Below are 143,880 nucleotides of genomic sequence, written 5' to 3'. Positions count from 1 at the left end.
TGTAACAAAGTCACAAGGAGCCTCCTCTTCTGCGGCAAAGGAGAATTGCTCAGTTTATCAAGGATTGTCTCCATGCTCTCCGCTACTGGCAAGAGGATGCTTTCGTCCTCTGGAATGAAGCCAGATCCCTACTGGTGCTACTCTCACTGGGGACCCTGTCTGGATGACAGTGACACAGTGTGAGAAGGTCTTTGACAAGCCTTTGGATGCCACACAGGACGGAGCTCACCAGAGATGACCACTGAGACACAGTTTAGAGTCAACTGTAAGTCTTTATTTCAAATGGCTGGGACTACACCCAGGTAGACAGGACCAAGGAAGGGTGTAGCCCCGAGCAATTAGACCAGTGGTTCTCAACCTTCCTAATGCTGCCATCCTTTAATACAGTTCCTTGTGTTGTGGTGACCCTCAACCTTGAAATTATTCTGTTGCTACTTCATAACTATAATTTTGTCACTGTCATGAACTGTAATATAAATATCTGTGTTTTCTGATGGCCTTAGGGGAACCCTGTGAAAGAGTCATTCGACCCCAAAGGGGTCACGACCCACGGGTTGAGAACTGCTGATTTAGAGCAAGGGACTTTTAAAGGCAAAACCCTCCATCCTGGTATCTTGCTCTGCAGCTGCACGGGGAGTTTTTTGTGCAAGCAAGCAGTTTAACCTGAGCTAAGTTAGCTGGGCAATCCTGACTTCAGGTTCCTAGAATAGAGTGAGGTCATTTTCCACAAGATTCTCCATCAAGGAGACCAAATTCTAAATAAACCTAAGATGGCCTCAGCAAGAATACAAGATGGAGGAACCTCTGTCTGCAGTGTCTTGCCCTGACACAATGTCCTCAGCTAGATCTTTGCTAACTGTTTTTTTATCACTCATCCCCCAGCTCAGAGAGCTTTTCTGGAAGCTTGTGTTGTCCTGGGTTGCTGTCTCATTACTCTATTTTATCTATCTATCTATCTATCTATCTATCTATCTATCTATCTATCTATCTATCTATCTATCGGTTTTTCGAGACAGGGTTTCCCTGGGTAGTTTTGGTGTCTGTCCTGGACCTTGCACTGTAGACCAGGCTGGCCTCAAACCCACAGAGATCCACCTGGCTCTGCCTCCCGAAGTGCTGGGATTAAAGGCGTGAGCCACCGCTGCCCAGCTACTCTATTTTATTTCTGTTTCTTTTGTTTGGTTAGTTTCTGAGACAGGATCTTACTATGTAGCCCAGGATGGCCTGGAACTCACAATCCTCCTGCTCCAGCCTCCCGAGGGCTGAGGTGGCAGGAGAATGCATTCCACCCAGCTCTGTCTATAACTGTTTACAGCACTTGTTACCATGTTACAGTACTTGTTACCCTAGAGAGCTGTCTCTAGGCTTGCTGTCCTGGCTGGTCCCCAGAGCTAGTGAGTAATTGTTGAGTGAATGGGCCTCTGCAAATTCAATAATACTCCTACTTCCTCCCCTCAACCCGGCTCTCTCGGCTCTCTCTGCTTCTCTCCCTTAAAATAACTGCTTTTCTAGCTTGCTTACATGTCTGCTTTTCTCAGAACCCAGCTGAAGCTGCCAGCTTCCCTCCCGCCCTCCTCCTCAGGGAGCTCTTGGTCCTCTCCGTGCCTCCTCCTCCCCCTCTGCTGGGGACCCTCCTAAAAGCTTGCTTCCTCTTTCTGCCCGCTGACCTCTGCTGCCCAAAGGCTACTGCTGTGATTTGGATATGAAATGTCCCCCACAGGTCCATGTGTTCGAACTCTTGGTCTCCAACTGGTGTCTCTGTTGTGGAGCATTTGGGACACCTGCCCAGTTGGAGGAAAGTGGGTCCCTGGGCAGCGGGCTTGAAGTTTGCAGCCCAGCCCTGCTTCCTATCCTGTCTGTTTCTGCTTCCCTGTTCCACCCAGATGTGAGGAGGCCAGCAGTTCCAGCCCTGTCCGAATCTTGTATTCTTGCCCTGGGTGAACTCCAAGGCCTAAAACTGTGATCCCCATAAATCCCCCTTTCTCTGAGATGTTTGTGGGAGGGCCTTGTTCACAGTGACAAGAAAAGCAACTTATCGAGACAATTCTACCCATCCCCAGTCCAGCTCCAGGACCACTCTGTTCAGCCCCACCCACCCTGTGACATCTTTTGACTAGCAGAAGTTGAGTCTTTTGGGTTTTGTTGTTGTTGTTTAAAAAAAAAATTTCTTGAGGAAGACCAATTTGTTCTTATTTATCTTATGGTTATTGCCCTGTGTGTCCTGACTGGAAATCTTTGCTGACCTCTGGGTTCCAGTTGTATAGCACGTCTTTTCACCTTGTTTTACTTTCCAGTTCTGTGCCTTTATATTTTATTTATTTATGTGCTTGTTTATTTACAGGCTCGTATGTGCTGTGATATACATGTAAAGGTCACAGAATAACTTGTGGGATTCAATTCTTTGCTCCCACCATGCGGGTCCCAGGCATCAATCTCAGCTTGCCAGGCTTGGTAGCAAGGGCCTTTACCCACTGAGCCATCTTGCCAGTCCTGCACTTCTCTCCCTTTCTTCTTTGTTTTTCAAGACAGGGTTTCTCTGTGTAACAGCCTTGCCTGTCCTTGAACTCACTTTGTAGACAGGCTGGCCTTGAACTCACAGAGATCTGCCTCCTGAGTGCTGGGATTAAAGGCGTGTGCCACCACATCCTGCTAAAGAGGAATTTTTTTTTTTTTTAAAAAAAAGATTAATTTATTTATTATGTATACAGTATTCTGCCTGCATGTGTCTCTGCAGGCCAGAAGAGGGCACCAGATCTCATTACAAGTGGTTTAAGCCACCATGTGGGTGCTAGGAATTGAACTCAGGACCTCTGGCAGAGCAGTCAATTCTCTTAACCACTGAGCCATCTCTCCAGCCCTAAAGAGGACTTTTTTGATGACAGTATACAGCTTTCAAGACTTTCCAGGTGATGAGCTTTATTTTTTAAAACAGCTCTGGATTTTTGGAGTGTTTTTGGTCCATCTAAATGTAATGGGAAACCCTGGGATTATTGATATTCTTAGCTTGGAATCTGTTGTCTCCCTGTTCTACATTTGTTCCTATGTTCTGTATCTCCTTTGCCTTCACGCACTCACCTCCATTACTTTCAGTATTTCATCATCTCTCCTCCGTTGGCTTTTTTGGTGTTCCTCCTTTTTTTAGATTTAATGGTTGATTTAATGTGGAAACAGTATGCATATATCACCGACTGTGGTCTACTTGCCGGTAATGTCATATCAACTCATGTGGGAGGCACAGAGGGGCTCGTGCTCACAGATGAGCATTAGGGGAACCAAGAATGTGAAACACATGGGGTTATCCCTTAAATGGGGGGAGGGACGGAGATGTATAACCTGTTTTCTGCCTAACTACTTTCTTGCCTCCCTCAGATCATTACTCTGCTGGTCATGGTGGTTGCAGAGATTTCTGCAAACTCACATAACAGAAAACAAGACATGAATATCAGCATATTCCTATTCACGTCTACCCATCATTTCTTAGGGACATTTTCCTTCTGTATAAGTTGTATGTTCTACATGACATTTTTACTTTGCTTTAAACTATCAATTGTATCTTTTAAAATTAAGAAGCAAGGGAAGGGGGCTGGAGAGACAACTTAGTGACTAAGAGCAAATACTGCTCTTGTAAAAAAACCCAAGTTTGTCTTTACATCTGGGACCAGGCGCAGGAGTGGGCACCTGTAACCACAGGCCTGGGGGGCAGAGATGGGCTTCCCAGGGCTCACTGGCCAGGCATTGTAGCCAAAACAGAACAGTAAGCTTCAAGCTCAGTGAAAGAAGAAATAATAATAATAATAATAATAATAATAATAATAATAATATGAAAAATAATTAAGGAAGATACCTGACATCAACCTTTGGTCTCCACATATGCCTATGTGGGTGAGCATGCACATGCCTCCACCTCCCCGACCCACTCACACATGTACACAATGTCACCTGAAACCTGCTACATAGCATCAGCAGTTAGAACAAAACAGAATGGGAAAGTCAGAAAATTACCTAACCGCATGTGCAAATTTAGCTAATATTACAAAAGTGACAGATGAAACCAGTCAGGGAAAGAATACTTAGAAGATTAGAGCTACATAGAGAAAAGATAAAGCTGGGCCCATTCCTCATGTCGCTCACCATGAGAAGTTGAAATGCAGAAACAGAAATACTAGAAGAAAACACTGCTGAACTAACTCTCCAGCCCAGGAAAGGAGGTTGTGCTTCTAACCACAGCTCAGGCCCTCATGCAATAGGGGTACATAGGTGGTCAGATTAATTCACAGACTGTCCATAAGGCTGAAGACGTCACAATCAAAGCAGAAATACAAATGACAAACTGGCAGGAATACGCTAACACAGCAGAGTCCACACATCTGTCATATAAAAGAGCTTAAAGCTGGAGCCAAAACAGGCCAATAGCCTGCAGAAATACACACTAGTGAACCTTTCTACAAGTCCATGGAGAAGGTGGGCTAGTGGCTTTTAATACTTTGAGAAGATACTCAGATTTGCCTGTGGTAAGAAAATTGTAAATTAAAATTACATGAGCCAGAGAGGTGGTTCAGAGGTTAAGATCACCCACTGCTCTTCCGGAGGAACAGAGTTCAGTTCCCAGCACCAAAATTGGACAGCTTACAACAGCCTCTAACTTCAGCTCCATGGGATCTGACACCCTCTCCGAGTCTCCATGGATATGGCACACATGTGGCATATGGACCCACGGACCCACACACACTATTAAATCTAGATTCTGTATGTGAGAGAAAATGTGAAATTTGTCTTTCTGAGCCTGGCTTATTTTGCTTAACATAATGATTTCTGGCTCCATAATTCCACTGTCTCTGTGTGTTATGTCATATGTTATTATCCATTTGTCTGTGGATGGGCATCAAGGCTGGTTTCATTTCTTGAATGTTGTGAATAAACACTAAACATGAATAAGCAAGTATCTCTGTGGTGTGTTGACCCAGAGCCCTTCTGATACATATCCAGGAATAGTATAGCTATTATGCTGTTTGCTTATGTCTACTTGACACAAACTAGGGCCATCTGAGAAGAAACTTGAACTGAGGAATTGCTTCCAACAGTTTGGCCTGTGGGAATGTCTGTGGGAGCATTTTCTCCCTTGATTATTGATGGAGCTCACTGTGGATGATTCTTTTTTCTTTTTGAGACAGGGTCTCACTATACTCTGGCTGTCCTGGAACTCACTTTGTAGACCAGGCTGGCTTCAAACTCACAGAGATCCACCTGCCTAGGCCTTCTGAGTGCTGGGATCAAAGGCGTGCACCACTAAGCCTGGCTCAGCATCAACATCTTCACAAAACTGAATTAGTTGCTAGCACTTAAACATGGAGAAGTGTCAAACACCAACACAGATTTTCAGAGTGGCAGAAGTTGTGGTGGGCTGGGATGTGGCTCATTTGGTGCAACACTTGCCCAGCATGCATTAAGCACTGTGTTTAATGCTTAGTACCACATAAATCCAGGCATGACGGTGCCTGCCTGTAACCATAGCAACTCAGGAGGCAAAAGATGGGAATCAGGCAGGGCAGTGGTGACACACGCCTTTAATCCCAGCACTCGGGAGGCAGAGACAGGAGGATCTCTGTGAGTTTGGTCTACAGCCTGGTCTACAGAGTGAGTTCCAGGAAAAGCACCAAAGCTACACAGAGAAACACTCGGAAAAAAAAACAGGGGTGGGAGGGTGGGGAGGATGGGAATCAGAAGTTCAAGGTCATCCATAGCTACATAACAAGTTGGAAGCTAGCCTGGGCTATATGAGACTCTATTGTCCCTCCTCTTTGTGTCTTTTCTCTCCTTGGGCTCTGAAGGAAGGGATTTGAGTCTCCCACTCCATAAAGCCACCAGAGAAAGACAAATGAAATTCCAGGACCTGTCAAATACCTGCAGAATTAATTCCCTCTTAATGATCAGGTCTTGAGACATCAGGCTGACTTGGTAAAGATCATGTGATCAGTGCAGGGCAGAGAGAGTAATCTAGAGGTGTTTGGCTGGCTGCACAGCCAAGGCTCAGTGTCTGATAGTCGTCCAAGTGTTTGCCCATGCATGCTTTCTCCCTATTAGCTGGCTAATGGTGGTAGACTTGGGCCCAGGCCCTTAACGATCTTGGTTGCTCTCCTATGGAACATTAGCACTCGCCTCATTAGCACAGCCCCTCGGGAGACAGGCCTCAGGCTCCATGGAGAAATGGCTCTGCCTGACTGCAGCTTTGGAGTCCGAAGCTTTTCCTTCTTGTTTCTCTTTCCACAGAGTTCCCCCAGGCCTTGTCAAATCTGCTGACAGCTGGCACCAAGGGATTGTGGGAAGGCAGAAGGAAGGTTGCCCTGGGCAAAATGCAGTCTGCACACATGGCTCAGGGCTACTTTGCATCTTTTAAAAAATCATTTTTATGGTGTGTGTGTGTGTGTGTGTGTGTGTGTGTGTGTGTGTGTGTGTGTGCTGGTGCACTTGGAGACCCAAAGAAGGCTATTGGATTCTCTGGAGCTGGAGTTGCAGGTGGTTGTGCGCTGCCTTGTGTGGGCGCTAGGAATCAAAGTATGGTCCTCTGCAAGGGCAGTAGCTAGCACCCTTCCCCACAGAGCATCCTTCTGGACCCATGCTTTATCTCTTTAGAGGGAAAAGCAGAGCACACAAGGGTCACATTCCTTCAGGATGGTCACCAGGGAACTGCATCAGTCACTGTGCTGTTGGCTAAGCCCAAGAGAACTTTATAAGTCGGTCTCTGAGTTATGTGGGAGATGAAGAAACAATATGTAAGGACAGAATACTGTCATGCAAAGATGGTGGCTATGGGAGCACCTGACTAAGGCAGGTATTCAGCAAGGGTTTCAGTGGAGACCCAAGGAGATGAAGTAGCAGTCCCCAGGGAGGGAAAGAGACAACCCAGGAGCATGGGAGGTGTTGTCAGCAGCATAGTGCACTAGTGTCTGGGAAAGACCTGGCAGTGTAGAAGGCAGGCTGAGCAGCTGGTGGGTACATGGCCATGACATCTCTGCACAGCAGGATACAGGGCAACTCATCCTTTATCCAGGCACAGGATCTAAGGCAGAGGATCCAGAGAGCTGTTTTCACCCTTTCCTGATCAAACTCACCACTGTCCAGACATGCTCCCCAGGGCAGCCTGGAAAGCAGCAGAATCCTGTCATCCCCTGCCAGCCTAGATTTCCTTTCACATTCTGATGAACACTAACTAAGGAGGGTGGGAGTAGGACTCAGTTGGTAGAGTGCTTTCCTAGCCTGCAGGAAGCCTTGAAGCCCTGGGTTCAGTCCCCAGCACTGTACAAACCAGGTGTGGTGGCACAGACCTGTAATCCAAGCACCCTAGAGGTGGACACAGGAGCACCAGGAGTTCAAAGTTACCCTTCGTTACATAGAACATTTGAGGCCAACCTGGGCTACATGAGACCCTGTCTAGGAAAGAAAGAAAGGAAGGAAGGAAGGAAGGAAGGAAGGAAGGAAGGAAGGAAGGAAGGAAGGAAGGAAAAGAAAGCAAATTAAAAAGAACTAACTAAAAACAAATGTAAAGGTAAAGAAACTAAAGAAAGAGAGGCAAAGAGGTAAAGGGTGAGGGCTTGTGGGGATCATGTTCCCGGAGGGCCTTCCTTCCTTCCATTCCACCTACAGCTGATGAAGATCAGGGCCTCAAGGGAGGGGCTGTAAGGGCTCCTTGGGAATCTCTCCTGTACTGTGGGGTTCTGCAAGAAGGGAGGACTGAGAAGCCACGCTCAGCTGCATGACTGCTGTCTCCAGAACCACCAGGGGAGCTGAGTGTGGTTAGCGATCTAAGCCTGGAGGTCCTTTGCTTTGGTCCCCTAAGTCTAGGGCTGGACTGACCATGACTGAAAACTGGTCCCCTCCTTTCTTCCCTCCCCCCTCTTCCTTGTACTAGGGATTGAACCATTCAGCCATACTCTTAGCCTAAGAGGTAGAGCTTACGTGTAGGTCAAGTTGTCACTTGTGATAGCCGCTTCTCTCTTGTACTAGATGCATCTTGGGGACTGATCTCAGGTCATCAGGCTTGGCGGCAAGCACCTTTACCCACAGAGCCATCTTGCCAACCCAAGCAGCATTTTAAATTGGATGAGACTTTCAATGAGCCAAATGTTCTTGCCTCAGCTGTGGTCATCATCACCAAATAAGGACGGTAGTGGACTCTGGGGGCAACTGGACGCAGAAAGTCAAAGAGGACCAACGACTGCATTTATGGCTCCATAAATCAGATCCTCATCTGTCACATCACTGTATCTGAAGAACAATCTAGAAGACAGGAGTATTACTCTCTCAGTTTTAGAGACGATGGCTGGAAGATGCAGGAGATGGAGAACTCAATCATCGCCTCACAGCTGATAAATAGCTAAGCCCAGAGAGAATGCCCACAAGCAGGCCTGTGGCTCAGCCCTAAGTGGCAGGGCTTCCCAGGGGGAGCTCAGAGCAGGCACCTCCCTCTCAGTGACTGTGTGATGCAGGGATGGGTAACTTACCACCTGCCTGGTATCTTGTTCCTTGTCAGGTGCCTGTTGAAAAAGATAACCAGTTACATAGCTATAGAGTTTTGTGGTCAATGCATTCAACCCTTACTCCATGAGTATTTATGGGGCACTTTCTGCTGTTCCAAGGCCAGGACAAGATGTCTACCTTCCCACCTGTTCTGAGATGAAAGCTCAGTGCATTATATAAGTATGGATCCGAGCCCAGGACACATGATGCAGTATCTGGTATCTTATATCACAGAGTAAATTGGTCCAGGCACACATAGTCAGAAATAGAAATAGACACAGCTGATTAAGACAAGGGCTGAGGTTTGAATGTGAAATGTCCCCCATAGGGCTCACGTGTTTGAAAATTTGGTCCCCGACTGGTGGCACTGTTTTGGGAGGTTATGGAACCTTTAGGTGGTGAAGCCTGACTGGAGGAAACGGACCACTGGGTTGGGCTTTGAGGTTTTGTCACCTCACCTTACTTCCTGCTCTTTCTGTTTCCTGTGTACAGATGAAAGGTGATCAGCCAGCTTCAGTCACTGTTGTCATGTACCATGATGGACCCCGGCCCTCTGGAACTGTAAGCCAAAATGAACCCTTTTTCCCCTAAGTTGCTTTCCTGTCAGGGTGTGTTATCGAAGCAGCAGAGAGAATCCAATACCACAGAAAAGCCCTCCTGAGAACTTGAGTGGGCTGCAGAGCAAGAGAAAGCATTTCCTCAGAAGCCTCGAAAGTGCTGGGCATTGAGACTCTTGACTCTCTAAGGCCTTCCATGCTTCTTTGTTGTTTGTTTGTTTGTCTGTTTGTTTTTCCCAGACAGGGATTCTCTCTGTAACAGCTTTGGCTGTCCTGGAATGCTCTCTGTAGACCAGGTTGGCCTTGAACTCAGAGATCATTCTGCCTCTGTTGTAGAATATTTTTTTAAGGTGTTACTTTGGTTTATGCTCTGGAACATTTGTTTAAGATGCAAAGATGTGTTACATTTGTTTGATTAAATAAAATTCACCTGCAGTCAGGAGACTGGGTCAGCAACTAACTGACAGGAAGTGGTAGGGAGGAGCCAGGTGGAGAAGGGCTTTTAAGTGGGGGTTGAGGCAAAGCATGAGGGCTTCTGGGGAGACGTGAGCAAGGAGAAGAGGTGAGCGACTTGCTATTCAGCCTCTCTGAGGAGAATTCCACCCCAACCTTTGAATCTTGAGTTCTTTAGAGGGATAGAGATTTAGACAAATTCCCTTGGTAGCTTTGAAAGAGTTGGTGCCTGAGGGAACAGAGTCTCCTCAGTCTTGGGTCTTTGCAGCTGGTAGCAGCCAAGTTGCAGGTACTGATTAGGACAGCTGTGGCAGCAACAGGTTAAAAAAAGGACAACATGCCTCTGCCTCCCATGTGCTGGGATTAAAGGCGTGCACCACCACACCTGGCTCTTTCAGGCCAGCTAGATAGTATTGCCTCTCTGACGTGTGTGTGTGTGTGTGTGTGTGTGTGTGTGTATCTTGGGCTTTTCTCACATGCGCACTGTTCACTCTGTTCATTCCTGGTGGGGAATGGCTTCTGGTCTTCATCTACTTACTTCTTTCATATGTTAACCTGCTGCTGTGGTCTCCAGCCCCTACTTTCTGTCACAACCAGACAGCTCTGCAGAAGAGATTGGGGAGGTTAAAAGAAAGATTGATTGAGCCGAGGAGATAACGCAGTGGGTAAAGGTGCTTGATGACCCGTGTTCGGTCCCTGGGACCCTGATGGTAGAAAGAGAGAAACTGACTCTCTTGAGTTGTCCTCTGATCTTCAGACATGGACTGTGGTTAACACACACATACCTAAAATAAATAAAAATGTAAAAAAAAAAAAAAAAAAGATTAGCGGTTTGCCTAAGGTCACACACAGCAAGGACACACCGCCAACATCTCACCAAAATGCTTCTTAGTGTGTGCCAGACACTGTGGTATCTGCTCTCCCAGCCTTCATGGCTTGAGAGGACCTGGCCAGTAGTTTTCCACTGCCCAGTCATTCCCCCATATTTTCATTCCTGGCATCCTTATTTCCTGCAGGGAGCCTCTGGCCAGAGGGTTGATTCTTTCTGCCTGAGACAGACCTTGGGGTCCACAGCTTCTAACTTCCAGCCAGATTCAGAGTGCCAAGCTTGGCTGAAGGTCCCTATGGCTCCCAGCTCTGTGCTTTGTGATATGGGTGAGGTGCTCAACCTGAAAGTCATCTCTATCCTGCAGTCTACGTTCTGACTGGGAAAACAAACATTTAATAAAGGAAGTCACCTGTATGCGGGTTTCAGCAGCTGGGGAGAGAACTCTGTGGTAAAGTGATTGCCGTGCAAGCATGGGGACCTGAGTGTGTATCCCTAGCATTGTCTAAAAGGCCTGTGTGGGGGCTCCTGTCTGTGGTCCTGGCACTTAAGGAGGCAGAGACAGGAGGAAAGGGCTGCTAGCCAGCTGCCTGGCTTCAGATTTAATGCAAGAGACTTCAGGAAAAAAACAACAACAAAGATAGAGAAAAAAAAAAAAACCCAGCTGGCATCAACCTCTGGTTTCTACATGTGAGTGCATAGGTGGTTAGGAGTACTGGCTGCTCTTCCAGAAGTCTGGTTCCGACCACCCATGTCTGGTGTGCCATCTAATTCCAGCTCCAGGGAACCTGATGCCTTCCCATGGCCTCTGTGAGCACTTATACACACATGGCATACATACGGAGAGACACACACTCATACATATAACTATAAATGAAAACTTTTTTTTTAGGAGCAGAGAGCACTAAGTTAAGACATCATGGCAGTGTTCAGCTTGCTTTGTCTGTTCTTATGCAATCCAGAATCCCCTGAATAGAGGATAGGGCTACCCACAGTGGGTGGGCCTTTCTATTAATCAAACAATCCCTGACAGAGGTGCCCACAAGTCCACCTAGTCTAGACATCCATCACTGAGACGCCAGGTGATCACAGATGTGTCAAGCAGACCATTAAAACTAACCATCTTAGTTGAGTGTATGTGGCACACACCTTTAATCTCAGGATCTGGAGGCAGAGGCAGGAACATCTCTGAGAGTTCAAGGTCAGTCTAGTCTCTATATTGACTTCTGGGACAACCAGAACTACATAGAGACCCTGTCTCAAAACAAACAAACAAACAAACAAACAAACAAACCCCCCCCAAAACAAAAAACAACAAATACAAACAAACAATTTTAAAAACCAACAAAACAAAAACCTAACCATCTGTCTTAATTAGGGTTTCTACTGCTGTGAAGAGACACCATGACCATGGCAACTCTTATAAAGGAAAAACATTTAATTGGGGTGACAGCTTACAGTTTTAGAGGTTCAGTCCATTATCATCATGGCAGGGAGCATGGAGGCAGTCAGGCAGACATGGTGCTGGAGAGAGAGTTGGTTCATGTCGATATGCAGGCAACAGGAAGTAGACTGTCCCAATGGGTGTGGCTTGAGCATATGAAACCTCAAAGCCCGTCTCCACCATGACACACTTCCTCCAATAAGACCATACCTTCTTGAACAAGGCCACACCTCCTAATAGTGCCACTTCCATTGGGGGCCATTTTCTTTCAAACCACCACATTATCTCAGGGTTTATTTTGGCTAACATTTTTGAGGGTGCAGTCTACCATGGTGAGGAGGCATGGAAATAGGACTGGAGATAGCTGGTCATGTTACATCCACAGTCAGGAAAAAGAGGGATGAATGCTGGTGCTCAGCTCACTTTCTCCATTTTGTTGAGTCCAGGCATCTCACACAGTTGGGGTGGATCTTCTCACTTCAATTACCCCAGCCTAGAAACTCTCTCCCGGACTTGTCTAGAGGCTTGTCTCCTAGGTGACTGTAGATTCTGTCAAGTTGATATGACTCTCAATACTAACCATCACAGAGGGCAGGGATCTTTATCATCCGAGGGGTATCTTCTGTCTCCTTTTCTGGTAGGAACCTCACAAGGAACTTCGTTCTCCTGCAGCTGGTTAACTAGAAGCAAGCAATGGCTTCTCTTCAGCAAAGAGATGAGGTGAGGGGCAAGCAGAAGTTGTAAATGAACCCTGGTCTAGTAACATGTCCTCAGGCTCTGGGGATCAGGGAATGGGTATCTTGGGGAGGCCATCATTACTACACCATGTGGCATTTTGTATGGAAATAAGCCTGAGGAGGAACCAGGAGCATGGAGTTTGGTCTGGACCTTGTGTTGAATCATGCTGGCACCTTGGGTCACCTCTTGCCTCTCAGGGTAAATATAGCAAGGGACTCACCACTTAGTTTTGAGTGATTCCCACACTTACCTAGGCTGGGGCTTCCATAAAGCACTCTCCATCTGTAGGTGTCCCCTGTCTCCCCATCCCCAGGGGAACAGAAGCCTGGCTTCTGAGGCCTTCCCCTCTGTTCTCTGCCTTTCCATAGGGCCTTGGCTTCTACATCCTCCAGAGAAGCTGGAATTAAAACTCCAGGCTCTTCAGGTCAGAATTTTTCACTCCTCATTCCATTTTCCTTCGAGTAGTTGTTTGAAAACTCAGTTTGATAGAAAATACAAGCCGGGGATGGTGGTGCACACCTTTAATTCCGGCACTTGGCAGGCAGAGGCAGGTAGATCTGAGTTCCAGGCCAGCCTGGTCTACAGAGCAAGTTCCAGGATGGCCAGAGCTACACAGAGAAACCCTGTCTCAAAAAAAAAAAAAAAAAAAAAAAAAGAAAAAGAAAAAAGAAAAAAGAAAAAGAAAAGAAAGAAAAAGAAGAAAGAAAAAGAACACACACACACACACACACACACACACACACACACACACACACACGGGTGGGTGGGGCATTCCTATGATCTCAGGGCTGGCCTGATAAGCCTGCCATTCCAGGAGGCTTCGTGCTAAGAAGTAATGGAGCCTCGTGGTCTCGTGGTGACTCATTTCCCTGACAAACCTGCTTGCTTTTGCTTTTGTATTTGATGGCTATTCAAGTACGGTCTCCTGACAGCTACTGAGAAGAGAAAATGGGGAACAAAATCCTTTCCTTTTTTTGCCAAACAGCAAAGCCTGCCCCAGCAGCTTGATAGGCTTTATTTTTTCCCCTAGTAGTCAAGAGTTGTTTTTTTTTTTCCCCTGTGAGAACCTCATAGTTCATCTCCTCTTCTAGATAGCCTCTCATTCCTATGACCATTTATCTCATCCGGTTTCCCACACCACATAGTATCCATGGTACATATTTTATCTGATAAATGTTCATTTCATACCTGTTTTATGTTAGGTGCTGTGACAGACACTTTGGACAACATACCAAGCAGAAAATAACTCCCCCAAACCAAGAGCTCTGACCTATGGAGCTGGGACTGACAACAGAGACAGGTAATCCAATCCAAACTTTCAGCCCAAGACACAGTTCTCACCTCAGAGGGACTGGTTATTCTGAGTTAGATATGAGTGACTGTGGCCCCAGGACGGACGGACTCAGGTTGCTCCAAATAACATGTTTCAATGTGGAAACAATTAGATTAGCTTTCATGGTCATAGAACAAAAGCATGATGGGAAATTCATATCTGCTGGTCTTCAGAGCACTCTGATCCTCAGTCACTCTGGGGGAGTCGGGGTGAGGAGGAAGGCTGGAGTTAGCTGAGGACTAAGTGTGTTTCCTGCTTCAGGAAGTAATAGAGGCTGCTGGGGTGGGGGAAGTCATCACACAGGAAATCCACAGGAAAGTGAGTGACTGGACAGCAAGGTCATCTTCACCTCCAGGGTGTCTAGGGAGCAAACTCAGCCACCTTCCCTGCCCTCTTACCCCCTGTGAAGGAACGTAGAGGTGTTGCTTCTCGTTTTAATCTAGCAGTAAGCATTTCTTTTTTTTACACCAGCTGTCCTCACATCCCTGGGCCCTTGAGGAACAAGGCACAGAGCCTTGGAACATCATTAAAATGCTGTCCAGAAAGAGGCACCGCTGAGCCTGGTAGGCGAGAAGCTAAGAACTGCAGGAGCGAAATAAAGACAGGCGTGCTAGCTAGGCGGACAGGTCAGGCAGGCACCAGATCCCACTAGTGGGCTCTGCACCAGCCTGTAGAACAATCCTAGATGAGTCCCCTCCCTTCCAGACTAACATTTAAACACTGGTGTAAACGAAAAGCAGCCTCTGTGGTCTTTTGTGGCCCCGGCTGACCTCCTACTCAGCGTGCAGCCAAGGATGGTCCTCTTGTCTCTGTCTCTGCTGGGATTACAGGCATGCACTCCATACTTGGTTTTAGTTTCAGTGACCTCTAATGACATGTACACCTGGATGGTTAATTAACATTGCTTCTGTATGCAACGGTGCAGAGAAATGGCCAAAATGGTCTATCTATGGGTGGGAAGAAGGCTTTCATTATAGATATGAGAGAGAGAAGAGCCAGAGGTCTTTGGGGAAGTCCAAAACAGCCATGGCCACCTTTCCAGGGAAGAGAGGAGAGGGGTAGATTGATAAGGGCCAGGGATTTTTCTTTGGGGAGCAGAGAGAAGAGAGGGAAAGTGGAAAAACCTCACTGGGAATTAAGAAAACCGGTAGATGCAGGATGGCAGGGCGGGGGTGGGTGCTGTGAACTGGAACAGTCTGGAAATTTAGGGTGGCAGGTGAGGGGGGGCTTGCAGGCCTGGTAGCTTTGGCATGCACTGTAAGTACATGGCAATAGAGGAAAAAAACCCCCAGTTTTCTCAGGTTCATGGTGAGAGCAAGCATTCATCTCTAGTAGCAATCCTATAGTCCAGCCTGAATGGAGCCCAGACTCAGTGGGCTTGCCCCTTTTGGGGGGTTGAATTCTCAACCTCTATTTTCTCCACTTTAAATTCTGGTACAAACTCTCAGGGTACGTGCAGCCCTCCAAGTAGGTGGGGGTCGGCTCTGCTGGCTGGGGACCCTTGGGGCTCCGTTCTGAGGGCCTTGTTAGAAGCGGCTCACATGCATGTATTGTTGGCCAATGGCTTCGGCAGGAGATGAAGCCTGTCTGCTCCCTCTAGGGAAGGCACTAGCCTATCAGCTTTAGCCCTAGCTATGGCGTGCACAGACTGGGAGTGGTGGGGGCTGGGGAGGGGTGTTCAGAATTTCCTGTCCCTCAATTGCTTCCTCTCAAAGATATTTGCATTTTAAGGAGAGTTGGCCCCCACCCCTCTATCCCCCTCTTTTTGATTCTATTGCTGAGGCAGCCCTGATGCTGGCGCGTTAGTGTCTGGAGGGCTCCATGGCAACAGCCTGGGAGTTGAATGGTGTGAACCTCACCTCTTTTTCTTTTTTGCAGACTGGTTGGCGAGGCAGACCATTTAGGAGAATTTTCAAGGAAGTGCAAACGGGACTTTGTCACCTTGGTGTCTCCTGGGCTTGCTGTGAAAACCTGTGGATAGATTGCAGAGGTGGGCAGAGCTCTGTGGGTGATGGACAAGAGGCAATGATAAACTTACTAGTCCCCCACTCTTGAATGAAGCTCTTTCCCCAATGGTTCTGAGGAGCCCACTGGACTTGATGATGCTTAACTCTACCAGGGCTGCCCGGAGAGACTGGCGCAGAGCCTTCAGTTGCTACGACAGAAACACTCTGATCATATGCAATTTAGGGAGGAAAGGGTTTATTTGATTGATTGACACTTTTAGGTCACATTCATCACTGAGGGGAGTCAGGGCAGGATCTCAAGCAAGATCTTGAAGCAGAAACTGTGGAGGGATGCTGTTTGCTGGGCCTCCTCACAGACTTCATGCTCAACTAGCTTTCCTATACAGCCCAGGAATTCCTGCTTGGGGAATGGCATTACAATGGGTTGAGATTTACCTCAATTAAGGTTTGAGACAACCCCCACAGACATGCCCAGAGGCCAATCTGATCTCAGTAATCCTTCAATGAAGACTTCCTCCTCAGATGACTCTAGGCTCTCAAGTTGACAGTGAAAGCTGACTAGAGTATACTACTGTGGGGTAGGTATTCCCTCTGGACAGAGACACTGGAGGGAAGTAGGAGGTTCATAAGATTCAGGAAGTTCCTGAACTTACAGGCTTAGGAAGCTAAGAAAGTTACAAGGGTCACACGGCCCCTTCTTAAGATTATATAAGCAGTAACAGCAGCTGGCAGAGGGGAGACTGCCTGGAGGAACTGGTCCGCCATGGCATATAGAGATGCCAGCTGTCATTTAGCTGCTGTTTACCTTGGATGATATAGCAATTTGAGGAAGGGCCACTCAATCACATTTCCCTATAGCACTGGACTCCAGGTGGCTGGAGTGGGGGGTGGGGGAAGGGCTTTCTCCTGCACATGTAGCTCCTGCTGGGTAGTAGGCCAAAGACTCATTTCTGTATGACATTAAGGTGGCGTGCCTTTCTAACCCTCAGGTTGCAAATGGAGTTGCAGAGCTTATTGGGGTCCAGTGACTCCTGGTGTCTAGTGTGTTAACAGGGGCACAGACAAGGCCATGACCAGCTTATAGTCATGACCTTGGACTGAATCAAGGGGTGTGCTGTGCTTTGGGGGTGTGTTTTGCTTGTCACCTAAAGGTCCAGTTCTTTTTGTTGTTTTGGTATGTATGTACATGCTTATATGCACATCTATGTTTGGATGCATGTGTGGAAGTATGTGGAAGCCAGAGGTCGGCCTTCCATGTCACTCTCCACCTTCTTTGTGAGACAGGGTCTTTCACTTTTACCTGGAACTTATTGACCTGGCTAGGCTGAATGGTCAGTAAGCTCCAGAGGCCCTCCTTCCTCTGCTTGTCCACTCCTGGGATTACAAGCCTATACCGCCATACCCAGTATTTTTACTTGTGAGGCTTGAACTAAGGTCACCACGTTTGCATTGCTGACTCCAGGTATTACACTGGTTATGGGGTAGGCCAAGCATTCCTATGTTGTTGTTTTTTTACATCTTATTCAGTGTATTGAAATAGGTGCACATGGGTTTGAAGAGTAGCAAGGAAACTTTGTTCAGAGCCAAGTGACAGCATAGGTCAGCAACAGGCTGTCAAGAGTGACAGACAACAATCCCCGAGAATGAGGGGACTCATGAGTCCTGATTATTGTTTGGGGCTCCGTCTTGTGAAGTTCAAAAGAAGGAGGGGTTTGGTTGCTAGGGACATAGGGGGGTTTTCCATTTTTAAAATATTTATTTTATAATTAACTATATGATTGTGTGAGTATGTATATATGAGTGCAGGTGCCCTCAGAGGCCAGAGAAATGTGTCAGGTCCACTAAAGATGGAGTTACAGGTGGTTGTGAGCTACTCAACGTGGGTGCAGACACCTGAATTCAGATCCTTTGCAAGAGAAGCATGTGCTCTTAACTGCCCAGCCATTTCTCCAGCTCCAAGGTTCTCTTTTTTGATTGACAGATTTTAAGTTATACAATCTACGATGTTTGTCCTGTCTCATAATGTACCTGATTTTAATCATATACCCACCCAATTATGCATAGATAAGCATAAGATGTTAAATAGGGGTTCTCCTTAAAAGTACACATTGAGAATACAGTTTGCTTCATTGTATATGCATCTAAAACCCACCTACCCTTGTACCTGAATGAACTAAGAATATGTCTGGATAGAAACTGTCCAAATTTGATGGCCATTAAGGAGAAGAGAAATGTATCCTGTTGTTCTGAGTGGGGTGTATGTTGCTGAGTGCATTGTTCTTTCAGAGATGGATGTCTGTGCATGGTATGTACAGGCGAGGCTCTCAGGCTGCCTCAGAAGAGGGATGTGTGCAGAGCCCAAGCCAAGTGTAGTCCCAGGGTGCCACACTATTTTCTGTGCTGGCCTCCCTCACAGGGATGTCCAATCATGGATTTTGGGCTGGCTGAATGGGCACAGCACTTGAGATAGTTCAATAAGACTCAAGTCTAAAGATTATGCTGGAATTCTTAGAGGCATGATGCCCTTTCTATTGAGATGGCGAAGATTCCTGCCACTGGGAGCCATTTTGCCTTTCTGAAGGCAGAGAGCCTGCCCAAGGACAGAGGCATTGCTGAAGACAGAATGGTGGAGAAACAGAGAGAAAGTATTACTCTGCCCCTCTGTCAACCCATGCCTATGGTTCTGTCTCCTCTTGGGATTTTCAGTTTCACATATGCAAAAATCCTATATTTCTGCATAAGAAGCTCTGTACTATTCACATAGGATATCTTTATTCTCGAAGTCTTTGGTTGCAGTGGCTGCACATCTCTTTACACATGACATCCTCAGATGAGTGACAAGGACCACACTCTCTCACAGGTACTCCAATCACTCTCTCCTGGTCATCCAATCAGCCAGGGGGTGATCAGAGATCAGGATGGGGGTCTCCATCCCCTAGCTCATTTTCTGGTCTTCCACTTTGGATCCTATAAATAAACTACTGTTTCTGCTAGTAGCAAGCTTGGTCCCAAAGCAGAGGCTCAATGAAGCACATGATGTGCATCAGGTGTGGTCCTAGGTGGCTTGCACAGGACAGTGGGGAGCATGTGGGCGCTCTTAAGCAGGGTGGCTAGAATGTCAATCTGGGTTTGGACTCCATGAGGTCCCAGACCCTCGAGGTGGCTGTGGTGGCTGATTGGCTAGCAGGCTGGTACACTGGCTCTGAGAGTTCCTACCTAGGCTTCCAGTTCAGATTCTATGCAGACTCACTTCGGTGCCATGGGTGGTATGACTGATAGGCAGTCAGGCAGGGGGGCTCTACCCAAACTTTTTGGGCTTTCTGTGGGGAGTGGAGAATGAAAGCTACAGATGTGAGTGGTTTTATTCTTAGCTGGATCACACTATTCCCTTGCCTGTACAATCTCCCCCAAGTATAGTTAAGGAGTGATTTTTTGCATCATGTCTTGCTAAATTCTTAGCTTCTACCAGCCTAGCATCCATTCTCCCAGTCCCCGCCCCGCCCTGCTTTCCTGATGCTGCAGAATTCTTGGGACGCTGTCCAACGTGCTGACAAGCAGTTTTCTTATGGAAATCTCAGCTTTGCCAAAAGGCTGTACTGCATATGATCAGGGTCTAGGGCTGGGGTCTCAGGATGCAAGCGTTGGTAAAGAGAGGGGACCTCTGGCCATTCCAAGTCCCTTCCATCCAGCACTATGTCTTCTGGAAAGTGGTGTTTATCTTGGCTTTCTCTCAGCCACTAGGATTCACACACAACCAGGTGGACAGTCAGGGTCCAGATGGTAAGTACCACTTCCTAATGCTCAGCTAGGATGGCAGACAGACAGCAGAATCGGAACTCATTCTCTTTAGAAGCTGCCACTATTATATGCTGGCTGTATGCCAGACGCCATGCTATGTCCTCAGCACACATTTTCTCAAGCAGTTCTCAGCATCATCCAGTATGGTAGGCACTGTTATTTTCTCTGTGTTACAGCCAGGAAGGGTGCAAACTGAAAGACAGATGGGAAGTCTGTGAGAGGGCTCAGCAGGCCAGAGCACTTGCTGCCAAGGCTGATAACCTGAGAGTGATCCCCAGAGTCCTCATAGTGGAAGAACAACAAGTTATCCTCTGACTAACACACCCACCCACCGTGGCACATGGATACCCCCTTAAATGGATGTAGTTAATAAAAGAAAGATAAGTGGTTTGTCTGGGGCCTTCCTGATGCCCCAGATCCTACCCCTCAAACCATCCAGCTAGCCATTGTGAATAAGCCCAGGAATGGGGTCTAGACATAGACAGTCAGCCCTCTGCTCAAGAGTTGACTTAAAAAGAGCCACTGCCCAGGCTAGGGAGATGGTTTGGTGGGCATTTGCCATGCAAGCATGAGGACCTGAGTTTGGATCATTAGAACCCATGTAAAGCTGGGTGCACTGGTATTTCTGTAATTCTTACACTGAGAGATGAAAGCTGGAGACAGAATTCCTGGAAGCTGGGGGCCAGCTGGCCTGTTGCATACAGCAATGGGCAAACAAGTGGTCCTATGGGAAAGGGGGGGGGCTGACACCCAGGCTGTCCTCTGACCTCCACAGACACGCTCTGGCACATGTGTGCCCCCCAACCCCAACTCTCCCTGTAGATCTCTGAACTCCGCAGCTGTAGATGCAATGGGTTGCCTCTCCTTCCTATAACCAAGTCACCCCAGTTGAGCCAGTGAGCCCTCTCTCATGGGACAAGAGCTTGAGTCCACATGTGGAGCATGAGGGACTTTTCCTGGGGAGGCATGACGTATATACTCATGTCCACTCACCCCTGAAAGGGAAGCCATGAGAGACCCAAGTAACAACTGCACCGAAGTCCAACTTGATGAGTGGATGCATTTTGTTGGGGTTACTTGCAGAGGTCAGCAGGATTCAAAAGCAGCTGCATCACTGAAGAGCCCACTGCAACATGGGTGAGGAGCAAAGACCTGGAGTTCTCCGCACAGCTCAACAGGCCCGAGAATTTCCTCTCTGCAGCTCTACTGGTCAGAGTCTCTTGCCCCACACCAGGCAGTTGTTGGCTTCTGTAAAGCTGAGGGGGGCTCTCTCCTGACTCTTTCAGGGTCCAGCATTCCAGAACATGTGCCGTTTGTCCACCTCCTGGGTCTTATGTGTTTCCTCCCAGTTCCCGGAAGAGGTTTAAACCATAGGAAACTATTTCCTACACTAGCAGGGCAGTCACAGGAGGGCTCCAATTTTGAGACTGTGAGCTGGCTCCACAGGACCTGTGACGATCTGATGCCAGCTCACTTTCTGCATTCCTCCTGAAGGTGTGGCTTCTCTGAACCCAGGAACATAGGGTGGGAAAGCGGCAAAAGAGAGCACTGTGGCTGACACGCCTTTTGTCTTCAGCAGGCACCAGGTTTCTCTCCCTTTCGCAGGGATCTCGCTTCACAGAGCACTTGAACACCCATTGAGGATGTCAGCTTCTTGTTTGGGGAAATGTCAGGCACCAAAGGGCAAGCACCACTTAACATGTCAAGGAGCAGTGCGGCTGGCAGACGCACTTATACGGGAAAACCCACCTTCAGCTCTGCATCTGGGAACCGAGGTAAGACGTCCTGAGGGCAGTCAGACATGAGGACCACATTCAATCTGAGGACAGGGTTAAACCAGCTATGCATACAGCCTGCCCTTCCTGCAGGTTATCACTCCTCCACTTGATCCTTTCAGCCCTGCACACCTGCTCTTCACTCACAAAACCTTAGTAGCCTACTATTTCTCTTCATTTTCCCATCCATCCATCTTTGTCTTTCCCTTTGACTGTTCTGCCATGTCCTCATTGGTTCAGAAACAGTGTTCTGCCTTATCCTTCTGCTTCTCACTTCTTGCTCCCACAGCCCATTCTGTGGGCCAGTGACCATTGGGAGATGTAGATGGACAGAAACAGCATCCTAGCATGTGAAGTTTCAATGCTTCCTTCCCTTCCTTCCTTCCTTCCTTCCTTCCTTCCTCCCTTCCTCCTTCCTCCCTCCCTCCCTCCCTCCCTTTCTTCCTTCCTTCCTTCTTTCCTTTGTATGTGTATGAGTGCACAGGAAGGAGGATCAGAAGTTCAAGGCTATCCTTGAATTCTAGTTTACCAATTTGGCCAAACTGGCTGTTCAGCAACTCCCAGAAATCCTGTCTCTACTCCCTGCCTCGGTGTTGGGATTACAGACATACACTATGGAGTCTGGCTTTTTAGATGAGTGCTCAGGATCTGAACTCAGGTCCTCATGCTTGCATGACAGGTAATTTACAGACTGAGCTGTCTCTCTAGCCCTGGCTTACTGCATGTTGGGATTATAGCCATGAGCCACTATGCCTGGATTATATGGTGCTGGCAATTGAACCCAGAGCTTCATGTAAGCTACACAGGCACTTTACCAAATGAGTTATACCCCTGCCCAACAGGTGTTTATTCTGCTTTGGAATAACTACTGTTATTCCAAATAACTGTCATATTCCAAAGTTACTGTCATAACTACTGTTTTATTGCTATAAAGAGACACCATGACCAAGGCAATTTTTGTTTGTTTGTTTTGGTTTTTCGAGACTGAGTTTCTCTGAGTAGTTTTGGTGCCTGTCCTGAAACTCACTCTGTAGACCAGGCTGGCCTCGATCATCTCACAGAGATCCACCTGGCTCTGCCTCCCAAGTGCTGGGATTAAAGGCGTGTGTCACCACTGCCTGGTGACCAAGGCAATTTTTAAAAGAAAGCATTTAATTGAAGGCTTGCTTAGAGTTTCAGAGGATTAGTCCATGACCATCATGGCAGGAAGTGTGGTACCAGGCAGACAGGCAGGCATAGTGCTGGGGTAGCTGTAGCTGAGAGCTTACATTCTGATCGGCAGGCAGCAGGCAGAGAGAGAAAAGACTGGGCTTGTCATGGGCTTTTGAAATCTCAAACCCCACCCCCTGTGACACACCTCTTCTAACAAGGCCACGCCTCCTCATCCTTCCCAAACAGTTCCACCAACTGGGGACCAGGCATTTCAAATGTGTGAGTCTGGTGGTGTGGTGTGGGGGGTATTCTCATTCAAACCAAACCAACAAATCAATTCACATGCTGTGCTGAGTGAGACTCTCTAAAGCCACAGAGGCACCGAGGGACTGCAGACCCCCCATACACTCACAAACACACCTCTTCATCCAATGAATGTCTATTTCAGGACAGAAGGGGTGGGAGGAGAGGTGGCATCAATAGGCCTGCTCCAGAGAAGTGTCTATCTGCTTCTGTTCCCTGGAATAATACGAGGAAAGAGTTCACAAAACCAGACCCCTGCTCTATCAGCACCAGAGGGGAGGGTCTTCTCCTACTAGCTGAGGCTGCTCTTGCTGAACTTATGGGTGCCCCTGATATCACTCATCATCTGTTTGTATGTTTCCACAGACATGGCAGGTGGCTAGGGGGTGGAGCCATGGGATGCCAAGTTTATCAGTGGGGGATGGAAAATCCAGAACAGGGAACAGTGACAGGATGTGATGCTAAGGAGCTATTGGGTCCAGGGTTCACTCAGGCAAGTACCTCTACCCACAGTTGGTTCTAGGCTCTCTGACAAGTTGTCAGAACTGTGGGATCCCTTCCCAGGAGACATGATGCCTCTGGTTAGCACCAGGCTTCAGCCTTTTCCTTCTCCTTGCATGAGGCTCCTGGGGGACATTAAAACTTCTTGGGATTGATTGTCTCAGTAATCTGACAGGCAGAAGGAGGGCCTCAAGTCTCCCTTGATGGTATCTTCTCTTTTACAAGGACAGTTGTGCTACAGTGAGGTCTTGGGGTTTTGGTTCCAAGTGTGATTAGGGACACTGGAAAGCCAATGAAGTCATTCACATGTTCTGCTCATGTCTAAAGGGCCAATCACCAGATTTCCCACTTTCCCTGTAGGGACACCAGTCTAAAGTGGCCAGGTCTTCTGACTTCCCATGGAAAGCTGAAATTCTGGCTGATTCTCATGTTGGCCTTCCAATTTTAAATTATTGACAACTCATTAGAAAGATATAAAGCAGTGGGTGGGGCAGGTTAGAGAAGTGCCTTGGGGCTCCCAAGCTGAAGAAATTGCCCTGTGCTTGCTGCACAGCTGAGCAATAGGGACTTCTGAGCCCCAAGCATCAAGTGTAGACCAGGCTAGCCTCGCACTCACAGAGATCCTCCTGCCTCTGCCTCCCAAGTGCTGGGATTAAAGGTGTGCACCACCACTGCCCCACAGTGCCAAATCTCTTGAGGAGAAGAGTAAGGTGACCAGAGGCTGGGCCATAAGCACTTGATTGCAGGTGTTCTGACCCCAGGTGGGGAAGCTGTGTGAAATCAGCAGGTTCTTGTGGATCCTCATTGCCCTGAATTTTGCCTCAAGTACCATTATACTGCACAGGGGCAGTATAACTGTGCACCACAGAGGGATGAGAGTGAGGAATCATCAATGAGCGTGTCGAGGAGAGACTTCAGACAAAATAGTGTGGTACTTGTGAACATTCAACACAGACATATCATGTCTGTGTAGTTTTTAATTTGAGAGGATTAGATGAGGGTTTGAAGATGGATGGCCTTTAAAATTGCTCCTGGCTCAAAGATTCTAAGATGATAAAAAGAAAGTCCTCATTAATCAGGCCATGTGTTCAATAGCAGAAGACAGGGCTGTGTTCCCCAGACTTGATTTAGTTTCTCCATTTAATCCATATTATACAGAAGGCATCATGGGTAAGATAATAGTGAGTGCTGAGATAATGGTACTTGAGGCAAAACTCAGGGCAGTGAGGATTCACACTGCTGATTTCACACAGCTTCCCCACCTGGGGTCAGGACCCCTGTAATCAAGTGCTTATGGCCCAGCCTCTGGTCATCTTGCTCTTCTCCTCAAGAGATTTGGCACTGTGGGGTACTGGTGGCGCACACCTTTAACCCCAGCACTTGGGAGGCAGAGGCAGGAAGATCTCTGTGAGTTCGAGGCTAGCCTGGTCTATAGAATGAATTCCAGGACAGCCAGGGTCACACAGTGAAACCCTGTCTTGAAAAACAAATGAACAAACAAACAAGCAAACAAACAAACAAACAGGTACTTTTGCACTACCATGTTCCCATAAGTGAAAACCAGTCATGGGTCCATTCATCATCATCATTCACTTGACTGGACTTAGAACCATCTAGGAGACACAGCTCTGGACCTCTCTGTGAGGGTGTCTCTAGAAAGGAGACTGAGTTTAACTGAGGAGGGAAAATCCATTCTGAATGTGGACAGCGCTACTTTATGGGCTTCTGTCTTGGATTGGCTAAAAAAGAAAAAGTGGGCTGAACACCAGGATCCATCTCTCTCTGCTTCCGGATGGTGGATGCAATGTGACCAACTGCCTCCTGTTCCTGATGCTATGACTTCCCTACCATCATAGACTGTACCCTCAAACTGTGAGCCAGAACAGACCTTTCTTTCCTTATGTCCCTTTCATCAGGCATCATTTTTGTTACAGCAATGAGGGAGTAACTAATACAGGTTCTATATACCACTCCACCAACTACAGTGGAACTTGGGGAGAAGAGGGTACATACAGCTTATGATGCCTGGCTATAGACAGGCAAGTCTGAAGAAAGACATTTTCTTGTGGAGAAGAAATTCCTCTTAGGCCATGCTAGGTACCCCTCCCTGCCTTTCTAGGACCCATTGCGGAAAAGCACAGAACAGAGCTAGAGCATGCTTGACCCTGGACAGAACTCCAGGATGGAGTGGTTACTAACAGGCTCTGGAAGACATGCTGGGCTTGAGTGCTGTCAATGTAGGGTGATGCTTGCACATGGCAGTGGGATGTAAATCAGATGGCTTCTTGGTCTGGTACCCAGGACACTTCGACACACAAACATGCTCCCGTGCACACAGGACCTGAGTTCTCTATCAAGCTTTGGAGGCCACCAGGAGTTGGGAACATAAGGATCCATCCCTGGTCCTGACTCATCACTCCATGACCATTCCCAGTGGCAGTGTGAGGTCACAGCCCTCAGCCAGATGTCTCCTGTTCTCTGGATCTCCAGTGCTAGCATCCTTGATATCGTGTGTTGTTCTGAACGTAATATCTCCCCCACAGTTTCATGTGTTTGAGTGCTCAGTCTCCAGCTAGAGACATGGCTTTACAAAGGCTGTGGAACTTTCAGGAGGTATGGCCTTTAGGAAGAAGGGAGTCACTGGAGGTGTGCCTTTGTCGTGGACTGGATCTTAGCTAGACCATCAGACCGAGGGAGAACGGGGTGAAGGTACTCAGGATAAGTGGGATTTGGCGAATGACAGACAGCCATAGACATGAGAGTATGTTGTGAAGCTGTTGTAATTTTATTCAGACCAAGCAGTGAATTTTATATAGTTACTTGGGGAAACACGGTAATCGGCCAGTAGGGTGACAAACATAGAATCAACAATGTAGTTATATATATTTTTTAGAATGATTAACAGATTTTATGAGTATAGTCTTTACTTTTTTTTTTGTGGTTTTTTATCCGGACAGAGAACATTATGGCCCTAGTTGTAGTTTGTTTTTTTTTTATATTTTTGTTTTGTATCAAAATTAAACCCTTTTTATCATTGTTTTAATCATGGTTTCATTTGTGTGAAAATATCTTAACCTTTGCCTGTGGGTGAGAAGGCACCAGGGGGGTCGGTATCTAGTTAATCTTTTTATGAACTGTAACTTGTGTTATTTTGTTTTTATATCATTATGATTTACATATCGGTTCCCATGTACGTCATAAGTTCCCGTAAAAGGTAATGGCTCTAAATAATTATTATATCTAAGATTGAAGTTAGGGGGTTGTCATCATCGACCCTTGATGAGAAACTTTATTTGTCCCTGAATAATTTTTGTAGGAATGGCTAATTCCTGTAACTGTTTCCTCGCAGCTGCTGTCGGCTGCGCGTGTGAATTGTCTATGAGTGTCTGAACTTTTACTTTTATTTTTTCTTGGCTAGAATTTTTGTCCTTTTGAATTATAAGTTTTTTTTGTTTTAAATTATTTATGAATTTCTCTAAACTTTAGAGACCCTCTTGAACTGTTGGCCTAAAAGCTTGAATCATAGATGGGGGTATTGAAGCCATTTTTGAGGAATTATTACTTTTTTTATGGGGCACATCAGGAATATTAAGAGTTAACTTCTTGGAATTAATACATAAGGAAATAACAATAATTACAGCTGTAAAGAGAAGAAGGCAGAGTGCCAGCCAGCCTCTGTAAGTAGATCTGCGTGGTTCCGTGTAGCCTGGCACCTTGATTCGGGCAAATTGATGAGGGGTTGCCGGGGGCATAGACCCGAGGGCCGCGAGCCCCCCTTTTTCATGTAATTATCTTATCTAAGGCTTTTGTCATGCAGGCGACACCGTCATGGGCGTGGCAGTTCCCCCTTTTTTGTTTTTAAGGCGGAAGGTACCCAGGACACTTCGACACACAAACATGCTCCCGTGCACACAGGACCTGAGTTCTCTATCAAGCTTTGGAGGCCACCAGGAGTTGGGAACATAAGGATCCATCCCTGGTCCTGACTCATCACTCCATGACCATTCCCAGTGGCAGTGTGAGGTCACAGCCCTCAGCCAGATGTCTCCTGTTCTCTGGATCTCCAGTGCTAGCATCCTTGATATCGTGTGTTGTTCTGAACGTAATATCTCCCCCACAGTTTCATGTGTTTGAGTGCTCAGTCTCCAGCTAGAGACATGGCTTTACAAAGGCTGTGGAACTTTCAGGAGGTATGGCCTTTAGGAAGAAGGGAGTCACTGGAGGTGTGCCTTGAGATTTCATAAGCTGCCCCCACATCCTGTCTACTCACTGCTTCCTGATTGCAGACTGAATGTGACCAACTGCCTCTCACTCCTGCCACCATGCCTCCCCTGCCATGACAGATGCTGTCCACCATGCCCCCTCTGCCATGGCAGACGCTGTGTTTAAACCATGAGCCCAAACACACCTCCCTCTTTATGTCATCTTCTGTCAGGTGTTCAGTCTCAGTAGCAAGGAAATTGGGTGATCCATGGTGACAGGGAAATGTCAGATGACCACTCAGGCAGATGGTGTGGATGCTGGTGTTAACCTGTGGGGCGTTATTCACCCACCCAGCTTCAACCATGGCCACAAACAACTTGGTTGGAGTAAGAACAAAGGAAGTCACAAAGAAGGGACTTCAAACAGCATCGGTGGAAGCATTGAGCACATGGGTTTAGCAAAGTGGTGAGACTTCTGCTGCAGACCTCAGATGGTATCTGCAGGTGTCCTTAGCCTTGGGATTGGTGTCCTTAGCCTTGGGGTTGGTGTCCTTAGTTTTGGGTCTGCTTTAAAATACAGTTGAAAATGGCTCTGAAGAGGCTAAATGTGCTGGAGAGATGGCTCAGCTTCTAGGACAGTGCATGTTGTTGTGGAGGACTGGAGTTTGGTTCCCAGCACCCACTTTGAGTGGCTCACGACCATCTGTAAGTCTAGCTCCAGGGGATCCAACACCGTCCTCTGAACTCTGTGGGTACTGCACCCTCGTATACAAACTCCCACATGAAGCACATATAATTAAAAAAAATTTAAAAACAAAAAAATCAAACCTAGCCCAAGATAACCCATCTCTGAACCTGTACCATTCCGACTCTCCACAGTCACAGATGCTCTGGTCAGTCCGGGAGTTAGAGGAAAGGAAAGGGGACCATATAATAGCGAGAGGAAGGAGGGTGACGATTTGAGAGGGGACCTTTGTTCAGTACTTTTGCTTGCAGTTCTGGGAAAGACTCAGGCTGCCGTTCCCTGGAGCTCAGGGCAGAGTGGATTCCAGTCGCCACTCTAAGTGCTCATTAGAGGATTAGCCATTGCCCACCTGCAATCCCGGCACTGGGGGTGTTGCAGAATGTTAGTTTTAGATGTGTTACATTTGTTTATGCTGTGGAACATTTGTTTAATGATGAAAAGATGTGTTGTATTCTTTTCATGTTGCATTTGTGTAACTCTGTGCAGCTGTGTTACTGTGCCTGTCTAAAACACCTGATGATCTAATAAAGAGCTGAATGGCCAATAGTGAGGCAGGAGGAAGGATAGGCGGGGCTGGCAGGCAGAGAGAATAAATAGAAGGAGGAATCTGGAAAGGAAAGATCAAGGAGGAATAAGAGAGGAGGAGAGGAGGACCCAGGGGCTAGCCATCCAGCTACACAGCAAGTAAAGGAGTAAGAAGTAAAGAAAGGTATACAGAAATGGAGAAAGATATAAGCTCAGAGGCAAAAGGTAGATGGGGTAAGTTAAGGAAAGCTGGCTAGAAACAAGCCAAGCTAAGGCCAGGCATTTATAATTAAGAATCTCCATGTGTGATTTATTTGGGAGCTGGGTGGCAGTCCCCCCCCCCCCAAAAGAGCAAAAACAACCAATAACAGGGGTGGCAGAGACAGCCTGGGTTCCAGGCCAGTGAGAGAGTCTGTCTCAAAAAGAAGACACATGGCTGTTGAGGAATGTTTCCTAAAGCTGGCCTCTGTTGTTGGTTTGAGTGAGAAATGTCCCCCACAGGATTCAGTATTTGAAAACTTGGTCCCCAGATGGTGGTGATATTTGGGAGAGGTTTAGAAGGTGCAGCCTTACTGGAGGAAGTGTGTCAGTGGATGTGGGCTTTGAGGTTGAGAGCCTCGTGCTACACCTGGTTCACTTTCTCAGCTTCACACTTGCAGTTGAGGATGTGAGCTCTCAGCTTCTGATTCTGGACACTACTATGCCTGCTCCGTGCCTCCCCACCATAACAGACTCTCATCCCTCGGGAACTGTAAGCCAGAATTACCCTTTCCTTCCATAAATTGCCTTGGTCATAGTTTTTAATCACAGCAACAGAAAATTAATCAATACAACCTTTGACCTGCATACACTCTCAATAAAAAAAAAAAATAACCGGGGTTGGGGATTTAGCTCAGTGGTAGAGCGCTTGCCTAGCAAGCACAAGGCCCTGGGTTGGATCCTCAGCTAAAAAAAAAAAAAAAAAAAAAAAGAAAAGAAAAGAAAAGAAAAAAGAAAACCACCCCATACAAGCTAAGGCCCACTGTGGCTTCATGGCTGGCAGCCAGGGGGGCTGTTCTGTTGCAGCTGGCTTTCTGGTTAGGCTGCCTAGGAAGGCTAGTCTCCCCTGTGTTTATAAAAGGTTTTCCTGGCAGAGGAAAACGACAGTCTAGTTCCTGAAATCTAATCTGGGGGGCAGAGGCTCTCAGGGCAGTCATGATGAAGAGGAAGTACAGGCAACACGTGTCTGGTTGATTGCGGCCCGAGGAAGGTGACTGGAGCCGAGTGCAGAGGGCTCTCCGGGGCATGCACACCGCATACGCGCTTCCTTGGCAGTGTGGTGTACTCCTAACTAAGGAATTCAGAGGTGCAGGCGAGGGCTTAGAGGAGACTGCTCTTACGTGGGTAGCTCCTAGAGAACCTTTCATTTATTTGAATCATGTCTTAGATCTGCCCTCTGTGATCAAGTTAATGAAGAGAAGCACACACACAAAGCCCCTTGGTGCGGGATAAAAAAAAAAAAGACATCAGGCTCATAGGAAAGGGTGAGAGCGAGAGAGCTGAGTGCCTGAAGGGCTCCTGGACCTTGCTGCTGCCTGGCAGAAGCTTCACAGGACCGGCTTCTTCTCTTCTCTGTCTCGGGAGATACCACAGGAGGGAGGGAAGGCCGCCATCTCACGGAGCCCCACTACCATAGTGGTAGATGCTGTGTAAAGGCATCCCCAAGAAGACCTGCCTTTCCTGCATACCCCAGTTCCTCCCAGTCAGCCAAATATTTTTATTCCTGGTTGGTTTTTTGGAGGGGAAATGAGCTTGGCAGGAAGCTAGGAGATGAGGGAGGGCCTAGCTGGGTTGGGGCTTGTGTCTGTGCTCTGGAAGTGAGAGCATAGTAGGATGAGCCATCGAAGTGATTCAGGTGACACAGTGTCTGGGACTGGGGCTCAGTGGTAGAGTGCCTCTTAGCATTCATAAAGTTCTGAGTTCAATCCTCAGCTCTGGAAACAAACAAAAACAGAAAATAAACAAAACACAAAGGACACAGATCGTCTTTACTACAATAACAAAGCAACCAGCCTCAGTAGAACCTACAGCCTGACTACTTAGGAGGCTGAGGCTCCTTGTCTGTCTCTCTCCTGCTGGGCTCTTGTGTTTTCCTGAGGCTCCAGGAGAGGCCTCACTGGAAAAAGATTCGCAGAGAGCAAGACCTGGGTTCCAAGCCCACCTCTGTCTCTACCTAGCTCTGTGAGTTTACCTCCCTGAATCTCAACCTTCTCCTTTACAAAATAGGGAACGAGTCCCTTGCATTGGAATTAACAGTGAGTCTTGACTTCTCCATGTGAACCAGGGTTTCTTAAACTTTTTCTACTTACGACCCTTTATACCCAAGAAATTTTTTATGTGATCGAGAGTATGCAGGTGTATACAATAGGCATACAAGCAAATGATCACTCACAATGATAGAATGCGCAGAAACTTATTTTAATATTTTTACATTAAAAATTATTGTGTTGGGTTTGTGTGTGTGTGTGTGTGTGTGTGTGTGTACACATGCATGGCACAGCACAGCATGTAGAGTCCTGGGAATTGAACTCAGGTCATCAGGCTTGACATCAAGCTGTTTCACTGTTGAGCCACCTCACCAGCCTAAGAAATTTATTACAGAAATAATCAAATTTGCATACTAATGAGATGGGTGTGCTGGTCTATTTTTACATATATAATTTATGTTGGGTTGGATAGTTGATGCTGCAGGACACACATCTTCAGTGTTCTTTGGAGCTGGCAGGTGTTTGGGTGTTATACTCATCAGCCCAGAAGGCTGATTCACATGACTACAAGGTACGAATGACAGAAGTGTGTTTAGAGTCATTTTAGAAATTGTTGGGAATCCTGTTGAATCCCAAACCAGCGTTCACTTAATGATTTTTTAATGAAGCCTAAGTCACAACCCAAACAGCAATTTTAAAATCAAACATTCTAATACAATCCATTCCAAACATATACTAATTTGATGCACGCTGAGGAGTGAGAGAAAATGCTGTCTTTGTTTTTCATGATTAGACCATTATGTTTCTACCTGAACTGAAAACTTTGCATGAACCATAAGACATTACAATTTGGAACATACCACAGCCTTGAATCTGGGCTGAGGTTAGTGAGACAGGATTCTTTTTTTTTTTTTTTTTTTTTTTTTTAAGATTTATTTATTTGTTTGTTTATTTTATGTACATTGGTGTTTTGTCTGCATGTATGTCTGTGTAAGGGTGTTGTATCCCCTGGAACTGAAGTTACAGTTGTGAGCTGCCCTGTGGTTGCTGGGAACTGAACCCAGGTCCTCTGGAAGAGCAGCCAGTGCTCTGAACCACTGAGCAATCTCTCCAGCTCTCTCAGGCAGCATTCTTTAATATCCAGTGGCTGACAGCAGGTGAGATGCAGAGTGCCTGGGTTGTGTGTTCAGCACCAAGGCTGCAGTGAAGTCCACGGGATATAACACAGAACACGGGCACTGCTGTGAATTTACTGTGTGTGTGTGTGTGTGTGTGTGTGTGTGTGTGTGTGTATGTGTGTTAACCTTTATTTTTTATATTATGTTAATGTGTTTTGCCTGACATGTTTGGTTTTGAATTAATTTTTGGTTGTTACATATTCAGAAACCTTTATCATTGCTCAATGTTTCCCAACCATCACATGCAGTTGAAGACACACTGGCTAGCAGCTAGCTAGCAGCTGTAAGCCACATGAGAAGGAGTAGTAAGATAAATGAAATAGGGCTGGAGATGGTTCAACCGTTAGGAGCACTGGCTGCTCTTCCAGAGGACTGGGGTTCATTTCCCAGCACCCACAGGGCAGCTCACACCTGTCTGTAACTCCAGTTCCAGGAGATCTAACACCCTCACACAGACATACATGTATGCAGACAAAACACCAATGCACATTAAATAAATAAATAAATAAATAGATAGATACATTTTTTAAAAAGATAAATGAACTAACTGGTGGTGATTGTTGCCTCTCAGGAGTGATGTGGGAGTTGAAAAGATAAACTCTGATTGGCAGCCTGGTTGTGGCTCCTGCTGGCTCTTAGGTACCCTCCACTGCCCAGGTGACTTTAAAGGCAACAATGGATAGTCTTTTTCCTCATCACTTCTGGTCAGGTGGTGTGTGTGTGTAGGACAGGGAGCAACCTCCCATATTGTTCCTCAAGAGTTACCTACCTTTATGTTTGTTGGGACAGGCTCTCTCACTGGTCTAGAACTCACCAAGTAGGCAAGGGTAGCTGGCCAGTGAGCCCCAGGGATCCACCTGACTCTGCCTCTTTAGTTTTGGGATTAGAAGGGCATGTCACCAAGCCTGGCTTTTTTTTTTTTTAACTTGGGTTCTGGTGATTAAACTCACATCCTTGTGTTTGCAGAGCAAGTACTTTATGGATTGAGCCCACCTTTCCAGCCCTGGTGCGGAATAATCCTTTTGTACACCATGAAGATTTGTTGATGTGATTGGTTTAATAAAGAAGCTGAATGGCCAGTAGCCAAACAGGACAAAGTTAGGTGGGAGAGCCAACTGTCAAACTGACAATAAGGGGAAGAAGAAGGGCAGATTAGGACAGATGCCAGAAGACGCAGAAAAAGCAGGATGTGTAGAAAGTGAGGCAACAAGCCATGAGCCACGTGGCAAAGCATAGATAAGAAATATGGGTTAATTTAAATGTAAAAGTTGGCTAGTAACAAGCCTGAGCTATTGGCTGAGCATTTACAATCAGTATTAAGACTCTAAGTGGCTAATTGGGAACTGGCTTCCAGCATCCACCTACATAGCCCTCATGTTGTTTTTCCACATAGGTTTGGACTCCATTTGCAAGGCTGCTTCCTGTTTGGTAGTAAAACCCCTCCTTCTCCCTTTCCCCAACTCCAGCTGTGGTGAGCTGTGGGCATAGTTGTCTCTGGATGAACAGAGTCTGCTGATGAGAGAGGAACTCCCAGAGCCTCCGGTAGAATAGCTGTGAACAGGGAAATGTCAATGAACTTATTTTTCTCCCGGTAAATGTCCTGCACCAACCTGGTCCCGTTTGATTTAAAGGCATGAAGTGCAAATGAAATACCCCTGTGAGAACTCATCCTCTCACCAGTTCCTGCTGGAGACGGGGGTGGTGGGGTGGGGGGGGGGGGGGGGGGGTTGGTGGCCGCTCATCAAGGAGGGAGAGGTATGGGATGGGGGCTGCTGACTTGTCCTTCCCCACAGTGTTAGAAAGGACAGCTCTCACAAGTCTGAATTAAAATCTGGTGAGTTCCAGGCCTGGAGAAACAAACCAGATGCCACAGAATGTTAGGAATGATTTAATACAAACTCCCTCACTCAAGAGACCCAATAGCTCCACAGCTGGGAGGAAGGAAGGCCATGAGACTCCCGGGTGTGCGTGCTCAGGGGTGGGATTGGGGGTAGGGTGGGGAGGTAGGGAGGATGGGGGTGTTGTGGGGGCAGCCAGGGGTTCCTACCTCTGCATTTCTGCTCCAGCATTGCTTGCTTTGTGTCACACACCATCTGCTGTGTGACTACCCTGGTTTTCTTAATACTTGAATCAATTCCATCTTTTATTCTTAAGTAAATTAATATTGAAAGGCAACTGCCATAAAGGGAAATCAGGGATCATTTGCCTCCGTTGTAGGCAACTGCAGAAATAAATGCCGTGAAAGGCGGTTAAATGTGAGCAAGACACTCTTGTGTGAGGCTGAGTGTGTTGCTCAGTCGGTAGAGTGCCTGCCCACCTTGCACGCTTGGAGTCTTGGGCTTCCTGCCCAGCACTGTGTAAACTGGGTGTGGGGGCGCACACGTGTAATCCCTGAACTCAGGAAGTGGAGGCAGGAGGAACATGGGTTTAAGGTTGTCCTCAACAACATGAGACCCTGTCTTAAAAGAAAACCAGAGATGCTCCCCCACACATGAAGAGATAGCTTAGTCTCACTTCTAAGAGTTATCCTGCCGAACAGAGCTCAGAAACAGCTTTCAAAGGAGCAGTCAAGCTGATCCGGAAAAGTTCTCATCAAAGTTCCTAGAAGTTGAACCTGGGGCTCAGGAATCTTCTCTGTGCTACTTGGCAGTGCTGGACCTCAAGTGAGCTCTGTAACCTGGGAATGATAGCATGTATGTCCTGGAAGTTGTCACAATCACTAAAGAAGATGCACATCTAGAAGCCCTTCAAGTAGCAGATAGCAGCAGAATCCCAAAATAAAATAGCAGACAACACAGCGGAATCACAAAATAAAATAGACAGCATAGCAGATAACATAGCAGAATCACAAAATAAAACAGCAGACAACATAGCACTTAGCAGAATCACAAAATAAAATAGACAGCATAGCAGATAACATAGCAGAATCACAAAATAAAACAGCAGACAACATAGCACTTAGCAGAATCAGGTGTTGTAATCACCATTGTTAAAACACAGTGAGCCAGGCAATGTGGTACAGGACTGTAATCCCAGCACTCAGGGGGCAGAGGCAGGAGGATGTCTGTAAGTTCCAAGCATGGACTTTGGAGTGAGTTCCAAGCCAGCCAGGATGCATAACAAGGTTCTGCCAAAATAACTGACTGACTGACAAAACAGGGTCTGGAGAGATGGCTCAGTGGGTAAGAGCACTTGCTGCTCTTGCAGAGGACATGGGTTTAGTTCTTAGCATCCAAGGTGGGTGGCTCAAAGCTGCCTGTAACTCCAACTCCAGGGAATCTGATGCCCTCTTCTGGCCACTGCAGGCACCTACACTTTCCATATGCATACACACACACACACACACACACACACACACACACACACACACACACCATTTTTTTGTTGTTGTTTGTTCTTGTTTTTCTCTGTGTAACAGCTTTGGCTGTCCTGGAGCTTGCTCTTTAGACCAGACTGGCCCTGAAGTCAGAGATCCACCTGCTTCTGCCTCCCAAGTACTAGGATTAAATGCAGGGGCCACCACTGCCCAGCATATACACATAATTTTAAAAAATGAATAAATACATTAATAAACTAAACAAAAAAAAATCTTACCTCCACCACATTACCAAAGATAAAAACCAAGCCAGGTCTGGTGGCACACAGTGGATGTGGCTGTGCTCCAGTGAAACTCTACTCCCATAAACAGCTGCCAGTCTGGCTTTGATTGGCAGGCTGTAGTTTGTGCTAGAGAGCCATAGGTTGTGGAAAGCAAAGCAAGCTGAATGCTGTGCAGACACCATGAGTGAAGTACCCATCCACATGACTGACAGGAATAGACCGTCTCCTACAGCCCAAATCCTAACCTTCTGAATTCAGTTCCGTGCCCCTGAAACAGACTCTAACCCTAAAACTGTGGTTTCACTAGCTGCTGCCGTCTCCACTGACCCCACCAGTAGCTGTGGGAATGGCTTCTGATGAAGGGAAGTTAAAAGATGCATTGGGGGATGGGGACATGGTTCAGTGGACAAAGTACCTGCTGTGCAAGCATGGGGACCTGAGTTTGATCTCCAGAATCCACTTAGAAAGCCCAGCTTGGTGGTGCAAGTTTATAATCATAGTGCCGTGGAGGGGAAGACTGTGGGATCCCTGAGGCCTGTGGTCAAGCCCGTCTAGCCCATTCAGTGAGCCCCAGGTCCTAGGGGAAGACCTGTCTCAAAACAAGTACACAGCTCCTGAGCACCTTCAATTATCCTTTGCTTGTACATGTATACTCAGACATATGCACCTGCACACACGTATAACGTGTACGCATACCCTTCTCTCACACACAAAGATACGTTGAGAGAACAACTCGAGTTTTATTTTCCCTTTTCACATGAGGAAATTGCAGCTTATCAGAACAGTGTGAGTTGCTCAGTGTCAGGCAACCAGCAGCCTGACATCGGCCCTAGGAACAAAAGGCCCAGGGCCAGCTGCGTGCCATTAGCACGCTTCCCTTTCCAGTTTCTAATTTCCATGATAAAGAAGGAGAGTGCTGGAGAGGGCCCGAGAGTGGAAAATGATGCTGACGCCTCAGGACTCTGTGCCAACTCAAGAGGGAGATGGACCGAGTCCTCAGAAGCCATCAAGTGGAATGGGGCGGGTAAAGAGCCACCCTGTCCTGTCATTACTGTACGTCCCCATTGAAGGTCTGGCCGGTCTCTCACATCTCTCTATACCTCAATGGTAGAGTACTTGACTGGCATTCAGGAGGACCTGGGTTTGATCCTCTGAATGGAGGCGGGGGTATGTGGAACCCAGACAAACAAACTACAAGATGTCCCCAAACATAATCAGGCAAAGCCTCTATTAGACTCTTGCACAGGCCTCTCCAATGCCTGTATCTTATTGGCTCCTCCCAATGGTTTGAAGTATTATACCCATTGTAGGGATGAGCAAGGAGAAGCACAGAAAGGCCATTTCAATTCCTGAAGTGACTGGGAGGAAGGAGTGAAGCCGAGATTTGAACAAGAGTCTGTCTGGTTACAGCCTGAGATTTTTCCAAGATAAAATCAACCCTCAAAGGGTCTGTGTTCATGCCTAGGTGAGGTCTTAAATATGGAGGCCCTGTGGTCTGCAGAGCTCTTGACCTGAGCTCCTTTGTGGCTCTCCTAGTCTACAACACAACCAAGAATTGTTGCATGGAGAACTCTTTGTGGGCACTCTCATGGGAATGCAAAGGTCAGCCTTGGGTGTTGTTCCTCAGGAGCTGTCTGTCCATCTTGTATTTCTGTTGCTGTTGTTTGGGTTCCACATACCCCTGCCCCCATTCAGAGGATTGAACCCAGGTCTTCATGATGCCAGTCAAGTGCTCTACCATTGAGCTATAACCTCCATTTGAGACATCACTCACTCGCCTGGATCTTGCCTATTTGGCCAGATTAGCTGGTCAGATTGTTTCAGGTCCTCACCTGTTTCCCCCTCCCCAGCACTGGCACTACGGTGCTTGCTAACATCTGATTTTGCTACAAGGGTTAGGGGGATCTGCTGTGAGATTATTTTTCCCCCTAAAGAGATGGAATCAACATTTACCCCTTTCTTATAAGGTCTTGATGACAGACCAAAGCTTGATTCCACCAAAATTCACCCAGGGGAACCAATAAGTTTATTGGACTTCTGTGGTGGTTTGAAAGAAAATGGCCCCCAAAGGGAGTGGCACTATTAGGAGGTGTGGCTTTGTTGGAATACGTATGGCCTTGTTCAAGGAAGTGTGTCACGGTGAGGGTGGGCTTTGAGGTCTCCTATGCTCAAGATCAGTGTCACAGTTGATTTCCTGTTGCCTTCTGATCAAGATATAGCCAATACCATGTCTGCCTGCATACTGCTATGCTCCCTGCCATGATGATAATGGACTGAACCTCTGAAACTGTAAGTGAGCCACCCCAATTAAATGTTTTCCTTGTAAGAGTTGCCAGGGACATGGTGTCTCTTCACAGCAACAGAAACTCTTAAGAGCTTCTTTACTGGAATCACTGACTGGAGCATGGGTGGCCCCAAAGCAACAGCACTGGAAAGTCTGAACCCATCAGGGATGACAACCTCCTCACAGTCACAAAGGAGTTCCCCAGGTAACTCTCCCAACCTATGTATTCTAACTCTTCCCAAGACACCCCACTCCAGGCTACATGCAATTATAGCAAAATCGCACACAAAAGGCTAGGAGTGGTATCGGGGTACTCAGCTGAGGGTCCAGGGAATGTCCAGTCCACAGGCCTGATAGCAATGAGTTCTTGCAATGAGGCACCAGCTGTCTCCTGACGACAGTGGTAGTTTTGCTCAGAGAACTGCTCTACAAGGTGGACCTCAGATGCTCATGCCGGAAACAGTGAGTGCTTTGCTGACTGTGCCTTCCCCGGCTCTGAAGAGCTCTAGCGGGCTGGCACAGGCACCATACCCATCATGATTAATGTAAGGTGGCAGCAAGGCACCAGGGATTTGGTGCTTGAGGGCTTTCAGAAGGGGTCACTCTAATCGGGGGTGGGAGAGCAAGAAGCAGCAGAGAAGGACAGGCAGCCTGGGTCCCTCCTCCTTAGACTGCAGGCACTAGATGGGAAGGGAGATGGATTATAGAGTGCTCTGAGGAAATGGAGATAAATGACGTTAGAGTCAACAGGATAAGAAGAACAGGATTCCTTAGAGCCAGAAGAGACCAGAGCTGCACCAGGAAATGGCTTGAAACGGCAGAACATTGAGCTCAGGGCCAGAATCGCAGGTGGGTAGTGTTTGTTGGCTGTCTTCCTGGTACATTTGGGGTATGCTGGGAGGATTCTACTTCTAAACTCCCAGAATTCAACATCAAGGTCTTTCCTTTCTGAGTAAAGTGCTCTAAGAAAGCAGTTTAAAAAATGACCCTGAAAACCTGAGTTCCATTTCTGAGAGAACTGGTTCCCAAAAGCTGCCCTCTGCCATGTATGTGAACGCAAGTAACCATGGGGTCAGTCCAGTCCTCATCAGTCATAGGCACAAAGGGTGCTGGGAAGGGGAGTCTCCATTAAAAAAAAATAGACAGGGAAGCTTTAGGACATGTTTTTTTTGTTTTTGTTTTTTCCTAAAGAAGGTACCATAGTGTGGGGCCTGCTTAAGGGTTACCCCAGTAGTTAAAGAGTCCCGGTAGGGCAAAGTACCCCCACTGCAGCCTTGATTGAGTCAGGGTCCAGGGCAGCCATGCTGGAAGGAATAGCAAGGCCATCTGAGTCAGAGTGGTAACAGGCAGAGCTGGGAATCAGGAGATGGGGTGCTGAGGCTGGCTTGGCCAATGGGAGCCCATGGCACCCGTGATACAATCTTCCGAGCAGGAAGCTATACAAAACAAAATGCTCACTAAGGCATTTTACAGCCAGCATACCAAAAGCCTTTCTACACTGTGTCACTACGTGTGCCCAAGTGGGTAGCTTCGAGTTAAAAGGCTCTGGATTGGAGAGCAGGTGTCCCCAGCCATGATCTCCCCCCCCCCATGCCCTCCCTCCTTCTCGCCTCCCCTCTCTCCCTCCACATTTGCCCTTCTCTTCTTTAATTCTCTGGATGATCAAGAAAAAAATCTGGGAGTGGGAGTAGAAAAGAGGAGCTAGCAAGAAGGGACAGTTGCTGGTGGTTATTTTCACTCTTTTGCTGTTTGCTATTTTGGGGGGCCCACCACCCAGCTCCCAAATAAATCCACACGGAGGCTATTCTTACTTAAAAATGCCTGGCCTTAGCTTGGCTTGTTTCTTGCCAGCTTTTCTTAACTTGAATTATCCCATCTATCTTTTGCCTCTGGGCTTTTACCTTTCTCTATTTCTGTATATCTTTTCTTTCCTCCTTATTCTATGGCTGGCTTCTTTTCTCCATCCTTCCTCTCTTGCTTCCTTGTTCCTTCATCTCCTTCCTAGATTTCTTCTCCTCTTTTGTTCTCTCTGCCTGCCAGCCCCACCTGTCCTGTCTCCTGCCTCGCTATTGGCCGTTCAGTTCTTTATTAGACCCATCAGGTGTTTTAGACAGCACAGTAACACAGCTTCACAGAGTTCAACAAATGCAACATAAAAGAATGGAACAGATCTTTGCACTATTAAAACAAATATTCCAGAGCATAAACAAATGTAACACATCTTAAAATAATATTCCACAACAGAAGGTGGCTGGACAATGGCTGTCTTGGGTCCTTCCTCTCAGGATCACGCGGCTGGCTGGGGAAATACAATTCTTCAGACTACTAGTCACAGCAAGAGGACATTTTTGTTTAGAGATGGTCTGTGAACTGGCTGCAAAGCCCATGGGAACCCATTGGGGAGGAGGCCAAGATGGTCACCTCTAAGAGCTTTGGGACTCTCCCCTCTTTCTCCTCCTTCTTCGAGACAGGGTTTCTCTGTGTAGCCTTGGCTGTCCTGGAACTCACTCTATAGACCAGGCTGGCCTAGAACTCAAGAGATCCACCTGCCTCTGCCTCCTGAGTGCTGGGATTAAAGGCGTGCGCCACCACTGCCTGGTGGGAATCTCAACCTTTAATGAGTGCTCAGGATAAACTACAGGACTTTTGGTTTCTCTCTCTCTGTCTGTCTCTCTGTGTCTGTCTCTGTCTCTGTGTGTGTGTATGTGCACCACATGTGTGCAGTGTCCACAAGGGCAGAAGAAGGCATCAGGTCCCCTGCAACAGGAGTTACAAGTGGTTGTAATATGCCCAATGTGGGTGCTGAGTACCATACTTGGTTCAAAAGCAGCAGCGTGTGCTCCTAACATAGAGCCCAGGACAAACTACTGTGTAACAAGCCTGCCAGGTTGAGTGCTTCTGTCTTCACAAACTTTCAAAGGAAATGCTGAATTGTTTTATGGCAGCAAACTCAACAACTTGCAGAAGACAAACATGTGTGGCCAAGCCAGGTGGCACCACACTTGTCCTGCAGGCTCCCTCCACAGCCTGTGGTGCAGAGGATGGAAGACGGGGTGACTGCCTGGGCCTAAAACTCCTTGCTTCGCCTGGCCTTGGGGGCAAGTTACTTAACCAAAGTGAGTTTCATTTCTTTTGTTGAGATAATGGGAGAGTAGAATCGGCTTCATCGCATTAATTTTTCAGGTGGATTACATGAAATTAAGTTTGCACTGGGTTTTGGAATGTTTAGTTAAGAGTCTTAAACTTATGCAAATTGTGTGCAAATGAACCCATGGCCCCCTTGAATTCTGCAGGCAGGAAAGTCTCTCTGATAGGATCTAGTCTGGCCTTAAGTGCATAAGTGAAAGCTAGAAAGTCACCCCTTACATCAGGACACTTGGCTGCCTCCCAGAATGTTATCAATGTCCCACTCACTGGATTAGTGTAGTCCATGAAGAGACACAGGTGTGCCCATGACACTTCTCAAGTAGTCAAGTCTAGAGCCACACAGCCAGAAGTAGGACAGACGCCTGTCTGCTTCTTTTAAATACCTAAGCCCAGAACTTTTGTGTACCATGTTGTCATAAAGAACAGAGGTGGGTGATTTTCAAGGAGAACTGGAGCTGCAGATGCCTGCAAGTATTTGTGCCTGTGAAAACTAGGAGGCCGGAAAGAGAGCAGAGACATCCGTGCCTGCATGTGCCCTCTGTAATTCTTGGGAATTTGTTTTCTGGATGTCAACTCGACATGTTCACTCTGATTCCAACCCTGGACTGTGTCTTCCTGGATCTGGCCAAACTCCCTCTTTTCCCTTCCACTTTCCCCAGGAGTTGGTGTCTGTCCATGCATTGCGGATTTGTTGAAAATCCTCACCCTGGTACCTCCCCTGCGAAAAGCTTACTGGATATGGGTTGCAGCTGATCTCCAGGAAATCTGCCCCCCTCCCACCAAGCTCTTGGAGATGATAATCAACACACATCCACACCACAGCTGGGCTTGATGGGTGGGTGGCTGTGCCAGGAATGCGAACAGCTGACTGATTACTAAGAGCCATGTGCCCCGTGTCAGATCAGCGACACCACAGCGGCCTCTGCTGGCTGTCCCTGGAACTACAGGAAGTCTGGTCTGGGTTTTCTTTATTCCGTTCACTCTTGAGAGTTGTGGACCAGGCTGTGGATATAGCTGTGAGAACAAACGCCCTGGCTGTCATTAAGTTTATGCTTTAGCATGTGTGGGGCTGGAAACCAGATACACATATGTGTCAACACGTGATGGATGGCTGATTCTATGGAAAAGGTAAAGTGGAGATGAGGGATACAGAGGGGAGGAGGTGTGTGTGTGTGTGTGTGTGTGTGTGTGTGTGTGTGTGTCCGTCCGTGTCCCGTGGATGACGTCAGGTATCCTGCTTATATAACTCTCTGCTCTATTCCCTTGAGCCATGGTCCTTCTCTGAACCCAGAGCTAAAGCCAGTCCAGGAGCCATCAAGCCCAAGGACCCACCTATCTTCGCTTCCTACATCACTGGGACTGCATGTTTGAGCCAGGCCAAGGCCAGTTTCCTAAGTGGATGCTAAGAATCGAACTCAGGTCCTCAGGCTTGCAACAGCAAGTGTTCTTACTACTGAGCCATCTCACAGGCTGTGGGGTGGTGATTTTAAACAAGGTACCAGAGGAGCCTGGGGGGTGGTGATTTTAAACAAGGTACCAGAGGAGCCTGGGGGGTGGTGATTTTAAACAAGGTACCAGAGGAGCCTGGGGGGTGGTGATTTTAAACAAGGTACCAGAGGAGCCTCACATGATAAGGTGACGTTAGAGGTGGCAAGTGAGTGTCCTGAGGTGGAAGAAACAGCAAAGGGAAAGTGTGGAGTGTCTGGCTTGCTTAAGAGGAAACATTATTGGTGTATCTGGCATAAATGGAGCCAGTGGGGGGTCGAAAAGGATGCTGTCTGAGAAGCGGTAGGCAGGCTGTGGCAGGAAGTGGGCCCTACTGTGGTCCCCAGCCCAGGAGCATTAGTGTCCCCAGGGAACTTGACAGAATCCAGATGATCAGGCCTTGTGCAGACCTAGGGAGTGAGACATGTGGCCGTGGGGCAGGGCTGAAGTTGGAGAACTGCCAGTTAAAGGGAGTCCAGGACTTTGGCTTTTATTCGGAGACAAGAAACCATCTCAAGTTTCCAGGAGATAGAATGAGATGATGTGACCTTCAGGAACTGACACACCCATGTCAGGTTCTGACTGGTCTGAGATGTGGCCTGGGCTCCCCAAGGGGTTCGAACGTGTAGCCAATGATGAGGTCATGCTGGCTTCTGGGTGGGGAGCGACAGATGGGGTCATAGGAAGAGAGAGGCAGGAGATGAGTCAGAAGTCAGTGGTTGTCAGACAGGAGAGGGCTGAGGTGGCTTGCTGGCAGCCGCGAAGAGACAAGGGTCTGTGGGCTTCTGGCTCTGACTTGAGGCTGAAACAGATTTTTGCAGCAGAACTGCACACGAGAGACAGAATTCTGAACAGCTCCTGTGTTTACCCTGAGCAACCAGAAGGGCTTTTCCCATTCTAGAAAATGTGGGAGGGCCAGGAGTTTGATTTTAAACATATATGCTTGAGATGTTTTGTTTTGTTTTTGAGACAGGGTCTCACTAAGTAGTTCAGCTGTCCTGGAACTCACTTTGTAGACCAGACTGGCCTCGAACTCACAGAGATCCGCCTGGCTCTGCCTCCCGAGTGCTGGGATTAAAGGCGTGCGCCACCACCGCCTGGCTGAAAAGTCTTTTTGAGACACAACTGGAGATGCTCACTCAGGGGTGGCGACCAGGCTGAACGTGAGCCCTAGGTGACAGATGGTGTTAAAACACACAAACTCCCCGTATGGCTGAGGCAGCCCTTGGGAACCCCACTACAGGAAGGAAGTAGTTGCTTCAGGGGTCCAAGAGAAAACTGTAAGGAAGAAAAGTGGCCACTGGTCAGACGCTGATCAGCAAGACCGAGAACCGGCCACAGGGCTCAGTGGCATGAAGCACCGGGGGCCACAACGACAGCAATGGCAGCAGAGGGATGACGCAAGCGGCAGAGGTCCCTCTAGAGTGGGAGTGGGGAGCTGGAGACAAGCAGGGCATTGGAAAGTTTAGGTGGGTTTGTTTGTTTGTTTGTTTGTTTTTTCCGAGACAGGGTTTCTCTGTGTAACAGTCCTGGAACTTGCTTTGTAAACCAGGCTGGCCTCGAACTCAAAGAGATTCACCTGCCTCTGCCTCCCGAGTGCTGGTATTAAAGGCATGCACCACTACCACCTGGTGGAAAGTTTAGTTTTTTTTAATAAGAAAGAACCCAAGCTTTTCTCTTTGTTGGAAGAGTCTCTGATACTGGGAATTAAGTTGGTATTTTAATAAGAACAAATGTTGGGGCTGGAGAGATGGCTCAGAGGTTAAGAGCACTGGCTGCTCTTCCAAAGGTCCTGAGTTCAATTCCCAGCAACCACATGGTGGTTCACAACCATCTGTAATGAGATCTGGTGCCCTCTTCTGGCCTACAGGGATATGTGTGCACTGTATACATAATAAATAAATAAATTAAAAAAAAAAAAAGAACAAATGTTTATTAAGCATATTTTTACACTCTCTGCACTGCATTTGATGTTGCACATGAATTGTGTTCCTCTAAACACTTCTTCCTCTCCACAGTGCTCTGGAAAGTTCCATTGTCGCCTGTAATTTACCGACAAAGGAATCTGAGCTCTGGAGAACGAGTTTTCATTCTTACAGACACAGCCAGAGAGATGGGAGAGCAGAAGTTATCCTAGAGTCAAGGGCACCACCAGCAGAGATCCCTCTCACTACCTGAAGAGCTAGAGCCCGTGGCCCTGTGCCAACCTGAGGGTGCTCTTTATATACACTTGGACTTTGATGGTCCCCCTGAAGGAACACAATAGTAATAAACAGTTAAAGCAATTGATCATGGCATGATGCACGGATCCCCATGATCCACACAAGCTTCCCAGGTCATCCCGCTGTGCTCTGTTACCCTGGCACTGTGTGGCTGTATGCAGGCCTGCTTACTGCCTGCATCGCCCGCAGTGTTCCCATACAGCACTGAGGGGGCAGATGCTGATTCCAGGGATGCTCAGACGTTCTCCTCTACCCTTGACCATGAGTTGTCCCAGGCTGCAGGGCTTTCCAGGGTCTGCAGACACACTGCTGTGACAGTCTGTATCCTCAGCAGAAGCAAAGGGAAATAGTATCTGTATTGAGTTGAATAGTGTCCCCCACCTGAGTAACTCATGTCCACTTGGAGCCTGAGCAAGTGACAGGCAGAAACAGGGGCTTTGATTGTGTGAATGTTAAGGTGAGGTCGTCCTGGCTAAGGGTGGGTCATATTCCAAGAACTGGTCCCCTCCCTCCCTTCCTTTTCCTTCCTCCTTTTAATTTAACTTCCTCCCTATGTAGCCTAGGCTGATCATCCTTCCTCCACTGAGTGCTGGGATCACTGGTATGCGACATCATGCCTGGTTTCCGTTTTATGGAGACCTGTGAGGACGAGGCCATGTGACGGTGGGGGCACAACTGACAGCGGTGCAGCCATAAGCAGGGGAACACAAAGGCTGGCTGGCAAGCATTGGAAGCTAGGGAGAGCAAGAAGGATCCTTCCCTAGGCCACCTAGAGACAGCATGGCCTTGACAAGGCCTGGATTTCATATGTCCAACTTCACAGTTGTGAGAGAGGACATTTCTGCTGTATTGAGCCACCAAGTTCATGGTGATTCTCCCTACCCCCACCTCAAGACAGGGTTTCACTGTGTAGCCCTAACTGTTTTGGAACTCCCTCTGTAGACCAGGCTGGTCTCGAACTCAGAGATCCTCCTGCCCTTGCCTCCTGAGTGCTGGAATTAAAGGTGTGTGCCACTACTGCCATCAAGGAAACTAGGATCCTCACAACCTGGCAGTAACCTTAGAAGGGTTTTGTATCACCCCCCCACCCCACCCCCCCCCCGTCCCCCGTCCCCTCATGTGAGTGACTGAGACCTCCTTTATGAATACACCAAGGAGAGGCCCTGCTGGGAGGCTCTCTGGAGACACTGTGATTTGGAGCTGATTTTAAGGATGTGGAGAGTAAAGTCAAGCGGGAGCAAGGGGCCAATCCAAGGTCACATGGTGAGCTGGCAGAGGAGGTGATCACGGGCCTTACACCTACCTACTTTGGTTCACAGTCCTCTTGGTCTCCAGCAGTTGATGAGCAAATATTTGTTGAGCGAATAACAATCACAATGCAAATGTTCAGCTTCTTTTTCAGAGTTCCTGGCTTGTAGGATACAGGCCAGCGCTGCGTTGTTGAAGTGGAAATCACTTTCCTTCAGATGCTCTGGTTAACACCTCCTGGCTGCAGTGACATTTTACTGTCAAAAATGTCAAGGCTTCTTGGAGATTAGGCCAGAGGACATTTCTAATGCCGAAGAGCTCTGTAGGTTTTCCTTTGCTATTGAAAGAGGACTTCATGGGCTGGCAAGATGGCTCAGTGGGTAAAGGTTTTTGTTGTTACACCTCACGACTTGAGTTCCACCCTAGGATACCCTGGGGAAAGAAAGAACTGACTCCTTGAGGTTATCCTGTGACCTCCACATGCATACTGTGGCATGTGCACCCCTCACCCACTGAGTAACACTAAACAAATAATTTAAAAGTTAAGCTGGGTGTAGTGGCGCATGCTTTTGACCCCAGTACTCAGGAGCCAGGGACAGGTGGATCTCTGTGAATTTGAAGCCAGCCTGGTCTATAGAGCAAGTTCCAGGACAGCCAAGGCTGCTATAAATAAATAAATAAATGAAAAAAAGGTAAGAAAAATGGGGTAAATTTTGTGTAAAATAAAGACATTTCAGGGGAAAGGAAAGAGCAGACAGGAAATTTCTGAAAGGATGTGTAAAATGCTGTTAATATGTAGAGCATAAATGGGGAGCTGGAGGTAAAGAATCGATTGTTTCTTCCTTAACCTAAAATCCTGTACTGTGGACATTTTTAGACAATGTGCTTGCATTACACTGTATTACAATTTAAAATCTATCTGAAAATAGTAAGAAAGTAGAGGGTATATGGCTTGTTATTAACACCACTGGAGTCCGCCGGGAAGGGATCACAAAAAAACTATGCAAGCTTATTTCCACATGTGTGCTCTGACATCAAGGAAAGCTTGGCTTTTAGCAGGATTGATATGAATCCATGCTAACTCAAGAAGATGTTCAGAATAGACCAGAGACAGCAACACTGTGTTCAAAAGCTGTTAGAGGGAAGCCAGTCCAGGGCCCAAATGTTGGGCAGATGGGGTCCAAGACGCCTCCCAACATGTTAGAACGCTTCAAAGGGCACAGAGAAATGTTCGGCGTGTCATGAATTTTGAATTTATGAGGGGCTTCTCCTCCTGCGCCTCCTCCTCCTATCACCTTCTTCTCCTCAGAGACATTCATGTCTTAATACTTTCTCCTGCGGCAGTGGTCTAATATGTTTATCATTAGTTATCAAGCTAAAGATTACCAACATGCTCTGATATCCGCTGTTGGTTCTCTCTCTGTCAGACATGTGAGCCAGCCCTTACAATCTGCTGAGGTAGCATTCCCACAAACAGCCCAGCTGATAGTCAGAGAGGTAAGGACACCTGTCCAAGGCCATTGGCAAGTGGATGGAGGGGCCTCCATTCTGCCTCCTGCTGGCCAAAGCTGTGCATCTCCACACTCCAGAAAGGGGGTCACATTGGAAGGGCCTCTGGACCTCAGGGAACCATGCCCGGTGCTTCTTTTCTTGCTTCAACAAACATCTCCTTCATCTTGCATATAGAGCAGATGTCTCAAACAATGGTGACAAGGCCCCCACCAAATATAGGTCCTTCCTGAGACCCTCACTCTCCACATCTGAACGTACACTGTTTGGGTTTTGTCCTTTTCTAATCCCCAAGTGTCATCAGTCCCAGCCTGTGGACAGTGGGCCAAGTGAGTCACATGGTGTCATTTACCTTCATCTACGGAGGCACTGGTGACTGTGCTCTGCTCCATCGTGTTTGGAAGAGCCTAACCAGACCAGTCACTTCCTCTCTTAGTCTCAGATGCATCACCAGCCTTGGCTGTTAGGGGGATGGATCTGCGGTCTAGCACTGGCCCACTGGGAAGCACCATCGGGAGTCATGCTGGGCTGTTTGGTCTGTTCAAATGCATAGTCTTTCTCTCTCACAGCCTTTGCTAGGGCATTTCACTGACCAGACGCACCCCTAACCTAACCTACCTGCACACCCCTGCCCTCAAGTTCTCGGTATGAATCAGCTCAATGACCGTTCTTGTCAGAGTCCCTGACGGCCTTTTTTTTTTTTTTTTTCTTCTTTTGAGACAGGGTTGCATGTATCTCAGATTAGCCTTGAATGTAGCTGAAGATGACCATGAACTCCCGATCTTCCTGCCTCTGTCTCCAGTACTGGGATCACAAGCCTGTGTCTGGCTGATATGGTGTTTCGGATTGAACCAAGGGCCTTTGCATGCTAATCAGGCTACCTCTGGTCCCTGCTGGTGAGCTTTTGAGACTCTTCTCTCTCTCTCTCTCTCTCACACACACACACACACACACACACACACACACATACACACACACACACACACACACACACACACACACACACACACACTTACTCTATCATTCTGGGGTTTGAAAGAACAGGGAGCTCACTGATCTCCTTTATCACTCTGAATATGATTGTCTTCAGGCACCCTGGCATACAATAAAATCTTTTGGTTGGGCTCAGAGTGTATACCTTTAATCCCAGCATTGTGAGATTAAAATTCAACTTTGTGAGTTCTAGATCTGCCAGGTGACAGAGACAGACCCTTTCTCAAATAAAATAAAATCCTTTAAAAAAAAGTGGGGGGAAACCCTCTTTCTCTATTTTGCCACTTTCAAATGGCTCTATCTACACATTCCAATATTTTCTCCTAATACTTTCAAAAGTCTTCTGCATTTCCATTTATCTTAATTCTTCTGTATTCTAGAAGTTAAGTAGTACAATACCTTCCTCTTCATCTGGTAAAGGGATAAAGAGAGGCAGAGATGCTAAATAATTTCCTTAAGCCCCTACAACCAGGATATACACCTATCTGTCTTTGTCCATGAAAGAATACAGTGAATGATTGCCAATTTGGTGACAGGCTCTATTTCAACCACTGGGGATAGAAAAGGAAGCAAGGCTGGGCAGATGGATCAGAGATTAAGAGCACTGGCTGCTCTTCCAGAGGTTCTGAGTTCAATTCCCAGCAACCACATGGTGGCTCACAACTATCTATAATGGGATCTGGTGCCCTCTTCTGGCATACAGGAGGTATACATGCAGGCAGAACACAATACATAATAAATAAACCTTAAAAGAAAAGAAAGAAAAAAAGAAAATGAAGTGTGGTGGGTAAGGGCTCTGCCTTCACGGAGCTGGTGCTCAAGTGAGGGAACCAGACAATCCTTCCACCTGCCTGCTGTGCACAGCAGCCTAGCAGGACTGTGGGCATTCCTTTGTTCTTCTGTCTCTGCCACTGTGTGCACTGCTAGGCATTCACTCTTCTCGGCCTCCAATCTTGTCATAGGAGCCTGGAGTTTATAGGTGTGCTACTGTGCCCAGCTTTGTGGGGCTTCTGGGGACTTAGACTCAGATCTTCATCCTTCCCTGATCGGGGATTTACCGACTGAGCCATCTCCTCGGGCCCTAGAACTGGATTTATTTTCCTGCTGAGACAACAGGCCCACACCATGACTTGGTTGAACTCCCGTGTTTAGCTCCAACCTCACCCTAACCTGGGCCATTTTCTGTCACACTTGCTTTTCCCCTCTCAGCTCTTCCGCTGTACTACTCGGTGCTGAGCCATTTAGCACTCGGCACGCACGTCTCTTTCAGGTGGCTTATCATAGGAATATGGTATTAGGGGCTTAGAGTTTCAGAGGGTGAGTTCATGACTGTGATGGAGGGGAGCATGGAGGCAGGCGGGCATGGTGCTGAAGCAGAAGCTGAGAGTTATCCCCAGGCAGCAGGAGAGAGAAAGAGAGAGACAGAGAGAGAGAGAGAGAGAGAGAGAGAGAGAGAGAGAGAGAGAGAGAGAGAGAGAGACTGGGCTTGGCATGGACTTTTGAAACTTCCAAGTCCACCCCAGTGACACACCTCCTCCAACAAGGCCACCCCTCCTAATCTTTCTCTACCAGCCCCACTAGCTAGGGACGAAGCACTCCAATATAAGCCTGGAGAGCTGTTCTCATTCAAACCCCAAGTCCCAAGTGACGCCTTTTACATTTTCAGGAAACTGTTTTTCTTATGCCAAAGAACTCAAGCCCTTTTGATGAAGGTTCTCTCTCCATTTCTGTTCAGACATTTCCGTTATTAACCCGTTCATCGTCTATGTTTGTCATCTCACAGCCTGGAAGAACAGAGGAGCCTCTGGTTTTGCTCATGGTCCACTAGCCGGTGTGTGTGCAAACGCTCAGGGAGGAAAGTGTTAGAATCCTAACCGGAGTGCTGCTCGGGCAGCCCGGCAGCTACCCCGCCCCTCTCCACAGTCACTGCAGGCTCCCTGTAGAGAGCACTGCCTGCGACTCTCCAGCTAACAGCTCTCCTAATGCCCGCAGTTCTTACTTGGGGAAGTAGGCTTGCTGGCTCAGCGGGTTTCACAGAGCCACTGCCGCTACACTTTCTCTTCCCTACGCCTTTCTCTGCCACCGCCTGGCTTATACAGAAAGCTTCCTCCTTCCAAGACCTATGAGAAGGAACCCTGATACCTCTTCAGGACCCCTGCCATGCTGTCTGTCTATAGGACTGAGGCCTGAAATATCACAGCCCCTGACATGTTGTTGACTGTCTGTCCATTCACAGCATTAGTTATCCTTACAGTAAGCTTATCTGCAACATTCTGTCTCAGGGTCCTTGAACACTAACTACACCTGCGATGTTCAAAAGACTGAAATTATAGCTGTAGATGTTCCAGATGTCGCGGTAAGAGAAGCCTCGGGAATGATTTGCTTGAGGTTTCCAAAACAGCAATGAATTTCACACCCATACCAACCACTCAGGGAGTTAGTTCTCCCAGATATTTCCATTCTCTTAGGGACAAGCCATTTCCCAAAGGGGACCCCTAAAGGCTGATCCACTGGTACTTAGGACACTTGAGGGCTCCTTCTCAAATGGCTGAGCTGGAGGCAAAGCAGTGTGCCCCATCAGAAATAACAAGCAGCCAGCAGCAGCACGCATTCTCCAGCATATGCGGTGACATGTGTGTATTTACATATATACACTGCCTGATCGATAGTTCCAGCAAAAACACGAGAACTCAAGAACATGGCTGGAATTTAAGGGGCTCTGAAGGAGTTTCATTCCTTAAAGAAAACCAGGGTGTCTCTAAGCTGCAGACGCCTTCAGGAAAACCAAAGCCAACAGCACTATTGAGTATCACCCTCCCCCACACTCTACAAATAAGCCTCCTTTTCCAGATCAGCTGTTTTCAGCATCTCTTCTGGAATCAGCCTGGAAGAGCTGGGGATTCTACTTGCATTCATGGGGCTTTGTTTTCCTGTCTCCTGACCCCACAGGCCTAGTCCTTCGCTCTCAGTCAGGACACCCTGCAGTGGCTTTCTTCTGCCCTCATGTGTGTCTTCAGGAGGCGCGGTGAGGGAACTTAGTCACCCTCCCCACCCACACACACACCCCCCCCCTGTTTTGCTCCTGTGGCTGATGAGGTGACCTTGCTGCACACTACCTGTGGTCTACAGATTTCATTCTTCTATCCCTAAGAAGTGCTCCAGGCTTTGGGTAATGCACTCAGCGGAAAATACACTAATCGCAGGCTTTATTTTTCCATTTATTTATTCTCTGTGTGTTGTCTAGAGGACACTGTGTGTGAACCATTTCTCTCCGGCCATGTGGCTTCTGGGGATTGAACTCGGGTTCTGCTTGGCAGCAAGCACTTTCATCTGTTTGAGCACTAGCTTTTGCCCACTGAGCAATCCTGCTGGCCTCCTCTCAGACTTACGGCTGCAGTGGTAACTACTTGTGAGAGTTAACCTTGTCTGCTCCACTGGATTTATCATCACCCAGATTGGGGAGGCAGACCTCTGTAATGGTGTCTCCATAGCGGATTAACTGATTGGTTGTCAGACTCACTCTGGATGTGGTGACATCATCTCATAGGCTGGGGGCTTGGATGGGATAAAAGAGGGAAAAGGAGAAAGCTAGCTTGGTACTGCCATCCATGTCTCTGCTTCCATGATCTGCTTAGGTGAGCAAGCTCCTGCCTCCATGCCTTCCCCACTAGGATGGACTGTATCCTCACAAGAGCCCAGACACCTTCCTCCCCGAGGCTGCTTCTGCTTGGTGTTCGGTCACAGCGACAAGGTAGGTAACAGACTCTAACCCAGTTATGGGTGCTGCTGGGTAGCACATGGGTACAGCTTCAGGAAGACTATTGCTTTCTTGATTAAAAAACCCAATAGACTCAGCTGCTGTCTTTTGCCCTTTGACTGTTCTTCTCTCTACCCTGAATGCAGAGCCATGCTGGAAGCAGAGGGTTGTCCTATTAGCAGGTGCTGCTGGCACCCTGCCTATAGATCCCTGCCACTCACTGTCCCTGCAATCACCATAGACTTCCTACTACTGATAGACTTGCATCTCCACCCAAGACATTCATCTGTTAAAGGATGCGAGAGAGCCTGAGAATAGCCTGTAATTAATAACAGATTCTTTGGAGGGCAAATATCCCAGCTTGCTGGCCTAGATGTGAGTGGTCCCCAGGAAGACCAAGTATCAGGTGCCCATAGCAGTAAGCCACTCTGGAATGTTCTTGTATTGGCTTCCTCCTTTCTTGTCTTAGTTCCCTGCATTTCTAGAATCATCTCCAGAATAAACTGCTTTCACATTAAAAAAAAAAAAAAAAAAGTCTCAGGAGCTCCTTCTAGAACCCAAGTATGACATCTTGTGACCATGAAAGCCACACGCAAGAACGGAGAGGAGTTTAGGAGTCAAGTTCTCAATTGCAGGCCTGAGCCCTTGTGCCATCCTTGGACTGCCTGTGCTGGAATTATTTGAGAAACAGTCTGTTTCTGGTCGGGCCCCATCCCCAGGTTGCCTCAGCACATAGCCAGATGCAGTTCTGATAGGTATGAGGAACTCGTGGCTGACGTGTATCATTTGGACGTGGCTAACGGTGCTGATGCAGCCTTCTCACCATACACCATTCTAAGCAAACCATGTTTTCCTTATGCTGCTCCAGCTAATCCTCATGTGGACTCTATCACCAAGTAGGCACCATCAAGCCTGGTGAATAAATGCTGGAGTGTGTGGTGGAATTGAACTTAAATTTACTCCTCTTTAAAACAATTGACATCCAATTCCACACACCCATCCTTTACTGCAAAGCCAGTGGTGGCATCAGGGTCATGGTTTTTTTGTCACTGGAAGTCAGGGCTGGATCTTCACTGCGTGGAGCCCATGGCATTTCTGTAACAGCTGTATGTTCCATCTTTGCCTTTTTCCTTTCTCTGCTGGGTTCTGTCACTAGTGCACACTTCTCCCAGAGCCAATGCCTCTGGCTGCTGTAGCTCATGAACATGATATAGAAGGAACACACACCAGTCCGCTGACCCACTGTTGGATCTGTGTCCTAGTCATGGAGAGCTTCACTTTGGAAGTAGGAAGCTGTGCTGTTTGGGTCCAGAGTGACAGTTACCTGTTGGCTTGCTATGCGGAAGGTACCCAACCAAAGTGTGGCTCATGGTACCACTCAGATTAGGAGAATTTGTGTCGAAACAATCACACTGCACTTAAACACACTCTTATTTACAATCATCAAGATCAGACTTCAGAGGCTAGAGAGATGGCTAAGCAGTTTAGAGCACTTGCTGCTCTTAGAGAGGACCTAGGCTCGGTTCCCAGGCACCTATATAGTGGCTCACAACCATCCATAGCTCCAGTTCCAGGGGATCTAAAATTCTCTTCTGACCTTCTCAGGCACCATGCATGCCCGAGAGCTGCAGACATATGTGCATGTAAACACCCCTACACAAAATAAATCTGAAAAGAGATCAAACTGGATCATATATGAGAAGAAACATACTCTGTGGACTCAAGTAAACACTCCATTTAATGTACAACATTCAACTCTGACTTTTTAAAATTCAAGTTTTTATTAAAATAACGTTGAGACATAGTACTATCAAACAACACTCATTTCCTTTTGTGAGACAGGACCATAAGCACCCAGACATGTTCACAAGGCTGCGTGTTGTCATGTTCCTGTCCAGATGAGAAGGCTGTGGCTGGGAAATAGGACACAGCAGAGTTACAATCACTGGCACGGGGATAAGGCCAGCACTGTGCTCAGCTGGGTTCTAGACAGCAAGCATGCAGCCTCCTGGGGCAGTCAGGGACCCAGCTTAGTCTGCTGTAGGGAAACCACATGCAGGGCACACACAAAGCTTTGGCCCAAGGGCTCCTGAGGTTAGGGGACTGAAGAAGTGCATGCGAACGGGGATCTGACCTTGTGGAAGGGAGGCAAAGTAGCAGAAGGGGCTTTCTCGAAATTGTTCTGTGTTTTTATCAATGTGTAGAGGACAGGAAATGGACAAACTCACCGGGCCTGACAAGAATCAAGCCTAAAAGTCAGGCACAGTGGCACATACTTGTAACCTCAGCATTTGGGAGGCAGAAGCAAGAGGATTGCCCCAAATTCAAGGCCAGCCTGGCTACGTACTGGCAGCCATGCTATAATCCTAGAATTCAGGAGGCTAAGACTGGAGGATCATAAATTTGAAGCCAGGTTGGACAATATGGCAAGACTTATTTATAAATATTTATAAAAAAAATACTTAAAGCATAATAGACATGATTTTGAGGACTGGGGCTACCACACTGCTTTAAACACAACAGGGCATCAACTCAAATAGCGCATGTGTGAAAGAGTACAGGAAGATGCTGAAATCACAACTTTGGGTAGATTTATTTTATAAAGCCGCTATTTAATTCTGTAAGGACATTCAAGTTCATTAAATGACAACATTCACAATATGGTGACAGAACTATATGAGACACATTTTGCTGCTTAAAAGCATTAACAAAACAAAAGACTAACTAGAAAATTCAGCCAGACAGAAAGATAACGACACCAGCTGGTAACAACAGCTGAGGTGAAGGGCTTACAGAAAAGCCTGTTCAGTCCATTTGGTTGGATTAGACACAGAACTGTCCTCTTCACTCTGAAAACCAGCTTTGCAAGTCTGCCGCTCCTGAGTCTGACCTACCCTGTGGTGATGGAACTCTCTGGCCACCAGGAAGGATACCACTGGGTGGTGGGATCAAGTCCGTCCCCCCAACTACATGCCCAGTGGTTAGTTTACAGAGACAGGGTCTTGTTATATAGCTCAGGCTGGCTCAGAACTTGCACTCCTCCTGCCCTTGCCTCTCAGGTGCTGGCATTACAAGTGTGTTCCACCATAACCAATGCCTGTTGCCTATTTTATGTTTCTGTGACTGGCCCAGGCTACAGTGGAGTGGCCTGTATGACTGTATGAATTATGTGAGCTTACCCAACTGTTTTGGTATTTTCCATTTTTGCAAAGTATCATTTTCTAAAACTCTTGTCATTAAATGTGTCTACCTTAAAGTTCAAGACATTAATGTCCCTTTTAGGGACATGTGGTGTAAAGCCAGTATTTAAGGCAACAAACTTCATTGTAAGAAGTGACCCCAACCTTGCTTTATCAGGTGAGGGACTGCAGATCTGAGGGACATTCAGGAGACTGACCCCACAGAAGAGATTCTTAAAAATTTTAATATGTCTAGAAACAGTGTAAGAAGGGAAAACGTTCTTAATTTAGGATGTGTTCAAAAGCCCTTGTTCTACAGCCAAATGTACAAAAACAGCTTTCCTTAAAGAAACACACATCTCTGAGCCACCGCAAGCTTTTTGGTTAAATGAATGTTAGCTTTTGTTTGGCTCTGGAGGTTTCCATGGAAACAGCCTGAGAGCTAGAAAAGGCAGTATTACCATATTATCCATATGCCACCTGATAAACTGCACACGGATTTGTTCCTGCTGCCCAGAGCAGAGGCATCATATCTGATAAGCCTGGACAAAGAAAGGCAGGCACTGAGTTCACTGGTTACACTGTGACTTTCCTGTCGTCCTGTTTGTTTGACACTTCAAATTAAATTCTGATGAACACCTCCTCTGCACATTTCCCTCAGGACCTTCTAGTTCAAGCAACGCTTCCACAGCTAGAAGCCAAATGAAGTGAAGCATCGCACTGAGCTCCACAGCCATGATGTTAACATTCTCTAAGCGATTCCTGCAGGTGAGATGATGTGAAGCTTATTTATAATCTATCATGTCAATCTTGGCCAGGTGGGAAGTGGCAGCTTCAGTGCTTACTGTACCCAGATGAGCCAGGTGGTATTACCCATCATTTCCCCCTGTGTCTGGATTATCTGTGCTAATAACTCACTGAACACAATGATCTCATCTGATTTCAGCTAAGTGCTTCTAGAAAGGATACAAATGCAGCCCTTACTCAAAAGGATGTATCTGAAGAACAAACATACCAGCAATGATGAGTCTCAACAAGACAGGAAGAGGTGTATCACCTTTAGCACCACGTTGAGGACCACAGAAGGCTGGCAGGAGTGTTGCTGGGCTTGCTCTAAAGTGGACTCTGCAGTTTTGAACCCAAACAGAGCCCACTTGGGAATTCAGTACTTGTAAGAAGAGAAAGCCTGAGACATTATTAAAAAGTATCAAAATTTATGATTTGCCAGAGATGACTTGACATTGCTCTTGTTCACAAAACACTGAAAACATTCTTCCTTGAGGACATCGAGGCCAGCCTCAATGGCCTTGGTAAGCTAAAAAGACAGAATGTACTCCTAAGAAGGATACATTTCTCCTGGAGTGTTTTTTTTCCTTCGGTTTTTCGAGACAAGGTTTCTCTGTGTAGCCCTAGCTGTCCTGGAACTTGCTCCATAGACCAGATTGGCCTTGAACTCAGGGATCTGCTTGTCTCTGCCTTCGAGTGCTAGGATTAAAGGCATGTGCTACCACACCCAGTGAGAATGGATTTGTAATGGCAACTTACTCTCTGCATCTGTGTAACACAGTGGTGCCTCACTGAAAAGATCTGTCCCAGCACATGTGACTGCTCATGCCCTACGGCAGAGCATCTCTCCGTGTGTGGCATTGGTGTAGACAACTAGAGTCCAGAATAAAGTTCCAAAAGAGGAACCAAAGGTCTAGTGAAAGGCTGCCTTAAGGACTACAGGTAAGAGTTGGGCCAGACACAACTCACTGAGAACAAATCCCTTATTTCACTGATGGAGAAACCCAGGCTTCAATGTGTCACATGTGAGCCAAAGAAAAACAGTGACCAGAAAAGAAGTCTCACTGTGTTAACAGCCTTTCACTTTTAGCACACATCACTTCAACAACCTTTTATCAGAAAAATGTCTTTTCACAAGGACTTTGGCAATTCATGGTCTGGTGTGCTTAAGGTTAAGGGGAAGACCCTGGTCACCTTGTAATAATGCTATGTCCTCATAGCAAGCTCTTTTCCTGAGCACTGGGCAAGCTGACAGTGGTCACATGCTCATTCTCTGGGGTGAGTGCTGCCCTCAGCAGGTGCTGGATCATCACATGTGCTGAAATGACTGCTGTCTTGAGAATCTGTCCCAATACTTTTAGTCTCTGACTGAAGGTGCACAGACACCTGCACTGCTATCTCCTGGCCTTGCTCACTTAGAGAACCATCATCTGAATCTCCACCAGGTGAGTTACTTCGTCCCAGCTCTGGGTTAATCACATAGATGCCACCCTGAGCATCCAAGGCAGGTCTCTCCTTGATTCTTTCTCCTATGTCATCAGGGTCATCCACTCGCACAGCCTCAAACATTTCCTCAACAAAGGCCCGGCAGTTCAGAATAAGGGGCGGGAGAGGGACACTCCTGGCTAGTTCTTCAATGTAGCGGGCAAACTCCATGGTCTTAAACTGGGTGACCTTGGCAAGCTCCAGGGTTTTGGCTGAGGTGATGATGGGGATGCGCTTTGCTATCTCAAAGGCCTTCTGGAGCTTTTCAGCCCCCTCAGTCCTGAAGAACTCATTGATGGCCTTCTCAGTCTTTCGGAGATGGGTGCTCATCAGGCATAGCCGAGTGACATTCAGGATGAGTGTGATTGTGAAGGCGATCAGGCAGACAACCATATAGTAGACACTCATGTCTCCAGAGGTGAAGATCACACGGAGGGTGACTGAGTAGGAGGCATGAGTTGGAGAGGTGACGATACATGTATACAGCCCTCGGTCATCAAAGGCGACATTGGTGATATTTAGGAAGTTATCGGAAACCAACCATTTTCCACCTAATAAATCCAACAGAAATGGGAAAAAGAAAATTACAGAAAAGACCACCTGCCTTGTCAATATTCGCCTTTTCATAAAACTATTGTAACTTGTCTGTTAGGCTTGTTGTGGGATGCCTTTCCATATGCTGTGAATATGTGTTGCTCCCATTGTCTACTAAATAAAGCTGCACTGGCCATGGCAGAATGGAGCCAGGTGGGAGATCCAGGAGGGACAGTAGGAGGAGAAAGGCAGAGTCAGGAGATGCTACAAGCCGCCGCCAGGAGAAGCAAGATGTGAGAGAACAGGTAATGCTATGAAGCCACGTGGCAAAACATAGATTAATAGGAATGGGTTGAGTTAAGATATAAGAGCTAGCTAGCAAGAAGCCTGAGCCATGGGCCACACAGTTTGTAATTAACATAAGCCTCTGTGTGTTTACTTGGGACTGAGCTGCAGGACTAGGCGGGACACAGGAAAACTTCCAACTACATGGGCTCTACTGTTTCCATCATGCTAAAAAATAGAAAGAAAGGAATAAAGAAAGAAAAGCAGACTTCCATGTGTGATTAGGATTCTATCAGCATAAAACAAACAATGAAAATTGAACTTCTTGACCATCCTCAGGCCAGCATTTCCTTCTCACAGCCAGACAACAAGCATCCACATAGACCCAAAAGACCAATCTTTCAAAGACATCCTCATCCATGTGTTTGAGTCTACACCATGCTGCTACCTATACCTTTTCATACACGAGATGGACATATCTCAGAAGCATAGATATGTTTATTAATGGGGTGATGGGCTATGCACTTTTATCTTTTTTATTGAAATGTGTAGATGTAACCGTCTTGTTAAATAAGAAACACAGAGCCAATTGCAGATTTAAAAGCCAGGAAGTCAGAGCAATAGCTGAGAGCTGAAAACCTTACCCTTCACTGCTGCTCTGTCTTTCCTCTCCACAAGAGGCCTACTTCCTGTGTTTTTCTTTTTTTAAACAGACTTTCTGTTCTGCTTTATCATTGGTTGTAAACCCAACCACATGACCTCCTCGTCACTGCCTGTCTGTACAGACCTCCAGGTCTTCTATGGTTGGTATTGAGATTAAAGGCGTGTGTCGCCATGCTGGCTGTATCCTTGAACACACAGAGATCCTGCCTAGCTCTGCCTCCCAAGTGCTGGGATTAAAGGCCTGCACCACCACCACCGCCCAGCTTCTGCTATGGCTTGCTCTGACCCCAAGGCAACTTTATTAAAATACAAATAAAATCACATTTCAGTACAAATAAAAGAAATGTGGCTTACTTTCATTACTTTCATCATGAACTCACATGACAAGGTCCCAAAGTTACTTTTAGAAAAGCACCTAGTGTGGGGCTGGAGAGAGAATTCAGTGGGTAAAAGCACTCCTCACCAAGCCTGATGACCTCTGAGCTGAGCAGCAGCATGCTTTCGCTGCCCTTTGCTTCTTGACTATGGATGTAAGATAACCAGCTGTTTTGAATTACTCCCCTGGCTTCCCTGCAATGACAGACTGTAACCTGGAATGCTGAGTTGTAACCTTTGTCAGGGTATTCTACTACAGCAACTGGAAAGAGACTAAGGCAACTAGACTTTTAGTGTGTGGTGTTGGAGATCCAACCTGTTTGCTCGAGAGGACTTAGTACCCAGACACCCTCCACTGCTTAGGGAATGGGTCCTTGAGGAGGGAAAAGCACCTGTCTCTTTTGCTTTAACTAACATGGAGAACGAATACCTTTTATGTTTAAGAGTGTTTCCTAAAAGGTTAGCTTATGGGGATCCTAGAACTTCTTCATTTCGGCTTTTATGGTGACTTCTCTTTGAGGTACTTTGTAACTCAAGTATTCATCACAAAGATCTTCCCTTTTGTTTTTTTTTTTTTTTTGAGACGGGGTTTCTGTGTAACCCTGGCTGTCCTGGAACTCACTCTGTAGACCAGACTGGCCTTGAACTCAAGAGATCTGCCTGCCTCTGCCTCCTGAGTGCTGGGATTAAGGGCATGTGCCACTACCACCCAGCTTGATCATTCTTTTTGTTGTTTGTTTTAATGACTTATTTTTATGTATATACATGTTTTGCCTGCATATGTCTATGTACCACATGCATGCCTAATGCCTGTAGAGGTTAAAGGGCATCTGGAGTTACAGACAGACAGTTGTGAGCTGCCAAATGGATGCTTGGGTCCTCTGGAAGAGCAGCCAATGCTCTTAACCATTGAGGAACCTCCCCTCAAAGATCTAACAGAACACTAGTAAATAACTAGTCTAAATTAAGATGTGCATCAAACAAATCACACAAAGAAGAATAAAATAAAAGCCCAGTGAAAAGTAAACTTGGACTAAATTATCAGAGTACAATCTTTTTTATATTATATGTGTGTGTGTGTGTGTGTGTGTGTGTGTGTGTGTGTGTGTGTGTTTATGTATGGGTCCACATACCAGTGTATGTGTGGACACCAGAAGACAACTTGTGGAAGTCGGTTGCTATCTCTACCATGTGGGTACAAAGTTGCCAGGCTTGATGGCAAGTACCTTTACTTACTGAGCTATCTTGATGACACATTACTGTGTAATTCTAATGACAGAAATAAAGATAAGAGAAACTTTGTTTTCAAGCAAATTAAGAAAAAAAAAAAACAAAAAACAAAAAACCCTGAAGTTGGGCATGATGGTGCATGCCAATAATCCCAGTACTTGGGAGTTGGAGGCAGGATGATCTGGAGTTCAAAGTCATTCTTGGCTATAGAGTTCCTGGTGAACTTGAACTATAATACTTTGCACAACACAAAGCAAATGAACAAAGAAATAAGTAAAAGAAAACTCAACAGGAAGGAAAGTAGCTTACTGTCACATGGTTATCTTTTAAATTTATACCTGTTCTCTTTTTGTTAAATAATTATTTTGTTCTTTTTGATATGTATAATACTTCGGTCCCTAACCACCCCACCTCTACCCCTACTCCCCATGCTAGGGTAAATAATTATTTTGTTCTTTTTGATATGTATAATACTTCAGTCCCTAACCACCCCACCTCTACCCCTAATCCCCATGCTAGGGATCAAACCCAGGGCTTTGTGCATTTTAGGAAAGTGCTTAACCACTGAACTGTATCCTTAACCCCCTTTGAAGCTAGTCCCTTGACACATATCTTGGAGAATTCTTGCTCAGTATATCATAACCTGCTAACGCTGGGTTGAGTCACCTGGCTGACTACACTTTTATAGGATTACCTCTGCCATATAGCCGCCGTCCTTTTGAGTTGTACCAGTGGACATCTCCATACTGATCCATGGTGAGAAGACACTCCAGGGAAACATTTGTTCCCTCTTTGGCTATGATGACATCATCACCAGAGTAGGAACCTGCTGAGAGTTCAAAGCTCGGGAGAAATGATACATTGTAAGAACTCTGATTTGCTCCCAGCGGGGCCACATCTTCCGAAACCAGTGCAGCTGGCACAAGAGTGACCACCACTACGACGGACAGACAATGATTCAGCTTCATGGGAAAAGCAAAGACAGTCTTCTTTTTAGACTTGGAAAACTCAAATGTGGCTATGCTCAACAGGATCGCAGTGAATGACTTGCTGCTGGTCGAAGAGTGTTCCGAGGCTTTCACATTCAAAGGATGAGTGTGGAGCCAGCCTAGAAGAAAGCCACATAGTATTTACCCAACCGAGACTCATCATGGGTAAAACTGCATACCTCAGAAATGAATAGACACGAAACAAATGAAGCAAGTGGGGCTGACATCAGGGATGATTACAGTACCACCTCAGAGAGATGGAGCAGAGTGCTGAGCTGGGGGTCAGCAGACTGAGATCCCAGCCAAACCTCACTGCCAGTTCCCCCATCTTGGCAAGCAGCGGCTTTCTCTCTCTGGGCTTCCCTTTTCTCATCTGCCCACTGAAGGGAAGGATGAGAGACTCTAAGGATGCTTCTGGATCTAAATGCTGAGCTTCCATTTAACTTGGACAATTTCTATGCAACTGGGAGCCAATAGAGAGCTGAAACACAGTTTAACAATCTTTTATTTCAACCTGCACCACAACCATATGCTATATCAGTATGTAAAGCAACTGATATGTCTTATTCTTTACTATGGAGATCAGAATCTGTGTAATCCAACTACATATGCAGATTAAACAAATACTTCAGGGACATATGAGGTAGAATCTGGTTTTGTTAGGAAAAAACAGAAACAAAAACCCGTGTCAGAGCGAGATCCAGGAAGGTACCAAAACTACACAGAGAAACCCTGTCTCGAAAACCCAAAAAACAAACAAACAAACCAAACAAACAAACCCAACCCCCCAAACTCATGTGATCTACATGATCAGAGATACTGACTTCTAAGTCGATATATCTCCCTCCCAGATTGTTACACAAAAAATTAGCATATTCTTTACAATTAAGAGATACAACAATATATTTAATGGTATGTATAATTAACAAATTTTTAGACTGAAGTCTAACAAAATTGACATCTTAAGTGTGTAGTTGGTAGAAACAATATACAACTACAAGGAAAGACTATTGGGTTTGGAGAAGTATAAACTAGAACTAAAAAGCAAAATAAAAGTCTAGCCTGAGGCCAGGTGTTTATGATTTTCTTCTTGCTAATTTGATTCCCCATTTTAAATCACCAGCTTGCAAGGAAAATGTCAATTTATACTCCTATAAATATGTGGCGGGTCTCTGCTTTATTTCTTGTCGAAGTCCAAGGTAATTAGCTTTGGAGATGACGTTTATCTACTTTTATACTCACAGCAAGGCTGCTTGATCACAGAACATAAAAACCAATGGGTCATTGTATTTTGCCACTAAACCCTCAAAGTCTGAATTACAAGTTTAAAAATGTCATTTAATTTTCATTAGGCTCTTGAAGGACCGGATGAATAATGACAATAAAAATATCTCAATCTTTAACATTTAAGGACAGGCTATTTAGAATAAAACACAAACTTCTGACTTTGGCACTACAGGATAGATTAAACGTGTCTAATTCCATTTCCTCCTATAAACCTACTAAAATGACACTGGAGGAAACAGCTGAGGAAACTCAATAAACGATTTAGCTTAATTTCTAGACTTCACAGTGATGACTTGTTAGTTAGGCAGAAGGTAATGGGAGTCTGATCCAATAACGGAGGTGACAGACACACGTACTGAGGAGGACCAGGAGCCAGGCTCTGTGCTAGTATAAGCTTCAAGCTCTTAGACACTGAAGATGAGCAAGAGCTGACAGGCAAGACTTTGTCCTTCTTCTATACTAGCAGTTCTCATGGTGGGAGTTCCAAGCTTTTCTCCAGACGCTGACAGGGAGGTCCCCAGTTGTATCTGACTCAAACTTTGAAATGTCATTCACTCCACTGCCATACTCTTCACTATTTATTAGAGCAAACCCTTTAAATCCACTCACTTTCTTTCTGCATATTTATTTTAAAGGGAAACTGTACACCACTTCTGTGGATAAAATCACCTGCACGGTTGAGTATAAAAATGACGCACTCCAGAGATACTGCCATCTGCTTCAGGCTCAGAGATGGATACCCGCTATCTTTGTAGCCTTGTGGTATGAGGACTGCTGGCTCAGCAGTCCTCATGAGGCCAGTCATTGCCCAATGCTGCTGTGTGTCAAAGGAAGGTCTGTTCCCATGCTGTGTTCTCTTGCTGCCTTCATCCTGCGGTCAGTGCCCATTCCACAAGTGAGCCATGTCTCTTGACTACTCCATTCTTTGATTCTTGTTGTTGAACAAGGATCTCTTTTACTTACTCCAGTTATTACAATCCCTGAGTCTATCCCTGATTTCATGACAGAACCAACCTAGTCTCCTTCCCTCCAGAATCAGGATCCAGCATTCTCTGCCTCCCGAGTTTGGCCATGAGATATACCTGTCATTGTGGTTTGTGGCTCTTTCCTGGACACCTCTTGACCAGGAACCCCTCTCTGCTCGTTGCCTGTTCCCTGGCCTTCTATCTGAGAAGTTCCCATCCCTCAGATCTACTGCATTATTTATGCTCTTGGGGAGGCTTTCTACAGTGAGTGTAGCTCCACATTCTGAGTGCTCCTGCATTTGCCCCGTGGGTAGGTAGCATCAAGCACAATGTATGTCCTCCGACAGGCTGGCACCTAGTGGAAATGTGAACAGATGAGAATGTGGGTCTCCATGCTGAAGCTCCGTGCTGGTAAAGGCCGAGAGGAAGGAGGTGCCACGGTGGGAGGGGAAGCAGGACTGGTACAGACTAGAACTTCTTGGTTTGGATTTTGTTTTCCCTATAAACATGCTGGGTGTCTATCTCTGAGCTTGAAGCAGGTGGCAGTACCTTTAGAGTGAGTAACACTGTGTTTTGTTTTGTTTCTGAGACTGGGTTTCTCTGTGGAACAGCATTGGCTGTTCCAGAACTTGCTCTGTAGACCAGGCTGGCCTTGAGCTCACAGAGATCCACCTGCTTCTGCCTCCCAAGTGCTGGGATTAAAGACGTGTGCCACCAGCACCCAGCCGCATTGTTGTTTTTATTTTTAAGTGTAGAGGCATTTTTCAAAGGGACTTGCAACTTCTTCATTACCTGGTACTAGAGGAAAAATGTGGAAGTAAAAAAAAAAAAAAAACCCACCAAATTCAAGAATTCAAACCCATCTAAGTATTATCACCACTCAGAGAGCTGTTAAAAATACAGATCTGAATTGGGCTTAGGTTACCATGCCGGGTAATTCTGAGGCAAGGGTCCCTGGACTGCCATCAGGCAGCACTAACAGCTCCTTTCCTCTCTGACAGCCCTGCTAATGGTGCTCTAGACTGCTGGAACACTTCCTACCGCACAGCTGAGCTGTCACATTCCATCCTGGCTCTGGCTTCCTCTGCACTGGTACAACTGATGCCTGCAATCTGACAAAGCCAGGGTGGCAGAGGCGCAGAGTGCAGACTTGAGCCCGATTTCCTGGTAGGTGGCCTGGATTCTAACCAGCCCTGCAGTTTTTACAAAGGACTTAAGTCTGTGTCTTGTCCGCTTGTCTTTAAAGTAGGAAAAACAATAGTACCTACTCTTACAGGACAGTGACAACTAGAGTAATTCATGTAAAACACAGCCTGGCAGCAACACTCGCTAATGCACTAGTGACTACTGCTGATGGTCCTTTAGAGGTGCCACACACACACCATCTGACAGTTACATCATTAGGCACTTTTACTCAGAATGCCATACAACTATAAAATAAATCTGGGGTGGGGAGGCACCGCTGAAATTTCAACTTTCAATTCCAAACATCACTTACTTATGGTCTCACCACCAATCAGTGATTTGCAATAACATGAGTCAAAAGCAGGCACTACATGTCACATTACCTGTGCCCTGCATTTGTGGCAGGCAAGCTTCCTTACAATCCATGTATCCTGTGGGTCCCTTTTCAAGCCCTGCCTATGTTTGCCTGGGTCAATCCTTTAGTTAAGTAAGCTAATTGAAACCTTTGTTCTTGGGATTTAGATGGAGACATTTAGGGCCATTTGAGAAGGGCAGGCATTCAGGGGTTGAGACAGTTTGGTTCAGCCTACCTACAATGGAAAACTGAGGGACAGGACAAGAGGGATGAAGAGTAGAGAGCCATGAGGAGATGAAGGAGGAGGTGGAGAAAGAGGCTCACACATGCTACTTTGGCTCCTAAAGAACTGCTTGGTACCAATGACTTTTTTTTCCCCTTAAAGAAATAAACATCTTTATTTGATTTTACTCAAAATTAAAACCACAAATCATTAAGGCGTACCTTGAAAACAAGGAAGCAAATGGGGGAAATGGTTAGGTAGGAGAAAGAGTAAGCCTTGTAAAATTAACAGAAGCACAGCTGTGGTCATCAGGTGATCTTTGGTAACACCTATCTCCAATTATTCTCTTTATACTATGGCAGCACTTCTTTGGGGGTGAAATGTCTCTTTCACAGGGGTTGCATATCAGATAGTTACATTATAATTCATAACAGTAGCAAAATTACAGTTATGAAGTAGCAACAAAAACAATTTTATGGTTGGGGTCACCACAACATGAGGAGCTGTATGAAAGGTCAAAGCATTAGGAGGGTTGAGAACCACTGCACTATGGGGTGTTTTGAGCAAAGTGCCCCATGGCCCACCTCTGCCGTCTCTGCTGTATACTGACACAGCCATTGTGTGGGCTGGGGCTTCACAAACCCCAAAACAAAACAGGGTCTAGAGAGACCTGGTCCTATGCCAAAGTAAGCACAGCAGCCTGAACTTGACTTCACGCCTGGAGAAAACCGGATCTGACAACAGTCTTGAGTGTCCAGTCAGCACCAGCTACCTCAGACCAGTCACAGGCAGCCTGAACAGGAAGGCCTTCTGATGTCAGCCGTGAAGAAACAGCACCCCCCTGCAGGTGGGAGATGTTGAGCAGTTGTGGACAACAGTGGCAAAAGTCCAAAATGACAGCAGAAGGGGAGCGGGGGTCCAGATACTCACGGCTTACTCCTCACAGGAAAGCTTACGTTAGCTGCGGTGGTTTCTGCTACCTGAAACCAAAACTTCGTCCAGTGACCGTTCCCTTTTCACCAGCAGTGATGACGGAGGTTAGCGACTGTCACTGCTCAACTCATAGCCTGACTTTACGTCAATTAAATCAGGAACCCATCCCACAGAAAGTGAAGTAGCCAACGCTTCAGGTGCTCCTCAGGTGAGTCAGACTGTCCCATACACTCAGGAAGTTACCAAGTAGTTTAGAAGCTGGGGGTAGAAAGAGCTAACTAACTACACACACACACACACACCACACACACACACACACACACACACACACACACACACACACACACGCTGGCATGAGCAGTGCTCAAGGGAAGTACAACTGTGCTGTGATTGCCCGAGGGGGGGAAAAAGAGGGATCATGAATTTCAGGAGTGTGATCCACTTTTAAATCCGGCACTTCCAACACCATGCCTGGTATTCTCAGTGTAGCAGCTGACATGTTAGGATCATGAAGCAGCAGAAATGTAGATGATTTTACCCTAGACAACCATTCTGAATACTGACTATTATTTTAAAAGTCAGGAAGAGAAGAGCCTTCACTGTCATAGCAGACTGCTCGGCTGTTGTTCTTGCCAACTTTGAGTGAAGAAATATTTCCATTCGGCTCTGATTCTCAACAGAAGCAAACAAGGAAGCAATGTGGCTGACTTCCGTTCTGGGGGCTCAGTATTAAGTTGGCTGAGCAAAGTGCCGTTTGCAGAATTCATTCTGGGGTAAGTCAAGGGGGAGAACACTGATGCCCAGATGGCAATGTTTTTCACTCCAATTACAGCAGGATACTAATGTCTCATTCTCCATAATTAATTTACAGCGTATCTGCTCTGCCTTCAATCACATGTGCAAAGTGGAGGCGCTCCCACAAACTGCCACACAGTTGACAAAGTGGCATTCTACGCTGGCAAGGAGAAAAGCAAATGGAGAGCAGCTTGCATGTACCCTCCATCCACTGCAAAGAGCAAACACAGTGCTGCTTACTGCCAGTGTTGCTGTGGGGATCTATGACATTACAAAGTTAGTTCTGGGGCCAAAGAGATGGCCCAGTGGGTAAAGACACCTGTTAAATAAGCTTGAAGAACTGAGTTTCTACCCCAGGACCCACAGAAAGATAGAAGGGGAGAAACGATTCCTCATAGTTGTCATCTGACCTCTACACATCTGCCATGGCACACACACTGCCTGTTCCCATATACACACACTAACTATATCTATATATCTACATATGCACATACACACATATTTAAAGTTACAATTATTTGAACAGAGGTCATTTTTTGAGGGCCCATTTACTTAAACATTTCTAGTCTATATTTCCAGTTCTATCCTGGAGCCCACCACCTTACCTCCAGACATGGGGCAATTTCAACTCAAATGTCAACATATTTTCTAGCACAATGAAAACATCTCCTGTATTCATCCTTTTTAGAGCTTTGTTTAAATACCAGCATCATTCTGACTTTTATCCTTTTTGCCAGGATATAAGTGACTGCCAGTGGATGGCAGGATTCAGGACCTCTCCACCCCATTTTCTCTGTAGTCTGAGACTGAGAAAGACTTCACTCACAGAGATCCACCTGGCTCTGCCTCCCATGTGCTGGGATTAAAGGCATGTGCCACCACTGGCTGGCTGACCTCACTGTATCTTTAACTCAGTAGATACAACCCCTCATGGTAACCCCAGGCCTACTTGTCCAACATACACATATCCATACAATCCTTCCAGTTTTTTAACACCAAAATTCAAGGATTATGTAGTTTAGAGGCTAGAAGAATGGGTTCTGGAGTTACAAGTACTCAGTCCTTGCTCTGGGTAAAACCCAGGCTGGAAAAGCTTCTGTTTTTGCATCTATTGAATGAGGTTAACAGTAATGATCTTGGAATGTTTGTAACCATGACTGTGGAAACATTATAAATACATTGTAAGTGGAGTAATCTCCAGTCCAGCCTGGCCTGTGGTCAAGACAAACCTCTCTCACCTGCTGGTCCTGCAGCCACTCAGACCCAAATAAACACACAGATGCTTATATTATTTAAACTGGCCTAATGGCTCAGGCTTCTTGCTATCTAGTTCTTATATCTTAAATTAACCCATTTCTATTAATCTGTAAGTTTCCACGTGGCTTGTGGCTTACCAGTACTTTATGTCTTACTTCTCATGGTGGTGACAGCTGGCAGCATCTCCTGACTCAGCCTTCCACTTCCCAGAATTCTCCTCTCTCCTTGTCCCGCCTATACTTCTTGCCTTGCTACTGGCCAATCAGCATTTTATTTATCAACCAATCAAGCAACACATTCACAGCATACAGAACATATCCACAGCAATACATGCTGTTATTATTATACTTTTTAGATATTTTCCAGTTAGGTCAATTGTATCTACACAGATCACAGTCCTTTTATCTCATCTGGGTACCATTCTCTCAGCCCAATCTAACTCCTTGTGCTATATCCAAATACTGTCTTTCAAAGAAAGCAAAATCTATTAGGGTACTTTTCACTATCTCAGAGCTAAGCTTCACACTCCGGCTAGCAACTCTACCTCTCCAGGAATGGAGTATGTAGGTAGCAGTGCACACATGCACCAGTTGCTTGAAGTACACATGCTTATAATTTGGTACAATCTTTACCTGCTCCTCTGTCACCTGCTCAGATGTGTTCTAGGACGCTTAGTTCCTGTATCTGGAGACTGATTCCATCATCATCCCTTTCTTTGCCTAAAGTCCTACAGTGTTCCCAGCTGACAAGCTTCAATTGTGTGTGTCTTACTCTCTACTGTCTCTACTTAATGTTCAGCTTTTAGTTGTTCTTCTAATTGCTTATCAACTCCTTTCCCCAGCAACATCTCTCCATGAAGATTCTACTCGCGATTCTCATCTTCTGTTAGTCAGGACACCTACTTATCCAAACTCTCCCCTGCCCTCTTTATTTGGGGTTTCTTTTTTCAAGATAGGGTTTCTCTGTGTAGCTTTGGAGCCTGTCCTAGAACTCACTCTGTAGATCAGGCTGGCCTTGAACTCACAGAGATCTGCCTGGCTCTGCCTCCTGAGTGCTGGGATTAAAGGTGTGTGCACCACCATTTATTTGGGGTTTCTTTGCTTGGTCAAGGTTCTAGCACTCTGAAAGTTAAACTTCAGTAAGACTCATCAGTTTCCCTTCAGTTATTTCACATAAGCCCATCTGAAAAACCTCAGCCTTTGACAGAAGTCCACTTCCTGGGGAAGGTTGCAATTTTGGGGGTTCAGATGATCTGGGAAGAGGAAAGGTGTCTGTTAAAAAACTAGCAACTAGTTTCCATTCTTAGGCTCTGGAAATTGTTTATAAAGAGATCTTAAGAGAAGGAAACAGCCTTTTGTTGTTGGCTTTTTTTCTTCAGGAATAGCACTCCAGAGAATTTGATCTATAAATGGCTTTGCAAACTCAACTTTGAGGAAATACCAGATTAATCTGCGGTGCTTGTTAAAGATGTAGAGTTCTGACCTCTTTCGGACGCACATTATAGCTGTACTGATTTATAAATCAAGCTTACATTTCTGTTAACTGTCGTGACAATACTGTAATTCAGCAATTCCAACATGTGGAACAGGGAGTCCTGGGTATCCCTGAAACAGTTTCATGTCTCTGCTCACAGGTGATGAAATTTTTCTGACGGTTACACAATGATATTCATACTTCTAGAGAACATAGGAGAAACGGAACCTAGCTGTATTCTAGGAAGCCAAGCATTAGATAATTTTTTTTTTTTTTTTTGAGAAAAGTTCTCATATAGTCCAGACTGGCCTCAAATTTGCACCCCAAGATAAACTTAAACTCCTCCTGCCTGCAGTTCCATTTCCCAAGTCCTGGGGTTACAGACACGTTGCCAGCATTTCCCACTGGAAAATATTCTTTAAGGAAATGTCAGTTATCACTTAACATGGTTTTTTTTTTGAGAGTGATTTTAATTTCTTAAATGGAAACTACTGGTAATTGTAATGTACATAAACAAAACCTTTTGAAATTCTTGGTCAGTTTAAGTGCAATGGGCTCCAAGACACCCCTCCCCCACAAATATCACCATTGTTGCTATATTAGTAATGACAACGTGTAAAAGATAAGACAGCTATCAGCTGACCAAGATACATTCCTATTCCAAACATTTTCCTTTACAAAAGAAAACCAGAAGAAATCTATTTTATACTTTTAGTTTATTTGTTGACTAGACACTTGTTTGAGATTTTTGTGGTTATTTAGCTCTGGCTGGCTTAGAATTCACAGCGTAGGCAAGGCTAGCCTAAACTTGCAACCCTACTTCAAAGGAATAGGTAACATCAATGCACCAAAATTTAAAGAATTATCATCGAAAATAAAGGAAGACAGTTGAAGGGTTTTAGGAAGTGGTAATTACATCTGTACACTGATATAAAGGACTGAACAGAAGGAAGAAACTGGAACCTTTGTTTGTTTTTAGATGCTAGGGACCAAACCCGGGATCTTGCACAGGATAGGTAAACGCTCTACCACTGAGCTACACAGCAATACAAGATCTGGACACTTGAAATCAAGTCTTTGCCTCCCTGGTCTTCATTTTTACAAAAATGTGTTTAATGTCTTCCTGGTTCTGTCAGTCAGCGTTTTGTGCATTCAAACTCCTCAGGGCAAATGAAGCGACGCATTATAAACCCTACAATTATAAATCAAAAGCACGTCACCGTGCTGCGTAGGAACCTTTAATTACTTCCCACCGAGTTCCAAATGAAAAGTCAAAGTCCTTGCCACTGACCCACACCGACTCGGTGCCCAGGCTTGTATTCGCATCTCCCTCCCTGCGCGCTGTCGCCCTTGGCTGCTCTCTCTTCTTGCAAAGCTCTACACCTACTCCAGATCGGCAGAAGGCTTCCTCCTTTTCACTTCCTCACTCGGTTCCATTCTACCACTTCATTTAAACTTCGAGAGAGCACTTAACTACCGCCTCAGATACCGCTGCTTTGACGTTTTGTGGTCTCCCTTCCCCACCACCTCGGCAGTGAGCCGGGAGCAGGGTCTTCACTGGCTCCCGGTGTGACCCGGGGCATCGCTGGCCCTCTGCAGTACTCTGTAAATACTTCATGGCGGAACCCCCACACCCACACCAGGCCTTCACGGACGGCGGACATCCCTGCACCCTCCGGGCTCAGCGCCAAGCATCCCTACCTCTCAGGGAGCTACCTGAGCAGAGTATTCACTCACCTCACCCGACTCAGCTCCTTCCGCCCCAGCGGATGCTTGACCCGGAAGCACTCCTCGAAGACGACCCCGCCTCCGTGCGGAGGTCAGGAACACTTCCGTGATCGTCGGAGCGGCGAGCGGGGCGGCCGTAGCCGCGGCGAGGGGCGGTGTCGGACTGCGGCTTTTCCGGGTGAGGGCGGCGAGGGCTGGGGTCGCTGGGGTCGCAGCACGGCTGCTGGGCTTCCGGCTGTGTTTGGGGTTTTCTTCAGCCTGAGGGGTGAGGCGCTTGTTTACCTCAAGCCTGGGAGTGGGGTGGGACCTGCGTGTGCATGTGCGGAGACCGGAGACTGGCCTCGTTAGCCCGGGAGCCGCAGCAGCCCGTTGCCCGGACTCCTCGTGGCGCGGACGCGCAGCCGTGCTGACCCCGGGCCCGGCTCCCCGCTAGTCCGAGGTGCCAGCCACGCAGCCTCCGGGTAATGCGATGGGGACGCGTGTGCAGTGAGTGTGTTTACGTCCCGACTGTGAGGCACCTCGTTCCACCTCTCCAGTCATCTGGGTCTTTCTCTCCCACCCAGGAAAACACATGGACCACAGAATCCCCGGAAAACATTAAATAGTACAATGCCGTATGTCTGGTATGTGTTTAATTCTGTTTGCAGGGACGGTGGAGGCGGTCAAAGCTACGCACAAAACCTTGTCGTCTGGCCCAGCCTAAACGCCTGGCACGTCCTTGATGCTTATTAAAATCTTTGTTGTGCAAGTGAAAGAATAGGGGCAACCAGAGTTTACTCATTTGGAATGTCCTAGTTCATAAAATTAAGTGAATTTTTGCAACACGTGTCTTTGTTTACATATAGCACATCTATGGACTATTACCATATGTGAAACCTGGAGAAAAAAGAAAAGGTTTTAAAAGATACATTTTTTAAAAAAAATTTAATACAGCTGCAAGAACACCATTTGGACTTTGTGCAAGCATGTCAGTGTCTTCTTATTAGATCAGCCTTTGGACCGAGTGAGGCAGAAATTGCCTTACATTTCTTCTCTGTCTCCAGAGCTGGCTACATAGTGGGAATGCAAGATGTTTGCCATGAACGACTAAACGAGTTTTTAAAAAAATTTTTTTTTCTGAATTGGTTTGCACGGCAATTGTTACTTTTATATGGATTCTTTTTCTCCATGAATTTTGGGACTGTTGAATATATGCATACCATGTGCCCACAAAGTTTAGGTGACACAGTGTGTAGCCTTGTGCCTCCCTTTGCTTCTTCCTTAATATAGTCATTACTCAAGGTGACCATATCATGAGTCACTGACCTTTCTCTGTGTTGTTTTCATAACCTTTGTTTTGTGCTTAGTTGCTTTCTGTTACTGTGATAAAATTCCCAGACAAAAACAAGAAAGGGCGGTCTTATCCTGAGTCACAGTTCTCGTGCCCATAGTGGCAAGAAGGTCACATAGGCAGCTGGCCATATTGCATCCACGGTCAAGAAGCAGAGAGCAGTGAATGCTGTGATCAGCTCTCTTTCTCCTTTTTATACCGTCCAGGACCCCAGCCCGTGAAATTATGCCACCCACAGTGTTCACCTCATCAAGATAATCCCCACAGCCCAGAGGACTCTTTGGTGGTTCTAAAGTTTATCAATTTGGCAATTGAGATTGACCATCACACCCTTGAATTCTTTCATTGGCATTTTCATTTGTCAGTATCTTAAGCATCTTGAAGGCGGGTGTTGTGAACACAAGTGTGTACGGGATCTAATCAGATTAGTATAAATGAGTAATAGAAATTTGGAGATAGTGTGAGAGAATGCCGTTCTCATCCAAAAGGCCTCAACAGCCATTGGCATCAGATAGTTATTACCTAGTCACACGGCCCCTATTGCCTTATGTCTCACTTTTACAAGAGGAATTGGAAACTTCTATTTCTTTCCCTATGGAAGATGAAACTTTAAATGGTAGTAACTAATTTAAAAAAGTGTTTAAACAGTATAGGCCAGTTAAAAACATCTATAGGCTGTAGTTAGCTAACACATTTCCAGTTTGTGACCACTACTCTAGGCTTATTTTAGGTGCATTTTATGAATAGTTTCCTGATGCTTATGATGTCTTCTCTGTTCTTTAAGTTTTGTAGTGTGTGTGTTTGAGACAGGGTCTCATTATTTATTTCTGTCCATCCTAAAAGTTACTATGTAGACTATGCTGGCCTTGAATTCTCAGAGGTCTGCCTGCCTCTGCCTCCCAAGTACTGGGATTAAAACATGCACCACTGAGATTTTTTTTTTAATGTGCTTCAATTATTATGCTATAGCCCATGTGCCTTCCTTTTTAAATTGTTTTCTAGTGCATTAGAAGCATGATAGCATGGGTTGGATTTATCCTGCACTTAGTGCATACCTGAATAAAATGTTTGTTAGCATACCTGGTATATGTGTATTGTCTGAGTGTGTTCCTTGGTGATAACTGCTTATTCTAGGAACTGGTATTTCTCTTAGTGGAAGTACCAGTGACATGTTGGCTTTAATTGCCAAAGAGCTGTACTTTCAGAAGGAATCTGATTGGGTAGCATTGCTATTCTAAAGCTGACCCAAGGGGCCAGGGCATGTATTTAGGTGGTAGAGCTCTTCCTTAGCATGCATGAGGTCCAGGGTTTGATACAAGCACAGCAGAATAAGTGAAATAAGTGGAATTCAATTATGCTTTGGTTACATCAGATGGTCTAACTACCAAACAGTGTTGGGAATATTTATAAAGAATATTTAAAAATAGAAAGCTGATTTTACACAGTGTTACTTGATGGTTTGAATAGTCTCTGAAAAAACTGAAGAATGAATGCTTAATGATAACATTTTTGAAGGACAAGCTAGTAAAAGGGAAGACGTGATAATGGGCTTCATCAAAATGAAAGAATTTCTTGGTGCAAGACCCCATGAAGAAAATGAAAAAAAAACCGGTGTGGTGTCTCATGTCTGTAATTTCAGCACTTGGGAGTTTGAGGCAGGAGGATTGCCATGAGCTAGTGGCCAGCAAAGAGGGAGATCCTGTCTCAGAAGGCAAAACAAAATAAGGCAGTGAGAATAAGCTTTAGACGAGGATGAATTGAACCTAGATATTAAATATCAAAACTCTACAGAAAGTGACAAAGCAGTCTAACTAAAGAAATGAGCCAAAGATATAACTAGATGTTTCTCTGAAGAGAGTCTTCGATGGCACCCCCCCCCCCCAAGATATTTACTGTCTAGTCACTGGCCAGTGCAGCCTAGAAGCTACAGCGAGCCACCACCACGTGGCTATAAAAGTGGCTCAGCATAAGAGAAAGAGCTAGTCAGAATGCAGAAAGTTTTGGTTATTTGTACTACTCTGGAAAAGATGGCAGCTACATATGAAACAAAGCATGGTCTTACCACATACCCATGTTTCATATAAAACTAAGCGTGGACTTACCATATGACCCATATTGTTAATGAAATATTTGTTGTTTATTCCAGAGAAAAAGCTTAGGTTCATGTAAAAACCTGTACATGAACTTTGAAAATAGTTTTAGTTGTACAGTAGTCTAATGTTGGAAACTGCAGGTTACCTGGAATTTTATATATATATAATGAATCTACATACACACACGCACACGCACACACACATGCACACACAGTGATGTACTGAGAAATTGAAAGGGACTTTTGATATAACCATAGTGGAATGTAGGGACTTAGGCTGGGTGAAGAAAGTCACTGCAAAGGTAATCTGTATGCTTCAATGTACACGCCTTGAAAATGTCCGTGTCAGAGAACAGAGCAGTAGTTTGTTGCTATAGGTTGAAAGAAATGTGGGAAGTGTATGGTTCCAGAAAGGATGGCACAGGGATCCTTAGGATTGAATTGTGCCTTTCCTGGACAGTTAGGCAGTTGGCCCACTGTATCCGGGACTCAGCATTCATAGGCTTAACCAATCATCCGTGGAAAACAGTTGGGAAAAGTTTCATCTGCACTAAACCCATGCGGACTTGTCATTGTTCTTAAGACAGTTTAAAGTCATTTATGTAGCATTACATATGGTGTTAGACATCACAGATGAAGTAGAGGTTACGGAACTGCATGGGTGTGCTTTGGCTATATGCAGATACTGTCCATTTTATAGAAGGAATGTGACCCCTGCAGATACCAAGGGACAGCTGTGTATGTGGTAACATTTAATGTAACTGATGTACACATATATGGGTACATGTCAAAACTGTAAAATTGGAAGGACACTGGTGAATTGTGACAGTGTCAGCTTCTGATGGGGGAGGTGGGTGGAGGTAGATAGGAGCTCTTTGTGTTATTATACTAGTATATGAATCTGAAAGTCTCAAAAACATCAAGCAGATGTTTATGCTGAAGAAGCCAGTATCAGTAGATTGTTGCTGGGCTTTTGTTTTATCAGGAGCTGTTCCAGTCATGTCAGATAAGGATGCTACAGAGACCCCAGCACTAACTGAAGCGGCCCCGATCCTCAAAGATGGCAACTGTGAGCCAGCCGAGAAGCCAGAGAATAAATCTCAGCCTGTAGCGTCCACTCGGAAAAGACCAGAGACCAATCCTTCCAGTGACCTTGAGGCTTCCCAACTTCCTGCTCAGGTGCCACAGGCTGTAGCCAAAGTAACAATCTGTTAAAATTTTGGGATTTAAAACTACAAGGCTTAAAAGGGATGTGATAGCAGTACTAATTTACAGTGGCACTTCCTTCTTCTTACAGCCAGAAAGTAACATCTTTCTGAGTTTTAGAAATGCCTTTATCAGTAATTGCATTTGCTGCAGGGTATTTCTGTGCTGATGGCATTTGTCTGTTGGTCTGGCAGTATTCACCCAAATCACAGATCTGCCCACCTGTGCTTGTTTAATGATTAGATACCTGTCTATGCTTGTCTGAGTCTCCACTAATTTTCCTGTTTTCTTGTGTCTTGTTTTCTCTCTCACTGGACAAAATAGGAGACTATTTCTAAAGATGCACCCCAGACAGGATGGGGTTATTGGGGCAGCTGGGGCAAGTCCCTGCTCTCCTCAGCCTCAGCTACAGTAGCGACAGTAGGTAAGTAGGTAAGACCGTTGGTCATTTCCTTATTTTTTGTGTACACTGGTGCTCATGCCCATGTTCTATTAGGAAGTTGAAGTCTAGGGATTAGGTTAAGCCTACGTTTTAGAGATGTTAAGTCAGTGGGATTTTTGTTTTCTGGGAAGGAGATAATGACCAGAATACATATGTCATTAAAATAATGTGCCTTTGGGACCATGATTTTAGAATATTGCAAATTTGGGCTTTTGTTTATATATATATATTTATATATTTTTATTGATTCTTCAGTTTTAGTAAGAACACAGATCACCAAATGTTAATTGTTTTTCTCATTAGGACAAGGCATTTCAAATGTCATCGAGAAGGCAGAGACTTCTCTTGGAATTCCTAGCCCCACTGAAATTTCAACTGAAGTCAAGCAAGCAGCAGGTCAGCACTTGTGCTCGGGGTTTGGTGGAAATGGGCAGTTCAGTTCATGGTCACACTAGCACTTAGTAATAGTACTGACTTAGTACCCGACGCTCGGGCATATCGAGACTATGATGAAGAGGGTTTGGAATCTTGAGGGCTAGCCAGCCTCCAGAAACCATTCGTGTGTCTCTTCACTGCACTTTTGCATGGAAGAAGTGATCACAGAATGTGAGAAGGGCTCCATGTTTTGCTTGCTTTATCACCAGTAAGAATTAGCTGAGCTTGAGTAAGTCGTGGCAAGACAAAAAGATTTTAGTGTGTTGGCGTTTTTGTTTTCACTTGGATTTTTTTATGAAGGTGAAGCTTTGTTCTGGTTTGTCTGGATCAAAGGGAAACATGCAGTCAGTCACCCAAAGGACACAGTTATCACTAGGGAGCAGGAGGGTCAGGGACCGGAACAGTTTTAAGACCAGGGTTACTTCTTCCATCTCTCAGGGGCCTTATTGTTTCTCACCATTGCTTTTCCTTGCTTATTTCTATCCTTTTCCCTTGAAGTCACCTGACTGTCTTTTGTTTCCTCCAGCTCCACCTTTATAGAATTCTGGCATACATGACCTTCAGAAACTAGCTGGCTCCAGTTATTCTCTTTAGGAAGTCATTGGCCTAAGAATTAGATTGGCATTAAAATTAAGTCACTTGACTGCAGTTATGGTCAGAAGACAAGCTCATGTTACACAGACATGGCCCCTTAGGCTTCTGCCTGTGAATTTGAGGCGCTGTTCATAGTGACTGTTCTCCCCTCTTCTCTCCTCCCCAACCATCTTTTCTTTTCCATTCCCCCTTCTCCCTCCCTTCTTTCCCATTCTCCTTTCTCTCTCTCCCCACCCCCTTTCCTCTTTCCTTCTTACCCTGGTTGGCCTTGAACTTGCATAGTCTCCTATCTCAGCCCTCAAGTCCTGGGATCACAGGCCTGAGCCTACACCTGGCTTTCCTTATGCTCGCTCTCTCTCTCTTGGGTCAAAAATACACTGAAACACTAAAGTCCTCCATGGTGAGCTCCATGGTGGATTAGCTATAGAGTTAATGTCTTACAAGTGGAAGTGTCGTAGTAGATATGAAAATGTAATGACGAGAGAGAAAGGAAGGGAGGGAGGGAGAGAGAGAGAGAGAGAGAGAGAGAGAGAGAGAGGGAGAGAGAGAGGGAGAGAGGGAGAGAGAGAGAGAGAGAGAGAGAGAGAGGTGGTTCTTTTTTATTTTTCTATTTTTATTTTATGTGCATTGGTGTTTTGCCATAGGATGTTGGGTCCCCTGGAACTGGAGTTACAGACAGTTGTGAGCTGCCATGTAGGTGCTGGGAATTGAACCTGGGTCCTGGAAGAGCAGTCAGTGCTCTTAACCATTGGGCTATCTTTCCAGCCCCATTTACTGGTTCTCTTTATGTCTCTGAAGATGAGAACGGAGAACAGGGAACAGGTTTAGTATTTGTGGCTCAAGGGATGAGAACAATTCTACTCAGTGGAAATTACATGGGTTTGGATTGTAGTTTAATAAGAATAATAGCCAGGCAGTAGTGGCGCACACCTTTAATCCTAGCACTTGGGAGGAAGAGGCAGGTAGATCTTCAAGTTTGAGGCCAGCCTAGTCTACGAAGTGAGTTCTAGGACAGCCAGGGCTACACAGAGAAACCCTAGAAATAAAATAAACCCAGAAATAAAAAAATTTTAAAAATGGAAAGAATATAGAATTTGCCAAATCAGAATAGACTGCTTTTGATAAGAAGTCCTTCCCACTCTGTGTGTGTGTGTGTGTGTGTGTGTTAATTCCACTGCCAAGGATATTGTCATCATGATGAGTCTTTTTAGAACTTTCAGAAAGGCTGATGCTACCAACAAGTCATTTGGTCATCTTTTAGGAATATGTGTTCCTTTAAAGGACCATGTTTATCTCTGCTTTTTTTGTTTGTTTGTTTGCAAGTAGTTATGGTATGTGTAGCATAAATGGATCTTTTTAAGCTGGGTATGGTGGCACACAGCAGTTATTTCAGCAGTCAGGAAGTGGAGGCAGGAGGATAGAGAACCTGAGACCAACCTGGACTGCATAACCAGATCCTACCTCAAAACAAAACCAGAAAGGTTGGTGTGCTTGTTTAGACTGAGTCTGGAGTAGCTTTTACTTGAATGGTTTGGTTCAGGCCTGGCTCTTCTGGGGCCTATCCACTTCCCAGGTGCTTAGTGAGTCTGGTGGGTTGGAAGTCAAGTCTCTTAGCCTAGTGTGAGCAGCTATGGGGATTGTTTAGCTTCCTGCTCCAAGGCAGGTTCTTTTTCCAGCCTTGGGGAGTCTCCTTGTGCCTGTATACTGAATGCTGAGCAGTGCAGTATTCATGGAGAGGTACCCAGGCATATGTGTGTAGAGCCTTAGAGTTCTGGGATGCCTCCATGCTCTCCAGTCTGCAGATTGCCCTCAACTCTTGCTGTCTCTTGTCTCTGCCTTTCCCTCCCTGTGTGGTAGTTGGAAAGTTCTTCTGGACAGCAAGCCAGTTCCCTCACAGGAGTCACTTTCTCTCTCCTGTTGGTCCAAAGTCTCGGTCTTGTCTGGCTCTGAATATTGTTTCCAATCTGTTCTGCAGTTTTCTAGCTGCCATGGTAGCAGGGCAAGTCCAGCACTTGATACACTGTAACTGGAAGCAGAAGCTCTCAGATCATTTGTAGCTCAGTCTGTAAACTGCTTGCTATAGCATGAGGACCTGAGTTTCACCCCAGAACCCATGTGAAATAAGCTGTAATACTACTGTTGGGAAGGCAGAGAGAGATAGGAAGCTGTCTGGGCTTGATGGCCAGCTAGCTTAATCAGTGAGCCCAAGGTCCCAGTGAGAGGCTGTCTTAGAATATCCAAGCTTAACCTCTGGCCTCTACATATATGCACACAAACGTGTACTACACACACTTGAACACCTAATCACACCCCTTAGCCCCCAAAGCTGATCTCTTACAGGCTTTTAAAAGTTAATAAAATGGAACAGACTGTTTTGAGACATGATCACCTTTGTAACGCTGGTCTGTTGATGACAACTAATGAGCATTGTTTTCTAGGACAACGTGAGTTATAGTTTACTTTTAGCTGTATAGCTTTATGTTTGGATGTTTGGAGAGGTAGTTATGTTCATATATGTAATCAATAGAACACGGATAGGCACCTTGCTGGATCTATATACTTGGAATATAAGAGTATTTTATTAATCACAAAGATTCATGTAACTCTTATCCCTGGTCAGCCACTTGTCTGTTTTCCAGTGCTAAATAGTTTTCCCTTGTCCAGAAGTTTGTGTCTCTGAGATCATTGAATATAAAGTCTGATTGCATATCAATCTTTAGTTTGTTCAAGACTTGATTTTATTTTTGAAATGAAATAAATGAGAAAAAAAATCTGCCTGTTTTAGCTTTCATTTTAACATAGGCAGATGTTTAAAAATAAATACAGAAAGGCTTTGTGTGGAGAAACAGGGTCTAATTTTTAAAAAACCACATATTTGCTATTAAAGCAATTAATGACCCTTTCTTTCATGTTTACAAACCTTTGTTTCAGGAGAAACAAACACCAGTGAGAACGAAAGCTCACCAGTGCCTGGGCCTTTCGGGATGCTCTCGACCATCTCAACAGCTGTGCAGAGCACGGTGAGCAAAGAGTGATGGCAGGAGCCTGGCCTGTGCTGTTCTGATGGGCCGAGTGCTCATCCCCCTTTCTCAGATGCATGAGTACTGTGGCTCCTAAGAGAGGCCGGACCACCAAGGGTCACTCACTAGAGTAAGAGCCAGGGAAGTGGAGTGGGAGCTGATTATTTTAGAGACTGTCAAGTCTTGGTTTGGTGTCCTTAGGGAGTGTTTCTACTTTCCAGAGAGATTTCTCTAATAAGCAGAAGGGACATTTGATCTTTTTAGTGGAAACTTGCTAAACTGTAGATGAGAATGTTTAAAAAGGGATAGCACGGGGCTCTCAATGTCTTTCCTACATGAGAGTAGGTGGCTAGCATTTTTTATTTTATTTTTTTATTTTTATTTTTTTGCTTTAAACTCTTTGAGACAGGGTCTTGCTTTATAGCCCAGACAGTCTCCAATATGCAGTCATCCTGCCTCTGTTCCCAGGTGTAGGGATTGCAGGCATGCTTTACCATGCTTAATCCCATTTTAACCTTTTGAAATACGGCAGCATATAGACTATGACATCATATGTGTTCACTTTGAACTTTCAAGCATACTACGAGACCCTGAGCCCGCTGCCTTTCTTTCTTGAGGCATGTGTTCTTCCTTCAGCTCAGATGGCCACTGCCAGGACTTCTACTGTTGTGAGTCAGTTTTGACCTGCTCTTCTGCTAAATGGAGGCCTAGGTACACATCCAGTGTCTCTCACATACTGTGTCTGTAATACCCAGGTTGCAGCTTTGCTGTATTCCTAGTGGGACTTGGTGACATGTTACTGCTTCTACAGTTGGTAACCACCAAGCCAGGCTCCAGTGTAAACTGTTACAGAGTGTTACGTCACACACCCTCATACATGTCTTCTAGTACTTCTCTGCACACATTTCTCTTGGGCATGTAACTATGAGTGGGTTGCTACTGACCCACAGTTTCCCAAAGTGGTTCTACCTGTGTGCATTTGTGTGAGTGGTGTATGATTGTTTCAGCTGCTGCTCAGGCTGCCAGTTCTTGGTAGTGTTCCCCCTCCTTTTTTTTCCCCCTCCTCGTCCTGGGATTGAGCCAGGGGCCTCACACATGGCAGACAAATACTCCACCTCTAAACTTAGCAATACTTCCCTAGCTGCCTTTAACTTTTGATTCTGAGGAGGGTTCTCATCATTTGTCCAGACTGGCCAGAGTTTACTGGATATTTCTTTGCTGAACCTGAACATTCTCCTCCTGCAGCCTCCTCATAGCTGGGACTGCAGGCCTGCATACCAGCCCCACTCTGCTCAGCCCTTACTCAAGAGTCAATTTGTAAACATTCTCAGTGTTGTAATGGAGTTTCACGGCTTTCCTAGGGCAAGAGTGTTATCAGTGGGGGTTTGGATGCCTTGGAATTCATTGGGAAGAAGACAATGGATGTCATAGCAGAAGGGGATCCTGGATTTAAAAGAACTAAGGGCTTGATGAACCGGAATTCTACACTGTCACAGGTACTGTGTCCTGCACCTGTGCAATTGTGTTTTGATTTGATTTTTGCCGAGGTTGACTTGGGAACCTTGTTAGTGTTTGTTTCTTTTGACTCCTTTGGGGTTGTGGGGTGGGCAGTGAGAGCCCCAGTGCATAGAGGAGTTCTGGCTGTTTGTCTCTCTGTTTTCCTTCTACAGCAGAGTGGGATGTTAAACCCTGTCAGAGCTGTTAGATGAACTTTTAAACCCCCACAGACCAGCACCTGGTGTCTCGGGTATTACTGTCTAGCGTGAGATTCTGTGTGATGATGTGGTTCCTGCTGTCCCCCGGTTCCTTGGGTTTGAATGCAGAGCCCAGATTGAAGGGGCCGTGCTCTGGATGGAGCCCGACAGCTGTGTTCTCCTGTGCTTATGATCTCACTCTGGAGCGCTCATTACTTGGTGCATTTCAACACTTCCATCCTTTTAGGTTTTACGAGAGGTGAAGGACAAAGAAGAACAGCGGCCCTCCAGTGAGGTAACCATGGAAACAGACAAGAAAACTCATTATGGGCTACTCTTTGATGAGTTTCAAGGCCTTTCACATCTAGAAGCTCTGGAGATGCTTTCCCGAGAAAGTGAAATAAAGGTAATCCCCAACCCCGAACCCCTCCTGAAAGTCTTCACACAAAGGGGTGCTGCAGACGCCCTTCCGCTGTGCATTCGGAAGGTGAGGTGGTTTTGTGGAGGACTTTGGAAGTGCCCTACACAGCAAGCAGAAACCTTGTAGGACCTAAGTGCTAGAAAGAATCAGCAGTGATTGTCCTTATTACACAGAAAGGAAAGGATTAAAAAAGAGTTCTTAACGTTTTCCATCATCTGTCTATTTGTATTTGACTATTTTCTGCAGTGTCTTTGGCTTTAGCTGCCAAAAAACTAACTGACTTAAGCTTCCAGTTTGCGTACAGTTAACTGTTAGCTTTTAGTTGGTTCTACCGTGTGTGTGTGTATCTGTCTGTCTGTCTGTCTGTCTAAACAGGCCCTCACTGTGTAGCTCTGACCAGCCTGAATTTACTGTGTAGACTAGGCTGGCTTCAAACTCACTGAGATCTGATTGTGCTTCCTGAGTGTTGGGATTAAAGGTGTATGTACATTATACCTGGATCAAGTTTTACTTTTTAATTTATGTGTGTGTATGCCATATGCGGCAGGTTCCCATGGATGCCAGGAGAGGATACCAGATCCCTGGAGCAGGGATTATGGGTGGTAGTAAGCAGCATGGTGTGGGTGTTGAGATCTAAACTCAGGTCCACTGGAAGAGAAGCACACACTCTTCACTGCTAAGCCATCTCCAGCCCAATTGAAGACTGTTTGATTTCTCTTTGTTTCTAAGCTACTGTTAAGCCCATGGTTACTTTGGAAAGTACAGACTATCCCAACCTACCTTTCTGTAGGAATTAGTTTCTTGAGTTACAATTCTTCTTCTTTTTTTAAAAATGATTTATTTATTCTTATTTTATGTGCTTTGGTGTTTTGCCTGCATGTGTTTCTGTGTGAGGGTGTCAGATCCTTGGAACCAGAGTTATAGACAGTTGTGAGCTGCCATGTGGGTGCTGGGAATTGAATCTGGGTCATCTGGAAGAGCAGCTGGTGCTTAACCACTGAGCCATATCTCTAGGTCTGAGTTAAAATTTCTAAGGAATAGGGGTCGGCAATGGTGACACAAGCCAACAGTCCCAATTCTCAGGAAGCTGAGGCAGGAGATTTGAGAGTTCAGGACTAGTCTGGGCTACCTGGTGAGATACTGCTCCCCTTCCTCTCCAGAACAGCTTGTGCTGACTGGTTAGTTTATAATTCAGATTTCAGTTGACTTGTGGACTCATCTCTATTTGAGATTCTCTTAATTTTCCTGCACATTTTCATTGTCTTGTATCTATTTAGGTGAAATCTATCCTTAGTTCTCTGAGTGGAGAAGAATTACAGACCACAAGACTTGAGCTAGAGCAGCTCAAAGAAGCATTTTCCCTAGCAGAGTTCTGTGAGGAAGAGGAGGAGGAGAGACAAGGTAACGCAGGCTTCTGCACCCAAGTGGGTGGCTCCCTTGTTGGCTGCAGTGATTCCGTTGAGTCAGTTACTGGCCCGGTGGCACTTTTCTTACAGAACCTCCATGCTTTCCCCGCCCCAGAGTTTGCCCACACCCCCTGCTGCAGGGCCCTGCCACCTCCCTGAGTCTGATCTGCTGCACAGCTCTGCCTGCACTCCTGCTAGAGAGCTGCTTCTGTCAGGATCTTTCCTGTGTGACCCTTTGTGTCTACTTAGACATCTCATCTGTGTCTTCCCTTCCTGATTCTCTAGCTCCTGACCCCATCCTGAAGCACGCAAGGCAGTTGTTACCCAGACTGCGGTGATCCTTTGCCCTTTCTCATGTTTACAATTCAGTATCTGTGTGTGTTAGGGAATGTAAGCGTTGAAACGCAAAATTATTAGGAAATATGCTTTATTTATAGTGTAGTTCCTGGGCAAGTGCGTCTTAAACTCTGACCAGGATGGTGGTTTTATTTGGATATTTCAGTTGAAAATATTTCCAAGATTAAGAAAGTAGAGTTTAATGACAATTTTTGCCTTTTTTTGATGAAGCAAGCAGTTAGAAACATTGAAGTTGAATGTAAAGATTTCTGAATTCAGGGATCATCCTGGCACACAGAGCCTGCTGCCTGTGTGGCAGGTTAAGCTGGGAGTTTATGAAGTGTAGTGTGGAGATCCTATGTCCCTGATACCTTCAGAGAGTCAGACCTAGCACTGTCAAAATGGAATAGAACTTCCCCTGAGGAGTTTTAGTTTAGCTTTTACTGTTTGAACACCTGGATGAAGAAGAACAGCAACAGGTGGAACTGTTGCTGCCGCAGTATGGCTGTCAGCGTGGCATCACTGGCCCACTGCTGTGCTGTCTTTACTGCCATACACTCAGTTACAAGAAGAGGGTGCACTTCATTCACCCTTGGAGTGGGGTAAACGGTCTCAGTTATTAGTGTTACCAGGTCTCGACTCTAAAGTGCACTCCCATATTCTGTGCAGTGGACACTGAAGGATGATCGTTGTCTCAGGAAGAGCATGTTGTGTTTGAGTTTGAGCTGAACTCTCTCTTCTGACACAGAAGACTGTTTTCACTCGCAAGTGTGAACAGCTACATAGGCCATTCAGAAGGGAGTAGTTGGTGGAACATGCCTATAACCCCAGCAAAGGCAAGGAGACTGTCTCAAAAAAACCAAAAACCAAACAAACAATTAAAAAACAAAAAGAATAATATCAGGGCAGGAGAGATGGCTCAGTGATGAATAGCTGCTCTTGCAGAGGACCCAGGTTCAGTTCCTAGCATTCATATCAGGTGGCCTATACCTGCCTATAATGACATCCCCAGGGAGTCCAGTGTCCTCTTGACCTCTGTGCACATACTCCATTTTAGTGTTCTGTTACTGTGAAGAGACCATGACCATAGCAACTCTTAAGAGAAAGCATTTAATTGGGGCTTGCTTACAATTTCAGAGGTTTAGTCCATTTTCATCGTAGCAGGGAGCATGGCAGCATGTAGGCAGACTTGGTGTCGTTGGAGAGATAGTTGACAGTTCTACATCCATATCTTCAGGCAGCAGGAAGAAAGAAAGCCACAGAACCTGGGCCTTTGAAACCTCAAAGCTCACCTGCAATGACACACTTCCTCCAAAAAAGCCACACCTACCCCACAAAGCTACCCCCGCTCCAACAAGGCCATTCCCTTGATCCTTTCAAATAGTGCCACTCCCTAATCATTCAAATATGTGGGGGCCATTCTTATTCAAACTACTATGCATACCCCCAACACAAATATAATTAAAATAAATCTTTAAAAAGCAACAACAAGGTGAATGAAGTAACCCTTGACTTGTTTAAGTCACTGATGATAAAAATTCACAATAAGTGTAAGTTAGAATTTTGTGGAACATATTTATCATTTTGATGAACTTGGCAGTTTCTGGTGCTGTTTGCACATTCTTCTGAGGAATCCTGTGGTGGTAGTAACAGTAACCTTCACTTTTGTATGTTTTATAGTGAAATGTGTCAGCGTTTTGGATATCTCATAATAGAAATGAACTTTTTTCACTGACTGATATGTGATGTATAAAATTACACCTGAGCAAGAGATGGCCCTAGTGGGTTCTAATTTAAGACATCATGTACAAAACTGGGTAGTGAGTCTTCAGGTTCATTGTAATATAGATTATTGCAACTAAACTTTAAGAAATAAACACTTGTTGAGTTTTTCTGTAGTATTATTTGAGTTTTTCTGTAGTATTATTCGGTGGGTAAAATGCTTGCCATGCAAGTGTAGGAACTGTTTGAATCTCCAGCTCTCATGTGGAAACTGGGCATGGTGGAGAGCTGTACTCTTAGCGTTCTTACAGGGAGGTGCCAGGTGGAGACTGGGGAATCAATCCCTGGAAGCTTGCAGACCAGTTAGCCTGGAGGACAGTGCAGTGAACTGCAGAGAGAAAGGCGAGAACTCATACCCAGGGTTGTCCCTGGCCCCTCTCCCTCTCTTCTCTCTCATCCTCTCCGCTTCCCCTCCTTCTCCCTTGCTGGCATGGACACACACAAGATTATTCAAGGGTGATTGCTACTGTTATCTGAAAAGTCATTAAAATGCATCTTCCCTTTGCACAGTGCATCTCTGTAAGGTTGGGTATTGTCCACATACTTTGGGTTCAGTCCCACAACCACATAAAACGGGACATGTGGCCCATGTCTGTAATCTCTGCACTTGGGAGGTGGAGGCAAGAGCTTCTGTTCAAGTTCATCTTCCACTTCGTAGGCCCTGTTTCAAAAAGAAGTTCATTTTATTAACAAGTAGTGGGGCTAGTACCATTTGTGTGTGTGTGTGTGTGTGTGTGTGTGTGTGTGTGTGTGTGTGTGTGTGTGTGTGTATTGGGGGTATGTATGCTTATGCCCATGTGTGCATGTTCTTGTTGAGGTGATGTTAGGTGCCTTCCTCTATTGTTTTCCATCTTACAATTTTTTTTTAGATATGGTCTCTCAATGAGTCTGGAGCTCCAGTTTCTGTTAGGCTGTCTGGCTGGCCAGTGAGCTCCCAGTGTCCTGTGCCCTGCCTTCCAGCATTGCTATTACAGACACGAGCTATCATGCCTGGCTTTTCATGGGCATGTTGCAGATCTGCATGCAAGTCACCATCCTTGCACAGCAGGCACTTTGCCCGTGGAGCCATCTTCCCACCCTGTGTTTATTATTCTTATGAATATTTTGCATTTTTCTTTTATTAAAAATAGATTCTTTTCTCATACAATATATCTTGATTATAGTGTTTATTATTTTTAATGAATAAATACTTTAGACATTTGTTTTAATTTTTAATTCATTTAAATTATATAATTTGCATTTAAAATAAAAGCTCCTGGGAGGCCACAGGGTTTTAATGTTTGAGAATTTCTGGGTTTATTATCCTAAACTGCAGCACTTTAAAAACCCTCTGCAATTGCTTTTTAGAGCTGTGTGTTCCTGTTTCCTCTGTGAGTCCCTTTTACTTCTGCTGAGTACAGGAAACTTGCCTTGGACAGCTCTAAATCTCACTTGATTTTTCTCATTTCCAATCTACTGTGAGTGGGAAATCAAATCATGTCCTCAGTCTACTGAGAGCAAAGCAAAGCTCCCCTGAGACAGTTCTTAGGGCCTTTCCTGTGAGAGAAGAGCAGAGCTGAGTGTGGCTTTACCCAAGATGTTGTCTGTCCTCTGTGTACTGAGAAGTCCGGCTGGCTGTGTATGTAACATCTCACTAAGTGACAACTTACCTAACAGTTCAGCTCTTGATTAGAAATGGAATTTGAATGTATGTCTTAGAAATGGTCTGGAGATCTTGAGATGCCGTTTAGAACCCCAAGTGATACAATTTGAAGTTAGACTTGGCTTCCAAATGAAGACCTGCCTCTCGCAAAGCCATGTAAACTTCTGGAAGTGTCTCAGCACAGAGCCTTTGTTTCATCTTGGTTAGAAGATGACCAAATTCCTCTCATGGTGTTATGAGGAATAAATTAAATATATTTATAGTTAGGCACATAATAGGTACCTAACAAACATTTGCTATTATTTTCATTATTTAGAAAATGTAAGTGAAAAGGTAAAAAGAATCTGCATTTGAAAAGCCTTAACAGGAAACCACTAAAGCAGTTTTGGTTTAAGTTGTTCCATTGTTCCTAACCAGACCAAGATATGACATTTCCCATTCATGTGTCAACCTAATTTAGGTTATTTGTATATGGAACATTTAACAGTATTTTTTTTTTTAATTTAGTTAACACTTGGGGTTTGCACAGTAATTAGAAATCTTCATTTTTCTTTACTGTTCAGAGGGCTCCAAGTTTTCTGTGATATTTCTTCTTAACTTTGCTAGGAGTGAAGACTTTGAAAACACAGCAGTGGCTTCCAGCACAGTCCCCCTGCCTGCCCTGCCTCAGCTCTCCTCTGTGATCCCCCTGCCTGCCCTGCCTCAGCTCTCCTGTGATCCCCCTGCCTGCCCTGCCTCAGCTCTCCTGTGATCCCCCTGCCTGCCCTGCCTCAGCTCTCCTCTGTGATCCTCCTGCCTGCCCTGCCTCAGCTCTCCTGTGATCCTCCTGCCTGCCCTGCCTCAGCTCTCCTCTGTGATCCCCCTGCCTGCCCTGCCTCAGCTCTCCTCTGTGATCCTCCTGCCTGCCCTGTCCTGGTTCTCTGATTTTGGTGGACAATGCTCAGTGACTTGATAGTTAATTGTATGTCACTGCTACTGTTAGGACAAAAATGTGGGTATAACAGGAGGAGACAGTGCAGAGCCCAGCTGTGGATGTTGGTTGTTTTCGTTCCTATGAGCCCCTGTGTTTTCTAGACCACATTTCAGAATCTTCCCTTCTGGACAGCTACAGTCTCTACCCACAGCCCTCTTAAGCAGTAGTTTCCTGCTTCCTTTCCATCCATGCATCTAAACAAACACTTGGGCCATTGAGCCACATGTCCAGCCCAACAACTACCTCTGTTCTAATGCAGCAACTGTTTGTATACTCAGTTTTTGACAGCAATCACCACATACTTTTTTCATCACTGCTTTTGATAGTAACAGCTTTTTCATCACTCAGATAATATATTTGAATGCTTATAAAGTTAATATATGCATTACTGTAGTGTTCTGTTACGAACAATCTAAAATATACCTCAGGGTAGTATTGTTATGTGAGGTAAACATAGATTCCTGTTCTTTTCTTCTGTGCAGTTGGTTATTTTGTAAAATGCTTGGACTGTGTGTGTTCCAGGTGGATTCAGAGTCCTCCCTTACACCAGTCACACTTAGAGTTTAGTTGGGAAAACCAAATGACTATGGAAGTCAGGTTTTGTATCCTTTCATGGTAGGTTGTGACTAGGAGTTACTTACATGAGTTATGTGAGTGAGGTCTGTATCAGTGAATAGCTTTTCCCAAAGCCTGTCGTACTGGGTGGGGATTAGTAAATCATTTTTATTCTCTGCCTTAGCTATCAAGAGGGAGGGCAAAAGTACAGTTGAAGGAAAAGAACCAAGATGACCCCATTGGAATTTTTCTGGGGATGCTTTTAGGGAAATAGGTATAAAGGAGAACTAATTTGCTCTAATACACCATTAGTGGACTTATGATTAGGAAATACTCTTACATATGTTTGTGCTCAAAGATTTTTGTGTTTTAAGAGTTCTGTTCTGCACTGAATGGGCTGGGCCTCAGGGGGCCAATGGACAGGAGTTAGATGAGAAAGAGAGGAGGACATTATTGTCTCTTGTGTGCTGTGATCATGACCCCCATTTGCTTGCATGTTTTGTGTCTCCTTATCCTAGTGAGGGTCTTTATTGCTGTGATAAACACCATGACGAGAAGCAACTTGGGGAGGAAAGGGTTTATTTTGCTTACACTTTCAGGTAACAGTTCATTGCTGGGAGAAGTCAGAGAAAGAACTCAAACAGGGAAGAAACCTGGAGGTAGCAGCTGATGCAGAGGCCATGGAGGGAAGCTGCTTACTGGCTTGCTCTTCCTGGCTTGCTCAGCCTGTTTTCCTATAGAACCCAGGACCACCAGCCCAGGTTGATACTGCCCCCAATCAGCTGGGCCCTCCCAGAACAGTCACTGGTAACGACAGTGCTCCACAGGCTTGCCTACAGCCTGATCTCAGAGGCACATTTTCTCAGTCGACGTTCCCTCCTCTCAGGTGACTCAGCTTGTATCAAGTTAACTTAAATCTAGACAGCACAGCCTCCTTGGCAGTCTTTCTCCAATGTTTTATGTGGGTCTTGGTTTTTAGGGGATGAAGATTTTACCAAGGAGATAACAGAACTATTTGCTCAGCTTCATGTCTCTTCCAGACCAGAGAAACTTGCCAGGGTAAGTTACTCCATTTTGGGGATTTTCATTATTTTATTTGTAAGATTTTAATGGGTAGCCAGGTGTGGTGGCACATGCCTGTGATCCCACCACTTGGGAGGCTGAGGCAGGCGGATTGCATAGCCAACTTGGGCTACTTATCAAGACCTTGTTTCAAACCCCCTCCACCCCCAACACATATAGTATTGTAGATAGTGAACATAAGATTGTAATTTCCTAGCCAGTGAGATTGCCAGCACGGAGGGTTTACTCTTGATAGTTCTAGAAAAGGATTCTACACATTTCCCCTGCCTCCTATTCTCCAGGTTAGTGTGTAGATCCCATATCTGCTTCCCTAGCACATGTCCTATCCTGCCTGACCTGTTTATATGGGATACTTCAGTTGTTTGAATGCTTTATCAAGCCTGTAGGGCTGGCCATTTAAAGTTGACAGTGCTGACCAGACTTCATGGAACCAGATGTCAAGTGTCCATTGGATGAGGTCTCTGATCAGAGATGATGAGGGTGGGCCCTGCCCGATGGACCTGGAGCTCAGCATTGCTGCGGCCAGACAGTGACTCTGCTAGTGAGCATTTAGAATCTGAGAACGAGGAAGTCCCATGGCTGAACCTGGTCTTTGGTGGTGACTCTGAACTGTCCTCATGGGTTTGGGACAGAGTCTTGTCAGAGTTCAGAGTGGCCGCTCCCTTGTATTCCACTGTCTGCTTATGAGATGCTGCTTGTTGCCGTGCGCTGCTTCCTGCCTCTGCCTCCACCTCTCCCAACCCGGAGCAGTTCCAGCAGCAGGTAGCCACAGGCATGCGGTGTTGCTTGGCTGTACAGCTGCTGGCTGTGTAGAGGCAGCACAGCCGTCTTTTCTCCCCTCCCAGCAGGTAGAGAGTGAGTCTTTGTGTTGTGTCCAGTGTGTGCTCAGCAGACACTTCTAACACTCAACCTCCCTGCAATTTTTACATCGCCACCACTGAAATTCCTGACATCAACAGCCCAAGAGAGGAAGACTTATTTTAGCTAATGTTTTCAGAGGATCTTAGGATCTCAGTGGGGAAGGCACAGCAGTTCAGCCCTGACCAGAGTGTGAGGCAGTGCTGCTGATGTTAGCACCAAACCGCCAACCTTAATTCCCACCAGAGTGCTCAGCATGCACTCACTCGGAAAATACTTAGGGAAAGTCATCTGTGGGCCACAATATGAGGAAAGCTCCAGCTCTCACAGGTTTTAACCTACTGGCCAGTCAAGAGTGAGATTACACACAAATACACACACACACACACACACAATTAATTAATAATTAGGGGCTGGCTTACTCACAGTTTCAGGAAGTTAGTCCATGACCATCATGGCAGGGGTCATGGTGGCAGGCAGGTATGGCACCTGGACGGACGGACGGGGACACACACACACACACACACACACACACACACACACACACACACCATGGACCTGGTGTGGGCTTTTGAAAACCCACCCTCAGTGACATACCTCCTCCAACAAGGCTGTATCTCCTAATCCTTCCCAAGCAGTTCCACTGACTGCTGACGAAGCATTCAGACATATGCACCTATGGGGTCTGTTCTCATTTCAAGCCATCACAAGGGAAATGTCGGCTCTGTATGGTAGGCAGATCACTGACAGCATTATGACGGTGAAAATAAATTAAAGATGACTGTATTGGAAGCAATAGACTAGTCATGATGTGGCTCTGAGTGCTAATGATGGTCACAGAGGAGGAAGGTGGGGACAGATTGGAGAAGATTCTTGTGCAAAATCAGACCATTGGAAAAATTCTAGTTGGCTTTCATCCTTTTGCTGAGTCCTTAGTATAGATCAGTACCGCTAAAGTTTGGCTAATGAAAGGATAGATTAGGGATAGGAAAATAAAACTTACACATTTCCTTTACATGCTATATGTGGAGTAGTTGGAGAACTTCAGTAAGTGTCTAGCAAGCATTTGAGGTGCTTTGATTTTCCAGAGAAAGAAGTTAAGATTGGAAAAAATGATCTAGGCAGAAGCAGTAGTAGGGTGAGTGGGGTGAGAACTGTAGAGTATAGGCAGGCCAGCAAGATGAGTATTACACTGATCTTGTAGACTGAGAAACAGTGTAAGGGTGGGTGGAAAACTAGAAGATCATGTTAAAACAAACAAAACAAAAACATGAACTTGAGAAAACTTGAGAAAAGTTCATTATCAGGAGAAAGGAAAATTGTGGAGTTTGTATGGAGTGACAATCTTCACATAAGTCAGTGAATTATTACATGTGACTGGGCATGTCTGACATTGGCTGTGCTTTAAACATCCAGGCACAAATGAGGATGAATGTAGAGCCAGTTTTTATGAATTTTAAGAATGGTTGAGGTTGTAGATGATGAGCAGAAGTCTTTGGTGTAAAGCAGGACTGAGTAAGGCATGTGAAGGACTCTCTGGGCTGGGGGCAGTGCTTTGCAACTTGACCTGGCTTCCAGCTTTAGAAGCACGGACCTGTGGACACGTCTGCTCTGTGCTCCAGATGCATGCGCTCTGCCTAACATAGACCTCCGTTTTAGAGAAGCCATAGAACTAGGGAGTTCACAGGGAGCCACTGGACAGGGTTCAGTGTACGAGTTTGTATCTAGTGAGACAAGGACTTAAATGTCACGTGGTCTGTTCTCCTTCAGGGTGCTGATGTAGTCCTGGTAAGAACTGCATTGAATTGTTGGATTATCTTCCTTACTTAGGCAAGAAACACAGCATACGAATGGATCAAGACATCTCTGGCTAACCCAGTAGCACAGAAAGAAGAAGGGGAAAAACAGTTGGAAACAGAAAATACTGAGGAAGCCAAACACAATTCAATAGAGGTAACCAAAGCAACTAAGCTCTTTAAAAAACAAGGTAAAATTTCAGGGCTGGTGGGTGGCTCAGTGGTAAAGTGCTTGCTGCCCAAGCATTAGGACCTGAAATGTGGGTTCCCAGCATCCTCATAAAAGGCTGGGCGTGGTATCACAGTTGCATCACTGGAGGGTGTGGAGTGTGAAGGCAGGAAGATTCTCCTGGATCTCACTGGCCAGCCAGACTACCTGTAACATTAATCTCCAAGTTCAGTGATAGACCCTGTCACAAAAAATAAAGTGGAGCGTGACAGAGGAAGAAGGCATTAGACATGGGCCTCTGGACTCCCCACCAAGATAGAAGTAGACATTGCAGATGAGATGAGGGTCCTTTTAGTTTGTTATGCTGGTATCAATAATTTCAACATTAGGATTCAGGATGGTATCATTTTAGTTCCAGACTGTAGGAGAGGAATGATGAAAAATAGTGAGGGAGGGAGGGAGGGAGGGAGGGAGGGAAGGAGGGAGGGAGAGAGAGAGAGAGTTGGCTGTAACTCAGAGTAAGCTGCCAGACACTGTCTCAGGCCTTTGGCCAGACTTAGTTACACGGCCCCAGGCAGCTGTGCAGGAGCCTGCAGTAGTTCGGACCAGGCTGTGAAAGGTGCTGCACTGTGGAAGAAGAACAGGTCTGTTCAACAGTGCCCGTTCGTCTTTTCTACTTGGAAAGTATCGAGTTCTTCAGTGTGAGAAGCACGGTGCTGTCATCTCCACTTAGAGCGACGCACAGCAATAATACTACTGTGTCTGTTTGATTTTTAGGATATCCATGCATTTGCAATCCGGAGCTTAGCAGAATTGACTGCCTACTCCATTGAACTGTTCCACAAAACAGCGGCCTTGGTTCTGCATGGCCAGAAGCAGGAGGTGACAGCCTTGGAGAGGAGCCAGACACTCTCCCAGTAAGTACAATGCAGTCTGCATCTCTCACAGGGAAACTGCTGAGAGGCTTTTCTTGCTTCTTCTAGCTTTTAGAAACTTACTTTTTAACAAAGTTCTGTTCCCATTGCACATGGGTATATGTGTAGGGTATTGTTACTGAGCAAGCACAAGTCTGCATGTGAACCTGCCCATTTTATTAACGGATCTGTCCTCTGAAAACTGTTTCTTTGCAGATTGTTAGTCTCGGTAGGAGGGGAACTTGGCACAAGTAACAACAGAAAGTAGTCCTCAGCACTCCAGCTCTTAATTACAGTTGTTAGTTACCAGTGTGCACTGTATGCCAGGCGCCATGCTAAGGGATTAGTGTGTATTAATTCTGATTTTTATAGCGGCACAACTTTACAAATGGAGGCGCTGTGGACCCTGGGCAGTTAAGGGAGGCTGCCCAAGCCTGACATATATATATGTTTTATTTTCACTGATTTTGAACAAACATATTTCAAAGTAGTAAAATGTGGATAGTTCCAGTAGGAAAGATAAACCTAAACCTAGTTGTTTCTAAATCTAAATAGACATTCTTTTGTGTGTGTGTGTGTGTGTGTGTGTGTGTGTGTGTGTGTGTGAAAGAGAGAGTCAGACAGCTACGCGCGCACGTACGTACACACACACACACACACACACACACACACACACACACACACATATATATACAGTGTGTGTCTTGGTATGTAGCCTAAGCCAGCCTCAATTTCACAATCCCCTACCTTCTGAGTGCTGAAATTAGACACCTGGCATTCACTTGATGTAAAGAAGTTAGATGGCAGTCTGAGAGTCTGGTGTGATTCTCCAGCTCCCCCCAGCTGCAGCACCCTTGCTGCCTTACAGGGTTCCTAGTGTTGTCTGGAGCATCCTTGAGGATGAAGGACACGGACCCAAAGCAGCCTGTTGTGTGGAAGAGTGGCCATTCCTGCAGCTTGGAATGCCCTTCTGTGCCCGCCTCATTCCTTAACCATCGACTTCTTGCCACCTCAGGCATCCCCTCACCACACCGTCTAAAACCGCTTCTCCCACCGTTCTCCAAGCCTCTGTTGACCTTTATTGTCGTTCATCTCACCTTTTGTAATGTGTGTTTGTGTTTCCATATACAAATTTTGTGCATGTGTGTGTGTGTGTGTGTATTTGTGTGTAATCTCACTCTTGACTGGCCAGTAGGTTAAAACCTGTGAGAGCTGGAGCTTTCCTCATATTGTGGCCCACAGGTGACTTTCCCTAAGTATTTTCCGAGTGAGTGCATGCTGAGCACTCTGGTGGGAATTAAGGTTGGCGGTTTGGTGCTAACCTCAGTAGCACTGCTGCCTTTTCTCATGGGGAAGTAGACAGGCTCCTTAGGGAAAACTCTCCTAGTCAGTGTGGCCTTATTTAGGAGGAGATAGTTGTATTTACCTACTGAAAGATGCCCCTGAGAGCCAAAAAGGGATACCCTGTGAACAGTCAGTTAGGATAAGACCAATAGACACCCCCAAAATGTGAGGGTTCTAAGCAGACTTTTAGTTCTGGCATGTCTTGTAATTAACCTTTTGAAGCCAACTGTTACTTGTAAGCTGAGTGACGGTGGCCAGGTTGCTTAACTTCCGTTTCATTGTTTTCCCAGCATTTTGGGGGCAGAGGCAGATGGTTCTCTGAGTTTGAGACCAGCCTGGTGTCCATAGTTCCAGGACATCCAGAGTTACACAGAGAGACCCTATCTCAAAAACAGAACAAAACAAAAAACAACAAAACCCAACCCAATAATGTCAGTGCCTGTCTAGCTTATAGGGGTGTTGAGAGAGCAAAGGAGTCAACACATAAGGAGACGACGCCTGTGTCTGAGCGTTGGGAGTCATCACACTAGGTGTGGAAGAGCCGAGAAAACAGACGTAGGTGCGAGATGAGCAAGGGCAGGGAGCTGTTTTCACAACTCCAACTGGAGGGACTTGGGCAGGAAGGAAGGGAGCTAGAAAACGGAGGGGCTGCGGGCCTGCCCTTCATGGACTGGAACCTGGGAGAGGAAGGTCGGTTCACAAGTTGTGATGAGGAAGAACAGCGTGATTTCCAGTGCAGAATCAGAGAGCTCATTCAGCCAAGAAGCATCCCTTGTAGGAAAAGGCAGGTAAGGGTCTGTCTATAGCAAGAAGAAATGGGCCCTGATGAGCATTTTATACCCTCCAAGAATGCTGATGGCCACTGCAACCCAAGATGGGGTCCAGAACATGTGGCAGCGTCACTCTGTCTCTTAAGTGTGTTCCTTTAGGATTGTGTTTTTCATACTGAAACACGAGGAGAGAGAGGGGTGTTTACCCCTTAAAGGCTTCTTTCTCCATTGTTCTTAGGAGTGACCTGTTTCTTTTACTAAAGGAGTAGAAAGAGAAAGAAGAAGAGCAGGACTCTTCTGACATGTTCTTCTCTTCAGGGTAACGGTCGTGCTGTGTAAAGACCTGGCTTCCCTGTCTAAAGAGCTCACCACCTGCCTCACCACTGCTGGGGTAAGAGTTCCTGCCTTGCGGGACTGAGGGCTGAATGGCTGATGTAATTTACACACCATAAAGTTCCCATGTTTCAGGGCACAAGTTGATGGTTGTTAGTTCATCTATTTGCAGAGATGTATAGTTGTTAGAGAATTGGATTTTAGGACATTTCATCACTGCCCTAAGTGTTCCACACAGTAGCACTCCCCATGTCTTCTCCACCCTCCCTAACCCTGGGCAATGATGCTGCATTTCTTTCTCCATAAATTTTCCTGTGCTGGACGTCCTGTGTCAGTGAGATCGCACATGTATGTTTTGTTAGATTAGCATGGTAGTTTTGAAGTTGGTCTTGTTTTAGCATGTGTTAGTACTTCCTGTTTTTTATGAATGCTTTATTTTATGGCTGAGTATACCATGTTTTATCTTTTTCAGTTGATAGACATTTGGACTGTTCCTATTTGTGATTATTGTGAATGATGTTGTCATGAACATGGTGTAAGCCGTTGTGTGAACATGTCTTCACTTCTCTTGGGTAGAATACTAGATGCAGAATTGCTGGGCTTTACAGGTGAGATTGTAAATGTCAAATCGCTTCCCAAGTGGCCCCATAATTTTACATTCTTACCAGCGATGTATGGAATGCCGGCCTTCCTGCGTCCTCAGCGGTATTAGCTGTGGTTTCTTTGTGGTTTTCAGTGTGTTGGTGAGTGTGAAGTCACGCCTCACTGCTGCCTGGATTTGCATTTCTCTGCAAGGTCTTAGCACACACTTCTCAGCCACTTGTGTGGTTTTAGAGAGGTATCTGATGCAGTAACTAATTGTTTGGTTTTTATTACTGACGTGTAGGAACTTCTTGTGTCTTACAGATGTCAGTTTCTTGTCAAGTATGTGGTAGACATTGACTTTCCCTTAGTATGTGGGCCGTTTTTATTTTTTGCTTGTTTGCTTTTGCAGTGCTGGGGATCAAATCCAGGGACTTACACATGCACAGCAAATGCTCTACTGCTGAGTTATAGGCCTATCTTTTGAGTTTTTGACACAGGGTCTGTGTAGCCCAGGTTAGCCTTGAACTTGCTATCCTCTTGCCTTTGCTTCCTGACTGTTGGAATTACAGGTGTGCACCACCATATCTGGGTTCCTGTTTTATTTTCTTTATAGTGTCTTATGTATAGTTTAAAAATTTCAACAGAAGTCTACATTCAGTGGTCTTCATCAGCACATACAGTTTTGGTGTTTTAACTGAGAAGGTATTATTAACTAATCCGAGATCAACTTCGAGTTTTCTTTGATGAGCGTTGAGCTCTCATGTCTGTGATGAATGTTGAGTTAGTCTGTGTGTGTGTGGTGTGAGGGCAGGGTACAGCTTCATTGGTTTGCATTCTTCTGTCTCATGCACCACTGTAAAAATTATCCCCTCTCCCCACTGAAGTCTCTGTCTCCTTGCCAGAGCTCATGAGGTCCTAGACACACAGTTTTGTTTCTTAGTCTTTATTTGAGTACCATGTATTGTGCTCTGGTGGTTTGCGTGAGGAATGCCCACCATAGACTCCTGTGTTTGGTCCTAGTGCTGTTGGGGAGGTCATGGAATTTTTAGGATGTTGAGCCTTGCTAGAGGAAGTCATTGGAAGTGGGCTTATAAAGTTGGTAGCCTTGCTGTTCACTGTTTTCTTTGTGTGGCTGACAGGGTTCAGCTAGTCTCCTGCTCTGGCTGTCTGCTACTCTGCCTGCCTTACCTTCATGGTCTAAGATCACTCAGGTCGGTGAGTGATGTGGAAGGTGTGAGACAGAACAAGAGCTCGAAAGTGGGAAAAATGACTACAGTGTGCACATCATGTCGTGGTGGTAGAGTTTTTAGCAAACCGTGGCCCAGATGAACCCTAAAACTGGAGTTTGGACTTTTTCTCTTTGGAATATCCTAGATTGTAGCTTCTCTTCCCTCCTAGTGTTTTCTTTAAAGGAGCTCCTGGGTTTCCTGAAGTTGGTTAATGGAGTCACTTTGTGCTCTGTAAAGGCATCTTAAGATAGCTAGTCAGCGACAAAGTGCTGTTGATGTGTTCGGTTGAAATTCGTGCTGTGTCTACATGAAATGAGAGTCACAGAGGCCTCTCTTCCAAACAGTTGAGGTGGTTGACTGTGCTTGCTTTAGAAGTCAGGGTCCGACTGCCCTTCTAAGATGCAGATGACTTTCTTCTTCTGGGTTATCTGCGTGTGTGTTTCATGGTTTCAGTTTCTTTGAGTGCACTGTTGGTTTCTTTTCCTGCTGCTATGATAGAGTATTGCGACCAACACAGTGGAAGGGAAGGTTATGGGATGACGTCCACCCTGGTGGGGAGGTCAAGCAGCAGGGCTTGAGGCTGCTGGTCACGTTGTCTGCAGACAGGAGGAGAGCGCAGCAGATGCGTGTGTGCCGGTGTGCAGCCTGCACGCCACTTCAGCTTGGGGAGCGGTCCCACCAGAAGTCTCTTAACCCAGTCTAGATAACCCCTGGCAGGCATGCTCAGAAACCCATCCTCGGCTGATTCTGGAGTCTGTCAGGGGGACAGCACTAGCCCTCGTGTGTACACGTTCACCCCCGTTTTTCTCCCTTGCCCCTCCTAGTGCTGGAGGATCACCCGTCTCTGTAGTCCTGCGTACTGCCCTCTTCCCTCCTGTTCTCCACACGCACAGAGATATGTCACTGTGCATTCCATCTGTTCCACTCAGCGCGAGGATGTTCTAGAGAGTATCACCTCTCCTGCTAGGGACACTCCTTCATTTCTCTCTTTGCACAAATACAACTCACTTTGTGTTTACACCATTCAGAACGAAGGTTTTTAAAAAGCTGATGAAAGACTACAGGGTTGGTGAGGTAACTCAGGGCGAAGGCTCAGCAAACCTGATGACCGAGTTCAGTGTCCAGGACCAAGGTGGAAGGAGGGAACTGACTCCTGAACACTGTCCTCTGCCCTCCACACTCATGCTGTGCCTCGTGTGTACCTCAAGAACAGGCACATGCGTGTGCGCATGCACACACACACAAACTCACACACACACACACACACACACACACACACAAACTCTCTCTCACACACACACACACACACATACACACACACACAAATTCACACACTCATACACTGAGGAACATTAACAGCAGCAATCCCCTCAAAGCTGCACAGCAGTACATTCTCAATTTGGTAGTGTAGAAAGGTATAGAAAGGAATTTTATAGCACTTAAAGTTTCTTTCCAGAGATAACACTTTGCCTTCCTTGGTGGAGATGTTCTGTGCCTTTGTTTACCCATGTGTGTTTCAAGGTAGGAATCTGTTCTGCTTGTTGTTTTCTTAAGGTGTACTGTGACAAAACTGTCTTCTTTATTCCAGGTCAGAGAAAAGGCAGATGTTCTTAATCCATTAATCACCGCAGTGTTTCTAGAGGTGGGTAGTAATGGTTTTTACATCTCTGATCCCTAAGACATCCTGCATTAATTTATTACCTCCTTAGTTTTTGTTTTTTCCAAACCAGATTGCAGCCTAGCCCTGCTGGTGCAGATATGACTAAGTGCTGTTTATTTTCTGTATCTTCCCCACTCAGTATTTGGAAGGTGTAACAAAGCTGCAGGGTAAACTTGGATGGAGGAGGCCATAGGCTGTCATTACTCAGTTCCTAGCCCTTGACAGCTTAATGCACAATTCCCAGAAATGAAACACCTTCTGGAGACCAGCCGCTGAACATGAAGGACTGACACTCACTCAGACAAGTATTGCTTCCTGAAGGGCTGGGCCTTGTGCAGAGGTGTTAGAAGACAAAGCATGTGGCCATTTCCGAGGAAGAAGTCCACTATTTGACAGAGTGTCTCTAGAGCATGCATATCCTTGTCAGTTGTGAGCATCAGGACCATAGGGTTTAAATCTCTAGAAGAGGAGCCTGCGGAGATGGCTCAGCAGTTACAAGCACTGGTTACTCTTCCAGAGACCCTAGGGTTTAATTCTCAACACCTATATGGCAACTCACAACTGTCTGAAACTCGAATTCCATGGATCTGACACCCTCACACAGACATACATGAAGGCAGAACACCAATGCACATAACAGAAATGTCTCCAGAGGAGGTGTGAGAGGATGCTATAGTTGATAAGTTCACCAGGGTAGGGCGGTTTCTGGAGTCCATACTTTCCAAAGTCTTGACACCGAGACCTGTGATGGCCTGCTTTACATGAAGCTAGTGAGAGAAACATGTTGATAATTGGCTAGGTTTGAAGTGTGAATTGAGGATCAGTGAGATGGCTCAATTGGTAAGGGTGCTTACCAAGCTTGACAACATGAGTGTGATCTCCATGGTGGAAGAAGAGAATGGACTCACTAAAGTTGTTCTCTGACTTCCACATGTGCATTATAACACGCATACTTCCACATGTGCACACACAAGTAACTAAGAACCACCTGTTTAGTTTAAAATTAAGTTACTGTTAAGGAAATGGTCCCACCTCCAGCTACACAGCTTCGAGTAGCTCAGCACTCTTGTGAGCACTTCAGCGCTATATAGATAGATTGGTTTTCAAGACAGGGTTTCTCTGTGTAGCTTTGGAGCCTGTTCTGGATTTTGCTCTGTAGACCAGGCTGGCCTGGAACTCACAGAGATCTGCCTGGCTCTGCTTCCCGAGTGCTGGGACTAAAGGTGTGTGCGTCACTGCTGCCCGGCCAGTTAAGCTCTTTTTCAACATGAGTCTGTGGTTTAGTAGTTGGCAGAGTTGAAAGACTTTGCAGCCAGGAGGCCTCCCTGGGCACCCTCAAGTGCTCTGTAGTCCTGGGTTGGAGGTGTCCTTCCTGACAGTCTTGTTTTAAGTGCATGGAATTGTAACTAGATGACTTCTAAGGTCTCCTTAGCTGGAAACTGTGTCATCAAGTGTCCCACTGAAGTTCTGATAGGAATGCCAGTGACTGATAAGTGACAAAAGGCAGGCTGTCTTGGTGTGAGCTCCCTGTTACCATTGTGAACGGACTGTTGGTCTGTACGGATCTGAAACACTCTTGTCCTTGAAAATGTCCCGTCTTTGTTTCAGTGTAAGGAACTATCTGTTGTTATTCTGGAAGGGGAGAGCTTGTCAGATACAGATCAGATCTGCACCCTTGGGCGTAATGACTCTCCAAGGCTCTCGTCTCCTGTCCATTGGCCAGGCAGAGCTGCCTGGAAATGTTCTGACCCAAGTGCAGTGCTTCTGTCATGGCACTGAATCTGTGGAAGGAGCCATGATGTTTCAGAGCTTCCTGAGAGCATGTCAGTGCCTGACTCCGGTGCTAGATGATCCTTGAATGTCCAGTTGAGCAGCAGTCAAAGCTGCCATGTCTGATGGGCGAGTTGGGGTGCTGCCATTGTTTTAGGTGTTGCTGTATTATCTCCTAGGTCTGTCTTGTTCTGTCTCAAACTTGAGTGCAGGAGTCAAGCCCGTCCTTTCTTTGCTTCACAAGCTGTGGCCTCTGTTGGATTGCAGACACAGGTCTGTCGTTTTATTGTCTTTCAGGTGATTGTAACCTTTCCTTTTTGATGACTTTTCAATCCTGCCAGGCCTCCAACAGTGCCTCCTACATTCAAGATGCCTTCCAGCTTCTCCTGCCTGTGCTGCAGATCTCTCTCATCGAGAGCAAGACCGAGTCACCCAGGGGTGAGCCGCCAGCCCAGAGCCCTCTGACAGAGCACTGAAGAACAGAGAAGAGTCTCCTACCTGAGATCACGCAGGCTGAGAAACCCAACTTTACTCAGGGATGCCCTGCAGCCAGAGCGAGCAACATGTTACTGAGTGTGTAAAAACCCAGGCAGGGGCGCGGGTTCACAGGGGTGCTTGCTTCTCTATGTGGCTGAGGCACTCAGTCCATAGTCTGCTCTTCCGGGTCTTAGAAGTAATAAATTATTTGAAAAGACATTATTTCAGGAAAGTCAGTGGGACATTATGGCAAAAATGCTGGACTTTCTTTAGAAATATCAGAAAACACTAACAAGTTTGCCATGGATGTAATTTGCATCCGATGGGTTGCTAAACAGGAAAGAACAAAACGTCAATTTGGTATCCTGGGATTTATGACATTTTTTTCACTATGGACTTTCTCTTTACTGGAATAGTGTGTGGCTTTTACAAAACAGACTATATAAGCCCCAAGTGAGATGGTCAGGCAGTGTCTGCTGCCCTTTCATTTCGGTAGATGTTTGGCATGGTGGAGAAACTTGTAGCTACATGTATGAACCACAGCAAAGTGCCCTTTGGCTTCAAATGATTCCCAGCAAAACCCTTGCTCAGCTCATTCAAGACCATGCAGTTGCATGTCTGCAGATGCTTTGAGTCTCATCAGGATGCATTGTGCACACTCTGCCTGAGGCTGCATTCATGCAGGGTGCATTCTTCAGCTGCCTGCTCCAGAGGGGAGAAGGCTCTTGTGGTGATGGGGTTTTTGTGGAGTCCTGTGAAAATGTGTACTTTATAACAGGATTTAGCTCAGACACAATACATTTCCTCTTCATTCTTCCTTTGTTTTAATATATTAGTTAGTGCACTTTGAAGAAAGTTCAATGGCCATCCTATACTCTTAAGACTCCTTTGCAGTTTTCAACAGGTAAAGGCTATTTTGATATCCAGGCTTTTTAAAAATGTTTGTTAACTTTGGTTTCTAGTGGCTCCGGTAACTTGAGAGCCCTACCCTTCATCTTTGAACACCTTTACAATAAAATATAATTATACTTATTTCTACGTGTGATATTAAAAAATATTAAGAATTAAAATACTTTAGTGTTGTCCATTTTCATAAAAGGTTTAGAAATGAAGCATTTGAGAAACAAGGATAGTCTGTGAAAGACAAACCTTTTAAGATAACATTTTGATAAGGCGCCTATTGAATCTGTGAGGGGAACTTGGAAAATCTACGCACTGGTGTGATGCCAGCTGCAGTTCACTTCTCAGACACCAGTCTGCTCATAAGCCGTGCTGGGTATTATATGGTCTGGAGAAATCTCTATCCCTAAGTGTTGTGTGTCTGTCCCTTTCCCAGAGAGTGAAAGGGACTTCCAGATGCTCTCTCAGCACCTGAGTTAAAGGTCAGAAAATGATGAAAGTTTCATTCATGTTCGGTGCTGCACTTGCCAGACAGCACAGTTTCTGAGTGGCCTGAGCTTGTGTGAAGACCTGAGCAGAAGGAAGGTGCAGTGGGCCCCACACGTGTGCTTTCTGTACACATTGCTGCTGCTGTGACCTCCAACTGGTTCTAAAGTGGAGGTCAAGTGACTGACTGCTTTGGTATTTTTGTTATTTGAGAATTTCATACATGTGAACAACACATTGGTATTCTATGTAGGGAAAAGGGGCTGGGTAAAGAAATTCAGATCAGAGCCATCTCTGCCCCTGGCCAACTGACCTATGAAACCAGCCAATCACAGAGCAGGAAAGTAGCACCCTGGCCCTGGAGCCCAGAACCAGGGAAAGAAACAGCCTGGGTTTGGAACCTAAGCCAGAGAAAGGAACACTTTCTCCCCAAACCCAGAACCAAGAAAACGTGCCTGACTGAAACCAGTACCAAAGAAACACTCTTGGAATCAGTCAGTGAAAGAAATATGGCCTGGCATTAGAATTAGTGTCAAAAAGCCAAGAAAGGCCAGTGGAAGAAATACAGTTTGGCTCTGAAATCAGGACAATCTCTGCCCCTAGCCCACAAAGCTGACTAATCCCTAGGCAGAAAAAAAAGCTAACCAATCCTCGTTTGACTCCGCCCCAAGACATCCTATACAAACCACCCTGCCTTGTCAGTTGGGCTGTTCTTTCCACCCTGGAAGAGGCGGCTACTCTCCTGAACTCCTCCTTCCCAAATAAATCTCTTTCTCAAAAGAATTTTGGGTGTGAAGATCTTCATTCACTGGTGCTGAGAAAAACCTTGCTGAGAAGTCCTATAGTGGACAGAACAAGGGGGAGCTCAATGGAAGATCCTTGTTGAGACATTCCATAGTGGGTGGACAGAGCAAGGGGGAGCTGGAAAAGTAACACTTTGCTCCAGAGCAGGAGGAGATTGCTACATTTTTGCTGGGTTTTCCCCTTTTGCAGAGTGAAGCAAAAGAAGCAACATCTTAGGCCAGAGAGGAAGCAGCTCTCTGCTAGGAAGTCCCCTTAAGCGGGGACAGAGCAAAGCTCAGCTGTAGCGGCTCTCCAGGGGAGGAGCAGGACTGTTATATCCTGTGGGGAGACCATCCCCCACCACACCGGGTATAGCCTGACTCTCCCCAACAGTCAGGATACCTTTCCCTGCTGAGCTGTCCCAGCAGCTCCAGGCCTGACTCTCCTGAGCAGTCCGAATACCTTCCCTTCCAGGGCTGAGCGGTCTCGTTGCAGCTCCAGCTGTCAGAGCTGTCTTAGCAGCTCAAGGTGTCGCCTGACTTCCCAAGTAGGATACCTTTCCGGGAGCTGCAAAACACACGTGTTGGTGCCAAAACCCAGGACCAAACCCAGAGTGGCAACAGTTACTTACATTCTATATACTCCCAACCCCATTTCTAACTCTCCTAGACCACCACAACAATATCCCCTCACAACTTCATGTCCTTTAAAAATATTTTTTTTAAAAAAAATAACCCACTGTGTCCCATTAATGCTGCCTACATGTGCATATGTGTAGGGCCACCCACTGAAGCATGGGCAATCTACCAGGGACCTCACCCCCGAGGAAAACGGACTCATCCCTTCTACAGCAGTCACCATGAACCCCTTCCCATCCACGGCAGACTGCTGACTGGCTTGATCCTTTTTCAGGTTGTGTGCAGGCATCCACAGCTGCTGTGAGCTCATGAGTGCAGTGCTCCTGCCATGTCTGGAAAACACTGTCACAACAGTCCTCCACAAACTCTGCTCACAGTCTGTCTACACTTACATGCTGTTTGTCCTTTGAGCCTTGTGGGGATGGGGTATGATACACATGTCACATTTGTGGCCAAACATTCCACTATCACTTAGTTTTTGTGCATTGACCTAGATATGATTAGTCTTTTTTTTTTTTTTTTTTTTTCTGAGACAGGGTTTCTCTGTAGCTTTGGAGGCTGTCCTGGAACTTGCTTTGTAGACCAGGCTGGTCTTGAACTCAGATCCACCTGCCTCCCAAGTGCTGGGACTACAGGCATGCGCCACTACCACCCCGCTCTTCTTTCTTTTTTGAGACAGAGTCTCACTGTGTATTTCTGGTTAGTCTGGAGCTTGCTATGTAGACCAGGCTGGTCTCGAACTCACAGAGATCCACTTGCTTCTGCCTCCCAAGTGCTGGGATTAAAGCTTGCATAACTTTTGAAAGCACGTTTATGAGCTGGAATGGGCAGTCTCATCTGAATAACTTCAAGTGACTGTGGGAATTTCAACTGAGATTTTAAACCCAAGGGGCTTAAGGTTTTCATGCAACTGAAACCTCTTACCTCTCATGTGGCACTGAGTAATTTTGGCTGCATAGCTCAGCTGTGTGTTAAAGGAGAAGTTTCAGAAGTTGAACATGAGTATATTGTCTTCAGTAAACCAGGACATGCTTGTATACCTAGCACAACTGTATTAGTGAGGGTTCTAGAACTTACTAAGAAGGATAATAGAACTTATAGAATGAATCTCTATATAGAAAGGGGGTTTATTAGGATGACTTACAGGCTGTGGTCTAGCTTATCCAACAATGGCTGGCTAGGAATGGAAAGTTCAAGAATCCAGGTGATGTCTCAGCTGGTCTTTAGTATATGATGGAATCCCCAAGAAGTAGGCCCTAATGCCAGTAAAGGAATGGACTTGTTAGGAAGGCAAGGGTGAGCAGGCAAAAAGCAAAAGCTTCCTTCTTTCATGTGTGCTGTGGGTGGGCCTTGGCAGTTGACAGGTTCCAGAGAGGAAGTAAGGAGTATGTGAGGAAAGAAGTGAGCCAGGCTATAGGGGTGCTAAGAATCTTGCAGCCTGACTGACTCGCACTCAGAGTGCTTTTTTATTTATACAGAGTTCAGTAAGCAGAGATAGATTAATGTTGTTCCAAAATGTAGATCATATCGTTTTTGTTTCTGGACATGTGTTTAACTTTTTCTCTTGCACATCTGGGGTCAAAAGTTTAGTCACCATTGATGAACTGTGAACAGTTGACTTTTGCAATAATTTTTTCTCGTTTAGTCATTATTGATAAACAGAATTATCTTTTATAATCATTTTTATTTGTCAATCTCATAACCCAATTTTTAAGAATCTAGAGACATATGACAGCCCGTTCTCAGGCTGGCAGCTCTTACGTCTTCAAGGACACCAGATACAAAGAAAATCTCCCAGCCAGCCCAGGCAGAGTGCCATTTCTCAAGCAGTATATTAACTCTTAATGGTTAGTGTGCCCAAGAAAAATCTTTAGGCCAAAGCTGCTGTAGTTATTATTTAAATTCTGGCATATTACAATGTTTTACATTTTATATCTTTATAGAATTTATGTATCTTTATAGAATTGCTTTTATGTCAAATCCTGGCATTCTGTTGTTCCTTGGTCATAAGACATCATGGTGACTCTGTATGAGTTTACTTTTCTAAGAAAGGGAGGTCCTGACACCTTTTATCATCTTTCCACACCATTCTTTACCCATCAATATAAGCCCCTGTGTAGAGCAGAGGTAACTCCAACTAATCTAACTTCGTTGCTGTATATGCCACGTAATCAATCACCTGAGTGTAGAGTGGGAAGAAGCTTGTAATCTGGTCTGAGGCCAACTCTTCTAGCCCACCGAATCATGTTGACCTTTTAAAGTTTATTTTGTTTTGGCTGCCTTGTTTCTGAGTAAGTACAGGGACAGATATTTCAAGAATGTCTCACAGCCTCATAAAGAGACCTCTGGCTTCTTTATGTGTGTCACATCCTCCAAGGCATAAGGAAGACCTTCAAGTAGATAAGGATATCTCCCTAAAAGTGTGAGGAGTAATATGTTCAGGACTCTCCTGGGGAAGCTTAGAGGCAATACTCCTGGGAGAAGGCATCAAGGATTCATAATTGATTCATAAGAAATTTCCCATCAACCCAATATCCCCAAATATTACAAACCCCTCAAGCATGTAACATGAGGAGATCAAAACCAAAGGTGGCACAGTGGCCATCATGAGGTTCAGCTTTGCTGGATCTTTGTCAAGCAGCTGTGCTGGCCTTTTGACTTTTGTCATTCCCACCGGATATGGCTGTGCCACATGTCCTTAGGTAGGATTTTTGCAAAAGATGTGGCCTAAATTAAAAGGGTGTCTTCCCACTTCAAGAACCAGATTAAGGCATGTCTTCTCCTAGCTCAGAAGATCTAGATTAAAGGTGTGTCTTTGTATCTCAAAGACCTGGATTAGAAGTGGACCTTCCTACTTCAAATTAAGCAAAACTCCCTCAGAGGTGTGCCCTCCAGTTTTGGAATGTAGTTGATTGCAGATGTAGTCAAGTTGACAACCAAGACAGCCATCACAACAACTCTCCGGCTCACTTTGGTGTCTGTTGCAGGGTCAGAGGTAAGCCTAGAAACACTTGTTGGCTGAAAGAGAGGGAAAGGAAAGGAGAGAGAGAGAGAGGAAGGGAGCAAAGCAATACATAGAAACGATTAGTCAATTAGTCGAGAGCTTTCTGTCAGTACACAATAGGAACTGCAGGCATCTGGAGTGTGTGTGTTTGAACGGTGTGACTTCCCAGCCAGGGACACTGAGGCCTCCTAAGAGGCAGTGTCAGGAGACTTAGCTAGGCCCTATACCCAGGTCTTCTAATCTGTTTGTGCCTCTCTGACATTAGATCCCACCTGACTTCAGCATGTGTAGAGAGTTACTGTGATAAGTGCTGAGGAAACAGAATATAGACTGAATGTGAACTGTTCCAGGTTAGTTTATGCTGGTGGCTCTGGCTGAGCCTTCTCCATGTTGCAGCTGCAGAGGCCTCAGAGAAGAGAGGGCAGCTGCTTGTGATGAACTGTGGCTGGGTTGGATGGACTTGTCTCCAGTCTGGTCGTCCGGTCAGGTGACATTGCTGATATTTATAGATACACTCATCACACCCTTGTTGCTGCTTTGGCTGGTGTGTGATGCATGGAGCCGACATCTCCTGACTCGAATTGCAGAATTATCAACCACCAACAGCTAAAAGGAAGCTCACATAGGGAGCACTTTGAATAGAAAGTACTGTGGAGTGTGCTTAAATCTTCATAGCGACCTGGGGACCAGGGTAATGGCATCCCCAGTTTTGGGGCTGCAAGACTGGTGTAGACAGACTCATATGTGAATCTCTGCTCCCTCATTTTCCAGCTCTATGACAGTGAACAAGAGGTCAAATCTTCAGTTCTATCTGTAAAATCAGTTTTGTGACACCGTGGATCAGTGGCTGGTAGATGAATCTATGTAAAGCATCTACAGAGAGCTTGTCACGTGACAGTGTCCCAGACACTGTCCCGAATATGTATCATGTACTGCTTACACCATTTAATCCCCACAACCACCCTGCTGTTAACATGCTCATTTATAGATGAAGAAGCTGAGGCATGGGAGAGTTCAGTCATTTGTCTAAGGTCATAAAGGTGTCAGTGATGGGGGCTCAAACCCAGAGTACCAGAGTTCCCACTCACCATGACATGACACCATCACCATGAACCGTCAGTAAGGAAATGGTAATTCTCAGCTGTTACAATGATGAGCATGAAATGGACTAAGAGGCCTGGCTTTGAGATGTCACAGCTTTGTGCACAGGGCCTCTGCGGTTTTAGCCTCATGATTGTTCTGTTGTTTCCTGAAGGGAACACCACAGAGATGCCTATCTGATGATAAAACCTGTTCGGAAACATCTGGTCAGGGGTTGCCAGAGCCACTAGGACTTGGCATAGAAAGGACAATGTGGCCATAGAACATGTTTGCCACAGCGGGAACAAAGACCTCAGTGAGATAGGGACATCTGTGTTAATTAGTTGGAAAGGAGAATGCAGTATGCCTGGCAGCTACACTTGTAGTACCCCCAAAACTGGAAAGTCCCAGGCTCTGATACACCCATACTATGTGGCTTGCTCAGCAATTAAAGCAATGAATCCAAACTCTTTGCAAGAGCTTGGGTCAATTCCAGGGAAATTAATTGTGTGGATAAGGAAAAAAAAAAAAAAAAAAGCCCTAAAGGCTACATGCTGCACAACTCTATTTGTGTAGCGTTAAAATGACAATACAGTCATAGGGCCTGGCTTCTGGTCTGATTTCTGTATATACTCCATAGCCAGCTGAGACTAAAAGGTAGGCCAGTCTCTAGTACCATGAGGACTCTAGAGGCTGTGGGGGTTGCCTGTCTCACCTCACGGGCCTGGCTGGAGGGCAGAGTAGCAGCAGAGAGCCTGTGGCACACCCGTGAGAGGTCTCATCCGTGGACCACTACCAGGAAGGCACTCAGGCACACCGAATCTTGGCCAAGGTCCAATGGAGTCAGAGTTGGTTCGGCCATATCTTAGGGAAGAGTGAACTGAATAGGAAGTATGGGACCTCTAGTTGGAAGGAGTGCCCTGTGTCACAGGGCATCAGAGCAGGCTCGGACTTGAACCCAATTTGTGGACTGCACAGTGCTTGTCCTAGTAACCCAGAATCACCTGGGAGTAATTGTCTTTATCAGGTTGGTTTGTGCGCATGTCTGTGGGGGAGTGTCTTGATTGTTATTTGACTTAAGAGGGGCTTCCTAGTCTACTGTGGGTGGTACCATTCCCTGGGCAAGTGGTCGTGAGCTGTATAAGAAGGCCAGGTAAGCATAGCCTGTGGAGAGCCAATAAGCATCCTCCTCCATGGTTCCTGAGCTCCTGGCCTGACTTCCCTCTCTGATGGACTGTGACCTAGAAGTATAAGCTGAAATAAACTGTTTCTTTCTCTCAGTTGTCTTTGGTTAGTGATATTTTTCACAGTAGTAGGCATCGAACTAGAACAGGTGTCCCTTTCACTGTTCCAAACAGGGTGGGGCCTGACCTTGAGACAAGATGATCTTCCTTCAGAAGACTTCGATAGGGAAACACCTGTAGCTGGAAATCAGAGGGTCTGGTTGGGGAGGGAGGGGTTAGCCTGGGCTGCTGGGAGATGGGATTGTTTACAACTGGCAACAGACTGGCTCCAGATTCTGTAGAAGGAGGTTGGAGGCACAAGAGAGGTGAAGGGATGGAGCTTGCCTGTGGCAGTGGACACACAGGTCTAAGGAGGTTAGATTGTGGAGCAGCCGATGGATGGGAAGGCATGGGACTCCTATGACCTCTGCTCTTTCATCCCTTGGTCATCCACCACTTCCCGCTGCCTCATCATTTTGGTAATGGCTGTTTACTTATCACACAATCAAGAAGTGATGCCCAAGAAACAGAGAAAATGTGCCTAGCCTCAGGCCCCAGCTGATAGACAGGTGTTCACAGCTCAGGGAAGGGGTGAGGACAGAAGGGAGTGAGGGAAAAGGGTTGCACAGGTGTTGAGAACCCAGGGGAAGGGCAGCAGTAGGGGGGAAGGGCCGTACATCAAACAGTCCACATATACTTACTAAGACTTCATGTTCATCTTAATCATTCTTTTTTGACATGTGCTATGTGTATATGCAAACCTGAGTGCTCTGATTTGTTAACCCGAATTTCTCTGATTGGTGACCCCCTTCCTTATTCCTTATTAATCTATCACAAGCAAACTATAACTAAATCAGGGTATCTTGGAATATATTCTGCTTGAACAGAGTCCTGCTGGCTATGCAGAGGAGAGCAGGGTAAACAGATAACGACTGGCCTGGCGTCTCATGTCTAGCCTTGACAGCTAGCAGGTGGGAAACCTCAAACACATTTCTTATAGGGACTTTGTTTCTGCTCTTAGAGCTTTGGAAATAAAAAACTGGAAATAGGAGCTAGTGGGATGACCCAGCAGTTAAAGGTGCTTGATGCCAAGTTCTGAGTTCAATCTATGGGGTCTACATGAAGAACTAACTCCTGAAAGTCATCCTCGACCACCACACAAACCCAGTGGCATGTATGTGGCCCTTGCAAAATCAAGCAAAGAAACAAGCGAGCAAACAGACAAACAAATAAAGAAATAAATGCATAAAAACAACCTCTGTTCTCCCTTTTGCCCCCAAAACCCCAACTAGAAATCTGCTTAGGATTTGAGGGTGCTTGGCTCCATCTGCTGGTCAGTTTTGGTCACTGTACCTTTTTGCAATAATGCCACCCTCAGTAAGTGTTCAGGAAGGCTAAGATTTCTAGGAAATTTCTGTCTTCTGTGGGCCCCCAGGGAGGGCTGGACACGTCACAGTTGTCCCGAGAGTCCAGAGAGTTGCTGTCATCTCTAGGTCACATTGGTGCTATTTTCAGCCTTCTGCAAGCTCCCAGCTTGATTCACAATAGAGAAGTCCCAAGTGTCAGGACTGTAGGGTGCTGGAGACCACAGGGCCTGATGTTTCTGGGGGTCACAGAGGCCCATGCAAAGGCAGGGACTCACTCCAGGTCCCAAATGCAGGTATAGTTTTCCAACACCAAATCTACAGTTCACCCCTTACCTGCTTCCTCCTCCATCTCCAGACCTTCAGTCCTAGCTGACCCCTATTTCTCCCCGAAGCAGGGAGAGCCAAGTAATACCAGCAGTGCCCTATCCACTTGTTACCATGACAACCACCTCCTTCTGCTCCTAGCCCCAGTCTGACTTGGTGGGGTGTTCTGCCTTCTCTCCAGGCCAGAGCATTCCTGGAGGAATGGAACATGGAGGGAGAAAGAAGGAGGGCCCTGCATTTGTCTACTGCGCTGGTCCTCTTCCGTTTCAGCCTCTCTGAGCCTCGGTTTCCCTGGGCCAATCAGCTCTGTGAGATAGCTGAGAAGGATGAATGGGTGGTTGGATGTGAAGTACTCTAGGAGTTCTGCCGAAGTATTCATTTTCCATGTCTGTGTTTTTTCCCAAGTCATTCAGAACACTAGGCGCTAACTGCTGTCCAGTTAGCATGGGTTCAACGGAGCCTCAGAGCAGAGAGGTGTGTGGGGAGCTGGAAGGTGATTCAGAAAGCAGCAGCGAGAGGAAGGGGGATGACGGTAGGAGATGGAGACATTCCCATGTTCATGGATTGGCAGAATTAACATTGTGAAAATGGGTGTATTACTAAAAGCGCCATATAGAGTCAATGCAGACCCCATAGAAAGTCCAATGACCTTGTTCACAGAGCTAGAAAAACCAACCCAAAAACCCCATAGGGAAGCGCCAGCACCCTGCATAGCCAGAACAGTCTCAAGCAAAGAGCAAGGCTGTAGTGGGTAGCCATCCCAGCCTTGGCTTGGAAGTTCCAACCTGCATTGAGGCTTCGGGAATGGTCATGCCCACAAGGTGGGGCAGAGGAGGAAGCGGAAGACCCAGGATCAAGAGGAGAGGCCTCTCTTGGTTCTGGGACCCTGGATGCTGGAGGTAGACCGAGCAGAGTTCTCCAGAGAACACCGCTGGACTGCGCCATACCTTTGCCAGACCCTACAACCTATCCCTTCATTTGTAAGTTACCCCACAAAATAAACCTCCCTTTTAACTACGTGGAGTGGCCTTAATAGTTTCACCAATACAAGGCCTGAGAGGTGACGTCCTGGGAAACCCAAGCTACACGACTCTCACAGCCACAAAACAGCCTGGCACTGGCACAGAGACGGTCACACAGACAGGCAGAAGAGCATCCAGAAATAACTCCCAAAGCTGCAGTCACCTGACTTCTGACAAAGATGCCAAAACGCACACTGGAGAAAAGACAGCCTTGGTCATCCCCAAGTAGAATACGGAACTGGATCCCTGTCTCATGCTCTACCAAAATCAGCTCAAAGTGGATCAAACATAAGGACTAAAACTCCGAGGTGACTGAAGGAGGGCTTTTCAATCCACAGGCACGGGTGGGGCTTTTCTGAAAGGCTCCAGCAGCAATGGCAGCAAGAATAGACAAATGGGCTGCGGCAGCGGAGTGAAGGGGCATGCAGCTGTGGAAATACTCAACAAATTGAAGAGACAGCAGGAAGTGAGAGGAGCCTTTGCTGACTTTCCGTCTGACATGGGATTTGCTGTCCTGAGCACACAGAGGACTAGGAAAATTAGCCCACTCCATCCAATCAGCAAACAGGTGCATGGGTCAGATCGTCCTCAACAGAAGAAATTCAAGTTGCACATGTGGTATCACCTGCAGCCCCAGCACTTAGGATGTGGAAGCAGGAAGATCAAGAGTCTAAGGTTATCCCTAGCTACACACCCAGTTTAAGTCTAGCCTGGTTTGCTTTGAGAACCGGGTCTTCAAAACAATAAAAAGCAAAAAGAACCAAGTAATACAGATAAAGACTTGAAAATAATGGCTAATGTGTTTAGCCACTAGAGAAATGCAAGTCAAACCTACATTGAGACTCCATTTTAATCTAGTCAGAATGGCTGTTCAGGAAAATGGTCAAGGCATGAAGGCGCACACCTGCGGCTCCAGAATCCCGGAGGATCACCAGGAGCTTGAGGCCAGACTATGCTATGGTGTGAGACTCCATCTGAAAATAACAAAACCAAAACTAAAAACGAACTTCAACAAAAGCAAAAGACATCAAATATCATGGAGGAAAGGACTGCGGAGGAGATGGGAGTCGGGGCAGATAGGGAGGGGAGGTGGGGCAGATGCATCTGCTGCCCCAGGACTGAGTATTTTTCCAGTTCCATGGTTCACCTGCCCCTCCTGCCTCGCTGTCTCTGAGAGGTCCCAAATCTTTCCAGCAACCATGGACACAGTTTGGCACTTTCAAAGTCACTCTTCCAGGCTTGGTGGTAGCTTCGGGGAGGAAGCTCTCGGTTCTTCAGGGAAAGCACATGTTGTAAGCTGTGGCAAATGCTGCCACCGTATTGTGTTCTGCTCAACAGACTGGCTGTCACTCTGGGGTTCCTCCAGGACCAGTTGATGGCTCTATCATCTACAAACCATCCACAAGGCTGCCAAACTCCCAGTGGTTGGTTTGGTCTCCTTGAAGCGAACGACCTGCCCACAGGGAGCTCAGACTGTTGGTACCCGGAGGCCTTTGCTGACTGATGCTAGTGTCTTCCTGGGGCTCCAGATGTTCATGCTGGGGCCACCTCACCTTTCCATTCTGCTGTGAAGCCTTCCTGGGTGACCTGCAGTACAGGAATCCTTCCTTGCCAAACTTCTCAGGACCAGTGTTCCAGAATTATGTCACATCAAGGCCTCCTTTACTAGGTGATGAACCCATTAAGTTTCCTATGAGTGGAACAGGAAACCGCTAAATTAATTTGATATAATAAAAGCTGTTAAATTTAGAGGCTGGTGCTGGGGAGATGGCTCAGCTGGTAAGGTGCCATTCAGGCAAGCACAGGGGCCTGTGTTTGATCTCCAAACCCACATATAAGTGGTCAGTGCTTTCTTATATAAGACTTGCACTTCCTTGGTTACATTTGTTGTAAGCTGCTTTATTGTTTTTAAGGGTATTGTGAACGGGAGTGTGTTCCTGATTTCTTTCTTGGTATACTTGTTGGAGCTAGGAAAGCTATTGATTTTTGTGTGTTAGTTTTGTATTCTGCTACTTTGCTGAATGTGTTTATCAGCTGTAGGAGTTTTTAGGATGTTTTATGTACAAAATCATATCTTCTGCAAGTAAGGATACTTCGAATTCTCCCTTTCCTGCTTGCATCCCGGTTAGCTCCTTCACTTATGGTTCTCATTGAGGCTCCAGTTACAGCGTTGAAGAGGAACAGAGAGCGTGGGCACCCTTGTTTTGTTCCTGGTTTTAGTGAAAATGCTTTTGAGTTTTTCCTCCATTTAGCGTGATATTGGCTGTGGCCTGCTGTGAATTGCCTTTATTATGTTGAGGGGCATTCCTCCTATCTCCATTTCTTAGTTTCTCTGGGACTTTTTATCATGGAGGGATGTTGATTTTGTTCAAGGCCCTTTCTGCATCTAATGAAGTTTTTGTCCTTAAATCTGGTTATGTGGTAGATTATGTTTATTGATTTACTTATATTGAACCATCCCTGTGTCTCTGGGATGCAGCCAGCCTGATCATGGTAGATAATAGATACCATTTTAAAATGTGTTCTTGAATTTGGCTTGGAGGCATTTTATTCAGAGTTTTTGCACCTATGTTCATCAGGGATATTGTTCAATAATTTCTTTTTTTGTTGGTCTTTGCTTTTTGGTGGTTTTGGTATCAGGGTGATAGTGGCCCCATGAAAAGAGTTTGGAAATGCTCCCCCTTTCTGTTTCATGGAATCATTTGAGGTGTATTTGTGTCAGTTCCCCTTTGAAGTTCTTTTGAATAGAATTCTTCTCTGAATCCAGCTGGCCCTGGGCTTTTTTGACTTGGGAGACACCATGTGAGTTCTGGGAACCAAACCTGGGTCCTCTGCAAGAGCGGCCCATGCTCTTAACTGCTGAGCCGTCTCTCCAGCTCCTTCCCATCTACTCCTCTTGGGTGCTGTTTATTCTTCCAGTTGCGTCACTCAGTTATTAATCTGAGATTTAAGATTTTTTTGATGTAGACACTTAGTGTTCTAAACTTTCCTAATCTTAGGACTGTCTGCACCATGTCATGTAGATTTTAGTATGCTATATTTCCGTTTTCACTCACTCTAGGAGTTCTAAAGTTTCTTTCTTGTCCCAATTATCATTCAGCAGTGTGCTGTTCCCATGAGTTCACATAATTTTTATTATTGTTGATATCCAGCTTTATCCTACTGCGGTCAGATAGAACCCAGGGTGTTATTTTAATTATAGTTGTTGAGACTTGTTTTGTATCCTATTATGTGGTCTATTTTGGAGGAAGTTCTATAGGCTGCCGAGAAGAACGTGGGCTCTTCTGTGTTTGAGTGAAATGCTTTGCCTGTCTCTTAGCTCCATTTGATTTACGACATTATTTATCTCCAGTGTTTTTCTGTTTAGTCCCCCCCCCCCCATATCTTATCTATTGGTAAGAGTGGAGTATTGAAGTCGTCCACTCTCACTGTGGCGTGGCAGATCTGTGGTTTTAGTTCTAATAGTGTTTCTTTCATGCAATTTGGAACAACACCTGAGGTTGACCTCCACATGTATGTGTACAGACCTGCATGTGTACTTGTACACACACACACACACACACACACACACACACACACACACACACACGGCTATTTGGAGGCTGTGAGTCTTTCAGGAACTGACCTGAACATTTGTTAACTTGTGACTCATCCATCCTCACACTGTTGACAGGAAAGGAGTCGGGCCCAGAGAAATAAAGGAGCTTACAGATGCCCACACCATTAGCAAATGATCATTGTAATGCCTTCCATCCCAGGCACTGGCCTTAAGTTCCACCATTACTTTATCTTAGCTGCACTTCCTACAAAATGCAGACATTTTGACAGGCGTGGAGCTGAGGGTGAGTGAAGGAATGGCCTCCTGACTTTCATATCTACCCACCAGACAGCCAGCTCCTCTCATTTCCTTAGGGTGGCATCTCTTTTGGGGATGTTAGATAGATTTTACTAAAACAATAAGAAGTCCCCCAAATTTCTTGTAAGTGTGGGGAGGTCCAGTGCAGCTCCGTTCCTGCCACCGTGACCACAGCTGACGAGGAGCAGAGCAAGGGAGGAAGGGCTTAGCCTAGCCCACGTTTAGGGTTCACTCCATCCTGGTGGCAAGGCATGGTGGCAGGAGCTGCTTGTGACTCTGGTGGCATAAGTGAGCTGCTTGGTCACCTCTGGAAGGATCAGGAAGCAGAGAGAGACCAATGAGTGCTCAGCTGTCTTCCTCCTTTCCCGTTTATTGACTTTGGCATACCAGTCCATGGCGTGGTGGCCCTCCTTTAAGGATGGGTTTCCTCCACCCCAAGCTAAACTCTCTGGAAACCCTCTTACAGATTATGTCCAAAGGTGCCTGTCACCAATGCTCAAGATATTTCTTTTTAGATTTTTTGAGTCAGGGTTTCTCTGTATGACAGTCCTAGCTGTCCTGGAACTCACTTTGTAGACCAGGCTGGCCTCGAACTCACAGCCATCTGCCTGCCTCTGTCTCCCAAATGCCAGGATTAAAGGCATGCACCACCACTGGCCTAGGCTCCAGGTATTTCTTAACATGGTCATGTTCTTAGTAAAATTAGTCCACCACAGCTAGGCTGAGATATGATCTTTCCAACATGGCTTCTTAGGGCCTTAACCCTGGACACTGTGACCACAACTCAAAGTCCATTCCTCTAGGATAGAGCTTTCTTTGAGCAGACACCATCTGAGCTCATAGGTCACAGCGCTGACAACAGATAGCAATACAGGGGTAGTGCTGGCTGGGATGGGGGCTTCCTGAAGAAGCTGAGAATACAGCTGAGCTGGAGAATGGTCACAGATGTGCAAGAGAAGGGATGAGAACTGGTGTGGTGGGAGAGACAATGAACACATGAGAATCCATAGGATGTGTCAAGGTGTGCTCAGGGATCCAGAGGAGGTAGGAAGATATTTTATTTTGAGCTAGTGTTGCAGAGAGAGAGAGAGAGAGAGAGAGAGAGAGAGAGAGAGAGAGAGGTCAGTCCTAATAGGATAGAGTTGGGAGGTACCCAAAGGGTCTTATGCCCTGTCTTCGTTACTTTTATATTGCTGTCATAAGACACCATGAGCAAGGGAACTTATGGAAGAGTTTATTGGGGCTTACAGTTTCAGAGGGCGAGTCCATGAGCATTATGGCAGAGAGCATGGCAGCAGGCAGGCAGGTTTGGTACTGGATCAGTAGCTGAGGGCTTACATTTTGAGAGATAACCATTATGCAGAGAGAGGGAGGGAGGGAGGGAGGGAGGGAGAGAGAGAGAGAACAAGAACCAGACCCAGAGAGTGCTAACTGGGAATGGCATAGGTTTTTGAAACTTCAAAGCCTGTCCCCCAGTGACACACCTCCAACAAGGCTGTACCTCCTAATCCTTCCCAAACAGTTCCATCAACTGGGGACCAAGTGTTCAAACGTATGTGCCTGTGGGAGCCATTCCCATTTTAACCACCTCATGGCCCAACCTTTTACTTGCAGTATGTATGAAAATATGCAGTGTGGTAGTAATAAGGGTCTCTTTCCACTTACATGTCACCTCTGCTCTGGATTTCTTTTCTGTGTGTCGGTGCAGCTCAAGAAGGAGAAGTCAACTGTGACGGCTCCTGTGTGTAACACCCACATCTGACCAGCTTAGGTCCATTTGCCCCTGCCCACCCGGTTCCTTGTGCCCTGGCCCCTCTAGAAGTAGCGTGAGATAACTACCCACTACACTTCTTTGCCCATCCTTTTCACCCACGTGACTCCAGTGTCTATGTCTCCCAAGCCTCTTGTTCTCAAGGAGCCAGCTGGTGAGGAGCAGGTACCTTACTCATTATTTTCCCAAAACACAGTCTCACAAGGCTCCCCAGATAGGGCCCTTGGCCTCTTGTATGGACAGGAAAATGGAGACTCAAAGGGATGCCAAGAGAATGTCATTGTGGGAGAGACTGTGCCAGAACCTCTAGCCTGTTGTGGGAACTCTTGAATTCTGATGGGCATAAAGAATTACATGGGAGTGGGGTATTTGCTACAGTGTTGCAGACACTAAGGCTGTCACCCAGAGAGCAGGTTCAGAGGGGCCTAAGCACCTGCTTTTGTGACAAGCACTCGGGTAAAGACAGCCAGAGTGTGGGGACTCCATACTACAGTTTACCTTGAATTTCTAGTGGGTGTGAAGGGAGAGACACTTTCACTGGTCCCCCAACTTATTCAGGTATTTACTATTCATTTTCACCCCCAAATGAGGCAGTATTATTTGTTTTTGATTTTTTAAAAAAGATTTTGTTTTATTTGTAATTGTGTATAAATGCACTTGTATGGATGGGTGGTCTGCACACATTGCATGCAATACTAGTGGAGGCCAGAAGAGGGCACCAGATTCCTTGCAGATGGAATTACAGGCGATTGATAGCGGCCTAATGTGGGTGCTGGGATCTGAACTAGGGTCTTCTGCAAAAGCAATAAACACTCTTAATTCTTTAACATGCTCTCACCAGCCCCTTGTTTTTTGTTTTATATGAACCCACAACTAAGACTTTGGACATTTAAATAGACTTTGGACTTTTGAAGGGCTGGAAGTTTTAAAAACTTTGGGGGCTTTTTAGAGTTGAATTGTGTTTTTATATTATGATTTTAACATGTTATTTTGGGGACAAGAGATAGAAAGTTATGACTTAAAGTGACATGTTTGTGTGTCAAGCTGATCCACAAAGGTTGATCCTGCTGGTTTTTAACTGTCAACTTGACACAAAGTGGAATCACCTGGGAAAAGTCTGAATGAGGTGATATCTAGATGCTGGCCTGTGGGCATGTCTCTGGGGCATTGTCTAGATTATTAACTGATGTAGGAAGATACAGTCCAATGTGGGCATCACCATTCCCTAAGCTGGGGCCCATGAACACTGTAAGAGAGAAGAAAGCCAGCCGAGATCAGTCAAGGAAGGGCCTGTGTGTTCATTCTCTCCTGCTCTTGACTGTGGACGTGGTGTTTGAAGTTCCGCCTTGATTTCCCCTCAATAATGGAACCTGGAATCTTAAACCAGATGAGTTTTTTCCCTCCCTAAGTTGCTTTTTGTTGAGTATTTTATCACAACAGAAACAAAACTACAGTAGACGTTTCCCGCATCAGAGAATGGCAGCCTGGGAAGTTAATCAGCGTGCAACTGCTATGTTTAAAAGCAGGAACATAAACAGGGTTTCATAGCTCTAGAATCTCAGTACCGCCCCTCAGTTCTTTCCAATGATCACGCCTCCATCTCTGGGGGTCCCAGCTGTGTCCTGTCTCTTAGGAGTAGAGGTATATTTCTCATCCGGGCCAGCTGAGAAAGCTACTTCCTGCAAAGCTTCTCTCTTGCCAGCAGGTGGCAGTGCCGTCTCTACTATATGAGCTAGGGAGCCGCTGAAGCTGGAATCTTTTTGTCTACACAGGGTCCTTTCTAGAGCCTTCCTTTGCACGCTGAGACGCTGAGACGGGGCTGCTCATTTCTCCTCTCTTTCGGCTGGTGATGTCTCATAACTTCGGGTCTGTAGAGCGATAAGATGCAGGCTGCACTTAGAGTGCCCATTCTCCAAACCAAATGTGTCATGGGCACCTTGTTAGGAGCTTCTCGGGAATTGTTTTGTTAAATCCTAAATACAGGACCTTTGAGTTAGGTGCTGTTCTCTTACCCATTTGCTCAGAAGGGGAAACTGGTGTGGGGGGGCGGTGTTTCCACAGGCACTCAAGAGTTTGGCCGATGTTAAGGAGCAGGGTAAGAGGCAGAGCCGCGCTGGAGCCTAGGAGTTGTGGACCTGGCATCCAGAGCAGGGAGGGATTCACACAGGAGGAAGTGGCAGAGCGGGAAGCTGGTCAGGGGTTGTAACTCCAAGCCTTCTCTAATTTGCCTTCTCCAGCATGGACCAGGTCTGTGTGGCGGGGAGTGATGCCCCCTACTCTCTCCAGACTCTGGCATCTTACAGGTAAGTGCTGTGTTCAGCTCAGATATGGCTGTGCAAACCCTGCCCAGCCTGGCACTTTGAGGGTTCAGAGACTTCCTCTTTCATCATGGAACTCAGTCACCACACACCGTGGCATCTGGTGATAAGGGAAAGTGGGGTGTTTTTGAGTAACACAGAGGCTTCCTTTACCGGCTCAGGGGGGCTTTAACTTGGGAGCTAGGGTACTAGATGCTCAGTCACAAAAACTTTCACCGAGTTGGTTCTCTCTCAGATTCAAAGAATGAACTTCATGGACAAATGCTGAGTTTGGAAAGGAGTTTTATTATAGATGCATGGAAAGGAGACGGAGGCCCCTGGATGGATACCATCCAACAGATAGTTTGGGTGTTTAAAACATATTTTTAATAGGATTTATGGCAGACACTGGAGTGAGGTATGAAGAGAAGGAGGAGCTGGTCACTTCAAAGTATCCAGGTGTCTGCGCTCTGCTTGGGTCATCCCCTCCTGTATCGCATCCAGGCAGGTGTGGTCGCCTAGGAGAAGAAAGAGATAACAAAACCAAACAAGCATGCTCCTTTCTGGCATTCTAGGCCTCCAGCCCAGGCAGGGCCAAGGGTGCTTGTGACTTCTGTCCAAGGACATAAATTAGAATAGTTTGCTTTGGGGGGTGAGGGTCCATGCTCCTAAAAATGACTTCCACTTCCTCCAACCCTATCCTTAGGAGGGATGGGCATAGATGGGGACCGGCTTCCATTTGTGAGATGCATGGCGCCTCTGCTTCATCTTGCTGCTGCAGGGCACAGCCAGTAGGCTCCTCCTTCTTGGGGGTCGCCTAGCCCCGAGGGGCAATGCATTTGTTCTTGGCTTGTTCTTCACCTTTCCAGAGTGGTCCTTGACTCATTACGCCCCATTCCATGTGCAAAGAGCCCAGGGAACAAGCTCTTGTGCATCGCATCTAGCCCAAGGTTGAGTATGAAGTAGGCTGCTTACAAAAACAGCCCTCTGCTGTGTTAGGCAAGTGGTGTGTATTCATTTCTACAAAACTGAGCATAAGCAAAAGGAAGAAAATTAAACCACCTCCAGAACAAAGGCATCTTTTTCTACAGCGATAGTTTAATGGAATTGAATTTTTCTCGTTCTCTTTTTATTGTACAAGAAATACGTAGTTCTCAGCAGGGTTATGAAGTGGTATTTCCAGGGGATTAATTTTTTTGGTCTTACATGTTTTTTTTTTTATATTTGTACAATAAAGAATTTTTATTGGGACTACCACTTCATAAACCTGTCAACAAGTCTGTGAGAGGTGGTAATAGCTACTTCTATCTGTTGAGGACCTACTATGTGCAAGCAGTTTTTACGCCATTTTAACTTTATGGAGGGATGATTCCTACCTCCTAGAACCAACCTGCTTGAACCCATTAATCATTTCAATTCAAAGACTGTTAGGGGGCTGCAAAGATGGCACAGTGGTTAAGAGCATGTAGTGCTCATGGCCTAGTGATATATATTGACCCAAAGACCTAAGATGTTGGACACTCATAGTCATGAAAGGTCGACCTGGGACAGCGACTCTGAGCTCACTGAGGGCTTTGTGGGTACATGCGAAGTGGAAGCAGGTTTTCTTAACAACTATAATAGAAAAAATCAAGATGTTGAGGGAACGAGAGGGAGCTGGGAGGAGGTCCCAAGGGAGAAAAGACCTGTTGACTTTCCCTGTGGAGGGCTTCTATAGGACCAAAGGCTGAAGTGCTCTCAACTGAGATTGGACAGAGCCAATGGAGGGCCTATACACTCCACCTGCGTCCTCTAGCCCAACCAGAGAGATGGTCAGGTGCTGCTCACCCAGGTAGGGGTAGTTGAAGCTCCCATCTCTGACTCCTGCTCTGATACCATGCCAGCTGCACCTGTCAGCTCACAACAAGTAAACCACGGGCTCACATGCCAGCGCCCAGATTGTGGGTGGGAGGACAGGATGTGGTGGAAACAGCTCACCAACAGGAGAGGGTGGGGGGGCTGGTGACTGGTGACAGGCGCTCATTGGATCTACAGGCTTTCACCCCCTGCTGGAGTCCTGGGTCTCTCCTGATTGCTTAGAGGAGGAACCACCACTGCTGCCCTTTGTACAGCAAGGCTTCACAAGCCTGGGGTCAGAAGGTCAGTTGTGAGAGGAGGGAGATCTGGCCAGGGCCTGGGGAGACGTGTGTGAGTCCAGAAGGGAAGCACAGGCAGAGGGGTGGATCTAGGGACTCAGGGGCTCCTGGAAGTCCATACGAACACTGGAGTCTACACCAGCATAAGGAGCTCCGCAGAGAGCTGTTTTTCCAAGATCACCAGGTCTCCACCTGGTCTGATACAGTACCCTTCACCTTCCCATTATCATGACATTCCAGGAACTAGTTCTAATGGCCGGCCACCATTAACACTGGGCCACTTTCACTGATTTGAGTCTGAGATGTTGGGCCTGAGGAGGCTGTGCTTTATGGCCTGGCCTCCTTAGCATAGATCAGGTGACTCTAGGCTGAGTGTTCCAAGCAGAGAACACACAGCACGAGTAATGACCCTGAGGCAGGAAAAGACTTCCTAGGTCTTGGAACTCTGGGTGTGGATTGCTCAAGGCAAATGCCACCATGGGCAGCAGAAAACTTTTCGGACCCTTTAGAAAGATTTCCCAGCTAGGACAGACAGAAGCTTCTGGGGTGATGAGCCAGAAGGATGAGTTGTCAAGGGTGCATGGTACATTGCCATTCTTTTCCAGGCTTCTCTGCCCTGAGGCCGATGTGGCTCCTTAGAGATGGGGAGTTGCTGGGCACTGCCCATACCTGTTATGAGCAGTGGACATTGTTGTCCGGTGTTCTCTTGGAATAGCTCCCTGGACTGCTCATACACAGAATTGGAGGCTTTTTTCCAGCTCTGGTATGTGTGTGGGGGGGTGAGGGGGATGGCGCAGACATCTGTCTGACATGGGTTGTTCTGGCCAGGGATGGGCTGTCCCTCAGCCTTGGGCCTGAAAGAGAAATTTCTGCATAGCCCATCAGCCCCCAGGACTCTGGGTATGATTGTGTCGGGGAAAGAAAAGCACCCACAAGAACTCTGCTAGGTGCTCCCTTCAAAGCCTGCTGCAGACAGAGCAGGATGCTCAAGGCTCTGTCTATGATGCTCTCTCTCCTGCATCCCTTCTAGGGAGCTGGCCAGGGTGTTAGTGAAGACCCTGGAGTGAGATGGTTTCAAGAAGACATCCATCCCCCAGGGCCTGTCTGGGATTTGGAAGCATGTTGTAATGCAGGGGCAGATCTTCCTGTGTTTTAGAAATTGATTTTCCTCTTAACTCTGAAAGTATTGCATGTTCATTGCAGAACATATGGACAAGAAAAAATTAATACAATGTACAGTGTTATCACCAAGACTGGACTATGACACCTTTAGTCACATGATCGTGGGCATTTGTCCAGCATTAGTACATCCCCTGGGGAGACTTGGATAGTGGGGGTGGAGATGAGAGTCACCCTAGAGTCAGAGGACCTGAGTTCAAGTCGTTGTTTCCATGCCTGTGGGCTGCACAGACTTGAGCAAGCTGTGCAGCGAGGGCCCCGGCTTCCTGATCTTCTGTATGAGGGTGGAATATCATGTACCTAAAAAGACCATTGGAGAGTCAGAGCAGGAACATGGGACCACCTTAGGAAGTGGATGCTGCTTGCCCAGCCTTGCAAGTAGCTACCTGGTGCAGAGAGAGGGCTCTGAAGGTATGGGGCTTGGTACCCTACAGGTTCACTTGCTGACGCTGACAGGAGAAGCTGGGCACACCCTGAAGGAGCAAAGGCCTCTGGGATAGTGGATGTGGATCATGGCTGGAGCAGCCATGTGTGAGAGGCAAAGATGCAGACAAGGGGTGATGAAATGGGAAGAAGGCGGAAAGGAGAGATGGGAGTCAGTCATCTGATCTCGGTTGGTCCAATGGGGTTCTGCCTGTAGCCTCTCAGCAGACTCTGCAGGGCTGCAGTGGACATCACAGGTTACATGGTGAGAGGGTCTCTCCCAGTTGGGTGCTCATGCCCTTATTCCTAGACAAGTAGTTTTCCCCTTCCAATTCTCTTTTCTTTCTCTCTCTCTCTCTCTCTCTCTCTCTCTCTCTCTCTCTCTCTCTTTAATTTTCGAGACAGGGTCTCTCTGTATAGTTTTGGTGCCTGTCCTGGAACTCACCTGTAGCAGAGGTTGACCTTGAACTCACAGAGATCCACTTGCCTCTGCCTTCCGAGTGCTGGGATTAAAGGTGTGTGCCACCACAGCCCGGCTCCAACTCTCTCTCTCTCTCTCTCTTTTTTGTTATTTATTATATTTGTGTTTTAATTTTACACATCAGCCATGGGTTCCCCTGTCCTCCCCCCTCCTGCCCCCACCCCCGCCTTCCCCTCAGCCCCTCCCCTCCATTCCCATCTCGTCCAGGGCCAAGACTCCAACTCTCTTTCTTTATGGTTGCATCCAAATGGCTGCTCGAACGCTGTGCTAAGTCTGTCATGGGATCTCCATCTGTGGCAAAGTGAGAGGAAAAGAGGACCGGGAGTGGGGTGGAAGTTCAGTAAGGCTAGCTCACTTTCATTCTCAGGGCTGGCTTCTCTTCAGAGGGAATATTCCTCCTGCAGCTAAAATCTCCCTCTCTCTTAGAAAAGGCTCAAGACCAGGAGTGGTATTTTCTTGCACTCTCCTCACTGGGTAATTTCAAAACTTGGGCCTTCTCTCATGTCTGTCCATCCCGCAAGCCTTCTGTGTGTGTGTGTGTGTGTGTGTGTGTGTGTGTAGGTTTGGATGGGGACTGTCCCCCACAGGTTCATGTGTTTGGACACTTGGTCCCCTATTGGTGGCGCTGCTTGGGGGAGATTATGGAACCTTCAGGAAGTAGAGACTGCACAGATGAAGTAGGAACCGCGTTCCTTTAGAACCCCGAGCCAGAACTAACCTTTCCCTCTTCTTACTTGCTTTTTGCCAGAATGTTTTTATCATAGCAACAGAAGAGTAGCTGAAACAGTTGTAATTTCATCAGCTCAGAAAGTTTGGGCCTGTGGGAGCCGAGCCTTGGCCAGAGTGAACCCCGTCCACAGATTTTCAGGTCTCTCAGCATCGTGCACATGGGTGGATCTCAGCATGGCCCTTTCATACATGTGTGATGTTATTTTGAACATGTCACCCCGTTGACCCTTTGATCCCCTTCCTTCTCCCAGCTAGTCTCCTTCTGCTTCTGTTTCTCACCCCTTAACCCAGTGAGTTTCATCAGGATTGTTTACAGAACCACGGACACCTCACCATAGCCACACCACTGAAGAAAATGTCTCTCTCCCAGCAACCATGAACTGCCTATAAATCCTCATGGTGGGGTGAGGCCTCAGGAGCATCTCCCTCTCCAAGACAGAGTATTTTGGGGTCTGTGGGAGCCCACGGAGGTTTCCTAGTGAGGTCTGAGCTTGCTTTACCCAGCAGAGCTGCATTAGAGGATTGCTTGACCACATGTACATGGTTACCAGGTGTTTGGAAGGGTCTGCACTTGGTTGTGCTAGGGGGAGGTCTTTTGCTCCACTCCTTGGCATTTCTATAAATAGCCCTTTAGACGAGACAGAAGGGGCTGGTGGGTTTTGACCCAGGCCCTCCCAAGGCTATCCTGTGTTTCTATCTGTCTCTGTCCTCTATATTTCTATCTCTATACTTCTTACTTCTCCCTGCTCAAGAGTACCGTGGGGGAAAAAGTGGGAGCAGGTCTCCCACAGTGGCCCAATGAAGGGCAGGTTCATCACAGCGGTTTCCATACCATGGTGCTTCAACAACTACCAAGAGCCCACTCTACCCGGTGTCTTCCCAGGAGCTCTGCTGGTACGGTGTTCTAGTCGTGGACTCTGCCACTGTTGGCCAAGTTTTTCACAGTCCCACCCTCTTGTAACAGGCTGGAAATAGCTCCTACCTGATACCCACACCAAATGATCGGAACCTGGGAATATTACTTTATTTTGTAAAAGATGTGATTGAAGCTCCCGAGAGATGTCTGTCTTGGTTTACTGAATATGGACTTGTGGGTCCTTCTAAGAGAGTGGTTCTCAACCTGTGGGTTGCAACCCCCACAGGGGTCGAATATCAGATCTCCTCCATAGCAGATATTTACATTACGATTCGTAATAGTAGCAAAATTACAAAGTAGCAGCAAAATAATTTTTCAGTTGGGGGTCACCACAACATGAGGAACACTGTATTAAAGGGTCACAGCATTAGGAAGCTTGGGAACAACTGTCCTAAGAGCAAGGCAGAGAAGTTCTGAGTCAGACAGGCTGAAGAGAAGGCTGGGGTTCCAATGATGCAGCCCCAAGCCAAGGAATGCTGGTAGCCCTCAGAAGCTACAAGAAACAGCCTACTCCCCTGCCCCTCCCCCACCCCCCCAGAGCCTCCTAGGAAGTGTGGCCCTGCTGGTGTCTTGATTTTGAACTCTTCACCCCCAGATTGTGGTAGGGCCTGAGTGAATTAGCAGGCACCAGCTGCTCTGAAGGTGTCAGGCCTGACTCATGGACTACCCTGCTCATGAGAACACAGGCTCTTAGTGACTTCCAACCAGCATGTACTTGGAATGTGATGGACCTTTTTCATCAGGAGCTGGGTGTTGCTTGTAGCTTTGCCCCCTTTCCAGCTCAGTGTGGATTCATCCTCCACCCATAGCATCAGAGTGATGGTTGAGAAATTTCCAGAGATGCAGATTCTGTCTGTTATATTTATCTATTGCAGGGCTAAAGACAGAACCCAGGCCCTCACCTAAGTTAGGCAAGTGCTCTGCCACCGAGCTATACCCCTCCTCCCGCTATATTTTTATTAGTGTTCTCAAAGACTACCACTTCAAAGGAATGGATTTTATAATGACATTTTTATATATACTTTAAAAGACATTTGCTTATATTTGTGTGTGCATATATGTCTGTGTGCTATGTGAGTGCAGGAGCTTGCAGAGGCCAGAACAGGGTGGTGAAGCCCCTGGAGCTGAAACTGCAGGAAGCTGTGAGTCACCTGAAGTGGGAGGGGGGAACGGATTCATTTATTCTCCCCCCCCCTCTCTCTCTTTCTCTCTCATCTTTTTCATTTTTTGAGACAGGGTTTCTCTGTGCAGCCCTGGCTGTCCCGGAACTCACTCTGTAGACCAGGCTGGCCTCGAACTCACAGAGATCCGCCTGCCCCTGCCTCCCGAGTGTTGAGATTAAAGGTGTGCACCACCACTGCCTGGCTCAGAAATCAAATTCTTAACCACGAAGCCATCTCTCCAGCCCTGTGTACTTTGGTTTTGTTGACTCTCTTTGCCCCTCCCCTTCTCTCTCCTGCTGACCTCCTCCTTCTCCAGTAACCCCGTGTTTAGTCACTATTACCCTCTTCCGTGTTCTCCTCTAAAACTCCCCTGAGTACTACTCCTGTGCTTAGTGTACTCATGCACACCTTTCATCCCTGCACTCGGGGCAGAGGCGGGCAGATCTGAGTTCAAGGCCAGCCTGGTCTACAGAGTGAGTTCCAGGACAACCAGGACTGTTACACAGAGAAACCCTGTCTTCAAAGAAAAACAAACCAACCAAGCCAAAAAGCTCCCTTCTGTCTATTCCAATGCCCTGGTTCTAGTGTCTTCTCTTTCATCCACATTATATATATGAAATCTGGATTCTGTACATGAGAGAAAAACATATTTGTCTTTCTGAGTCCGAGATTCTCAACATATCAAGTTTTATCCATTTTCCGGCAAGTGTGGTGATTTTTTTCTTTTTCTTTTTTTTTTTTATGGCTGAATAAAATTCCATTGTGTCTATGTACCACATTTTCCTCACCTAGTCGTCTACTGATGGACATTTATTCTGGGTCCATTTCTCAGTTCTTGTGAATAGAGAAGCAGGGACCATGGATGGGTGAGTGTCTCTTTTTAGCCTTAGCTCTTTTGGGTGTAGACCCAGGAATGATGGAGAGCCCCAGCTATTTTTGTTTCCTAAATTTAATATGCTGTAAGATTTCATTGTTCTGTGTGGCAGAAAATCATTCTCCATCAGCCCCGAGGCTCTTCCTTGTCCCAGAGCGTGAGACCATGTCCTCAGTTCTGGTGTACTTGCTGGGTAGCTCAGACACAAATCACTGCAGTTGGCCTGATTGTCCAAGTCAGTTGGACCTGGAAGGCAGTGGCTCTGCACCTTCTGAGCCAACCTGGCCTGTTGGACCTGTACATGGTGATGGCCTTTCAAGTCACAAGGCAACCCTCTCCACATCCTCTCTCTTCTCAGGGCACTGAGTGGCAGGCAGGGGGTGGGGGAGCAGGAGGGTGGGGAAGGGGCGGGGAGTAGGTGCCTGGACTGCTCACCCTCTTCCATCTCAGCAGTGTTGAATTCTTCTTGGTCTTTCTGCTTCTTAAGTTCCCTAACCCTCCCCACTTCTTCATTCTCAAGAAAGATCTAGAGGAATTACCATTATGCATCAAACTGATCCTCTGCCAACTTGTTGAGCTCCCCACCCCTCAGAGTAGCCGTGTGAAAGAGAGTCTTTCCAGGGGTCATTAAGATTAGATGAGGTCATAGGAGCCTCATCCAATGGTGTTAGTGTTTTCACAAGGGGAGGGTGTTACATTAGATTCTTCTCTTTCTCTGTGGTCCAGCAGAGGAAAGGGCATGTGAGGATGTAGTTCTCTACAATCCAGGAAGAGAATCCCTACCAGAGCCTCCTCTGTGGGACCTTGATCTTGAACTTCTAATCTCTAGAATGGAGAAAACCCATTTTGTTGTGCAGCAGAGTAGACCAAGACAGACTGCTTCTCAGTGAGGTGGCACCTTCCCCAAACCATCAAGAGAGTTCCCCTGGTGGCCTTAGCGTTGTTTCTGTGTGTCCAGTGTCTGAAAGGAGGCTTTGTGGGTTCTTTATTGTGATACTTAGAGATCAGGCACAGGGGTCACCTGATGCTAGCCACGTTCTGGTTTTGTTTCTGTTGCTGTGATAAAAAAAAACCCTGACAGAAAGCAACTTATGGGAGAAAGGGCTAATTTCAGCTCACAGTTTCGGGTTCTAGTCCATCACTGGGGAAGTCAGGGCAGGAATTTTAAACAGCTCCTCACATCACATGGACACAGGAACGCGTATTTGCTTGCTTGCGTGTGCTTAGATCTCTTTCTTTGCTCTTACACAGTACAGAACTCCCAGCCTAGGGGATGGTGCTGTCCACACTAGACTGTCTTCCCACATCAGTTAACCTAAGACATTTCCACACAGACATCCCCACAGCCCACCACTCCCACTATCAAACAAACACCCAGAGTTCAGGACCCCTGCCTGGGGGGGTACACCCAGAGTTCAGGACCCCTGACTGGGGGGGTCACCCAGAGTTCAGGACATCTGCCTGAGGGTGGTATACCCAGAGTTCAGGACCCTTGACTGGGGGGGTACACCCAGAGTTCAGGACCCCTGCCTGGGGGCGGTATACCCAGAGTGGACTAGGTCTTCCTACTTCAATTAATTAAGACAGTCTCCAACAGACTTGCCCACAGATTAACCCAATGTAGACAATCATTCATTGAGACTCTTTTCCCAGGTGTTTCTAGGTTGCATCAAATTGACAATTAAAGCTAACTATCACAGCTAGAAAGGATAAACCACCCAGCAATACCTAACTTGGCTTTGGAATTTCTAGGTCTGTCCTGACTTGGGGAGGGATACAAAATGTGGATAAAACTCGAGTTAAAAAGATGTTAACTCTGCTACCAGTGTGTCCTAAAATGCATTCCATGAAGTAACAGCTACAAACACCACCACCACCACAGTTGCCAAAACTATCACCACCACCACCACCACCACCACCACCACCACCACCACCACCACCACAACAACAACAACAAAAATAACAACAGAAAAATAAAGTGTTCTGTGGAGTAAATTAAGGCCATGTTGGATTATCTTGATTTGAGCTATTTTGAACCTTATGTAAAGTGAGTCATAAGGTCTTTTGTTGGTAGTGGTAGTTTTAATTTTTGGAGACAGGGTCTCATGTAGACCAGGTGGCCTTAAATTCACTATACATAGGCTAATTTTGAACCACTGATTTTCCTGTCTCTGCCTCCCCAGTGTTGGGATTATAGATATGAGCCACCAGACCTGGTGTCCACTGATGTCCACTGATCACAGAGTTGTCTCAGGGTGCAGGTCACACAAACAACATTTCACACCACATGATACCATTTTTGCCAAGCATCTGATAGGATTAGCCTTTGGTAGATGTCATTTTGATGTTCACTGGAAAATTACAAAATCTGAGATCTAGGAGGCCCCCTGCTCTGGGTCACATAGGGTGAGGTTCGTTCATTGGGCTGAAGACATAGGTTGGTGGTTGAGCCCTTGCCTACATGGGCAAGGCCCTGGGCTCCACCCACAGCACTGCAAAAGTGTAAACGTGTGTTGGAGGAAATGGAAGCCCAGGGAGGTAAAGATACTGGTCAAAGCTGTTCCATTTGGTAGGAGAACCAAGCTGGGGTCCAAGCCCTTTGATTTCCAGGCTTCTAGAAGCTACCTTGCCATGCAATACTAGTCCCTAGGGTGGGACACTCAAGCAGACATGGGCTTCTCCTCGAGCTGTGTGGTGGGTATGTGTGGTGGTGGTTAGTTCTCCTGCTTAGAGGGAGGGACTGCACCCAGCATCTGGCCTATTGACTTATTTATTTACTTTAAGAAAAGACACTTTGCATTTAAAATCAAATCCAATAATCAAATCTATAAATCAAATCTGCATGTGTTTCCTGCTGCACACGTCCCCCAGGGAAGTTTAATCCATTTCCCTGATCCATCTTGATTTGAACCGTTCTGTTCTCCCTCTCTTAAGTTACCTCCCTGGTCCACACCCTCTGAGTTTCCATCATATCTCTCTTCTCTGTCTGGGGAACAAGGTGTTTGGATGAATGAGAAGTCTCCCTTCCCCACAACCATTACACCTCTCCCAACTTACTCTAAAAAATTTCCCCTGAGCCTACTCTGGAAATTCATAAACACCTTTCATAATGGAGAGTACGTGCTGGAGAGCCACAGAGAGAGGAAACAGAAAGGGTGCAAGGAATCTGGCCCAGGGGAAACCTGGGATGACTCATCCTGGAAGGTGGCCAAGGGGTGATTTAACAGACCTGGAAGAGCAATGATTGCTTCGAAGCCTGGGGACCAGTTGCTCCAAGAAGAGGAAGAGCTTGAAGCTGCGGCTGCAGGAATTGAATTAGACAAAAGGGAGGCTGGGAATGGTCCTTACGGCATCTGAGATGTCTGGAGATGTATAGAAACCCCCCGGCTGGTGGAAAGTGTGTGTGTGTGTGTGTGTGTGTGTGTGTGTGTGTGTGTGTGTGTGTGTGTGTTACACAGATGTGGAGGCTGGAAGTCAGCATTAGATGTCTTTCCTCAGCTTTTCACCTTAGTTTTTGAGACACGTTCTCTCAATGGGACCTGGGGTTGATATATTAAGTCAAGCTGGTAGCAGTATGCCCAGGCAATCACCTGCCTCTACCTCTCCAGTGCTGGAATTACTGTGCATAGATGTCTTTAAAAACAAACAAACAAACAAACAAACAAATATGTGTGTGTGTGTGCCAGCGTCTATGTGGAGGTCAGAGGGCAACTTTCAAGACTTGGTTCCTCCTTCTCCTAAGTGGATCTTTGGGCTCAAACTCAGGCCATCCAGGCTTGGTGGTAAGTCCTTTCCCTGCTGAGCCCTCTCGCTGGTCCCTGTGTCTGGCTTTCTACGTGGGTGCTGGGAAGGAACTCAAGTCCTCTGTTTTACAGAAAGCACTTAGCGGATTGAACCATCTCAGCAGCAGACTCTGAGGCACAGTGTGTGTGTATCTGCCGGCACTATTTTTGAGGTACACAATCTCTGGTGAGATAGTGTTCCGGAGACCTCATGTTGCTGAGAGAGGAGATGACTCCCAACCTCAGCACCATCCAGAGGAAGGGGTACTGTGTGCTGTGATCCAGGGTGACTTAGGGGCTCAGAACTGGTAGTGCTTCCTATGGGGAGGTGATAGTGAACTAATACTGATGGCCAGAAATTAGCGACTAAGAGGTCCCTGTCCCTCATCCTTACAGTCTCAGTGGAGTGAAGCCTTGTGTCTGTCCATGACCCAGTAGCCAAGGGAAGAACCAGATTCTCAGATGTGCTTGAAAGAGCAATGTGCCTTGGAAATCTTGAGCAGACTCTCCATCACAGAACACAAGATGCCACTGACATTGGGGTTATTTCAAGGACCAAGACTGCCTAACATTGGGAAATAATCTTTCACCTGGGGACACTAAATGCATAGGTAAATCATATCACCCCTCCCCAGGGGCAATGTGGGGTTCTCCTATAGAGGGGTTTTCTACCACTAAACTCAATGACTTTTGGATCAGAGAAGATCCTATTCCTTGGGTGGGAAGGTCACAGCAGTGGAGGATACCTCCAGGGGATTGAAGAACCTCTGAAAGATGCTCCCTTGATTTCACGCTGCATGGCCACTTGGCTGTGGCATATGTTTTCTGATTTATTTTAGCGACTATCCAGAAATGCACAGTGGGTGTCGATGTGTGGAGTCTTGTTTTGCCGATACACAGCCCACCTGCAAAATGCTGTGTCCATCACTCAGGGTAGACAGTGCAGGGATGGGTCAAAGCAAGTGGCATAGACTGAATTAGGGAAGGGTGAGGTCAGGGTGGCTAGTTCTGATGGGGTGGGCAGAGCTTTCTGAAACAGTGGGGTCTGTCTTCACCTCATAAGGAGAGGTATTTATTGGAGAGATAGAAGTGACCACATGTTGCCATTGGTATAGGGGAGGGGACAGCCTGGAGCAAGGCTCAAGACTAGGACTGAATTATTAGTCAGGGTGAGCACATAGCTACCACTGTAGGGGCAGTAGGAAGTGAGGTTGACCAGGAGGCTGAGAGCAGCTTACTGGGTTTTGGATCATCATGATAATACAACCTTTGACCTTCATATCCTAGGCAACGGGAAACTGGGGGAGGTTTTGACAAGGGAATAATATGAACAAATGAGCTATTCAGAAAGACTCTGTAGTCCAAATGGGATATTTAACTGCTGTTACTCCATGGAGTAGAAAAATCTAACACATCCAGGGAAGAACGTTGGTAGAAAAGCTCAATTACGACAACATTCTGTAAGGATGGCTTAACATTTGGAAAATAGAGAAAAGCACAGGAAAAAGAGAAATTACTCCTAGCCCTAGTACTGACAGATATTTTTAAGAATTTGTTATAGTTTTTCTTTTCCTCATTTATTTTCTTTGACTAAGTTTTTGCATCCACATGCATAATTTACATATTTTAAAAGTGAGTGCAGCTGTGGTTGCCTGCACAAGACAGTCACAAGATCAAACCAGTGGGGAGTAGCTCACCAGTACCTACCCCCAGCAGAGGAACTACTGGCAGCTGATGCCTGTTGGGGGGAGAGAGAGATGGTCAGTTTTTCTCAGGGTTGGGCCCCTGGTAGGCTGCCCATGTCCCAGTGGATGGCCTCATACCCATGAGTATATGAGCAGGACAAGTTGGATGGGTTATAAAAAGAAGAAAAGAAAAGTAGAGGGTATGAAGTTGGGAGGGGAACATGGGGGGATCTGGAAGAAATTGGGGGGCCAACATGATCAAAATACGCTGTATGCAAATGCCAAATTCTTAAAGAATAAATAAAAGTAGATTCAAAAGAATTTGTTATGGTCTTCCTTTTCCTCATTTATTTTCTTTGACTTAGTCTTTATGTATAGATGCATAATTTGCATAATTTACAGATGCATATACACTCAGCATTACGTATTTTAAAGAGTGAGTGCTTGCTTTTTTTTTTTGTTTATAGGCTTTTCATAACCACTATACTACATCTAGTGTCTCACAACATTCTCTCCTGAGATACACAAACCCATCCTCACCCACTGATAGTGTTTCTAAGTTTCCATTTACTATGCACAGGATTTGTCTATCTGTGCATCTGCACTTAGGTTGGTTTAAAACACTCTGCAAAATACAAATGTTGCCCTGAAATATAGGAATTACCCCAAGAATTAAGGGTTTCTGAACAGTACTGCAGCATTGTTTCACAAAGGATAATCACCATTTTACTTGTCTTCTGACAGTGTTTGATAATGTTGTGCAACGATGCACTGTGTGCTCTGACTTAAAAGAAGAAAACTTTTTACTAAACTGAAATGTATATTTCAGTCTCCACTTCTTTGACAGCTTATAAAGCTGAATATCTAAATATTTTGAACACACAAGTTAAACTTCTGAGAGTTTTTTTTTTTTTTACTCATATCTTTAGGCCATTAGAATATTATGGTATTTAATTGCTATCAAGTGAGTTTTTACACAATGATATTTTTATTAGCTATTTTTTTCTGATTATAAGATTTCCCTCTGGAAACATACGAAAGAAGGTGGGTAGGAAGATATCTTAGTAAAGTGCTTGCCTAGCAGGTGTGAGGACCTGAGTTTGATCTCCAGGACCCACATACAGAAGCTACTTGTGCCTCTTTGTATATGAACACATGAACATGGTCACACAAACACATGCAACACAAAAATCAGAAAGAGAAGATGTATTTTGTTTTATGTTATTTTATGTACAAGTGCATGTGTGTGTGTATGTGTGTCCATGAGTACATGCAGAGGTCAGAGGGTCAACACTGAATGTCTTCCTTTCTCTCTCTCTCTCTCTCTCTCTCTCTCTCTCTCTCTCTCTCTCTCTCTGGTTAGGCTGACTGGCTAGACAGCACCAGAGATCCTCTCGTCTCCCATTATCGTTGGGATTACAGATTTATCCTTCATGTGACTAGCTTTTTAAAATGTGTGTTAGGACTTTAACTCTGATCTTCATGCATGCAGGTCAAGTCCTTTACTGAAGGAGCTGAACTGCAGCCTTATGCTGCCCTGGAAAATATATTTTAAAAGAGAATGTAGGGCTTGGGGAGAGAGCTTGGTGGGTAAACATTCTTGCCATCAGCATTCATGATCTGTGTTTGATCCCCAAACCCCATTATTAAAACCCAAACAGCCTGCTCTCCATGGTACACACCTGTAATGCCAGCACCCCATGGTGAGATGGGAGGCAGAACCATGAGAATCATCCAGAGGCTCATTGACCAGCTAGCTTGGAGTAAACAGCATGACAAATACAAGAGAGACCCTGCCTTAAACAAGGTAAGAGAGAACTCACTCTGGGAGGCTGTCCTCTGAACTCCCCCCCTCAATCTTAAATAAGAGAAAGTAGGTTTCAGGGTTAACCTGAATGTCCGTAGCTAACCTGCAGATACTGTGGTGAATACTCTTTTAGGATCTTTTAAATCCTGCACCTGGGAAAAATGGGCCAAAGTGAGGAAATGGGGCCACAGTTTCCACACTGTTTGGGACTGTTTGTTTTCTGTATTAGACTGTCAGTGTCCCTTCTATGCCAGTGAATGAAACAGACCCACCTCATCGCTCTCACTGTGTGAATGTTTCACAATGTCACACCTCTTGCTTTGACGATCAGTCCTTGTGTTCATGGTCATTTGGACATTTCCCTATGTTTTATCTATCTATCTCCCATCTACCTACCCGTCTGTCTGTCTGTCTGTCTATCTATCTATCTATCTATCTATCTATCTATCTATCTATCTATCTATCTATCCATCCATCCATCCATCCATCCATCCATCCATCCACCCACCCATCCACCCATCCACCCATCCACCCATCCACCCATCCACCCATCCACCCATCCACCCATCCATCCATCCATCCATCCATCCCTTTCTTTCTCTCATCTAATTTTTTTCTATTATTTATTTTCTATTATTTGTTTTTCTATTGTGAGCATGCCCATTATGAATACACTGTAGTTATAACCACATGCCATTGTCTCTTTTCCACAGGGAAGTGTCTGAGAGGTGAACTGCTGGGTTTGAGGGTAAACATGCTTAATCTGCTCTTTTGGGTGTTCAGGTCACTTGTTTTCATCTCTCACAGTGTGCTCCCTGTGCTGTCCCTGTCCCTGGGGCTGGGCTGCTGTGCCTTCATATCATGCTATTCTGACGGGGTGGAGGGGGAGTGACCATTTCTTCTTTTAGGTCATGCTTGGGTGACTGCTGCAGAGATCTACAGCATTTCTTCTTCCAGTTATGCATCTGCATCTTGTGTGTGTGCTCAGTTCCCCTGGGATGTGCACATCGAGACAGTTATCCCTTAGACACTCTCCACACACTGCTGTTGCACAAACAGCTCCACTGGTCTGTACCGATACTTTATTTTCTCTGATGCTCAGGCTGGAAGACCCCAGCAGACAATCGGAACTACCTTTCTGAAATATAGTGAGGAAACTTGCCTGAAAGGAGGGGATAGGCTGATCTGGGGGAAAAGAGAATGCCCAAGTGATATAGGCAAGTGGAAGATGTGTTTTAGCCCTCCCTGACTTCCAGAGGGCACACACACTGTCTTCCTCCACCCCATGTGTTTTATCCATCAATAATTCTCTTTCTTCCTTTGAGACATATCTTTGATTTGAAAAGTATTCTCTATTTCTGAGCATTATCTGGATCTGTGTGTGTGCTTGTGTGTATGTGTGTGCACATGTGTGTACTTATGTGTATATGCATGCTTGCCTATATGCACACATGTGTGGGTTTGTGTGCATATGTGGATGTGTATGTGTATACTTGTGTGTGCTTTTGGTGTGTGTGCTTGTGTGTATGTGTGTGTGTACACACATCTCTTTGAGTTTGTTCACATGTGTATGTGTACACATGTGTGTGCTCATTGGTATGTGTGTGTACATATCTTTGCAAGTTTGTTCATTTGTGTATATGTGTATACATGTATGTGCTTGTATGTGCACATGCCTATGCATGCTTATTCACAAGTGTTTGTATGAATATATGTGTGTGCATATATGTGTGTGTGTGTGTCTTTCTGTGTATATATATGTGCTGTGGAATGGTGTCCTCTAGGTGTGACTCACCTGTTGCCCTCCTGAGCTGCTGGCAGCTGTGATTGCCCAAAGGACATCTGCACTAGATCGGGTCCATTAACTTTCCTTCATGGAAGTTGGGGAGGGTCTCACAGGCCCTGCCTCCTACCCATGCATTGACAGTTAACGGTTGCTTGGAGCGGGAAATGCTTGGTTTCTGCAGTGCAGCTGTCCACAGGTGCTGCTACTCTGTCTGTTACCCCAGTTCAGCTCTTGGTTCACTTGTTGTGTGCTGGATTTCAATCAGTTTGTCTCTGTGGCTGATGCCCAGCTGTGGGGAAGAGGCTTTGTTCATGTTTACTGAGAGCAGTTCATACCCAAGTATATATTTCTGTGGGTGTGTGCGTGTGTGTGTGTGTGTGTGTGTGTGTGTGTGTATGTTTTTTATCTATGTGCATATGCATGTGTATTTGTGTGTTTTGTGTATGTGTTTGTGTCTGTGTGTATGTGTTTGTATGTCTCTCTGTGTGCATATGTGTCTGTGTGTTTATGTATATGTATGTGTGTATTTGTGTGTTTATGTCTCTGTGTGTGTTTGTATATGAATGTGTCTCCGTGTGTGCATTTGTGTCTATGTGTATGAGTGTGCACACATACAAAGAACTGAGAGAGTGACACCCCTGTTCACCTTACCAACTGTCCACTTCAGCATCAGAGCAGAGCAAACACTTGCTTACACATTTCAGATGACTAGATGGATTAACAAGGAAGGATAGGTAGTTTGGCTGCTCTGTCCCCAGAGTGCATTCTGGGAAATCAGTTGATTGGTCTTCTTTCTCCAGCCTTCCATCCTTTGTTCAGGGGAACCTGAAATCCATTGTGTGGTGAGGCAAGTTAAAAAAGGAATTATTTGTAATAATAGCTGGAGCTGTCTCTAAGTCACAGAAACTGGCTTTAATTAGACTAAGAGGGAAGCTTGTTGGAAGGATATGGTTTGTTTTCATGGAAACCACTGGCAGAACCGCAGCTGAGCCCCAGGCAAGACCATGTGACTTTGGTCCCTCTCTGTCTCCTCTCTGAATGTCTGCCTTTGTTAATTAGTTTTTATTTACCTCGACAATGTGTTTTCTACAGAAAAAGGGATGTTGGCGTGTAGATAGATCATAGATCTTGAATTTAGACCCAGTTTATTAGTGTTGCTAGCCTGACCAGATCAGGGCCTCCCATGAACAGCTTACCCACAGAAATGGGCCAGATAATGGGGCTCAGGCGAGAACACACTGATTAAAGTCCGTACTGGGAGCTAGTGGACTGAGGAGTCAAGGAGACCTCAGGGGAGCTTTGTGCCATGTCAAACTGGGTCCACAGTTCCTACCAGTAGCCTGGCCTGGGCCTGGCGGAAGAGCCATGTTCATCATCTCAGATCTCCCAAGCTTTTGTCCTTGTATTATCCTATTTTTTTTTTTTAAGGCTTCGATTGGTCAAAGACCTCCCAAGACTATCCAAAGAGGTCGCTTGCTCCAGGTGCTGCCACCAGGAAAAGCACCGAGGGGCACAGGAGAGAGTTTAAGAGTTTAGCAAGTTTCATTCATGTGCTTTGGAGTGAGCAGTGACTTTTCCTAGGGGCACGCATCTCGACACTGTTTACCATAACTGCTCTCTTCCCAGTGGATTGCCAATGTTAACACTGTGTCTGGGGTTATATATGTCTCAATTTAAAAGGCATGCTTACCCAGTTTGTCTTAAATTATAACCTTATGTTCAGGGTTTATCTGGCAGTCTGATCCTCAATACTGCTTTGTAACTGGAAGGGAAGGGTTGAGGTCGTGGAAACACATTAGTTGTGTTTTCTCGAGGCTCTGATATGACACAGGGAGGCAAGCATAGAGCTACTGGGCTATGTTCCTGGCTTGTATTTTGGTGCATCTAAATTAACTGTTGGTCTCTACTTTATAGCTTATTTCTGGGTGTCCTGGTGTAGCCTGCAGCTACTTGGGAGGCTGAGGCGGGATGATCTTGAGTTCAAATCCAAGGCCTAGGCAACTAGATTCTGCGCCACCAAATGAAACTTAAATAAGGGTTGAAGGTATATTTTGGTAGCGGGGTCCTAGTCTGGCATGCAGTGCCGAGGTTCAATGCCCAGCACCACAAAAGTAAATAAGTAAGTGAATAAAAACTAAAATTCCCACTGGGCAGTGGTAGCACACGCCTTTAATCCCAGCACTCAGGAGGCAGAGGCAGGCGGATCTCTGTGAGTTCAAGGCCAGCCTGGGCTACAGAGCAAGTTCCAGGATAGTCAGGGCTGTTACACAGAAAAACTTTGTCTCAAAAAACAAAACAAAAACAAAAACAAAAACAAAAAACCAAACAAACAAAAAAACAAAAAAACAAAAAAAAGAAGAAGAAAAATAAATCCCTCTATTGCCTTGGAGTATGTTTCTGGAGGAGGGGCAGGGTGTTAGTTGATAATAAAAAGGAGATAACTAGAATGGAGACTTAACATTTCAGTGATCTCTTTCTATCTAGAAAGTAAACAGCTGACCACTGATGTCCTCCCTTGGTTGTGTCTGTTATTATTCCTAGCCACTTCTAGAGTCACATGACAGCTCATGCATTGTCAGCAGTTAGGCAAAATGCCTAGTCACTCCAGGGTCTTATGTCCTATGTAATCCATGTGCAGAGTGGTCATGTAATCTGTGTGCATGAGTGGCATAGCTGCATAAACCTATATACACATGCTGGAGGCAACCTATAAAAGCAGGCTCTAGCCACCCCAGGCTCTTTCCCCCTCTCACCAGGGGTAGAGTGCATCTCTCTCTCTCTCCCTCCCTCCCTCCCTCCTTCCCTCCCTCTCTCTCTCTCTCTCTCTCTCCCCTTCCCTCCATCCCTCCCTCCTTCCCTCCCTCTCTCTCTCTCTCTTCCTCCCCTCTCTCTCTCCCTCCCTCCCTCTTCCTCTTCCATCTGCACCTTTCTTTTTGACAGGCTTACCCCCTACACCTGTTCTTGTCCCTAATAAAAATGCTTATAGTGGAATCCGTTTTACCTTGTGTTTTCTGGCACCCGGTAAATAAGTAACAGTGTCTTGAGTTTTAGAATCAACTAAAACTAGTTTTAGACTCCTAGAAAACTAGGATTTCTTTGGCTCAAAGTTTCCCAAGATTTCACACCTTATCAGAATCTTCTAGAATTAGCTTCCTGGCTCCAATTGCATCCCCGTATCCCCAATCCAGTCAAATCAAATCTACATTTCCAAAGGTTTGATTGTTCATTTATCGAGCACCTTCCATGTTCCAGGCATTTCCCTAGGTGGTAAGCAGAGATTAATACCCATCATATCCACCTCTCCCCAGCCCAGGTCTCAGCAGCACACATCAGTAGGGGTACACTTTACCTTCCCTTAGGCCCTAGAGGAGGAGACCATGTGTTGGGCAATAGTTTCAGCTCACGAGGAATTGAGTCAGGATACACTGAACAACAGCCCTTAGCCATTAAGGAAGTTTAGCCCCAGCCTGATTATTCTGCTCCATCTGTAGAAACAGTATGCCCTGGTCTCAAAAACCACCCACCCTACTTCCAATCAATCAGTCAGTCAATCAATCAATCAAAATAGCTATAACTTCCTGGTAGCTACCTATGTATGTGAATGTATCCCCCAGCCTCTCCAAATGTGCTCATCCTTCATCTCTTGGAAAGGTTGGGGCCCCTCACCATTAATAAGGCAACCTCAGCCTGCTGGGAATGACTCTATCTGCTTCTCTGCCTCTCTTACACCTCCTTCTACTCTCCTTGAGGATCCTGATCCTCACAGCTCTCACATATGTGTACTAGGGGTGCCTCACACTGGGAGAGTTCCAAAGACAGGGGTTCTGTGAAGTGTGGTCGGAGGGGCTGCAGAGCCCTTCATGATGCCCTTTGTGATTCTTGTTTTTAAGAAGCCCCATAGTCTTTTGGGCCCCCTCTCGGATGGTGCTGCACTTCCAGGTTCTTGGAGGATTAATGCTGGAGAGGGGGTGGGGGAGCACAGTATGCATGTGGGAGGGAGGTGTGGGGATGAGGAGGAGAGCTACATGGGACTGAGGAGTCTCAGGGGAAGAAAGTCATTACTGTTAGTGCAGACTTGGGGACTGCTGTTTTCTTAAGCTGAGAAGCTGTTTCAGAACGTGTCTGGGGACTCACCCATGGCTTGGCATGGCATTTTCCCAAGCACTGCATTTGATGCAACACAGCAAGAGGTAATCCACTTTTCCTGAGGATGTTGATGGCCTCTTATCCCCAAGGAGAGCCCCACCCACTTGTGGTTTTGACTCCTTCCTTCCCAGCAGCCTCTGTCACAGCATCTGATGGGTTACTCTCTTGTCCAGCTCATCAAAGGGTTTAAGAAGGCAAAGCTCCTTGACTGAGGTCTAGGAAACAAGTCCCCCCATGGCTAAACCAGGGTCTAGCATTTCCCTTTCCTCAGAGTGAGATTCCGGGAGAAAATCCAGTTCCTTGGTGTCTATTGTTTCAATAGTCTAATAGCCAGAGGGGCAGGGGTGTCTCTTTAGAATATCTTTGTTTCTGAACCCTAACTCTGACCCTAAAAAGTGTTTTTATTTAAAACATAAACTCGAATAGATTCTTGGCTGTCATAATTCCGAAACAGTGCACCAGGCTTGTTCTATTTTGTCCCTGACACAACTCAGAAATCCGATTCTGGAGGGATGGGTAACAGAGAGCTGGGGAGACAGCATACTTTGGAAACCAAGAGAGTGATGGGGCATGGGGAAGGGGAATCACCCTCTGAAACAAGAAGACATCCCATCATTCTCTCTTCCACCTGCTGTTTTCCAGAGGGCTCAGTCCCCACTTTGCCGCCTTCTACCTGGCATTTTGACATTCAGATTGGTGAGGGCTAGAATCACTAAGTTTATTTTAACATGAGGAAAATATTTTCCCCCAAAGGTAAACACCACACAAAATGATTTCTGTTCCTTGAGGGTGACAAGGAAGGAGGAGGAAGGCACCAGACAGCCTTAGTGGTAGACACCCCTCTTTCCATGCTTACACAGCATTATGCATCATATTCT

The 143,880-nt window shown here is 46.1% G+C and overlaps 2 protein-coding genes across 5 annotated transcripts; one reads left to right on the top strand and one right to left on the bottom strand.

Moving 5' to 3' along the window:
• Positions 1–57,150: 57,150 nt before the first annotated feature.
• Mfap3 (microfibril associated protein 3) lies at positions 57,151–72,286 on the bottom strand. Its single transcript, XM_036196423.1, has 3 exons — positions 72,239–72,286; positions 61,734–62,147; positions 57,151–58,503 (listed from the first exon to the last, which is right to left on the bottom strand). The coding sequence occupies exons 2-3, from the start codon at positions 62,005–62,007 to the stop codon at positions 57,734–57,736; spliced, it is 1,044 nt and encodes a 347-aa protein (XP_036052316.1). The 5' UTR covers positions 62,008–62,147; positions 72,239–72,286; the 3' UTR covers positions 57,151–57,733.
• A 39-nt stretch (positions 72,287–72,325) lies between these two features.
• Positions 72,326–104,183, top strand: Fam114a2 (family with sequence similarity 114 member A2). Of its 4 annotated transcripts, none has more exons than XM_036196421.1 (14): positions 72,326–72,407; positions 76,637–76,839; positions 77,182–77,281; positions 77,603–77,695; positions 81,260–81,348; positions 82,710–82,844; positions 83,290–83,448; positions 84,741–84,864; positions 91,137–91,216; positions 93,929–94,051; positions 94,841–94,980; positions 97,410–97,482; positions 100,827–100,880; positions 103,010–104,183. In XM_036196421.1, exons 2-14 carry the CDS (start codon positions 76,651–76,653, stop codon positions 103,142–103,144), a joined length of 1,494 nt encoding a protein of 497 aa, XP_036052314.1. In that variant the 5' UTR covers positions 72,326–72,407; positions 76,637–76,650; the 3' UTR covers positions 103,145–104,183. The 4 variants fall into 4 exon arrangements, with proteins under 4 accessions (XP_036052314.1, XP_036052315.1, XP_036052312.1 ...); XM_036196422.1 differs by lacking the exon at positions 72,326–72,407 and adding an exon at positions 72,472–72,494; XM_036196419.1 differs by lacking the exon at positions 72,326–72,407 and adding an exon at positions 72,666–72,852.
• The last annotated feature ends 39,697 nt before the right edge of the window (positions 104,184–143,880 follow it).

The sequence above is a fragment of the Onychomys torridus genome, chromosome 8 (assembly GCF_903995425.1).
Source record: "Onychomys torridus chromosome 8, mOncTor1.1, whole genome shotgun sequence".
NCBI classification, from domain to species: domain Eukaryota; kingdom Metazoa; phylum Chordata; class Mammalia; order Rodentia; family Cricetidae; genus Onychomys; species Onychomys torridus.
The sequence above is the reverse complement of the archived record's forward strand: the minus strand, read 5'-3'. Positions and strand labels throughout refer to the sequence as shown.

Bases quoted from the DNA above. Each gene is read 5' to 3' on its own strand.
- Mfap3 (XM_036196423.1), bottom strand. From the start codon at position 62,007: ATGAAGCTGAATCATTGTCTGTCCGTCGTAGTGGTGGTCACTCTTGTG. The intron at 58,504-61,733 runs GTAATCCTATAA...TGGATTTATTAG, and splicing joins ACGGCGGCTATATGGCAGAG to GTGGAAAATGGTTGGTTTCC.
- Fam114a2 (XM_036196419.1), top strand. The intron at 77,696-81,259 runs GTCAGCACTTGT...CCTTTGTTTCAG, and splicing joins TGAAGTCAAGCAAGCAGCAG to GAGAAACAAACACCAGTGAG. The intron at 97,483-100,826 runs GTAAGAGTTCCT...TCTTTATTCCAG, and splicing joins CCTGCCTCACCACTGCTGGG to GTCAGAGAAAAGGCAGATGT.